Source organism: Polypterus senegalus, chromosome 15 (genome assembly GCF_016835505.1).
Source record: "Polypterus senegalus isolate Bchr_013 chromosome 15, ASM1683550v1, whole genome shotgun sequence".
Lineage (NCBI taxonomy): Eukaryota > Metazoa > Chordata > Cladistia > Polypteriformes > Polypteridae > Polypterus > Polypterus senegalus.
The window spans coordinates 105,098,908-105,243,026 of NC_053168.1; the positions used below are offsets into that span (position 1 = coordinate 105,098,908).

Consider the following 144,119-nt stretch of genomic DNA (forward strand, 5'->3'; position numbering starts at 1 on the left):
ATTCCGCACCGGACCGTTCATGTTCATTTGACCTTGACTTCAAGTAGACTAGTAATTCCCAACCGGTGGTTCGCGAAACACTAGGGGTTTGTGTGCTTTATAAAAGGGGTTTGCGAAAAAAATATTGTAATGGCGGAACTTTAAATTCCAAAGGTAAAAAATATAACGAAATATGAAATGTAGGCAAATATGTTCACGGTACTATTAATAATACAAAAATAAAAATGAGTCAACAAATCAATTAAATGTCAAATTCATGAATATTACCTCAGTCACTTCCGCATTGCGACGGAAGATTCCGTAAAATTGTTGAGTCACAACAGGTAATAATCTGTAACGCAATGAGACGCTACGCCTCTTGTGATGCCTGTACATTCTCGTATGACCCGGAAACTTCCAATTCAGCAAACCGAGAACCCCGAATGTGCTTGAAAGAATGAGAATAACATCTGCCGATAAAAACGCCGTGATCAGACAATGGAGAGTAGAGTCGAATTGAATTGTACGAGTTGCTTAAGAACCACGAGTGATTTTAATAAGATAAATTGGTAGTGCATAGTGTGTGTAAATAAATTACGATAAACACTTTTTATTTAAAAGTGCGCACATCGAACGTGAAAGTGAATAATTATTACTCCGTAATTTTATTATGGATTGATGGTTAAAAACAGGTAGTTTTATCAAGTATGACAAAAAGCTGGAAGAGCAATCAATTGCTTCTTCTTCTATTTCAGTCCCTGATTTGGTACCAACACAGGGTGACGATACTGAAAGTTGTAGTGAGCAACCATCTCTCCAGACTGAAAGCAAGGAAAAAATAGGTGAACATAGTAAGACAAAAGAGAAGAAATGAAAATACAACAGCGACTACTAATGAATGGGCTTTATTTTACCAGGGATGAGTCAGAACCTAAACTGCTTTGTGTAATTTGTAATGAAGTCCTGGGCAACAGCAGTTTAAAACCATCACTTCTTCGTGGACACATTGAAAAAAAAACATCCAACGTACAAGGATAAACCTATCCTAATGACTACACAGGGGTTTTGCCAATTTATTCCGTTTTTTTGAAGGGGTTCACAAGGAGAAAAAGGTTGAGAATCGCTGAAATAGACTAATGGTAGAGCACCGCACTGTGCGTGTTTAAACTACCAAATAGCCATTGTGAATGTGTTGTATTGTGTCAGCTTCAATCCGTTTTTAAATTGCATTTACTTTTTGATTTACTCTCATATCAGAAACATATTATGTGATAATAATTACCCATAAGAGTGCATGATAAGGTATATTCAAACTAACTATATGGCCTCTGATGTCTAATTTTCTGCCATCCATATATATTTCTACTCTTAGATTTTTCTTTCCTTTTTTGCTTGCCCTTTCTGTCATTCATCAGAGACTATAATATAAGATTTTTCCTGGGTCCAATGCTCTTTTCAATTTACATGCTTCCATTAGGTCAGATTATCTCAAAGCAGTAGTAATCAATAGCACCTGATGAACCTGATGCTCTTGACTCTCTGATCCAATGTCTCAGCAGTACTTCCAAATGGAGGAGTAGTAACTTTTCTCAAACTAAATAAGGAAAAAAAACAGAAATCTTAGTGATTGGCAAACATGGATATAGTGACCAGGTGGCACGGTGGCACAGTGGTAGCACTGCTGCCTTACAGTAAGGAGACCTTGGATCACTTCCCGGGTCCTCCCTGCATGGAGTTTGCATGTTCTCCCCGTGTCAGCGTGGGTTTTCTCTGGGTGCTCCGGTTTCTTCCCACAGTCCTAAAACATGCAGGTTAGGTGCATTGGTGATCCTAAATTGTCCCGAGTGTGTGTGCCCAGTGGTGGGGTGGTGCCCTGACTGGGATTTGTTCCTGCCTTGCACCCTGTGTTGGCTGGGATTGGCTCCTGCAGACCCCCATGACCCTGTGTTAGGATATAGCTAGTTGGATAATGGATGGATGGATGGATGGATATAGCGAGGGCATTAGAAATAAACTTGGTCCCTTAGGTTTAAAAATCAAGATGGAGGTAAAGAATTTAGGGGTAATCATTGGCTCTGACCTAAACTTTAAATCACATATTAACCAGATTACAAGGATGGCATTTTTTCACTTGAGGAATATAGCAAATGTTAGACACATTATAACTATACAAGATGTTGAAAAATTCATTCACACTTTTGTTTTTAGTCTATTGGATTATTGTAATGCACTCCTAACATGACTACCTAAGAAAGACATCAATTAAATGCAATTAGTGCAGAATGCAGCAGCTGGAATCTTAACTAGAAAAAGAGGTTCAGAGCATATCTCACTAGTTTTAGCATCATTACATTGATTACCCGTGTTGTTCAGGACTGACTTTAAAATACTACTATTGGTTTACAAATCCTTAAATAATCTTGCCCCTTCCTGTATTTTGGAATGCCTTTCCCCCACTACACTCCAAGTCATAATCTTAGATCTTCTAATGGTGGTCAGTTTATAATTCCAAAAGCCAAGTTTAAAAGAAACGGTGAGGCAGCCTGTTGCTGCTATGCACTAAAATCTGGAATACTTTATCTGTAGAACTTTGCCAGGCTAACACTGTGGAACATTAAAAAAAAACTGCTAAAAAAACCTATTATTTTAATTTGGCTTTACTACATTTATTTGTATTCCCAATAGACTATATGGGCATAGAACTATGATATTCTTCAGGTATGCGAAATCCTTATTAATCCTCACTATTCTCTGCTGTCTCTTCTGTGTTGCGATTTGCACCACCACCAAGGTGCCATGCAGCCATCAGTGATGACATAATGAAGGGCGGTATCTCAGACGTCCACAACACTAATTTCATCCTGTAAAGCATAAAAACAAAGAGGACTGAGTTAGAAACATTTATGTTAGGAAGAATGCCCATTCGGGGCTGGTGGTCTTTTGGCCTTGGAACCCTTGCAGATTTTTTTTCTCCAGCCTAACTGGAGTTTTTTGTTTTTGGTATTTCTGCCCTCCCATCCATCTGACCTTACCTTGTTTTGTTGTAATTTATTCTTTAATATTATCACCTAATCTGAATTGTTTTCCTGTCCTTTTATCTTTCTCTTTGTCATCTTGTAAAGCACTTTAAGCTACATTGTTGTATGAAAGTGTGCTATATAAATACATGTTGTTTATGATGTGGTGCTACTCCTTACTGACTGGCCTACACAGGCTCTCCCTTTATCATCTTTTAGAAATATGAACTCCGTAGGGCAATTTTAGAGTTATGGTGGGTATTGGTCTAAAGTGCTGGCCACTGGATTGTTAGTTTATCATATGTTAAAATTAATATTTGTTTCTTTAATATGTTAGCTTCTTGTTTCCTTTAATACATATTTTATTGTAAAAAAAAAAAAAAAAGAGCAGAAATAGGACAATTCTGTACTGTTTTGTCCCTTCTTTGTTTGATTTTGTTGAAATTTGAGTCATTCTGTGCTTTTCAAAAAATCAGGAAGTAAGCTCTGAAGAGAAAGATTGGCCATTGATGTAGGCAGCATATATCTAGCTTTAGTTCTGGTGTGCCATACTAGCAGAAGCAGCTAAGTATTCTAGTCACTTGCACCTTCAATTCTTGTTCTTCACTTCATGATATATTCAGTTAGTCCAGAGGAGAGTATAGTGAAGCTATCAGCGAAGAACTGACTTCATCTGTGCTTCCATGATGCTACAAGTGTTTTCTTTCCTTTTTATAAGAACCACCAGTGCCATCTGGTGGTGTTCCTGCCAGTATTGATACCATCCCTAAACAGGTCAATCCATTGCTTCTCAAACTTATTTTCCAAGTAAAAATTAAGACAGTCCCTTTTTTCAAAACAATAAATAATAAATCTACTTGTTGTTTCTTCTAAAGTTTAACTAATGGGAATTTGTTAGATTATGTGATCAATAACACAACCTCATGAACCACATATAATGACATAAAATTACAACATCTCTCCGTCTAAGCAATGTTAATTAAAAACAACACAAAGAAAACCTGGGAGTTTGTGGTTGCACTAAAACATAGAGCAAAAATAACAAGTTAAACATGAATATTATCAATTAAACACCACCCTCATTTGTGTTATCAGCATTTGGATTTGGCTTTAATGTTTTTATTATTTTAAATAACTAAACATCTAATATGTATGTGGTATTGAACATTGTTGAGCAAAACAAAATTACAAAAGGCAGTAGAGGCCACAAAATACACAAAAAGACCAGACAGGACCTCACTAGTCTGCCTCAAAATAGGCCTCATCCCACACAACCAGACCCCAAACTGAAGAGGCAAACTTTCAGGCCTGCACAGGGCCAAAATGAGGCACTGTGATAAAAGAGCAAAATACTTTTAAATGTCCCAAATACCGTATATATTCACATATAAGTTGCGTCTTGAAATTTGAAAAATCGATCATAAAATCAGACCTGACTTATACACCTATACAAAAATGCGACACTTCATTTTTTTTTTACATATTCTTGCCACCTCCAATCTCACATCAGTTTCTCAGACACATCGAATTTTGTTGCAGCAGGGCAGTTACCAATTTCTTTTGCTACTTCAACAATGTTTCATTTAAAACCAGCTTCATATTTTCTTCTGATCAAACACTCCATCGTAAATAAGGGATGCTTTTACGTTAAAGGTGTATGAAGGTGTGAGATACAAAAAACACAAACCAATGCAAACATTGCTTCAGAATAGTTTGGGTATTACCGTGTGGTCACGTAGGCACAATAGAAAGAGAGAGAGAGAGGTTAGGAGCACATGCTGAAACAGCATATTGCCGCACTCACATAGGAAAAAAAGGCAGTGTGCGCCGTGGTTACTCTCTCAGGTGGGCATTAGCATATCATCATTTCTTGGACCAATAGTGTGAGTTTTCTGCATTTGACTTATAAGACTGACATTATAAAACACCACAAATTATATGGTAAAATCAAGTGCCGACTTAAATCATGGGAGAACTTCTCCGGGAGTTTATACGGTATGTGGTATTGATCATTGTTGAGAATCAGCAACACTAAATTACAAAAGGTGGTAGAGGCCACAAAATACACAGAAACACCAGATAGGACCTCACTAGTCTGCCTTAAAATAGGCATCACCCCACACAACCAGACCCCAAACTGAAGAGGCAAGCTTTCAGGCCTGCACAGGGCCAAAATGAGGCACTGGTGGTAAAAGAGCAAAATACTTTTAAATGTCCTAAATACACAAAAATGCTCTTCAAGGGAGAGGCTAAACTGTAAACCCTCTGGCTTAAAGGACAAGGCTAAATATGAATCTTTACAAAGGAAGAATTTATTAAAAAATAATGAAGACGTACAAAGGGCCAAAATGGGGAAAAATCGCAAATCTTGGGAGAAATGGATATGGCAAACCAACACAAACAAGTCCAAATCTGCAAAACAGAAATCAGAATCTGAAAACTATGAGCAAAAATGCAATAAACAAAAAACAATAGTCACAAAATAATGGAAAACCTCCAATAATGAATAAATCACTGAGGGACACATTTCCTCCACCAGAATATAAAGGCTTGGCGCTCATATTCACACTACATAAGAATATTAACAAAAATTATTGAATAACAAAAAAAAAAAACATGAAAAATAAAAATTGAAATTCAACAATAAATACAAAAAACATTCTTAAGCCAAGGGAAAAACTGCATCGCAACAGATTTTAGGTTGCCTTCACATTTAGAAAGACTCACAACACACACACTGCCAAGTATCATCACTGGCATTAGATCATCTGGCAATCCCTCTATTATTAGGTCACATCCACAAGCTTCACAACCGTAGGTGCAATCCCATAAATTCTGACAGAAAGTGTAGACTCTTTAGACAAATGATGCGTCTCTTAGGAAGATGAAGATCACTGGGCCTGGACACAGACGAGGCTGCTGCAGGGAAAACAAATGAGAAAACAACAACAACCTTGTTGGCTTTGTCTTGAACATTCCTACAGTCAACTGTTTGCTGCATTGCTGGTGATTGGCTAATAGCATAAAGAGGCGTGGCTATGCATTCAGGTAGTAATGTCTCAAATGGCTGAACAAATTCACAAACAACAACAACATTTATTTATACAACATTTTCATACAAATGATGTAGCTCAAAGTGCTGTACAAGATGAAGAAAGAAAAAAAATATACAAATTTGGCACTGCTAGTCAACAAAGAATAATGTAAGGACCTATGGCCAGGGAGGACAGAAAAAACAAAACAAAAAAAAAAACTCCAGATGGCTAGGGGAAAAAACAAAATCTGCAGGGGCTCAGAGGCCACGAGACCCCCCAGCCCCCACTAGGCATTCTACCTAACATAAATGATTTCAATCAGTCCTCATGGTTTTCAGGCTTCACAAGGAAGAATTTGATGATGATGGTCATGTGGACTTCTGGCCTTCAATCCATCAATATAGTGACATCATGGTGCTTTGATTAGGTGGTGGTGGCACATATCGTCACCACAGAAAACCGGAAAAAGAACAGAAAAGAAAGTAGGGGTTAGTAAATCACCAGGCCCAGATAATATTTAACCTCGTGTTCTTAAGGAGGCTAGTGAGTACATATATAAACCCTTTTTTTAGGAAGTCACTGAGCACTGAAGAGATTCCGAAGGACTGGAAAATGGCAAATATCATCCCATTATATAAAAAGGGTGACAGGGCAGATCCAAGCAACTATTAGCAGATCATTTGGAATCCGTTATATCATTACAGAAGGACTTGGATAGCATACAGGCTTGGGCAGATTTGTGGCAGATGAAATTTAATGTCAGTAAATTTAAAGTATTAAACATAGGAAGTAAAAATGTTAGGTTTGAATACACAATGGCCGGTCGGAAAATCAAGAGTACACTTTATGAGAAGGATTTAGGAGTCATAGTGGACTCTAAGCTATCGACTTCCCGACAGTGTTCAGAAGCCATTAAGAAGGCTAACTGAATATTAGGTTATATAGCACGATGAGTGGAGTACAAGTCCAAGGAGGTTATGCTCAACCATTATAATGCACTGGTGAGGCCTCATCTGGAGTACTGTGTGCAGTTTTGGTTTCCAGGCTACAAAAAGGACATAGCAGCACTAGAAAAGTCCCAGAGAAGAGCGACTAGGCTGATTTCAGGGCTACAGGGGTTGAATTATGAGGAAAGATTAAAAGAGCTGAGCCTTTACAGTTTAAGCAAAAGAACATTAAGAGGTGACATGATTGAAGTGTTTAAAATTATGAAGGGAATTAGTACAATGGATCGAGACTGTTATTTTAAAATTAGTTCATCAAGAACATGGGGACACAGTTGGAAACTTGTTAAGGGTAAATTTCGCACAAACATTAGGAAGTTTTCTTTACACAAAGAACGATAGACACTTGGAATAAGCTACCAAGTAGTGTGGTAGACAGTAAGACGTTAGGGACTTTCAAAACTTGACTTGAAGTTTTCTTGGAGGAAATAAGTGGATAGGACTGGCGAGCTTTGTTGGGCTGAATGGCCTGTTCTCGTCTAGATTGTTCTAATGTTCTAGTACGGATTTATGAAACATGAAAAAAATATAATTAAATGCATATACAGAATATCAGGGTTACACTAAAATGAAGCTCTGAGAAAGCCACGTTAAATCATTAGTTTTTAGCAGTTTTTTTTTGGTGAATTCCTATTGGCAGGCTATTCCAGATTTTAGGTGCATAACATCAGCAGGCTGCCTCACCACTTCTTTTAAGTTTAGCTCTTGGAATTATAAACCAACTTGGTTTTCTACATCTAATTTTATTAATTCTGGTTCTGTGGTCTGAAAAAAAAAAATCATGCAAACTTCAAATTGATATAAATGTTTAAAAATAGAAAATAAAGGCACTTGCACATTTTAACTGTATTAAATATATTAAACCAATCGTTCAGATAATAATTCATTCTGGTCATACAGTAGATTCAGCAAGTAGACCTCTTCTCTTTCTTCACACTTTGTTGTGTTCTAGATTTAATTTTAATAATGGATAAATTTGCCATTTTTACCCATCAATCTACACTTAATAACTCATACTGACAAAATGAAAACATGCTTTCAGAAAGTTATTAAAAAAAAATCACTTTGGTGTATTTCAACAGGTTTCACTCCCTCTGTCCATGAAAATCTCCCCATGGTGTGTTGTTTATCAATCCCGCAGGGGAGCCTCCATGTCCATCTGACCTTCACTTCAACTAGACTAACAGCAGAGCACTCCTGAACCTAATAACTGGTTGGGCCACCCTTAGCAGCAATAACTGTAATCAAGCATTTGCGATAACTTGCAATGAGTCTTTTACAGCGCTCTGGAGTAATTTTGGCCTACTCATCTTTGCAGAATTGTTGTAATTCAGCTTTATTTGAGGGTTTTCTAGCATGAACCGCCTTTTTAAGGTCATGCCATAGCATCTCAATTGGATTCAGGTCAGGACTTTGACTAGGCCACTCCAAAGTCTTCATTTTGTTTTTCTTCAGCCATTCAGAGGTGGATTTGCTGGTGTGTTTTGGGTCATTGTCCTGTTGCACCACCCAAGATCGCTTCAGCTTGAGTTGACGAACAGATGGCCGGACATTCTCCTTCAGGATTTTTTGGTAGACAGTAGAATTCATGGTTCCATCTATCACAGCAAGCCTTCCAGGTCCTGAAGCAGCAAAACAACCCCAGACCATCACACTACCACCACCATATTTTACTGCTGGTATGATGTTCTTTTTCTGAAATGCTGTGTTCCTTTTACGCCAGATGTAACGGACATTTGCCTTCCAAAAAGTTCAACTTTTGTTTCATCAGTCCACAAGGTATTTTCCCAAAAGTCTTGGCAATCATTGAGATGTTTCTTAGCAAAATTGAGACGAGCCCTAATGTTCTTTTTGCTTAACAGTGGTTTGCGTCTTGGAAATCTGCCATGCAGGCCATTTTTGCCCAGTCTCTTTCTTATGGTGGAGTCGTGAACACTGACCTTAATTGAGGCAAGTGAGGCCTGCAGTTCTTTAGACGTTGTCCTGGGGTCTTTTGTGACCTCTCGGATGAGTCGTCTCTGCGCTCTTGGGGTAATTTTGGTCGGCCGGCCACTCCTGGGAAGGTTCACCACTGTTCCATGTTTTTGCCATTTGTGGATAATGGCTCTCATTGTGGTTCGCTGGAGTCCCAAAGCTTTAGAAATGGCTTTATAACCTTTACCAGACTGATAGATCTCAATTACTTCTGTTCTCATTTGTTCCTGAATTTCTTTGGATCTTGGCATGATGTCTAGCTTTTGAGGTGTTTTTGGTCTACTTCTCTGTGTCAGGCAGCTCCTATTTAAGTGATTTCTTGATTGAAACAGGTGTGGCAGTAATCAGGCCTGGGGGTGGCTACGGAAATTGAACTCAGGTGTGATACACCACAGTTAGGTTATTTTTGAACAAGGGGGCAATTACTTTTTCACACAGGGCCATGTAGGTTTGGATTTTTTCTCCCTAAATAATAAAAACCATCATTTAAAAACTGTATTTTGTGTTTACTTGTGTTATATTTGACTAATGGTTAAATGTGTTTGATGATCAGAAACATTTTGTGTGACAAACATGCAAAAGAATAAGAAATCAGGAAGGGGGCAAATAGTTTTTCACACAACTGTAGAATTCAAAACCAAGATGCTCTAGCATCCCCTCAACACTGAATTGGATTCATCAGGTTTAAGCAAAGGATGTTATATTCTTTAATTCTAATTCCATTCTGGCCACTTTAGAGACTTATAAATGAAAGGGAGACTTCAGATTTGAATGGGAAGAAGACTGGTAATGAAGTAAAATGAAGCTGTGCAGCTGTCATTCTTTTCCACAAGGGGATGCTGGTTGCCCATTGTAGTCTACAGTGAAGAAACAGAAACAGCAGAATGTCACTCAAGTGAATGGAGACTTCTAGCAGTCTCCTAGGGTTCCCGAACATAAAGACCTGCAGAGTACAAGATGATTATGACTTAAAGCAAATGGAAGAGCTTGGAAAGTCTTAAATATGAATATTCAAGTTACTTTCAGACTCAGGAAGCTTGGAAATTTGCAAAATGTGTGCCCACACTAGAAGAACAGCAGCCTGAGGAAGTCCAACAGGATCCCTACTCTGTACGAGTCTTCCGATTCATTTTAATATACGAGTATTAGGTAGACTCTGGAGCAACCTAAAAAATGAGCATCTAGAAATAATGTATTGAGGCAGCCTTTAATATGCCAATATTACCTTGTGGAAAACCTGAGAAAATCTAAATGGCAGATCATCTCCTGAGGGCGATCCATTCAAACCACTCGCCAAGCACCACTGAGGCTCCAGACTGTCCAGACGTGACTCACTAAACACACTAAGGAGCAACAAACCAGCTGACACATGCAGTAACCCCATAATATACCCAATCAACTGTAATGGGCCCAGACTACTGAGGACACTCAGAAGACCCATATGCTTACCAGAACTGCCAACTCCAAGAAAAAATACACAGTAATACTCAAGGACATCTAAATCTAGAATTTCATTTAGCTAATTAGAAAGTCATTTTGCAATCTCAGCAACATTCTTAGAAATATAAATTCATTGGTGTGTCCTGTGGTGGGTTGGCACCCTGCCCAGGATTGGTTCCTGCCTTGTGCCCTGTGTTGGCTGGGATTGGCTCCAGCAGACCCCCGTGACCCTGTATTCGGATTCAGCGGGTTAGACAATGGATGGATGGATGATGTCTACAGAAATTTCTATTGGAGATGTCGGTTATGGCTTAACACATTGACTGCTGGACCCTTTATTACCAGGACACTGAAGTCTAGGTCTACACATACATGATAAATAATGAACCACATCAAAACCTGTAAAGAAATGTATTAGAATGCAAAGGTTTTATTATCAAAAATGAAAAGAAACAGTTTTTTTCCCAGCAACTTTGCATAGTGCAGGCTTAGAAACACATATGCTGTAAATGGAACATTTGCACTGTCCATACTTGCTGCACACAACACATTTGGTAGCTGCTGACATTTTGCACTCAGTGCACTGCAGAATGTCCATGTAGTTCTGTCCTGACAGTTGTGACAAGCTGGATGCCTTATGATGAAGAAAAGGCTTCAGGGCAGCTACCCACATCATTCACCTGATTGTCACTATCTTGATCACCATCACTACCATCAAAATAGTCATCTTGTAACACATGCAGTTCTTTCAAAACAACAGCAGCTTTATACCTTTTTCGCACCAAAATAACTACGAACTGTATATTTCTAACACTATTTTCTACAAATTTTAGATGGCAGCACTGCAGTAGGTAACTGAAACGTTTAATTCTGTAGGCGTCTCAAACGGATGCACTTGGTTCTTGTCCTTTGCACAACTTCTAGTACTGCAGTATCTTTTTTTGTAGCATGGTGACTGGAACTGCACATGTCATCTAATTACAGCATTACACAGTCTGAACGTGGCATTTCTTTATTTAAATCAGCGTTTCTCAACCTTTAAGTATTTGCGACCTGAGTTTTCATAACAGTTTTAATCGCGCCCCCCCTAACATTTTTTTGAAATATAGATGCATATTTTATTATACCTACTTAACTTTTATCGACATTTATCTACAGTAACTCTATATTTATTGTTCCAGTATCAGAATGTAGTTTAAGTTAATTTGTTTTGGTTTCAACAGATGTTTTTTCATATTTTTGATTCGTTTTCTTTTTTTCACATCTTCTTGTCCCCCATAGGGGGGCCCACCCCACAGGTTGAGAACCACTGATTTAAATTTAATAGTTTTTACTGTCATATCAACTGTAAACCCATAATCCCACCACAGAGATGCCTTCTTGGGGGTTGTCCTTTATTTATAATTAGTGATGAGTGAAGTGATTAGTGCAAAACTGATGTAATGGATAGCATGCATTGGCTGGACATCCTAATAGGCCATGGTAACGAGGGGGCTAGAAAAAAGTAGGATGTTCCTTGCCTTAACCAGGAACTTGGCAAGAGATGCCAATATGGATACGTTGGCATCCCGGTGAGAATGAAACAAGAAACCTTATTCAACCGATGGGACAATATAATTGAGACTCTGAAAGAAACGATACGTCAAGAGTACATTCTCCTCTTATACACTAGATGGCAACATTTCTGGGTTTCAGTACCCATTTGGAGACCTGCAGGGCATACTGGGAACTGTAGCATGGGGCAGCCCTATTGGGGTTTGTGGGTGCTGCCAGGGATTGTGATCCTTACTTACAGGGATTCTGTTTGACCAGGAAGTGTTTCCTTCGGGTTATGCGCTTGCACCAGAAGTACTCCAAGGTCCTGCTTAAAGGGAGCAGCTCTGCCTCACCCATGTGAGTTGCAGTTAGGAGTGGAGGAGAAGAAGAGAGACAGAGAGAAGGAAGACTTTAGTATATTGTATGTTTAACAAGAAGCCTGTTTTAAAAGGTGCTTGTATTAATAAACCTCTTATTTGAACCTGAGACTTGTGTCTGTGTGGTTGTTTAGGGGGTTCTACAATGTCCCCTAGCAGTCTCACTGAATTTGCAAAAAAATTAAATAAAATTGTGAAAGAAATGTTTCAATCCCAATAAAATGTGTGCATGTGACACAAGAAAAAAGGCATTTAGTTCCTGTCTGGAAGCGTTTTGATGGAATAATTCTGCATACCTATACCCGCCATTTTGTATTTAAATAAAGATCTCTAGCCAAAAACAAATTGCTGGACTCATTTCCTGTCACATGAAGACATTTTGTTGAGCCATCAGCTACGTGTTGTGGCTGTTCTGGTAATACATTCTATGATGCCAGCTTTGATAGATAGATAGATAGATAGATAGATAGATAGATAGATAGATAGATAGATAGATAGATAGATAGATAGATAGATAGATAGATAGATAGATAGATAGATAGATACTTTATTAATCCCAAGGGGAAATACACAGCCAGTTATGATGAAAATCTTTGTGATCACAAACCTAAAGATGCACTGGAAGCAGAAAAAAAAAATAATCAGAGCTAAATGGCGTATGGGTTGTACAGATCCTCAACCAGGATAAGGCCAGGTGGGAAGTAAATTTCTGTATTGTGAGTTTCTCTCCAGAGAAAACACAGTAATGTGTACCCAACATGTTTCAAACTGCCTTACAGATCAGGAAATACGACTGATGACGATCCTCAAAAGGCCAATGAGGCTATCAATTCTTTTAGTGTCTATCACTGTAATTCTGCTGCCTTTAGAAGTACTTTTCTTGCATCTTATTAAACATTTAATAGCCTTTTTGCCTTGATGTTGATCATCTACTGTATGTTGAGTTGTACTGTTCAGATCATCCTTTTAGATTCTTTCTTTAGATTCATTTGGACGAATCGTCCCGTGTTGTATGGATAAGGAACCAAGAGCCAGGTGATTGTAGCTGTGACAATCTTCCAAAGCCATCTTCCTTCTAATGGTATGCTGCATACTCATAATGAACGGTTCAGGACGGAGGAGTTCAATTGCTGTAACACCTTTCTTTTGTAAATTTGTTCGGGAGTTGCACAGTGTAATAGAATATTTGTTAACAAAGTGACTGGGAGATAAAGGGAAACCCAAAATGTATAGTCAAAATGAGTAGTGAAGGATCAAAACCAGGAAAACAATCAGATCAGAGTGACCAAAGCCAAGGGGAGGAAAAAAAATGAAAACAAAGACCAAAGTCAGAAACAAGTCATAACCACAATATCAATCCTGCCACTAGGGCCTACTTGAAAACACTAACTACCACTAGAGATTACACTGACGTAGTATTGGCCGAGGAAAAGAGCGACATGCGATCATAAGTAATTTATACTGGAGATGTCAAAAGGGCACAGTAGTTAACCACCCTAGACATGACTAATGGGTATTGGCAAATTCCCTTACTGACATTCACGATGGAAAGAAAACGTGTTCAGCACCCCTAGTGGACACTGGCAGTGCACGATTCTCCCATTTGGTTTGCACGGGGCACCGGCAACCTTGCAACGTCAGACAGACAGACAGAGTGCTAGGATCCTACCAAGCCTACAGTGCTGCCTACCCTGATGACATTATCAACACCTGGTAGGATCATCTACAGCAGGTACTTGCAGTATCAACACTAAGTGAAGCTGGTCTCAGAATTAATGCTAAGAAATGTTTTTTTGGAATGATTCAGGTCAACTATTTAGGTTATTTGGTGGGCATAGGTAAAACACGACCTCTGTTTTCTACAGTTGATGCCATTATAAACTGGCCCCATCCAAAAAACCAAGCAAGTACAAGCTTTCTTAGGACTAGCAGGTTTCTATCACCAGTTCGTACCCCATTTCTCCAAGAGGGCTGCCCCATTAACTGGTTTATCAAAGAAGTGGGCTCCTTTGTGGTCTGGAATAAGAAAGCAGGGGGTGCATTCTGTGACTTTAAAAAGGCCCTCACTTCAACACCTGTGTTACTAACTCCAAATTTCTCTTTTTCCTTTTGTTTTGCAGACCAGTATTTCAGACACAGGCTTGGGTGCCATATTGAGCCAAAGCCTCAACGGTGCTAAACACCCCATAATGGATCAGAGTTTTAAACTATTGGATCAGGAGACGACGTATGTGGCGGTGGAGAGAAGAGGCCTGGTAATTAAACGAGCTATTAACCAGCTGAAGTACTACTTCCTGAGCCAGGAGCTCAATCTGGTGACAGAGCACGCTCCCCTACAGTGGATGGATCTGCACAAAGAATCCAAGCCTCGGGTGACCAGGGGCCTCATGTATAACGCCGTGCGTAGAACTCGCACTATAACATGGCGTAAGCACAAAAGCAGAAATGTGCTTACGCACAGAAAAACCCAGATGCAGGAATCTGTGCGTACTCCAACTTCCACGTTCTTCCGTTACATAAATCCCGATCAGTGTGAAAACTAACGCTCGTGCACGCGCATTATGTAACGCCCCAAATCCTCCCAGAATTACGCCTATTTGAATATGCAAATCAATATAAATCGCCCTTAAGCGCAGCCTTCTGTGAAAAGACAATGGGAAAAGCACGGGGAAAATATAAGAATTTCAGTGAATACCAAGTGGAGGCAAAGGAAAAACATACTATTTGTTCAAATAAACCGTGGTATAATCAACAAAAGGAAGTTGATCGAGTGACATAGCGTGTTGGAGAAACTTGAAAGCTCACATTCACAAAATCGCACAGTGCGGAAATAAAAAGAAGTTACATATCAAAGTTGCCGTGAAAAGAAGAGTTGTAAGCCCACTGTCTGAGTGTCATATGAAAGTTTATTAGGGTACAGAGAAAAAAGGCACACGGTGGGGAAAAAGCACGAAATGTCAACTTCAATCTCGACATTTCCACTTTAATCACGTAGTTTATTTTGTCATTTAGTAGAACATTATAAACTTCATCATAAAATGGTTTAATTAACCAGTTTCTCAAATCACATCGTAATTAAAGTAGCACGTTAAATGCTTTGTTTTGTATTTGATCTTCTACTCGTATGTGCTCTGTGTGTGTGAATCACTACTTGCTTCTTAAACTGGCTCTCTTCCTCCAACTGGACACAGAATCCATTACATTTGTGATATTACAGCTCTCTGAATAACTAAAATACTGAGATGTATACGTGATGTCATTTTCATGATGATAGGAGTTAAAGCACGTTATTAAACATGTGTTTCACTTCGATGAAATAATTTATTGTCGAAATTTGTTGCTGCGTTTTTAGCTGTGTTGTTATTTTCTCTTTCTGTTTTATATTTAATATATATTGGCGTGGCCGTCACTGCAGTCAGTGCTTTTCTTTCCCCAAGTAACCAATTGCCACACAATCAGCTCTGTAATAGACTTTAAGCCATCTGTAAGCTTAGCGCCGATTCTTCAAAACGTTTAAAGAACATTGAAATATCTTCGTAGTACATGTTTAATTATTCTATCCTTCACGACACTCCCAGTTAAGAATATAGATTATTTAAATGAAGTTAAAGTTTTATGTGTATAATTTTGTACCGCTATCCCCGGGGCAAACAACTAAACCCCGAGTTAAGGCACGATTAGAAAACTGCTAGTGTAAAGCAGTTCAATATCTATCGGCAACGCGTGACCAACGCTCGTCCTTTTATTGACCCCCACCACCTGTCCCAGCCTAGCATTAACCACAAGCCATGAAACCAAATAAAGAAGAAGCTAAAGAACCAATATATTATTTTACATATATAAAGAAAAACAAACAAACAAATAAATACCTAACAATCGAAACCCCCCGCTCTGGTTTAAACACGTGATGTTCGTAAATAAGAAAACCCAGACTGTCCAAATGGGTTTACTGTCCTTATTGTTCAGGGCAAAGAGAAACCCTAACGGAATACGCCGGCTGTCGAGCCGATACCAATAAAGTTTAGTCCTACCGGTCCAAGATGTACGTCAGCGAAATCAAAGAAAAAAAAGTCCGTCTTCAGAGACGCGTCTCCCTTGTGTCGCTGAGTCTCCCAAAAAGAAAAAGAACTTGTTCCAGCAGATCCATTTCTTGGCGCTACCTTGTCCTTCTCTTTGCTCCACAAGATGTCTCTCTTTCCCCCCTTCTTTTCCGGCTTTTAAGTTCTCAATCCCAACCGCCCTGTCCGTGTTATGACCTCCCCCTTAAAGGTGTATTTACAGCATCTTTTTTTTCCCTGTAATGCTCCCAAAGAGGCAGCAACCACCCACAGAATAATAGCACATGTGGCCTCCGCTACAATTTAACAAACATATTTTGCTGCATTTCACCTTAAAAATGATATTGTCATCATATGTAAATACGCGCTTTATAAAGTGGCTCAGGTTGTGAGATATTATAACTGTAGTGCAAGTTTACAGTGGGTTGATTGTACTTATAAGTACAAACCGTTCTACAAGGAGCAATTGATTGAGTGCATTTAAAGTTCTTGGGATTAAACTGTTTCTGAACCGCGAGGTCTGTACAGGAAAGGCTTTAAAACATTTTGCAGTGGCTGAGACAGCGTGTCCTTAAAGCTGTATACCGATAATTCTCTTTCCAATCAGCTGCTGCTGTGATTCACACTCAGATACAGTGATATCAATACTCCGAGTGGTGCAGTGAGAGTAATATGGAAAAAGATGATCCACTGTGGCAACTCCTAACGGGAGGAGCTGAAAGAAGAAGAAGAAGAAGAAGTGAGAGTAACAACGCTAAAGCAGTTATAGCATTTGGAATACTATGGCTGTTCCCTGGACCATTATATTGTTATGAGTTAATTACAATCAGATGCATTACACTAATAAACAATATGCGGTTAGTTTCTGTGTATTTATAAAGCCGCGTCATAAAAATAATGAGTAATCACACAAGAACAGTAGCACTGCTTTGACGCTGGGTGCCGCCAGTTTGCAAAACCGAGCGGAGAACTTGCGTACGACAAGGCATGAGGTACCGTGGAAAAATGCGTGGCTTTACTCCAAGTGTAGGTTTTATACATCGCGATTTGAACGTGGAAAAGTTCTTACGCAACATTTCTGTGCGTACGCACCGTTTATACATGAGGCCCCAGGTGGTTTTTGGACCTTCAGCTGTTCAGGTTCGAAGTCCAACATCATCGCAGTCTTCTCCATTCCAGCGCCGCTGCTCTGTCTCATGTCCATGAGCCCACGGCTCGGATTGCCTCATCCTGTGGATCTGGACTATGGGTACTGTCAAACGTGTGCCTGGGGAATAACTTAATGGCTTAGACAATAACAATACACCCCAGGCCAGCCAAGAGTGCTAAGCAGTAACAGTATCTATTCTTCTTTCCCCTCTGTAGAAAGAATGATCGAGTGTGCCGACTCCCATGACGTCACTTCCAGAACATGTTCCACCTGTGCCCGCCTCTTCCTCCCAGAGTTTAACTTAACCGGAAGTACCATTATATTGATTCAGACTTGACCGGTTTCAGCAAGAATAGTCTCCATGCTACCACCACATGTTTTTTTTTTTGCACCTTTTGTGCCAACTTATAATATACAGGGTTTGCCTAAGGGTGCTCCGGACCCTTTATATGTGTGTTGTCTCTCATTAAAATACCTATAACTTGAATATTTACTTGTCAAAATATAAATAGTGACATTTGAAATAGAAATTAGCACAAGATATTAAATGTTAAAATGACTTACCAAATGCAAACTGAACAGAGATTACTGAAAGAGTGTTAAGAATGAATGGATGCAAAATGCTTTGAGGAGTCTATAAATAAGTAAACACAGTTTTGTAGCCAGTATCCCAAGGAGATATAAACTGAATGTATTCAGGACATGTAAACAACAGAGGGCCCATACACAATCCTAACTAAATGTACACATGTGTAAAGCTGATTTGTCAGGAGGGTCTGCATATAGACCAACTACAGAAACATCTAACCACAGAGTAAAAAAGTTGGACTCTGTATTATGAATACACAGAAATACTTACACCTGTAGTTTCTACCAGCCGCTGCTTCCATTTTCCTTAGGGTTATGTAGCATTGAAGTACATTGCATCCGGTAAAGTATTCACAGCGCATCACTTTGTCCACATTTTGTTAAGTTACAGCCTTATTCTAAAATGGATTAAATTCATTTTTTTTCCTCAGAATTCTACACACAACACCCCATAATGACAATGTGAAAAAAGTTTACTTGAGGTTTTTGCAAATTTCTTAAACACTAGCAAAATGCCCGCGCTACGCAGCGGAGAAGTAGTGTATTAAAAAAGTTATGAAAAAGAAAAGGAAACATTTTAAAAATAACGTAACATGATTGTCAATGTAATTGTTTGTCACAGTTATGAGTGTTGCTGTCATCAAGGATTTGATTATCATTATTTCTTTCAATCAGGTTCGTATTTGGAGGACGTGTTGTGTTCAAGTTACATTCCGTGTTTGTCAACCATTGGAAAGATAACAGGTTTCATTCATCGAAGTGTTCACTACCCAAATCACTACTCGTGAATCTACGATGTTTAACAGGCATTCCCAGTATTAACTTGTGGATTTGCCTGCGAATATTTAGCGGCAGCGTGTCTATGAACTTGTGGATTTGCCTGCGAATATTTAGCGGCAGCGTCTCTATTAACTTGTAGATTTTTCTGCGAGTATTTGGTGGCAGTGTCACAAAGTTGTTTCCGTCTAGCTGCATCAGACAAGGTACCACGACATCTGACACTCCTCCTTTTTACTGTTTTCTCACAGCTTGGATTGCTGCTGGCATAATCGGTTCGAGTTTCATGGTTTGTTTCAATTAAATTAGTATTTGCAGGACTTGTGTTTAAGTGACATTCGGCATCTGCCAAGCGTTGTAAGCATAAAACCAGTTTCATCGATAACTTCGCATCCAGCTTTTTAGAGTTGAAACATTCATAAACATCAAAGTGTCCACTACTCAAATCATCACCTGTGAATCTAAAATGTTTAAGAGCCATTGGCGGTTCTCCAAAGGTGTAAAATATTTGGCCATTTCGGTACACTTGAAAGTGACAACCGAACAATTCAGAGGCAGCCATCAACTCACATGCAGAAGCATAGGTGAAGGGATTAAGCATTTCACACTTATAGTGCTCCTGTGTAGTATAATTATCTCTTGTACCGTCATCAGTCCACACCTTGAACCTGTCCCAGTCATTCAATACATAAGACACAATGTTCCTCCGGATATCAAGAGTGAGCCTGATATGGCCGTGTAATATGTAACACAGAGAATGGAAAAGGCAGGCGGCATCTCCAGGCATGGAAACCACTCAGTAAGTGACAATTCTTTGATTGATGGTGATCACCTCGATAGACATGTTAATGGGGGTACGGTTGGAACGGTAAAGGAAATGGGTACCTGAACAGTAAACTAAGTCTAAAATACCTACACAATAACTATAATCGTAATAAACGAACAATAAAACAGCAGAGAAGCCGTGGATTAAATAAAAAGGCTGCAGTTATCAGTAGGGAGGCATGAATACAGTGGCGAAGCAAGGAAGGGAAAGAAGAGACCGGAGCGACTGACGGCCTTATATGGGCAGGCAGCCAATTACGTGGGAGGCGTGGGGATGGGGGAACGCAACGCCGCCTCACACAGCGACCGAGCGGCAGACTATGGACGTATATATGTACATAAGTATGATTCAGTTATGCCCGTTACGCGTAGGATTTTGAAATGAAACCTGCTTAACGTTTGTAAGTAAGCTGTAAGGAATGAGCCTGCCAAATTTCAGCCTTCTACCTACACAGGAAGTTGGAGAATTAGTGATGAGTGATTAGTGAGGGATTTGCCTTTTATTAGTATAGATAAAAAAACTGAGAAATCACATGTACATAAATATTCACAGCCTTGGCAGCAATTACAGCCTCAAGTCTTTTTAAATATGATGCCACAAGCTTGGCACACCTATCCTAGGCCAGTTTCGCCCATTCCTCTTTGCAGCACCATTCAAGCTCCATCAGGTTGGATGGGAAGCGTCAGTGCACAGCCATTTTAAGATCTCTTCAGAGATGTTCAATCGGATTCAAGCCTGGGCCACTCCTTTGATATCTTGGCTGTGTGCTTAGAGTCGTTGTCCTGCTGAAAGATGAACCGTCACCCCAGTCTGAGATCAAGAGCGCTGTGGAGCAGGTTTTCATCCAGGATGTCTCTGTATATTGCTGCAGTCATCTTTCCCTTTATCCTGACTAGTCTCCCAGTTCCTGCCACTGAAAAACATCCCCACAGCATGATGCTGCCACCACCATGTTTCATTGTAGGGATGGTATTGTCCTGGTGATGCCAGGTGGTGCCTGGTTTCCTCCAAACGTGATGCCTGGCATTCACACCAAAGAGTTCATTCAGGATGCACCTGAGCTCAATTTTGAGCTTCATGGCAAAGGCTGTGAATACTTATATGTGCTTTCTCAATTTTTTTATTTTTAATAAATTTGCAAAAACCTCAAGTAAACTTTTCTCACGTTGTCATTATGGGGTGTTGTGTATAGAATTCTTAGGAAAAAAATGAATTTAATCCATTTTGGAATAAGGCTGTAAAATAACAAAATGTGGAAAAAGTGATGCGCTGTGAATACTTTCGGGATGCACTGTAAAACAGCACCTCATATTGTGCAGAAGAAAAACAGCTTAGTTGAAAAGGTAGTATTTTTTTCCATCAAACTCTAAAGGCACTAAGTGACCATCTGAGACCTTGACCATGGAACATATAAGCTCCTGTCCTGATATAAGATGCTAAAGAAGGCAAGGCTGGCACATAACTTTCACATGTAAAAACATCACATTCGCAAAAAACAGGTATAGGATTTAAGTCATTGCTAGCCGATTACACCAGAATTAAGACTAGTCAAAATATAATTACAAAAATCTTCAACTGAACACACCAAAGAAGTCAAAGGGATGAATCTGCCAGTTTCCATATGCCAGAAATACAGTAAATATTTAAAGTAGGAACTGGCATAAGACATTACATTTTGAAACAGACTGTAATCTGCAAACTGGACACAGAATTCTAAGGTGTGAAGAACTAAATTTGACTCTACAATCGGTTTAAATAGCTAAACTCTTTAAGTGGTGCCCATATATGCATATTAGCCTGAGAACATGGTAGACACATTCATGAGACAGCATTCAAATGAAAAGACAGACAAAAACAACCTGCTGGGTATATAGCTTTATGTGTAATTTTCACACGTCTCCCTCATGATACAGTAGTTGTTTGAATATCAAACACATACAAAGCAGCTAGAACAGAACACATGTGTGAGCGGGCCTCATCTGTCCTGGGCTGTCATTTCTTCAGGGTTGAGTAAAGACCGCGGTGAAGCGGCCAGTGGCGTGGCACAGCACCCTAGGTCCACGCTGCTCTGAGGCACAGCAGGCTCTGGAGGCAGGTCTGAAAGCGCACTGGCATTAAGGTGCAGCACAACACTGTGCAGGCCGCACCGTGACACAGAAGGGCTGGGTGGGGTGGCTGTAGGATCTGCGCTCACCAGCGATATCCCTGAGTCAGTAGCTTCTGTCTGGCTCTTATGCAAGTTGTTCAAGTAGCTGCCACCCGAGCTCCCTGAGCTGTCACAGTTTGTCCTTTGATGCCACCAGAGCTCATGAAATGTCATTTCCTCCACCTGATTTTGCACCAATTTTAACTCTTCTTCAGACAGGGGAAAAGAGCGAGGCTCCCATGGTAGTACTGTCTACAATGTGGGAAAAGAAGAAAATCGATGTTTACATTTGTGGATGTGCACCAAAACAAAAATAAAATGCATATAACTCAACTATTACATAATTTAAAATGGCTCAAAAAATAAAACAAGTATAATGAAGCCAGATGCTACCTGCTTTAAGTCAAGGCCATCAAAGCAAATTCCTGGAACATTTCTTACTTTCTCTACATGTTCACTACTTCCTCTCTTTTTGGCTATTTGTGTTTGTGTAATTACTTGATTCATCGTGTCTACAATGTCTTCATCATTATTTTTGTCAATAACTTGTAACATAACATTTTCTAACCTACTTAATCCACATAATCACAAAGGGTCCTGGAGGATTCACCTGTAAGTATCAGGCAGAAAACTTGCTCACACTTGCTCAGTTTTATTTCTCCTACCTTTTCCACTGCAAACTCACCTTTAGTATTTATTGATTTTTTAAACTATTCCTTAACACATCTCATTACTTCCTTTGCTGCCGTAATTTAAAGACATCATTACAACTGCTGCTACCACCCTTTCAGAATATAGCCACCACTCTTACCAAAAATGGCTTAAAAAGAAAATTAATTCTGGTAAAATATTTGCAATATGTTTTTTTTAAGTATTAAATATTACATTCTGCATATGTTTAACATTTTCCCCCAATATATGTATTCTAAACAATTAAAATACAGACTTCATTTATGAATGATGTGAAAACTTCCCGATCAAAAGGATCAATCTTCTAGCAACCCTACTTACTTACTAGAAAGAACACTCCACACTGAGTTAAAAAGGGAGGATGTGACCTGCAGAGGTTGGGCAGCAGTCCCCATGTTTATCGCATGAATTGAAACACACTGATACACTGTGAGAGGCTGAAGGGAGTCATACACCTTTACTGATGCAATACCAATAACCCCCCCAACTGAAAGGGTTGCAGCAGCTGTCAGTTTCTTTTCTACTCTTCCTATCCTCACAGACAGTAAATCCAGCTGCCACTTCAGGTGTTATAACAAGACCACCGCCTTCTCTAGGGTATAAGTTTGGAGTTGAGACACAAAAATGTCGTCTGGATGAGATCTGTTTATGAAGAAAATTAAAGTAAGACAGTCTTTTATTTTAGCAGAGGAGTCAGACATATTAGTGAAGCCCATATCAGAACACTTTGAATGTTTCAGTATGTAATGAGTTTGTTTTGAAAATTGAGGTTTTTACTTTATTAAATAAGACTTGTAATATTTAATGGTGTTTTATTTAGATAAGATGTATCTTTTACATGAATAAACTTTGTGACCAAGACCACAGCTATACTACAGGGCTTATAATGAAAAACTACAATTGCTTTTAATCGAGCGCATTTAACTAAGAATTTAGCAAAAAAGGTTTGGTTAAAATAAATGCAGGCAGAGAAGAGGGGCACAGGACAAGTAGTGCTGAGAAGCAGGCAATTTAGCTTAACAATAATTTCATACTGTCAGGGCAGATATAGGCAGTGGCGTAGCTCGAGTTCGTGCCGCTCGGGGCGGTGCTTCAATCCGCTGCCCTCCAACATATCTGATTACGTTAACCTATTTAAACAGACGTATAGAGAAAAACTAAGATAACTTTTGCATAGATTTATACATATATAGAGAAACAGCAATAATTTTTGATATATAATTATTTATAAGCATCAACTAGACAAGAATATATAGTATAGACATACTGATAAGCCGTGTTCTAATTATTAGTTTAATATAATTACGCTGTGAAAATGAGAACCAGTGTAGTGTGCAAGTGATAGGTGGGGATGTTTTCTGCGCAGAGCACGAACGCATTCGGATTGATAAGGGAACAAAATTATAAATTGGTTGTTTATCTTCCTAGAAATTATTATCGGTGTAATGTTTATGCTTATTTTTCTTATTGCCTCATAAATATAAACTGCTTGTGTCTGTTGCCTTCACAGAAGGGCAGTCTGAAAATAATTTTTGAAGCATTTGTGGATACAAATCACAGAATTTCTCTTTTGTCATTTATGTGTGATATTTTTCCAAACCCTACCACTTACACATGAATTGTACTGAGCCTTTTGACCAATAATGCCATCCCCAAAAATGTGACGCCAGGGGCGGCCCATAGATAAAGGAAGACAAGTATTCTATAGGCTAGGGAAAAAGCTACAAGTTTCAGAAGACATTGTTGACCAAGTAAGAGATAACTGTAGAAAAGGAGTCTGCCAGGTCTATTTTTTTTTTTTTGAACTAACAGCTACCGTAATCAAACTAAGCAGGAATAAAACAAAAAAAAATTAACACAGCATTGAATTCTGAGAGGCAAACAAGCATGTTAATGTAGAAAACTTGGGAGAAATATGCACAATGTATAACAAACATTATCAAGAAGTGTTACCTATTTTGTTTAAACTCGGATAAGCTAACCAGTGCACAAAAATGTGAAACCGGGGGTTTGGGGGACTTATTTAACTCATATCTCATAACAGACAGAAGATCAAGACCAAAGGTAAATTCTCAATCACACGATTTTTGTCTAATGTCAGTTACTGAAAAAAGCCATCAAGCCACAGTATAAAAGAAAGCACCAACTGGTGCGATGCAAACATATATTCAGCTGTGGAAAGAGATGGATGTGAGGCAGACAACATGCCTGCTTTTGCAACGGAGGGATAATGCAGGTTTGTAATACAAGAACATAGTGCCTGCTATGAAAATGAGAGTTACGAAAACAAACTGAAAACTATACCACACTGTGAAAGGACAAAAGTGAAGAGCCAGCTATGATATGAAAATGCAAGGAGATCAAGCCTGCATTATTATGAAGTATCTATTTAAGAAATGCCCGATTTGGATTAAGAAGAATGGACATTTTAAATTACACAGTCATCTCTCTGCTGGATATACTGAAGTAAAGCTTGCTGTTTCAGACACTGATTTGAATTGTTCAGGTTGTATCTTTTCTTCTACTTTTGACTTTTAGTATTTAATGCCCAATTTCTGCAAATAAACATAAGTAATCAAATTATGGTTTGAAATATTTTTTCAATGATACCTTCCATTTATTGATCAGAATTGCCCTATTGTGCTTGTATGAATGATTTATTTGTTTTAACCTTTCAAAGGTAGCGATCTGGAAATAAAGCATCACATCCATGAATTCTGGTAGGAATGTAGCAGTTGAAGTGGCTTCTGATCTTTGGTAAGGTATTCTGTAGTGTAGCCCTTTTTGGGGAAGTGCCCGGGGGTAAGGATCCCTTGGTCCTTGTAAAGCTTTTCTTGCTTGTTCTATTTTGAAGCTAAGGCTGCCTTGGCCATATCGCTTACTTTGATCTGTGTGTTTGAGACATGAGTGATGCATGGATGTCACACAGGTAAATAATACAAGGGTATTCATGTAAATCACGGCTAATAATTTAGGCATTTTAAGTAGTAAATTGTCCACCAATTTAAAAAGAACCTTAAAGATTAAAGTGTCTTTTGTTGACACTTTCACACTGCAAACCACTTTCATCTTTATTTTTCTTCATTTTTAAAGAATTTGTATGTGCTTTTCTAAATCCTATGATGTCTCAACGTCCATATTGCATTTTGAGGAGCTCTGCTAATGTCTTTACCATATCATGTTTTCAATATCTGAACACCACTGGATGTACACATCATGTTCAGACTGTCACCTCCATTAAATTTCATTGTTGAACATGTTCTGCTCTCAAGACTGCTCACACAGACCAAGGCCATATTCAGTTTTTCAGCAGCTGGGGTATTTCATTCAGTAATATTTCAACTGTCTATTAGAAAACCATTCTCTTAACAAGTGATGTCTGAAGGACAACAAGAATGTTATGACATCCAAAATGATAATAAAAATCATAATAAAGGAAGGCTCACAATTCAAATGAGCTTCAAATTAAAGTATCACAACATGGAGCCACAACAGCGCTTCAGCAATTTCACTTTGTTTACTTACTAGAACCTCCTCATCTGGTATGGATGACATTGTGTCCTCACTAAATGAAAGTCCTCTGCTCCGCTGATCCCTGGTATCAGGAGGGCTCTGAGAACACAAGTAGGGTGAATCACTTAGAAGAACAGAAGTCATCTCAGGTGGAGAAACAGGGTGTGTTGGACCTGCATTTAGCAGTTGCGGCTGTGGTGTGAGTCGACCTTCACCCTTGTTAGAGGACCTGAAAAATAACAAGCAAGAATGGAATGTCATTTATGAAGGCTGAGGTTTGATCGACTCACTTGAGACATCAGGATGCATCTCACAGGCCACCACATCTAGGACAGACTTTTCTAGCTGGCATAACATTCCAGAGCCTCTGATACAGAGTTTTCCAAACTGGTTATCACAATGCAACTTGGGAGTGTCGCAAGCTTAATGCCCTAATTTTTTTTATAACTTTCAATACAGTGATCCCTGGCTGTATCGCACTTCGACTTTCGTAGCTTAACTCCATCAAGAATTTTAAATGTAAGCATATCTAAATATATATCATGGATTTTTCACTGGTTCGCAGATTTCTGTGGACAATGGGTCTTTTAATTTATGGTACATGCTTCCTCAGTTTGTTTGCCTAGTTGATTTCATACAAGGGACGCTACTGGCAGATGGCTGAGAAGCTACCCAATCAGAGCACGTATTACGTATTAAATAAAACTCCTCAATGATATACGATATGCTTCCTGTGCGGTGCTTCGCACACTTAAAAGCTCTAGCAGCACGTATTGATTTTTGATTGTTTGCTTTTCTCTTTATCTCTCACTCTCTCTGACATTCTCTGCTCCTGACGGAGGGAGGGTGAACAGAGAGGCTGTTTGCCTAGAGGATACGGATGCTCCTCTCAAAAATGCTGAAAGACTACCTTCACATTGCTCCCTTTTTCTTGCAGCTGCTTTATCGCGGTGCTTTGCATACTTAAAAGCCCAACAGCTCGTATTGATTTTTGATTGTTTGCTTTTCTTTCTCTGTCTCTCTCTCTCTCTGCTCCTGACGTGCACTCCTTTGAAGAGGAAGATTTGTTTGCATCCCTTTAATTGTGAGAAAGAACTGTCATCTCTGTCTTGTCATAAAGCACAGTTTAAACTTTTGACTAAAGGGTGTTCTTTCATGTCTAGAGGGCTCTAATAATGTTAAAAAACGTATTTAGAAGGTAAACAGGTTTTCTATGCTCTAACTGCAAAAATGTTAGATTTATAAATAAAGAATCCTACTTCGTGAAAATTCATTTGTCGCGGTAGAGTCTGGAATGGATTAACCATGATAAACGAGGGTTTACTGTATACAACAAATAAATCTTCAGCAGGGTTGTCTTATTAGCCAAAAATTTAGATTTGAATATTCATATAAAAAGTACATATTAGAATAAGAACACAGCTTAAATATTCTGAGTGCTACACACATATTTGTATCATATGTGCGTTTTATACTTCTTACTATTAATATTTTTACTTTTTTGCAAAACATGAAACCATGACTAGTGCACAGGTGAAAACAACAACCTTCAAGCAAATGTGACACTTAAGAACAAAGCCCTTCACAAAAATGGTATTCTATGCAAGCATAAACTGATATGATCAAAGAGAAAGCAGAATGGAGCATAGTTCCAATGAAATCTTTGTACCTGTAACACACCAAAAACCCAGAAAATATTTTTTGGGATTGGCCGACCATGTTAAACACAGTCATTAATCATGTTTTTCTTTTTTTATCAGTCTTTTGAAAAAGAGCAGGTGCATGACACAACAGATGTATGGGACCAATGTTGATAGGTGACTTAATATTTCACAGGAATGCCAGGTAAGGGCTGAAGCACATAACCTATAAAACTAAATTAACTCAGTTTCTATCTAAAGAATGTGAAAAACTCATAAGTGAATCACTAAATGTAAATATAAATATGACTTTTTCACTACTCCTTTTTTTATTTTATTAATTTTATTGAAATCACACATTCCATACAAATAAATCAATTTTTACAAAAATAAGATCGAAAACAAATTAACATCCACCCCTGAGAAAGACAGCTAAGCCAGCAGAGTAAAACTTAAAGCTAGTAAAAACAAGTAAATAGATTAATTAATAAGTTAATAAAAATAAATGGAGAAGAAAAAAAAAAGAAAAAGAAAAAGAGGAGAGAACCTGCTTCCTTGGTGCTTTAAAAGCTTATTCTAAAATGTTATTGATTAGATACTGCCAGGTTTTGAAAAAGTTCTGCACAGATCCTCCAAGTACAAATTTTATTTTTTCCAGTTTCAAATAGTATATAACAGCAGTTACCCACTGACTTAGAATAGGAGAGTTAGGATTCTTCCAGTTGAGCAAGAGAAGTCTACGTGCCAATAGTGTAGTAAAGGCAATTAATGTTTGTTTGTCCTCCTCCACTTTAAGCCCACCAAACACAGCTGTTAATGGATTAGAAGGGATTGTGACACCAAGGCTGTCTGATAGGCATTTCAAGATTTTGGTCCAGAATGATGTTAATTTGGTGGATGTCCAGAACATGTGGCCCAGTGAGGCTGGAACTTGACTGCAACGTTCTCAGGTTGGATCTTGCCCTGGAAACATTTTTGACAATTTTAAGCGAGACAGATGTGCTCAATATATCATTTTGAGTTGAATAATTGTATGCTTTGCACATATGGAGCTTGAGTGAACTCCCCGCATTAATACCTTCCACTCCTTTTCTGAGATGTTGAGTGAGAGATCCTTTTCCCAATGTCCTCTTGAATCTTTGAAAGGGAGGGAACTCTAGTATGGTTTCATATATTGCAGAAAAGCTGTCTGAGTCCTCAAGACTGATCAATATTTTTTCCAGCATAGAGGTAGGTGGGAGGTGAGGAAAATTGGGCAGGTTCTGTTTAACAAAGTTTCTAATTTGAAGGTAGTGTCAGGGATGCCAGGGACACCGTGAGGGACCGGATGTGGGTCTGCGCCCACCCTGGATCACATGGGGCCCGCCTTCCAGGTTGCTTTGGGGGCCATGGGTTAAGGGCATGGAAGCCCCACCCTGCAGGGGCCCGTGGCCACCGCCAGGAGGCGCCCCAATGTCTTGGGGACCTGTTCCCTCAGCACTTCCGCCACACCAGGAAGTGCTGGGGGGAAGATTAGGAAGGACACCCAGAGAGCTGCCGGGAGAACAGCCGGCACTTCCGCCGCGCTGGGGCGTGGCCAACGAGGGAATGCCGGGAGCCACCTGGAGCTCATCCGGGAGAGAATAAAAGGGGCCGTCTCCCTTCATTCGAGGCTGGAGTCGGGTGGAAGAAGGACAAGGCATGAGAGAGGTGTGGAGGCGGCCCGAAGAAAGGCGTTTGTGAGACCAGGACTGTGTGTTTGGGGGTGTTTTGTGCACGGAACTGGGTCTAAGTGACCATAATATTGTAAATAGTGTAAATAATAAACGTGTGGTGGTTGAAGAACAACATGTCTGCCTGTCTGTGTCCGGGTCGAGTCCACAGTAGTAAAAGAAATGTGTTGCTGGAAGGTTAAATTTGGAGTGTAATCATTTGTAGGATGCAAAGATGTGTATGTACAGATCTTTAAGTGATTTAATCCCAAATGTTTTCCAGGCAGTTTTCTTTAAATTCAGTAGAATATAAGGATTTACAGTAGTCTCTAAATGTGTGCATTATATTTTTATGGTCAATGATTATTATCTCCGTTTGTGTTGGTGATTGCTGGGATTGCATTGTGAACCTTTTTGCTTGTGGATTTGTTGAGCTAAGATCTTATTAACTTTCTCTCCATGTTCATAGTAATAGATGTCTTGATTTAAAAATGAGTTGTTCTGTTTCTTTAGTTGTCAAGGGGTTGAGTTCTGAATGCAGAGCCTGCCATTTCCTATGAAGAGCCTCACTTGGACACCTGGCATGTTCTTGGTCTATTCTAGTAATTTCGTTAATTAGCTCTAATACCTTCTTGGTTTCCAAATTATTTCTGTGGGAAAGATGTGAGATAATCTGTCCTATCCTTACTTAATAAGTGGGTCTCCCGTAAAAATACTATTTTAGCATTTAGACCTGTTAGGAGAGAGTATATTTTCTCTCTCTTTAATTAGTGATTCAGGCCTTTAACATTCCAGCTCACAAAGTTAACTGTCCCATCATGGAAACATTGATTCTGAATTTTTGATGTCCTTATGTAGTTTTAACTGAAAGTGAGACAGCTTTCACCTTAATTTCCAATTTTCCCAGGAGTTATTGCCATTAAGCTTATTGTTACATTGGCACTTATCATTATAAGGATTAAAAGGATAGATCAGATATAGCTTGCTCTCTTTCTCTCCCCCCCTAGTTCCACCACCCCCTCACTACTCTACTTCTAAAATATAGCTACATATGCTATACATGCAGAGGCTTAATAGCCAGTGGTGTTGAGCAGAATTTGTAAAACCTGTGGGTCACCATGAAAAAGGTTTGATAAGCACCACTCTAGCACAATATTAACACAAAACAAAGATTGGGTTAACATCCTGTTCAAGCACTGTGCACTGAAGTAGCAGGAAGAAATATCAGCTTCGGCAATGCATGTTGTGAGGTAACAGATACAGTTTGAGGGCTCCTGTGTTGTGCACCAGTCCAACAGTCATTTTCTGTAGCATGTCAGTGCCCTCCATAACATTTAGGACAAAGACACATTTTCCCTTGATTTACCTCTGCTATACACTTTAAAATTGCAAATCAAACAATTCAGAGGTCACTAAATTACACATTGAAGACTTTCATTTAAGGTTATTTGCACACACAAAGTCCTACAGAAATGTCACCCATGTATTTCAGGGCAGTTGGGAAGAAACCCTAGAGAAGACACCTAATGACCACAGTTCCTGCCTTGTGTATTACAATGACAGGTGGATAGCTGTACAATCAAGTGAAATCCAGAGACTTTTAGGAGTGTAAAGGTTTGTGTGACTGGTGTAACACAGGTGCACATAGTCTAAGGGCTTAGCGGAAGGTAAGCAACAGAGACAGGGGTTAATGAGTCGTACTAATACCTTCTCTCCCTTTTTTGCAGACCTTCAGAAAGAAAGGCTAAAACTCCACCTACTTCTGGGATTATACCACGCCCCTCCTTCCGACCTCACTTAACCTCCCTGTCTCACCTCTTCCTCTCAAGAACATATAAAAGGACAAACCCGACACTTGTCAGTCAGTCGTTATTGACTCATTCTTATATGACTACTCTTGGCTAATATAAATTGCTACTACATTATACTGGGTGGACTCCCCAACTCTTTGTTTGTTCTGCTTGTCTTTTTTCACACTGGATAAGGTGCTGTTTGCTAGGGAAACACTGGACAAATGAGAGCAATCAAAATGCTCAACTCACCGGCCACCTCTGCGTTGTGAGGAACTCAGGGCCCAGCTGCTCCACCGGCTTTTCTCCCGCTCTTCACATGGTTGGTGCCGGCTTAAGTAGGCCTCATCTGCAGTATCTTCCACCTACAAGTTAAAAGGGTATCACCTAAAGACTTCCATACTAACAAATTTTCAGTTCTATCCATGTGTTTCATGTACAGTATGTGGAGGGGAGTTCTAGAAATTATACTGCAAATAAAAAAACATTAATTGTAGGAAATCAATTCCAACTCCTATTTTAAAAGCCTGCTGTCATTATAGAGATGCTGAAGAAATCACTGGATAAGCAGACAACACAATGCTCACTTGTTCTGCATGTGTTACCTCTGCTGCAAAATGACTTGGTCCCTCACCTCATCCGTCTCTGGGTATTCATCCTCTTTTTCCACATAAGTGTCTGGTGGCAGTACATTATCACAGTTCAAGTGTCTCCAACTGTAACAAACAAAAAAAAGAGAATAACACAAGACAAACAGAATGAGCCTGCACAGACATTGCTTTCTCTGTGAAGATGCTCACCTGGGTGTTAGGATCTCTTTGTACTGCAACTTCTCAAATCTAGCTCCGCCTGCCATTGACATTGGTATAACGATGTTATTAATATCAAATGAATTCTCCACTCTCCTCCTTCGGTTTGGCTAAATAATGAAAGAAAACACAATGAGACAACATATGCAAGTTTGATGCTTTGAACACAGTCCAGATTCTACACTCACCTGAGAAGACGCAGCAGATGGAGAACTCATCACTGGATCCCCAAAGGCAACTGCTGCAGGCTGTGGCACTTCAGGAGAGGATTTGGGAATGTAAGGACTGAGGCTCCCAGTGCCCCTCTGCAGCTTGTCTGTGCGACTCACACAACCTGCCAATGACAGCACAGTTAATAGCTAAATATGCAATACTAGACATTAAGCCCGTTATAATAACGGGCGCTAGAACAGTAGTGCATAAACATTAGTAGGAACAGTCTATATAAAATGACAAGGGACCTTGTATGCGGCTGTAATATGCGTCACTGTATTGTGTGCCTTTAATTTTCTCTCTCAGTAATACTGGTTTGTATTTCCGTAAAATGCCTATAATTTTGTCGGACAGTAATACGGTGGAACCGAAGAAATTTCCCCCATAGGATTGTATGTAAATACAAATAATCCGTTCTAGACCATATGAACTGTATGTAAATATATATTTTTTTAAGATTTTAAGCACAAATATAGTTAATTATACCATTGAATGCACAGCATAATAGTAAACTAAATGTAAAAACATTGAATAACACTAAGAAAACCTTGAACAACAGAGAAAACTAACACTGCAAGAGTTTGCATCTTTTTTTAATGAGTTTTAAGCACAGGGAAAAAAATGAACATTTGAAAAATCCGTAATCTAATAAACAACCAAGAAAAGTAACATTGCAACAATGCACACGTGCACGCCTGTGTGTGTGTGTCTGACTCTGTCCCGGGCCTTCGTGCGTGCGTGTCTTGTCCCCCATGCAGGCCTGCCTGTGTGTGTGTGTGTGAGTGTGTCTCTCGCGCAGGCCGGCTTGTGTGTTCGTGCGTGTCTGTCTCTCGGGCGGGCCTGCCTGCCTGCCTGCCTGCCTGCCTGCCTGCCTGCCTGCCTGCCTGCCTGTCTGTCTGTCTGTCTGTCTGTCGCGCACACACACCTGTGTGTCTCTCTCTCTCTCTCTGCACACACAGGGAATGCACAGGAAGAGACTGAACACGTGCCGTGTGGCCCCGTGCATGCGCACTTCACCAGAAGACACACACGGACACCTGGACGCACACAGGGGTTTTATTAAAGAGGATGATAGTTTGAGTAAATTAGAAGAGCACTATGTTGTACACATTAAATTAATTTTAATTAATTTCTTCTGTTGCACTCAACTAAACTTGCCTTAACCATACACTCAGTGGCCATTTTACAAGGTACACCTACCTAGTACACCAAATTCTGCCCCTGTATGTTAAGTAGAAGTAGAGATTCATCACAAAAGATGACATTTTTCTTATTTTCAACTGCTCAGCTTAGCGGATAACATGCACAGGACAAATACTCTTCCGCACACCAAAATTGTAAAGAGTTGTAATTTGAGTATCCATGGTATTTCTATTTGCTTGAATGAATCTCCTCAGACCTGTTTCAAACACAAAGTGTTTTCACCCACAGAACTACTGCTTACTGGATGTTTTTTGTTCATCATACCACTTTCTGTAAGCTGTAAAGATTGTACTGTATGAAAAGCTCAAGAGGAAGCAGTTCATGAAAAGTATCAAGTTTATTATTAACTATCATACAATGGTCAAAGATGTCAAGATTATTTCATTAAGCCCATTCTAATATTTGATAAAAAAAAAAAAACAATGTCAACATGCCATATACCGTATACTGTGTTTTATGAATATTTTTTTTAAGAGCAGACTACTTTCATTAAGAAACGGGTATCGTTGAGCATGCTTGAAACCATCAAATAACCTTTCTGTTACAAAAGTGACACCAAGATCACCTTTATCCATCACTCAGGAATTTTGATGGGCTTGTCTTATGGCCCAAACATCTACATCCAAGGGGACATTTCTCTCCACATAACCAGACAATTTAATGTATTGAAAATAACATTTAAAGGAAAGTAATTCAGACAGACTTTCTCATCCAAGAAGAATTCTATTACATAGTGACCTGCTTTATATTCATGATCAGTTAATTTACAGGGAATATATAATTTGCCATCTGGCAATGTAGGAAACTCAAGTCCAGTACTGAACTATAGTGTCAGTACACACAACCCACTCTTCAGGAAGCAGCTCCTCTTGAATTGGGAGGGTATCCCTATGGTTCTGTTTTAGAAACTGATAAATATTTCACAGATTTTTCTTTTTTTTTTTTGAGGCTTTGTCACGAGAGAAAGAGACAGCCTTAGGCTTAATATTAGCACAGAAACGAAGACATACATTATTAACCTCTGTGAGGTAAGCAAAATATTCTTATAGTTTTTCCATAATAAATGGAAACATATCCTTTTCAGGCCCTGCTTGGCATGATGACAAAGGCAATTTCTAAAGAGAGGCTAAGAATATAATACAGCAATACATTAATGTTAAACTTTGTATGTGTTTTCGTTTTCCTTCTTTATGTGACTGAGGTTTGTATTGAAAGATAAAAAGGGTAACTGTTTTTTTATGAGAGATGGAATTCTATCATGATTTTTGTTAGAATTTGAAATTGAATCATTCTGCATATAAGCTTATTCGCACTTTGTTCCTTTTGCAATAAGGAAGACTGTTTCAGGGATGCTATTATTATCGACTCAAACAGTTCTAGTCCATGATTGGGACATAACTAGTCAGAACATAAGCCAAGAAACAATCTAATTTTTAATAAAATTTTGGAATACAGATGTTAGCCTATGCAGACTTTAATGCATTTTTGATATAAAGCTAATATTGTAAAATAGACCTCTGATGGACACAATGTAAAGCCCTCATATTCAAATAGGAATATCAGGAAGGAAAAAACAGTAGTTTTACATGTAATGGCTTTCACTAGCATGCTTTAATGACTACACATTTCATGCACCAAATATGTCAAAGTAAAGATACTAAATTTATACTGTCTTCTCCATTATTTACATTTCAGTAACATATTACACTTACAAGTTAAATGTTTGGCTTGGATATAAAATGGATTCAGAAGGTATTCAGTCCCTTTCACTTCCCTGTCAATTTTGCCCATCAATATACACTCAGTTATCCATAATAACAAAATTAAAACAGGTTTTCAAAAAGATTTGCAAATTTATTAAAAACCAAACAGTGAAATTCCTGATTCATTACAAATATTCATATTCTTAATTTGGTACTTTATAGAAGTCCCTTGACAGCAATTACAGCTTTGAGTATTCTTGGGTGTCTACAACATTTCTTAAACTATGGGTTACAGACATGTTTGTGAGGGGTTTCCACATGATTGTGTAGTAAACTTAGCTAAGTTCATCCAAGCTCGCATACTATTTATTGCAGTAGCATGCAAAACAATGCCATTTATGCACCACAGGGAGCTTTTCTAGTTTTTATGGGACAAAAAAAATATTCCCCACATCATCACTTGCCCTCTCACAACCACTGAAACAATGAAATTGAGATAGATGACTGACAGACAAAGACATTAAAAAAGGAGAGGGGAGGGAATTAAACAGACAAGCTTGTGAGGTGATGAGACCACGATGTTAGTTGGAAATGTCAAAATGAAATTAACTCATGCAGCAGAAGAATGTGCCGATTTCCTGAAGCGTTATGAAGAGTGACTGAATACAGTTGGCGCATATATGTTGTATGTTAAAAACAGTTTCAGTGGCCAGGAACAACTGGTAAATACTTCATTATATGTTCGCCATTACAGCATACATTAAATCTACATCTGTAGCATTGTTTAACATGCCATGGTGAAAAAGAATTCCTTCTCATAACACTGGTTTAAAGTGGTTCAGTAAACTTCAGTTAACTAGCAGTGTGACAGACATGTTTGTTGGACCATTGCGAACTATAAAAACACCAGAAAACATCTGAATGTTGAGTACAAGCTGTAGACATTCAGCACAATGTCAGTCAGTAGCATTAAACATTTCAAACTTCACAGTTTACCAAATACGTCATCAAGATTTATCCTGTCCATATACCTTTTTTACCTAGTTTATTGAATTAAGTGAAATGTTAAACTATTTACAAACTCATTTAGAAAAATTAATTGTAAGGGTGAAGTTAATTTGAAAAATATTATACATATATTAATTAAAACAAGGTAAATAAACTGAATAGATGAAATGTTTTAGGACCCCTTTATTCCATATCTAGTGCCATGAATCAAGTAACTAAATTAAGTGATCATTCATACAAAACTTTCAAAAATCAGCCTATCCTCACACCACACCGCAATAATGTATTTCCCTCAATTTTACTAAAGTATAAAGTAAGCATGGACACTGGCAGTGATATATCTCAGAAATCTTTTCCCTGTTTTCTGTGATAATTATTGTTTTATTGAGAATAGGTCTGCTTCAACTTTTCTATTTCAGTAATATTCATATGTGAAATATGCTTGAAAGTAAACAAAAAAATGTACTTTTTTCTGTCAACGTCTGGCCAATGCTATGTCTATTCATGACCCCAATGTCATTATAACACTCCTCTTTTTGGGTCCCAATATGGTAGAGATTTCCTTATTCATCAGATTAAAAGTTTAAGAACCCCTGCTCCACAAGTTTGCACACACAGATTTGGGCAGTTTATTTGATTCTTTCTGGTATTTCCTTTCAAGCTCTATTAGAATAGATAGAAGGCATCTTTAAGCTGCCATCTTCAGTTTTCTCCACAGATGTTCTATGGGGTTTAACATTGGGCTTTGGCTGGGCCAGTCAAAGACAGTCATAGACTAGTCCCAGAGCCAGAAACTCCTGCATTGTCCCGACTATATACTTTGGATCGTTCTCATGCTGAAAGATGAACAATTGCCCCAATCTGAGGTCAAATTCACTCCTGAGTAGGGTTTCCTCAAGGAACTCTTTGTATTTGTCTGCATTCTGAGCCTAATGCTACAGTACACACTGATGGGATTAGAAAATGTATGAATGGATGGTTGTATGGATAGAAAAAAGCTAAAAATAAAACAAAGATGTGTATCTTGTACTATAACAACACCTGCAAACATCTGAATATAAACTTTTTGTCACAACCAACATCTTCTACTACTTCCTAAAACTCTAATGTGTTCTGCACCAGTCATGCAGGCTATATATAACTTTCAGTACATAAGAACTCTTTTGAATGCTAAAGCAGCTGCCTAAATTAAAATATAATGTTCTATAGCCTCAAAAAAAAACAAAAACAAACCTCAATGTCACTTACTGGAAGGGAGTGGGGTGGAATGTATCTTCCGAACAGGAGTAACGTTCCTCTCCATGGTGAGGTTGGTCTGGAAGTCTAAGGTGGGCTGCCAGCTGTCCAAGCGATGCCGGAGAGGATGCTCAGAGTTGTTCTTACTGTGAGGCAGCTCTGGAAACAAATTAAAAAAAAAAAAAAAAAAACACGACAGTCAAAGAGAGTACAAGAGAAAGCTGAGGTGACAGAACAGAAAGCTACCTCATTCAGATATTTTTTTGCAATCGCAACTTTTTACTAGCATCCATATATGCCATCCACACAAAGTTAAATGCAAACCTCTCTCAGTTTATCAACAGGCTCTCTGGCAAGTTCTAAAGATCAGGACAACTTCTGCTATCTACACTGAAGGATGCATTCCTTAAACTCCCAATATTCTTTTGGATTGGAAAGCACTGCGGGCACAAAAAATACCTTTTACAGACGTAGCAACCACTATATAACACATAGAACCAATGAGTCCTAAAAGTCAAATCTTCATGTCATTTCATTATATAAGAGTGACAGTGTCAAATAGTGTTTCTGAAATTGTTTGACTGATGTCAATTTTTGTTGACAAGATGATCATCAGCTTACAAAAATGGTGCCTTCTCCTGCTTTACACTTCCTCTGACATTTCACGCCAAAGCCCTATCGTTCTATATGTTACTCTTTCACCAAATGCTCCAGCCCACATCACTTGTGTCCCATACTGCAAGTTATCAAGCTGGATCCCCCACACCCTTGGTACCATCCATTGGCTGAGCTTTATTTTTTTAAAGACTACTATTTCTCATCCACCAAGGGAACTAACTATAGTTTACGCTTTTTGTGCTTTACAATAAAATATTATCTTATATTGTCCATTAATTTGGTAGTTTCTTGATAAACACTCACTTTAAAGATTTTATAAGCTGCTTTATTATAAGGGTGCCTGCTAAAAGAATATTAAAATGTAGGAAATAAATACAGATAGTTGCAATGAAACATTTACAACATTCAGTTGTTTCACTTGTAAACAAATTAAAAACTCAAAAAGTGCCTTAATTTACATAAAAGAGAGATAGGTAGGGAACATTACGTCTTCTTACATCTGGAAATTCATAAAGCTAATACTCTAGAACAATTTAAATAAACTGCTAAAAACCCATTATTTTAAAATGCCTTTTCCATGGCTACATTTTAGTTGTATTCCTATTAGTCTATAGGAGCAATGAATTATTAATTCTCTTCTGGGTTCTGCAATGCCATACTAATCTATGCTATTCTCTACTGTCTTTTCCGGTTCTTCTATGGTGACAATCTATGCTGTCACCAACACCTAATCAAGGAACCATGCTGCCCCCTGCATTTATGGATTGAATGGCAGGTGTCCCAGATGTCCACATGACCATCATCATCATGACACAAGTACCTATCAGTTCATTGTTCAGGCTGCTTAAGCCCATCAGTAGCCCACATGCAACCCGTTATAGTGAGAAGTAAATGGCAAACGCCGTACTGAACACTATGAAAAAAGACCCTTCTTGTTACAAAACAATCTATGGATCTTTACTTAGAAAGGTGTTGGTATAAAAACTGTGACAGTACTACCAAGGTCTTATTCCTGTATGTTTTCTTAATTTTTACAGATACTGCAGCATTTCTACAACCACTGGGGCCAAAGCTGCATCCATACAGACAAATTGTGCTGTGATGGGTTATACATAACAAAATGTTTCATGAAGATCAATAATATGGCCTTTATAAACGACATGGCATTGTGGTGCAGTGACACAAGTGTCCCAAGATAACTGTTATGCAGATTTGTCCAGAAGTTGCTTTATTGATGGAGGGTCCAAATCATAGAAAAACCTTAACATGAGGGGGCATTTAAACCTAATTAATTAAATACCAGACCAATATTGAAGAGACCCATAACAGTTTTCCAATACACTGGAGCAATAATTCAATGTGTAACCACATAGCACATACAAAAGATAAAAGGTACAATGTCTTAGTCATAAGTCTCAATTCTAGTTAAACTCACTGGCAGATGAAGGGATGGAGGGGGTGGTTCTATGGCAGCTGGACCGAATGGATTCGGAGACTTTCTTTTTGAGCTGAGAAAGACGGACACCCCCATGTTTTTGATGCCACTGCCCTTCTTCCTTATGTCGGTGAAGCCGTGCACTCTGTTCCCCAAGGAGAGATTTTGCAGTATGACTGGTGTCTTGTGTACGACCTTCCAAAAGCAAGTGCAGAGGGCAATCTGTGAAAAGCAGAACTAAGTGAGAAGATGTTTTTTCACCTGACCTCTTGTGTGTTTGGAGGCAATGACATATTGATGCCACAAAGACATTATGTATTCGGTCAGTATAACACCAGCCTTACATATAACCTAGTGGGTCAGTAGAAAATCAATTCCCATTTGCACATCTGTTTAATTTTCTCAGTGGTGCTGATAAACAGGTTTAAAATGAAATATAGATTGGTAGCCATTGCACTGCAACATCAAGCACAAAAGTGATGGTTTGACACCACAAACACACTGTATGACCTAAGTGACATTTCTGGAGCAGGTTAAGAGGACAGATGGATAAACTGAGAATGAAAACAACTTTACTATTCTTAAGTTCATTTAAGTTTATTTGAATCTGTATAGTCCAGGAATTCACTATGTGGTGAAGCACTGGACTTTAAGTCACAAACCAGGGACCACTAACTACAAGTTAGCCACAAATCTGTAAAGTCATATTACTGTGTGAGCCATATTAGGCTGGCTCTCAACTTCTAGCCCCTGACTCCTGTGTGTCCCTGAATCGCTGCAGAATCAAAGGCATCCAATGACCTGGATTTTAACTATAATAGAATAATACTTCCGACATTTCAAACCCAAAAACTGAATAGCACAGAAAGCCTAATCAGCCAAACAAAGGTAGTATACACAAATGTAGCCAAGCTACATGTGCTTGCTGGCTGGGAAAGCCTGTTTACAACAGGATGTGTGGTAGTCACTAGTCACCAACCTTGTTCTGCATCAGGTTATCCCTCTACATGTGTTTGTTCAACTCACTTTATAGATTAGTTACTGCAAAAAAAAAAAAAAATAGTACCCTGCCCCAATCACACCCAAAGTAGAATTTTGGCTGTGCACAATTTATGCACATATATAAATTGCACATATGCTATATATTCATGCACACTAGGGCCTATTTGTTTACACTCAAGGAACAATACAAACCATTCAGATGTACTCACCATTGGAAAATGATAGCACAGGGTGGAAGGAAGGATCAAGGGAAGCTGCTCGCTCTTTAATACTCCGAGACTTCTGGTCGGAGGTTTGCAAGGACAGGCTACGCTCACCCCAACCAATACACACTGAGGGTGGTTCACAGTTGCACTGCAGTGATACTGACTATAAAGAAAATATGAAGGGTTTCAGAGGAAAAAATCTGCACCAGAATGTTTAAACAACTATACTGAAGAAATCTTTAAATGTATAGCCATAAAGATTGTTTGACTACATTTATTGGTAAATAAGAGGTGTAATGGGAAAAATAAAAAGACAAATTTGGCATTAGGCTGCTCTGGGAAATGTTGTATGCACAGGGTTCTCCATGATTAACAAGGGATAATTATGCTAAATTGAAATTATGAGGCTTATGTTTGGGAGGGTGATATTTCTGCTTCTGTAGTCTTCAGGTAAATGGTGTAGTGGAGCTACTGAAAGAAATGAAAGTTAAAAGGATCAAGTTTAATTAGAACTATACTTCATGTCTGCCTGCTAGATGCTCTTTGTGAAAAGGCAAATAGTGCTGCACCTTGGCACGAAGATGGGGGGTTGCTCCAACACGAACCAGTTTGCGGCGTTGGTGCCGCCACAGGGGTCGAACTCTAGCTGCCACACAGCTGCTGTCAAGGGCAGAAGGGTTAGCAACTTGGATTTCCGGCCACTGCTGCTTCTTCCTGAGAACATCTGATGTAACATCCCACTGTTCTGGGGAATACGAAAGGGAGCTAAAGAGACAAAGAGGAATCAAACAGAACAGAATCATTGAAACTCTCTAATCATAATCACTTTAAGAAAACCGGATGCTTCCCGGGTAGAATTGATGTTTTAATGTGGCAAGTACTGGCTCTCTCTCTGCAGTGCTGCCTACATCTGGAGAAATGAGGCGTGACAGGCAGTAGGCTGGACCTCCACTGTAGCATCTCTACACACAAAGGCAAGCAATTTACCTTGTAATACGAAGCAGTCAAATTATAAAGAGTTTTAAGCACACAACAAGGCATCGTTAAATTAACAGGATGTACACAGTGTAGTTTACATATTTGTATTCCCTATATTTGGATACTGCAGACTGAAAGGGATTTACAGCATTATGTCCATGGGGGTCTTCAGCCCATCACCTTATAAAGGAATAACCAGTAGATAAGACAAATGTTTTGAAATCCTGCAAGACAGTTCATATGCACAAGTTCAATAGGAGATTAATAGGTGCACCCAAGTGAGCAGAGGGAGACTCAGATTAAAAAAGGATGCTAGAAGATAGTACACCAACAAGCACTCCTGAACAGTGAAACAAGTTAGGAAATGACGGCATGGTGCTTTTGGAGACTTAGTTAACCAATCTAAAAGTTGCAGTATTTAAACATTTTTTAGTTACATTATTAAAAGAGTCAGTTATCATATTTTTGCTAAATAAATATTTTTGTAACAATGAGTCTTCACCAGAAACAATTAGATGTGTTAGCAAACTAACAATTTTATAAACGTAACACTTTTGAAAGATGTACCTGATGGACAGTTAAAATCTCTTTTGATGTCTTAAGATAAAACTCTTGGATGGTTTAGACCAATTAATTACAGCATCAGAGAAATAATGAATCATTATGATAAACAGGTAATGGAGCCATGAGGTTGTTTTAAGTATAACTAAAATATGGAGCATATATTAGTGGTCCAAGCTTACAGAGGGATGTCTACATAATTTTGTCCCATTCACTTTTCAGTAAGATTTCTAAATTGTTTAAAATAGTATTAAAAAAAAAACAAAAAAACATACTAAGTATTTACGGTTAACTTACCTCAGCTGGTGTATCAGAGCTGCAGCTTGCACACACATACCCCTCCCTCCTGGGGCCTCATGTATAACAGCTTGCATAGAATTCACACTAATAAATGGCGTAGAAATGTATGTACGCATAAAAAAATTCAGATGCATAAAACTCTGTGTAAGTTCTATGCACTTTTGCTATTTTAAATCTCAATCAACATGAATTTTAATGCACGTGCACAAACATACAGTCCACCACGACTTCTTCCAGAATTTCACCTATTTGAATATGAAATCAATCTAAATAGTCCCTTCCATTGAGTATTTTGTTAAAAGACAATAGCACGTGTAAAATGAGGAATGGAGCGCCTGCTCAGTGAAGTGGAGGCAAGGAAGAACATACTATTTAATGGCTTAAGCAGTGGTGTAAGCAACAAAAGGAAATTGATGGAGTGGCACATTGTGGCGGAGGCAATCCAAAATTAAAGTTCAGAATGTTGCAGAGTGGTCTGATATCAATCTTGATGTGAAGAGGCGAGTTGCAGCTCAACGTCTGAGTGTCAACACCACTGAAGGAGGTGACAGAATTCTGGGGATCTCTCACCGTTTGAGCATCGAGCTGCTGCAATCATTGCCTAGACATTCATAACCAGCATGTTAAAGTTGCTCAGTCAGTGGGCTGATAAGCAGAGTGAGCAGCCACTCGGGATGACTAAGAAACACTCAAATGGTCAGCCAGATCATGTTGAAAAGCTCCTGAGGCTAAAAACTCAAGGGTGGACACAGCTTGCAAAGGAACGGGTACAGAACAATTCCTTAAAGTATGCTTATTGTAAAGCCGACTCCAGTTCAGCGTACAGCTCTTAGACGATAGCACTGAAAATCTATATCAACTTAGGAGCTAGTCAAAGTCAAGGGACAAGAAAGTATGATCTCTAAATACTCTGCCAAAATTGTATAGTTGTTTTTTTGTATTCAAAGAGATTTAGCAAACTGTGACCCAATTATGTCTTTAGCTATTTTTCAGTGCATATTCACCTTAGGTAAAATATGATAAAATTTAGAAATAAGACTGCACGTCTGGGAATAAAGCAGGCTATGACCAATGAACATTTCGTCTGTTGACCTTGCAATTAGTAAATGCTACCAGTGGACCATCGCAGGGCTACCAGCTATAACAGTGATTGGCTAGCCAGCAGAGGACAGATGTTAAACCGCTGGATGGTTACTACTAGCATTCTAGCAGCTACTAGTTGCTGATGAACTGCTAACTATTGAGCGGCCAGCTGCCAGCAAGCCAACAGTGAGTCACTGACTGAAAACTGTCGGCTTGCTGCTGTACCCCAGGTGTCGGTTTGCTGATGATCTGCTGACTGGCGGTGGGCTGTCCCAAAATAGACAGCACAACGACAGATTCTTGCTTACTAGGATGCACTCTATTCTAATTCCTTCATTTGTGATATCTTCTAACAATGCTAAAGCAGTCATGGTAGTTGGAATAATATGGCCATTCCATGCACCATTATATTGCTACTGATTGATGATAATCAAGTGAATTAAATTTATAAACGATATGCATTAAATCGGTATATTTGATAAAGTCCACGTCATGGATGCAGATCTAAAACCACATAGGTTCAGTTTTTATACATCTTGAACTGAACGTGGAAATGGGCTTACGCAATGTTTATGCGTATACACCCGTTCATAATAAACGATCTTTTTGCCATCTGGAGCAGCTATTGAACGAGTAAAAGAAGAAATTTACAAAATAAACAAGCTGAAGTAACTGCTCTCAAGGTAAAATTGAACTAATCCAGAATTTAAGTCATACAGAATGTTTCTTTGTCTTCAGACAGAAGAGTTAGAAAATTTGGCAATGCTTTTCAATGGTAACTTTTGAAATTTCAAAACCATGTACAGTGTACTCTGTGTCAGTTATTTCAATGAAAAATTAACTTTCCAGACAAAATTAATTTAAACATTATTTATTCACTGAGAGCCAAGTTGTTTCATTTGAGAAGACAGATGGACAGACAGACATGGTGATTACAGTTGGTGTTTTTTGTATTATATACACTTGCAACTAAAGTGAGATGGACAAAACAAGCAAATTCTAAGTGGAACAGAATAATCTTGCTCAGCTGCGTTAATACAAATGTGGCCTAAATTTAAGGTAACTTAAGGTGACTACCACACTTAAACAGCTTTACATGTTCCATTTGACTGATTATAATAGAAAACTCAAGTCACTGGGCAGGCACGTTAACCTGGGCCAAGCACAGAATTGTATAACATAGGTCAAACACTGACCTGTGCAGGGCTCCATTTGGTGGACAAGGAGGTACAGGAGTCCTGGAGGAGGCAAAGGTAGTCCCTGAGCAGCTGGATGAAAACACACTGTCCAGTGAATGGACTGAATGAGAAGTCTGAAAGAGAAAATAAAAAAACACATTACACATAAAGGAGAAACAAAAGAACAACATAATCTATTTGGAACAAGGAGCTCGAGTTGCATTCAAGGAAACTTATGCAGATCATGAAATCCTTTGTATTGGTGTAACATGACACCACTGTGACTGAAATCCCAACCCAATAAACAGAAAAAGAAGAGAACAAGTAAAAAGAACAAAGTTGATGTTTACCTGGTGATTGAGGCCATGTATGAGATGAAGGGCACTGGGAAGATGGGGCGGCGTGTGGCACAGTTCATCGGAGGATGGAGCCTCACCCAGGACCACGGGCACCTGGCCAAAGACAAGGTAGGAAAGTGAGTCTGCATGTCAGCAGCAACACAAGTGCATCCCACCTCTCCCACTAACTTCACTGTCTCAGCCAGGAACCACAGTCCAAATCGTCCACTCCAGCGTCACAACACAGCCACACTGTTAATAGTGGTCCATAAAGCAGTGTTCTCCCTGCAGCAAGTCAGAGTGCTGTACCTTGCTGGTGCGGGTGTGCCTGCAGAGCTCCGTTTGCTGGCGAATACGATATTCCAAGTCAGACACTTGGGCCTGGAGCCATGCCCATCGACTGCCTAAGGCTGCTCTTTGTTCTGCCCATTGCCACTCCGCTTGGCATGACCTGCATAGATAAAGGAGGGAGCAAAGGAAGACAGCAGTCATCATTTCTGCCAATGCCAAATGAGGTCAAAATAACTGTATAGGACCCTGCCAATCCAATTTAAAACCAACTGTACAATGTCACTTTGAAAGCTTTAATTTCGTTTCTCAAGTCTAAAAGATGCACTGTTTTAAACAATTTGTGATAAAACAAGCATCTCAAATCAACACCCATAATGAGACTGTGATTGAAACCCCAAACCATCCTGTTGTTAAAGGGAGAGGGAGCAGAAGGTGTGCACAGCAAAACTGAATATCTGGTATCGTCAGTTGACAGCAAAAAGTTCAATCCTGGCACATGAAAATTAGCTTCAGTACTTTCAGTTGAGAAGAGACACATAAAAAGAGTTAAAACCAGAGCCTCTTGAACTTTATATTATATATATGGTACAGTTTTTCACCAAATGATTTACATTACAACACACCCCCACAGTTTAATAAGTGAAAGATGCAGAGTGGGAGTTTCCAACTGTGAGAAGTCCAGCATCAAATATCTGAGGGTTCTCATGGTTTTATGTACTTTAACAACAGGACTTCTGGGGTGAAAGAACACAAATCCTGACCTTCAATGCAAGGAGTTTACAAAGAGAATCTACAGCTAATTAAAGCACATTTTTAAACGAGATTCACTCCTTACAGTGAAGCATATGCTCCATGGTCATTTAACCCTTTGTCACACATTCTACTTTCTATCAAATACTAATTCAATTCCATGAAAACACACATATTATTTACAGACACATGTAGCTATATAAGAACTGCCCGGTAAAATGCATCAAACGTGTCATAAAAAAGAAATAAATAAATCTTATTCAAAGGTACAAACTGACAATTGAATGTAAATAAGTTGCTCGTTTTTCCTCACACCAATTTCAGCATAATATTATCCCAAACGTAATATACAATATTATGATATTTTATACATCTGTTTTTAGACATAGCGTCCAAGACCAGCATATTATCATTACCAAAATGTTCTTAAACATGCTCCTTTTGTTGCATTTTAGGACAGATCTGTCTACCCTATTGCTTTGCTCTTTGATCTACCACTGAAGTAATTGACTGATTTGTAAACAATTCCCTGGTACCTTAAACGTCACACATGAGAATCCTGATCTGATGCTGTTTTATGCTAGGACTGTTAAGCATTCATATTTCTGATCTTCCTTTTCTCATTATAATAGAGCACCTTGTCAATACCAGCAATGTTTATTTTAGGTATTTCAGTCAACCTGACATTCAGTTAGCTGCGGATTTGAAACACAATACCTGAAACAATGCTAATATTAGTTTTTGCTTTAAAAAAACGTGAATCGGTTTAGTTTAGTCCTATATGTCATTCCTTGACCGAATGGTCTCACCTGCAGCACTGAACTGCTGTCCAGCACAGGAAAGTATCAGATTTTATAAAACCTATCATCCACTGGCTTTTTTATTATATTGCTAATTTTCCTTTCTTAGTGGAACTTACTACAGCTTACACTTCTTGCAATTTAGAGTAAAATATTACAAAGAAAGCTATGAATGTATGTCAAAGAGAGAAGAGAAGAGAAACAGGAGTGTAATGAAAATTAAAAAAGGACTTGGCAGCAACAATGGTAGAACTGGAACACTGTGGTAGATTCATGGGGTGAGGAAACACTAGCAGAAACAGACTGGACTGCTCATGTTATAAACAGACAGATAAAATGATTTAGGTGTGACAAATGGAGAACAACATAAAAAAATGACCCTGCTATAACAGATAATACGAAAGGCCATTTTGCAAAATGTCAGTATGAATGTAAAGGACAAAACACATCCTTAAAAGAGACTGATAAGAGCACAATAAAAGTATACTACATGGAAATAAGCACAAGCAGATTTTAGGAGTTCTTCAAACTTTTGGTGAGTCTGCTTCCTTCTATAGGCTTATCTTAAAAAACAAAAAAAACTATTTTGTTCCTCACATTGAACATTCACCTGTGTAGTTACTAGCTTCAGAGGCCTTTCTACACAGTGGAACGTCCTATCTTAAACTGAGGTTAATGTTTCAGTAATCAATTAGCTAACTAGTTCTGATTAAGGGTAATATTAAAAATCAATACCCATCCCTGTCATAAAGCAGTCTATAGGCGGGTCAAAGGACTACTGTCATGAATTTGAATTACCTAATCAGTGTCAAATGCTGCTGCACCTTTAACAGCAAATACTTGAAGTCAGAAACTGTGCATCTTAAGAATTTATCAAAGGTTCATACCACCAGTAGCACATGTAAAATACTTGCCAAAGCTCAGATTCATTTCCAACAAATACAGTAACACAGGGAGGCTGCAGAGATGGAAAAAGCTTACATAACAGTAGCTCAGTCACTCTTCACACGAAAGGAAAAGAAACACAAAGAGCCTGGATAAGATCAAGAGCCACAGACTTCAGCCAAAAAACAACAGAAAAGATAATTTCCCTTACACACAAAACACAAGCAGACTACAGCTGGAACCAGAAACAAAACCAATGTCAAACAGAGGATAAATATAAGCAACTCCTGAGATTGTGTGAAACAAGAAACAAAGCTACCAGCTCTCTGTAAAAGCTTGGTGGAAATTATCAGCAAAGGACGGCCTAAATAAAAAGATAATGGGAAAAGGTCAGCAAAAACAAAATTCAAATACAGTGCCTTTGTTCTGTGTAGGGGTGCATGATTATCACACAATTCATAACTGACAATTACTGCCCTTGATAATGCAATTACAGGTATTAATTCTGAATAATAGCACTACAATGAAATACACATTTTGTGTTGACTGCTGCACTAATTACATTCTGTACACAACCAGTACAGTAGAGGCACCATTTAGCAGTTTTTTAAAGAACCAAATTGTTAATGTGAAAGTGGTAATTGCTAGATTAACTGAGAAATAAAAATGTAGTTTTTAAAATGTTTTATTGTTTACAATAAAAACAAATAAAAAAATTTGTGTCACTGTTTTTGTAATAAAATAAAAGTAAATTACTGATATTCAAAAAATTATGTACTAAAATGTAAGTGTAATATATTTGTAATGTTACTTTTGAAAAACCAGCCATAACCGCTGCTCATTATTACAAAATGTAAAATGTGGGAAAACAAGGGAATGCTAAATTTGATTTCTATGGCATTAAGAAAACAAAAAGTTGCAATGTATATAAAATTAAAGCACAGAATACAAATAAAATATTAAATGACAGTAATATAATATTAAGAAGCTAATGTATTTTTATTAGCACATGTTTAACAAGATGCACTCTTATTAGATTCCAAACCAGAAACAGTAGCACTGATGCACAGATTCCAATACCAAATGTTATGCCTACAGTGGATTCAGAAAGTATTTCGACCCCTTCACTTTCTGCACACTTTTTTAATTTGTTGATTTAATTTTAAATAGATACACTTAATAACCAATAATGACAAAACATGTTTTCACAAAGGCTTACAAATTCAATACAAGTCAAAAACTGATATCTCTAGTTAGTTTAAATATTCAGATCCTTTGTTGAGGAGATTGCAAAGAGGTACATCTTGTTTGCTTTGAGTATCTTCGAGATGTGTCTGGAACTTGACTGGAGACAAACCTATGGCAAAATGACTTGATTGAACACAGTTTAGAAAGGCATACACCTGTGTATAGTATCCCACAATTCACACAGGCATGGAGCAGGAGAAGAGTATAAGACAATTTCAAAGGTTTTGAGTGTTCCCAGGAGTAAGGTAGCCTGAAAAACTACGAAATCAAAAAAGTTTGGAATCACCAAGACTCTCCCTAGAGTTGGCCATCTGGCCAAAACGAATAACCAGGCAAGAAAGTCTTGGGGAAAGGAGGTGACAAAGAACCCAGTGGTCACTCTATCAGAGTTTCAGAAATCCTCTGCTGAGATAAACCTATCAGAGGATTGTCCACCTCAGCAACACTCCATCAATCAGGTATTTATGGCAGAGAGGCAAGATAAAAGGCATCGGATAGCCCACTTGGACTCTGAAAGCATAAGGAAAAGGATTATCTGCCCAAATCAGACAAAAAATTAGGGCAGAACTCTAAAAACTATATCCAGTGAAGACCAGGCACTGATCATCATCTGCCTAATACCATCCCAATGGTGAGGCATGGTGGTGGCAACATGCTGTGAGGTTGCTTCTCAGTGGCACAGACAGGTCAGAACTGAGGGAATGATGATTTTAGCCAAATACAGAGAGGTCCTTTAAGCAAATCTTAGATGAGTGCAATGACCTCAGACTTATGTAATGGTTCATTTTTCAGCACAACAATAACCTAAAGCATACAAGCAAGACAATCCTGACTTCAGGAGTGGCTTCAGGATAAGTCATCTGAGGAGAGACCCGAGGATGGAAGTTTACAGACACTTTTTATTCAAACTGCCTAAATCCAGATGTGCAAAACTCAGAGACTCAAGAAGAGTCAAAGCTGTAATAGTGGTCAAAGGGTCTTTTTACTACTGAATTAAGAGTCTGACAATTTCAGTTTTTGATTTTTAACATATCTGAAAACATTTTTTCACTTTGTTATTACGGGTTATTAAGTGCTGACTAATAGTCAAAAACGGCAAATTTATACATTTAAAATTAAACCTTCAACACAATAAAACATTCAGAATGTGTAGGTGTCTAAATACTTTCTGAATCCACTGTACTTTTATGTCATGCATTTGGGCTCATATGGCTTTTTATTGTGTTATAGTAAAGAACTAACTTAATGTAAAACATACAATTGTTTGAACTGTCAGATAAGATTACTCTGGCAAAATATAATGTAGTATTGTCTCTTTGGCTCTAGAAGACAGGAGTGTGTGAAGGCTGATGCATACTGAATTTAGAATTCACAAACTTGTATAATCAAAAAGAAACTGATGAAGAAAGAAACCTCAGTTAAGATCACTAATCGCATACAAGCTCCTGTGTATGTTTTGTTTGTTCTCATCCTGGTTAAAGTTAATCTTCAGGGAAGACTGCAATGGGGCTCCTTTAACCAAAGGAAAGATGACTAACGTCTTACAGGATTAAGTGAACGTTCAGTATCACAGGCTGTTTTTTTTCCATGCATACCTAATGGAAACAAAGTATGTGTATGAAACCCCAATAATTTCAAATGCATATTTACATATTTTATAATCAAAAACAATAACTCATCTCACAAGGACTTAATTAGCCAAGATTATGTTGTAATATGTGGATGTTATGTGCTGTAAATATTCCATCTACTGCAAAATTAGAAGATACTGTACATCAAAATAGCATTGTATTAAACTATTGTGTTTGTGACTGGAACTACAACATACAAACTGAACACCTCAAAACACCATCTTAAAGTAGATTAAATTTGCAGTAACAAAACACAAACATCTTTAATGTGCTACTGGAGATTTGCAAATAGTGAGGGGCAAAGAAGCTTAGCTGGCTTGCAGCATGGACTAGGGAATCTGCTTTTTAAATTCCCGCTGACCTCTTTGAATTGCCTGCTGGCAATATAGATTATAAGCAACCACACAGGTGTGTTAAAACTGACCGGGAGATGCATTTGTTTTCAAGAAACTACTATGAGAGCCGTTATCTAAAAGTTCGGAAACGCCGGTATTAAAAACTACAGATATACATATAAAGATACATATTTGATTTTTAAAAATAAATTATAATTAATTGAACAACTTTTTAAAAATAATTTAATGCATATTAGTCAAAATTTTACTTATTTTCCTTCAAGCATTTTGAAGTTTTTCTATAAAGCTGAAATAACTTCATGATAAATTCCTAATACAAAACAGTTTCTATAACCACCTGCTTAGGCATATTAAGTTATTCCAGTTAGTTTATTGATATTGTTGTGCAACAGAAACAACTGAATAAACAGTGAAACACTGATCAGTGAACAGCTCCAACCATTTTTTTTTTTTAATCAACAAAAAATGTTGTCTTTAAACATAAAAAAGACAGACACTGATTTTCTGATCATTGATTCAGCCAATTGCTTAAGCACACCAGTTTATTTAAAACAGGTTGGTTCCGTTTTTATTAACAACTGATACAGAAAACAAACATTCACAAGGGACAGTAGTGGCCGGGGATGCTAATCATTTTGTAGGTAATTTAGCCAGGGTCGGTATTTGTCCTCTCATAGCTTCCCCCTCTGTAACAAGTCAAAGTCAACTGCTTAAGTCTTTATCACTCAACATTTTTACTGGAGGAAAAGCAAGCAATCAGAGACCAAGACCAAGGAAACACTTTTTTGGTAAGGAGTGCTGCTGACTACAAAGACTAACTGACTAACTTAGGAAAGGGTCACAGGATAGCTGGAGCTTATCCCAGTCATCATTGGTTGCTAAGCAGTAACAACAACTGGACAGAGCACCAGTACATCACAGGGCAAAAATGTGCACGCACACACACAAACATACATGTACATTTATAGCCAACTAAGAATAACAAATCACCTAACGTGGGTGTCTTTGGACTGTGGAAGGAAACCAGTACAAACCCATGCAGACATAAGGAGAACAGGCAGATTCCATGAAGGGAATACTCTGGGTACAAACCCTTGATCTTTAGTAGTAGTGCCATCCTATACATATGTATGTCTATCTATATCTATATATCTACGGCACGGTGGCATAGTGGAGGTGCTGCTGCCTCGCAGTTAGGAGACCTGGGTTCACTTTCCGGGTCCTCCCTGCATGGAGGTGCCCCGGTTTCCTCCCACATTCCAAAGACATGCAGGTTAGGTGCATTTGCGATTCTAAATTGTCCCTAGTGTGTGCTTGGTGTGGGTGTGTGTGTGTGTGTGTCCTACATTGGGCTGGCACCCTGTCCGGGATTTGTTCCCTGCCTTGTGCCCTGTGTTGGCTGGGATTGGCTCCAGCAGACCCCCGTGACCCTGTAGTTAGGATATAGCAAGTTTGATAATGGTTGGATGGATTGATTTTGGCACCAAATTATACACACAATATCTGATAACTGTGTTTTCCACCCTGGAGATCAATAAATGGCAGCTTTGAAAGTCACCCAAACCTCTTGTTACACCACACACACTCAAAAATGGCAATGGACTTTACCATTTGAGCAAAGTCTTCCCTTGTGTGCTTCACTATCACTAAAACTGGAATCTACTGTACAATGCAGTCACTATCATTAATGTGAAAAATCATTTCCTTCATCACTCACGCATTTCACATTCTGACATGGTACATTCCACCTATCCTGTAGTCACAAACACCATGTAAAGAGCCATCATGTATTCAATGGAATCAAGTAAACTGGGGAAGATAGTATGCATTTGACTGGCATTGGACAAGTCATCTCAGGGATAAAAATACAGTAATGAGGTACCAGACATACTTTCTCCCACTCTCTGCGAGTGGACTGTGGTCAGATTACCCATATTTAATTAACGCATGTAGGTGTTAGGTTACAAAATTTAATTTCAAAAGGTTTTTAACTCATCAACACCACACATTAATGGCGATTAATCAACAGCCCTAATCACAGATCATGTTCTACAGTTTTCCATTTTTAAAATTACATCATATCAATATTCTGCCTGGGCTAGTTTTGACTTACATGATTTAGCAGAATGTCATTCAAAACATGTTTTTTATGTAACCTCCTTTCAATCAATATTTTTAAATATGACACATGGTTATAAAAATATTTAATACACATAAATGTTGTCTTCTTATTTAATGAAGCTAAAAAATATTTAAAGGCTACAGTTTCAAAGCAGTGAATTAAATCCACTATTGCACTTGAATGTAAAGCATGTGACATTTTCTACCTTCTTATAATAAGTTGGAGGATAAAACATTCCTGTTTTCATTGCTAAGAAATTAAATTATTGAAAGAGGGTGCAGATACAAGAAATAATTTATTTTAGGAGTGATATGGGATCATGTTTTTGCCTAAAGGCTGTGTCAGATTTACATCTCAACATGCTAAGAGTTTTAAAATGGAGGGCATTTTACATCCATGGACTGCAATTGCAAAGTCCTCACCACCATTCATTTTGCTAGAGTTCTCAACCATAAAGTGAATCGCAAGTCCTTTACTAATTGCAAGATTGTTTCCGAGTTTTCACACTTATTCAAAGTTACAAATTGGTCAAGTGAATAGCACAAAGGTTAGGGTTATTTTGGCATACAGTCTACATAAACAATGCTGGAATAAGAACAGCAAAGTGCAAAAAAAAAAAAAACAAACGCCTATCAGCGACAATTTGCTTACAGCGAAATGATCCTTCTGAAAATTTGCAGTGATTTATTAAATTAATTTATTTTCTTCAAGGCTGGATTCTTCAATGCCTTTACCCCCACCAGTCTTGGCAGCTATAGATTACACAGTACATAACAGATTATTCGGCAGACCACACACTAATTTCAATGGTAGGGGAAACGCTGAAATCTGCATCATCACAGTCTGTAAACATACCTGTACAAAAAAGACCTTTCATTGTGTACTGGGACATTTAAATGCTCCTTTGCATGTGAAACCTTAAGTTAAAATAATCTTCATTTAAATTTAAAGCTAATTAGTAGCCTCATAAATTTTGAAACACATTTAACACAAGAGAAAAGGAAGTTGAATAAAATAAACTGACCAAAGAAAATTTGAATTTCCAACACTTAAATTATGCCAGATCAAATTAGACTTCAGTTACGGCAAATGTTGAAATGCTCTGCTCATTCTTTTGTTTAGCATCTTATTCAGCCTTAATACAGAACAGATTCAATATACAATTCTGTTTGAGTTGAAGTTTTAAAATGGTTATTAATCTTTTTTAGTTTGCATACCAACTTCAAAGTGCTTATAAAGCAACTAAGTGCTCATTAATTAATTTCTGTAAGCAGAATAGCAACATCTTCACAATATTAAATTCAAGTGTTTCAGCAACTTAAAACTATACAAAGCTGCGATACTGTGTAAATGAACAATTCACCCAAAACATCTTGTCCTGCACAGCTTTGGTAGTGTAGGGAAGAGGATGTGCCGTTAGTTGTTCGTATGACTTTCAACACACTTTTACAAACACACATAATTATGTGTTTTTAGGAATTTAAATATGCACTGGCATCCCTAAACAGACACACAGCATCAATCAAAAATAGGACAAAGCAAAAAGAAACTTGATCTGCTATTATTCTGCACTCCTAAAGATATACATTTAGGTGGACTGACTACTCCCAGTTGGCTGTGATAATGCAAATGCCCTATACTGTAACTGCATTAGTGTCCTTTACTACAAAGCTTCCTTTACTGGTAATAGAGGAATAGATTTCAGTTCTCCACAACCTTGCACTACAGAAAGCAAGTTCTGGAAATAAAGGGATATATACTGTTTATTGTATTTACATATACACACAAATACACAGATGCAAATACATTCATGGCATAAACATGATGGTTGAGCTGATCCTAAAAGGTACTCAAATGATGTCACAGCTCTGCAACAATGCTCAAGTGCTTCTTTATTTCTTATACCACCATTTCAGATTTAATTTTGCACAACCAAAGTAAATCAAAGGTGTATTAAAATAAAAACACTGTGTAAAAAGTCTGTGAAACTGAAAAAACTACAAACGAGTAATAATAAAAAATCTACAATATTTTTCCAGTATAACTGTACTATATTTTTGTCTTTACAAAACCTTCACTGCTATTTGAGCACTCTGCTTCCTTCACTAGTGGAAAATATAACAACATGGAAACATCTGTGATACAGACAGTACACAGCTGCTGTTCGTAATAACCAAGCTCAACAATTTTCTCCTGGCACTGAATGAAGAGTACCTCCCTTACTTTAGAATCCATCCAACCTCTACTAACTTTTCAGAAAAGCATCATCTAACACTGTGCATGCTTGACCTTGTAATTGAATGGGCCATATTGCACCCCCCACCCCCCAATAAGCTCCAAAAAATTGTACTCAGCATTACTCATCAGTCAAATCTAAATTTTAGTCTAATTACTATGTGTAATATGTTCACTACTACCACATTATACTGTATTTATTTGTACTGATTCTATGTTTAATGGCTGTGTTCTTGTAACACGTTTTTATTGTTATGTCACAGTTTCTTCTGTAATACCTGCTAACAAACCAAATTTCCCTTTTGGGATAATAAAAAAAAAATTGAATTGTATTCAATAGAATATTTCAGGAGATCACAAAAATTATGCGCCATTTTAGAATCTGCAGGTCTCTCCTGCATTGGCAAACCCTGAACAAAAACAGTGTGCATGGTAGCAAAGCAAGAAGGAAGCTCATACTCTTCAAGAAGAACATTGCTTCTATTTAAAAGTTTGCTAAAGATCACCTAAATGAGCCACAAAACTACTGGCAGAATGTTTTGTGAATGAATGAATTGAAAATGGAACTTTTTGGTCTAAATGAGAAAAGTTACATTAGTTTGAAATAATCACCACTTTAGTTCTATAAATAATAAAATGAATGTGTAAAAAGGGTAAATGAAAGAATTTACTGAATTTTTACAAAATGTAATTCTGAAATTGTTAATTTCCAACTTTTCACCATCAACACATATACAAACAGTGATGCCATTCAAGGTGGTCTACAAATAACTTTTGCTGTTGATTTTCAGCAACATCCTAAATCACATTAGGTTTTCCCAGTTGTGAGGTGCATCTTTCTTGTAAAGGGTTCCAAATCTTCTTTGGAACACAATGACTGTTTTTATCTCAGCCAAATCACAGGACTCAGTTTACTTTCTCATTAACTGAAGTCATGGGTCAATTTCTAATTCTGAAGTAAATGTAATGAACAAATAAATAGCTTCACATGTAATCAGACATCTGCTTGGCAACCAGAGACATACAGTGACATACTCAGCTGTGTTTGAATTCTGCAGCAAGGTGATGAAAAACTGTTAACATACTTTCTGTGAAACACAAAAAGGTGAAGCAGCAAAGTTCAACATCTGGTTAACAAACAGACATGCAACACTGACAAATCTGGCAAATAAGCATCATTGTAACACGTGTAATTGTAACATTCACATATTAATTTGGAATACAGTCAAAGTAAAAAGTATGTGAACCCCTAGGAATTATCTATATTTATGTCTAGTTCTCATATAAAACATGATTGTATCTTCATGTCGGTCACAATAATGAACAAACAAAGTCTCCTATAACTAAAGATACACAGATTTTCAGAGAATTTTTGACCATATTGAATAAATCATTCAAAATGTGAAACTGAAGGTTGGAAAAAGTAAGTGAACCCTAAGCTAATGACTTTTTAAAAAGCTCATTGCAGTCAAAATTTAGCACACCAGGAGTCCATTTAATGAAACAAGTTCAGAGGTGTGGCCTAGAATTACTTTGATTGATTAAAAAAAAACATTATAAAGCAGAGGTCACTAACAGGCGGACCGCGGTCCGGGTCCAGACACAGAAGCTATCTCATATGGACCCAAAACAGAAGGTTATGATTTAAAACCTGACGGGGCACTTCTATTTTATCTGGCGCAGCTTTTGTAGTCTTTACGGTAATGTTTTAGTGGGTGAGGAAATGCACAGACCAATTAATTGTATGCGCAGGTCTGAGGAAAGTAGTCTTGTCCTTCTTGACCATGCTTGGCTCCACACACAACTATAAGGCAGCTTTCTCCACAATGAACATAATCAAAACTAAATATCGTTCCAGGCTCACCAATGAACATCTCCACATGCCTATGAAAATGGCTCTGACTCCATTCAAGCCCAGGTTTTAAATCCTGGCAGGACAAGCTAGAGCTCAATTCTCTAACTGAGCAAAAAAGTGGGGCGATGCATATAAGAGGGGAAGAAAGTGAGCATTTAAAACTGTTTTAATTGTTAAGATGTGTTGAGATTTATTATCTGTAAAATTGGTTGAGACTGGCGAGTCAACATGTGAAACAGAAAAGGGGAAATTCAAGGTTTTTCTCCGTTTATTTTATTTTTCTGAAGTTAAGCACTTTATTTAAACATGCACAATTTTCACATTTTATTTATTTTGTCTTATTTTGAAATGCAGCCCTACTTTTATTTAGTAAATTTAGGAACATTATAAACTGTGACGGAACATTATACAAATCTGCAGTCATACATACATGTTTAGTTCTGTGTTACGTGACAATAAATATTGTCAAAAAGTTTTTGAATTGTACTGAACCAAATTGATTTGAAAGTCTGGTACTGATTACATGCAGATGTTGATACAACTACTAGGCTACTTAAATATATATGATACTAAATAGTTAGACATGATCTTCCGGACCATTGCTTCAAGAAATTTTCTCTAATTGGACCTCTTTAGATTTTAGTTGAATACCCCTGCTATAAAGTTTGAGTATGAGCTTTTGACAAGAAGCATATCCAGATGGGAATCACGCCTCACACAAAAGAGCTTTCTGAAGAGCTACAATCGAGAATTGTTAATCTACATAAGGCTGGAAAGGGTTACAAAGTCATCTGAAAGATTTTAGATATTCATCAGTCTACTGTTAGGCAAGCTGTCTATAAATGGAGACAATTTAGTATAGTGGCTACTCTGCCTAGAAGTGGACACCCTGCCAAGATGACCCCAAGAGCACAACGCAAAGTCAGCAATGAGGTAAAGAAGAACGCTAGAGTGACAGCAAAGGACTTGAAGAAGTCATTAGAACTGGCTAACATCTCGGTTCATGAGCCAACTATACACAAAACATTGAACAAGAAAGGAGTCCATGGCAGGACACCAAGAAGGAAGTCAATGCTATCAAAAAAGAACATTGCTCAACGCCTGAAGTTTGCAAAAGAGCACTTGGACACTCCACAACGGTACTGGGAAAATGTTTTGTGGAGTGATGAAACTAAAATTGAACTATTTGGGAGGAACAAGCAGAACATCATTTGACGTAAAAAGGGTACTGCAAATCAACATCAAAACATCATCCCTACAGTAAAGCATGGTGGAGGGAACATCATGATTTGGGCCTGCTTTGCTGCATCAGGGCCTGGACAGCTTGCCATCACTGAGGGGAAAATGAATTCACAAGTTTATCAACAAATTCGCCAGGATAATGTGAGGGTGTCTGTCCGTCAACTTAAGATCAGAAGAGGCTGGCTGATGCAACAGGACAATGACCCCAAACATCGCAGCAAATCCACAAGACAATAGCTTCAGAAGAACAAACTTCACCTTTTGGAGTGGCCCAGTCAGAGCCCAGATCTCAATCCTATTGAAATGCTGTGGAATGACTTGAAGAGAGCCATACACAGAAGACAACCAAAGAATTGGGAACAGTTAAGGCAGGTCAAGAATGGGCTAAAATGCCCCCTGCACAATGTGCAGGTCTGATCTGCAGATACAGGAAGCGGCTGGTTAAGGTCATTGCTGCCAAAGGTGTGTCAACCAGTTATTAAATCCCAAGGTTCATTTACTTTTTCCACTACCACTGTCAACAGTGAATGCGTTTGTAAAATAAAGAATGAAAGAGTAGAATTTTGTGTGTGTCACTCGCTTAAGCTCATTGTGTATATCAGTACCTGTGACTTAGATGAAGATCAGATCACTTTTTAGACCAATTCATGCAGTAAACCAGATAATTCCAAAGGATTCACATACTTTTTACTTTGACTGTAACCATAATCTGCCCTTAGATTTTTTAAATTACCAAAAAACATCCAATAAAGGAATTATCACAAGTTCCTTTAGAATTTAGCAAGAATTTATTAATGTTATCCTAAGGCAGGGGTGTGGAACTCCAGTCCTGGTGGGCTGCAGTGGCTGCAGGTTTTCATTCTTGCCATCTTCTTCATTAGTGACCACTTTTTTGCTGCTGATTACTTCTTTTATTTAACTTGACTCAGGCCCCTTAGTTGTTTCTTTTTCCTTAATTAGTAGCCAAACAATAAGGAGACACAAAACAAGCCACCACATGACCAGCTCACCTGTGCCCATCACACAATACAGTATGTGAAAATAAAGAAAAGTGAAGGTCTCAGTAAGACTGATTTCCGAGGTCACCAAAACATTTTGAAGGAGTTCTTAGAAAAAACAGAAAATCAACAGTTTTAGAAATGTCTGTTGTGGCAGCATGTGAGCTGCAACAAGCTGTGGAATTAAATAAGGGGCTTAATTAACAACAAGAATCAGCTTCTCTTTAATTGTGGAAAACAATTTAGATCAGCTAACATCACATTATAATGTGACTTTGAGAGATGCTTTGGACACAGTGGCTCCCCTTAAAACAAAAGTGATCAAAGCACATAGAAACTCTCCTTGGTTTAATGAAAACACTCACACTCTTAAATTAGAGTGTCGAAAACTGGAGCGCAGATGGAGAACAACAAAACTACATGTCTTTCAAATTTCATGGACAGAGAGTGTTAATAAATATAAAAAGGCTCTCGTTAAAGCTCGCTCAGAATACTATTCTACAATAATAGATAGCAATAATAAAAATCCTCGGGTACTTTTTAGAACAGTGGCTAAATTAACAAATGGGAATTCAGATTTACAGTGCAAAATACCGACAGATATTAGCAGTACAGACTTTATGAACTTCTTCAATGAGAAAATTAAAAATATAAGATCCCAGATCTCAGCATCACAGTACAAACCAAATACTAGCTTAGCAGACCCTGCCGCACATTGCATTCAGCACTTTAGTCATTTTAATCCTGTAACTGAGCAGGAAGTCTTAACTTTAATTTCTAAAATGAAGCCCACTACTTGTTCCCTAGATCCAGTGCCAACAAAACTAGTAAAAAGTGCAATGGATGTTCTTGCAGCACCTATTCTAAACATTATCAATAGTTCATTACTGCATGGCACAGTACCTGATGCACTAAAAGTGTCAGTCATTAAACCATTACTTAAAAAGTCAGACCTAGACCCACACATACTAAATAATTATAGGCCTATTTCAAATTTACCTTTCTCTCTAAAATACTAGAAAAGTAGTTGCCAGTCAGCTTCAGTCACACCTTACACATTACAATTTGAGAAATTCCAGTCTGGTTTTTGCACTGGTCATAGTACAGAAAGCACTAACGGGTTGTAAATGACATTCTGATATCCTCTGATGAAGGAAACTCCACTGTAATTATGTTGTTAGACTTAAGTGCAGCATTTGACACCATTGACCATTCTATTTTACTGCACAGGCTAGAAAATGATGTTGGGCTTACAGGCACCGTGCTCGCTTGGTTTAGTTCTTATTTATCAAATCGATTCCAATATGTACAGAAATGTGCTGACAGTACTCCATCATTATACACAGAAGTTCAATATGGTGTCCCACAGGGCTCAGTACTGGGACCTTTACTGTTTTCACTTTACATGCTTCCACTGGGATCTCTCATTAGGAAACATAATGTTAATTTTCACTCGTATGCAGATGACACCCAGTTATACCTTTCATTTAGATCAAATGAAGTTTCTCCAGTGTTGTCTTTAATTAGTTGTGTTAGTGAATTAAAGGACAGGATGGATGAAAGCTACTTGTCTTTAAAAACAGATAAAACAGAGATAAATGTTGGAGGGAATGACGCTGATCACAACAATATTTGTCATTTTTAACTCAGTTGGAATCCCATTAATTTTACTGAATCAGCCCAATCTAGAGTTATCTTTGACTCTAGCATGTCATTTAAAGCACATATTACAAAGATGTCCAAATCATTTCTTCCATCTTGAAAATGTTAGGAAATTAGGGCGCTTTCTAAATAAACAGGATTCTGAGAAATTAATTCATGCATTTATTTCTAGTAGGATTGACTACTGCAATGCAGTGTTCACTGGATGTTCAAACTGTTCTTTATACAGCCTCCAGTTAATCCAAAATGCTGCTGCAAGAATTATTACAAGAACAAGAAAATATGAACACATAACTCAGTTCTTAAATCTTACACTGGCTCCCGGTTAAGTTTAGGGCAGATTTCAAAATCCTCCTTTTAATATATAAAGCATTAAATGGCCAAGGTCCGGCTTACTTGTCTAAACTTCTCATGACTTACAAACCATAGCGCACATTAAGATCTCAAGATGCTGGTCTGCTTATGATTCCAAGGATTAATAAAATAACAGTGGGAGGTTGAGCTTTTAGTTACAGGGCCCCTAAACTGTGGAATGGTCTGCCTGCTACTATAAGAGATGCCCCTTCAGTCTCAGCCTTTAAATCCCGGCTGAAGACTCACTACTTCAGTTTAGCATATCCTGACTAGAGCTGCTGATTTACTGTACATACTGCATCTCTGTTGTTAGTCATTAGCACTAAAACATAAGTAACATGATAGTTATAATTTGATACTAACCCTCACCTATTCTGTTTCTCTTCTCGGTACTCAAATGTGGCACTTGGTGCCATGTTTGACCTGCCAAGTTTTTTTGTGCTTATGGTAAAGTCATTCCTGATTGAGGATCGCTGGAATCATGGGAAAGAGAGGTCCTTTCATCGGATTGGCTGACCCAGCACTGTTTCAGCTGTGGAATGGCCAAATGGGGGAGGCAGCTTGATGGATGAGGTCTCCAGGACTATAAACAAATCCAAATCATATTATGTGATGTCATCCATTGTTAAATTCTGCTACGTACTTCTAAAAAATTTTATTTTTATACTGTATACTGGATTGTACTGTTCTGTGTATTGTATTGTATTGACCCCCTTCCTTTTGACAACAACTGCAAGCACAACCTACCTGGAAAGGGGTCTCTCTTTGAACTGCCTTTCCCGAGGTTTCTTCCATTTTTTCCCTACTGGGGTTTTTTTGGGAGTTGTTCCTTGTCTTCTTAGAGAGTCAAGGCTGGGGGCTGGCAAGAGTTCTGTTAAAGCCCATTGCAGCACTCCTTGTGTGATTTTGGGCTATACAAAAATAAATTGTATTGTATTGTATTAAGTAAATGATTGGAGTTTGAAGCCCCAGTTTAGTTGGTCATCTGCCAGCTCGTTTTACATCTAATTTCTGTGTGGCTATCATTTAATGAAGAAAAGAATCAATTCAGAGGACTGAATCCTTAAAAACAGGGCTATTAAAATGAGCAGAAAATAATTTAATTAGCAGTGAAAACTGCTCACAGATTGGGGAAAGAGCTAGAATGAAAACCTGCAGCCTCTGCGAACCACCAGGCCCGGAGTTTGACACCCCTGTCCTAAGGTAAGTATATGGGTTTCTGTAAACTCTCCAGATGCTTCAATATGTTTGGCTGACAACCACATAATAAGGTTACCCCATTTCATAAGACTTCAGGAAAGTTTGGGATGGTATTAAATTTGAATCTTGATTTGATATGAAATGTTATTTTACTGTATGCTTAATTGATGGTCCTAACACTGGAAAATGGATATTACACCCATAACAACAAAACACATAAGCTGACGGCAAAAAAATCCATCTATAGTGAGTGACATCATCTCCTGTTCTATCGAGAAATTAAATTTTTACAGTTTTTGTGTCTTACTCCATAAATAAATAAAATTACAATATAAAATTCAGCTATTAGGTAGTTTTGGTATTACTTGTTACAGAAAACTAACATTAAACAACAATGTGAATATGAAATCTTATCTTCTACAAATGTAATCACCAGGAAAAATAATCAACATGAAAACAGTCACAGGAATCACAAGTATCTTTGCAACTCATTATCCACCACTGAACACAGCTTAGAATGGACATATACATTTCTAAAAGAATAAACTTTTTATACTGCATTCTGAACGTAGTCTTCAGACACATATATCTGAAAAACTATGTTATTTGGCAGTGAGAAATGTCTACAAAGTGGTTAAAACTGTGTATGAGTTATTCAGTGTATATTGATGACAAAAATGAAAAATGTATCTATATAAAATTAAATCTACAGCACAATGAAGTGTACAGAAAGTGAATATATCCTATGTTCACTTTTTATCTAGTAAACAACATGCAATTCCAAATTAGGCAGTTTACAGCTCCATTTTGTATCAGAGCTTGTCTCTGTATTGATTTCCAACACTTTACTAATAAGAGTCATCCTTCTATGTTGCCATGGTTTCTCAAGAGAGGCACTGTGCAATGTTCTATAGTGACCAGAAGGATTTCCAGCTCTTTATCCGCCAGCCAGAAAGTTAATCTGCATCTGCAAATGTATTTGTTCATCTGCTAATTTTCATTTTACAGGTCACAAATTATTTTTCCTGTCATTCCTCACACAAGTTGTTTTGCAGTTCAGTGCATCACAATCAAGGAAAGCCATAATATTTTGATGAAAACTATTAAAATATGGTTGGCTTGCATTTCTTTGCAAGACAAGTAAAATGAGCTTTGCCACCTCACAACCCTGACACTGTACTAAGCAGATTCAGTAAAAACACTGAAGTATGAATTATAACCCACTAAAATATTTAGATTATAATTGCAAAAGACACACAGGCATTTTCCTTATTAATATACTAAAACCACTTATTCCAACAAAGTCACAGGGAAGCTATGTTCCTGCAGCAAACCTTTTTGGGAAGGTAGGAGGAATCGATAATAGTAAAAAAGTAAAACACTCTTAACTCAAAAAGAATATGCTGCCAATAGTAAAATGACATTTAAAATGGAATACTTCACAATGTTTAGTACTGGATACATACATTTTATTTTCTCCCAATGCCTACTACAACATGTACATTTTAAATCTATATTAAGCAGGGGTGAAGAATGCAGGATTACTTCACATTTGATATATGCTTACTAGTCACTGCTGTTTTTGTCAAGGAAACACTGAAAGACCTTAACCTAATAATTTTTAGGAATGCTTTTAAAATTATCCAATTGTATTTATAGTGCATCCCATTATAATTCTAACATTTCCTAAGAACATAACACAGTGGATACTAAGCCCTCACTGTCCTCTGGAAAACTGCAGCTTCAAATACAGTTCAGAAAAATTGCAGGAAGCAAAGAGAAAGATTCTACTTGCCACTGTGCCCGATGCTTGATGGGATAGGCTCCACCTTCTCCACAACAAAGCTCTGGATAAGCCGATTTAGAAGATGGATGGATGGATGGATGGCTGGGCCTATATGTGGCGCAAACCACTCAGTTTCATACAATGACAATATTTAGAAAAGGAAGCCACTCTCGTATCATATTATGTAATATTATCTACTGCTGAATTCTGCTCTGTACTTGTAATATTTCTATTGCACTATTATATTGTATTGAGGATAACTTGTGTTCTATTTTGTATATTATATAGATCCCCTTTTTTTGACACCCACAGCATGCCCAACATACCTAGAAATTAGTCTCTCTTTGAACTGCCTTTCCAAAGGTTTCTTCTCTTCTTAGAGAGTCAAGGCTGGGGGGCTGTCAAAAGGCAGGGCCCATTGCGGCACTCCTTGTGTGATTTTGGGCTATACAAATATAAATTGCACTGTATTGTATTTTCTTAGTAAAGGTATACAAAAATAAAAAAAAATTTTAAAAAAAAAAGTATGAGAGGAGAGTTAACACACACACACAAGTACGCTTCTGGAGTTCTCCTTTGGCAAAATGCTCCAATATTATTAAACAGTGCAAAAAGAGCAGAATGTCAGCTGTCATGAATTCATCAAACAAGCATGAAGCCTGTAATAAATTTTGTTGTGTTTTTTAAATACAGTTATCCTTTCACTGGCTGTAAAGTAAATCCACTTTTTACATCCTTGATCTGAGCCACCAATGATTCAAGGTATGAACTTATTGCTTTGTTACCCGACCATACTTATTCAAAACATATTTACAGTAAACAGTTGGATTAAAACTAAACTGACATTTTATTTATAGGTTTCCATTACTGGATTGCATGCAGAACACTCTTTTCTGCTTGAGTTTGTGAATGATCCCTCAAAGGCCAGACATACCAATACATGTGCTTCTTCCCTTTATTTCCATGAGTAAGCACTCCATTAGACTATCCATTACTTTAAAATGTAATTGGACTATTTCCACATTACTTTTAACACGTTATCTCCCAACACTGCTCCCAAAATTGTGCTTATCAACATAAATTAGTGAATTCTGAAATACAGTGGCAGGAGAAGGGGTAATGTGATTGCCCAATCATATGCCTCAGGAATTGTATCTATTGGATGCTTCTACTTGTGGCTGCTGGAAACATTTGCAAAGCTAACAAATACACAGGCAAACAAAGTGCAATAGACATGCACAGACAGACAGATTATATGGCGAAATAATGACATGTGTTATCCTAGTTTCTCAGAGACCAATAACCTGGTTTCTTAACTGGAATAAAGATTTACAATGCATTTTAGAAGCCAGGTTTTCTGTGGATAACTGGGTTATTAAAACACGTAAAAAAAAAATGTAAATGCACCTAATGTATGTTTATTTTAATTGGCATCTTTTTATTGTGAGCTATTGGTGAAGTTGTTTGACTTTCTGTACCATATATTATGCTCATTGCATTGTGCATTATACAAAATGTGCAAATTTATTAATTTTGCTGTTATGGATGGTACGTTGGCAGCTGTGCATAATTTGTGTGCTAATCTCCTTACATTCTATAATGGTTTTGATGGAAACTAGCGACCGCTTGCATGATACGGGATTACTCTTACTGCTGATTTGGCCACCTCAGGACTTGTATTGAAAAAACTTAAACATAACCGTTTTGGATATAAGCTTCCTTTTCTAGCTTTGTAAACCTATTGCAAAGGTTCAATGCATTTTCTATTCTAATAAGTAATGATGAACTTTACTGATAAGGGGTAGTTCATTTTCCTAGTCTCAAAATTATTGTTTGCCAACCCAGATTTCATCCAGGCTCACCCACTTTACAGGATCCGACTTCTCCCAGGTACTAAAGGGTACAGTTTGCAATATGAATCAATATAAGATTTCAAATTTTGAGTGACAAGAATATGTCTAATGTTATTTGTGACCCTGTATAAGAAAATGCAAAAGAGAAAAACAGGTGCTCTAGAATCATTCAGTTTCAACAGTTAATGATTAAATAAAGTTGGCCCAACATGAATTGTGAGTGTGTAAGGGTGCCCTGTAAATGCCTAGCAACCAGTGGTATACAGGTATTGGCTTCCTGTGAATGTAATCACAATAAACATTTTAAAAGCTGAACAGATCAAAATACTGTAATCATTTCATTACATTTGCAAAGTTATTTTAAACCTTAACTAAAACCATACACACATTTTCAGAGAAAAAAAAGCACACTACATTGTAGTTCACTACAGCCAGTGCATGTGCACTTAACTATTAACATATACCAGTGTTACCATGGACATAAAACTAACAACTACAGGATCTTAAAAGTAATGATCACAAACAAGTACAGCTGGGCAATACAATGAATTTTCCATTCAAGTCAATAATTTAAGTAAAATCAATAGGCAAAAGCCAATATTGCGATATACTCTTATTAGATTTTCCACTACTTCGTCTGAAAAATCTGCCTAATTTCCAGTGCTCCTTCTAAGTGTGATTACGTCAACTCTGTACATGTTCCCTGGTAGTGATAATTGTGGGGAAAAAAATGGTTTGGCTATACTCAGGATGACAGTGAATATGGTACAACTTCTAAACATTAGAAAAGACTATTGTAAACAAAAATGCCATCCAGGCACATGCAGCACCTGCAATGTGTCCTCCCATCTCCCTGGCAAAAAAGGTCCCTGCTAAGCAAAGTTCCATAGAACATTTGCAATTTCAGTGCAAACTGTATGAGTGGACAAGCAGTAGCTGGAAATAGATAACAGCTGCAGTGACTTGGAATTCTGCAAAACACAGTTTTGGCTATACTATATACTTGTACTTTGTCAGTGGTCAGATAACTACACTAACAACTAATTTATACCAGAAAAGTCACATCATATTTTTGTGAGTTATTGAGTGTGTGTTTGAATTATTCAATGTTTGTACAGCATAAACCCTCATTGGTCCAATTCACTCATTCTCCACTCTGTGCTGAATACAAGTGGCATCCTTCATATTTTTTGTGAGTTATTGAGTGTGTGTTTGAATTATTCAATGTTTGTATATCAGTTATTGAGTAAACTGCATTCCTGGCCTGTTTATTTTATTTCGAGTTAGCATTTCTAATTACAGTAATGGATATTTCAACATATAGCGCATTCATTTTGCATTAACATTTATAAGTATTAACTGCTGAACTTTATTAGAGAAATATACAACTATATTATTTTGTGAGCAGTGGTTAGTAATAGGACAAATAAAGATCATTTAATGAAATAAAAATCTATCATTTTACAATGCCAAATTTTAGTAGGGAGATTTTACTTCTCGGTTTTAAACGATTCCATTTCTGCTCCCTGGCAGCAGTCGTGTAAAATACTACCGCCTATACTGTTGAGAAAGATGGACTCACAAAAACCAAGTTATCCTCAAATAAACTCAGGTATTACTATGCTTGTGAATGTTATACAACAAATAACCCATACACATCAAACAGATTGTTACATACAAGTAAAAGCATGGATAAGCAAATATGTAATTTGGTAGTAGTAATGAATCAAGGAAAAAAATGTCTAATAAACAGACAGAGAGAACAAAGTTTACTGTTGGTCATACACAGATGTCAGCAAGGTATTTAAAGGTGTTGAAACTCAAAAATAAGTACAGGAGATCAAAAACAAAAATGGTTGTAAAAAACATGTAATTTAGGTTTACTGTTTCTAAGAGGCACAGCTATTAATGAAGTCCTTAAAATTTGACAGAAAAACTTTCCTTCACTAATATTTTACATTTGTATTGTGATAAAATATACCAGGTTTTAGACTCTGAATGGAAAATGTGTACATACACGTCATTGTAGTGCTGATCTTCAATCTTCAAGGTTTTGGAGTACATATTAAGAACAACTGAATATTGCATTTTGGGGCAAAATAAACACAGTATCAATTTAAGTCCTTATTGCCCAGCCCTACATACAAAAAATACATTAGCTACAAATCAGTATCTACATAATAGGTTTCTAAAGTAGGTGTCAAAACGCACCTTGAGGGTTTTCATGTAGGTAACACTGTAATTTGTTTTAAATTTCTGAATTCAACTAGAGAGACAAAACTTTGTAAATCTGTCATACTAACCAAAAATTAAAATTCAGATACTCCGATTATTAAAATAAACATAATACACAAAAACATATTACATATGCTGGGTACTGCATATAACATTTGAAACACGTGCTTTTACAAATATTTCTCAATATTTAAACTTTTTGATTATAATACATCAACAAAGCATGATATAGTTCACTCATGCACAGCTATCATCAAACAAATATAATACTTAACCAGCAAATAAACAAAATTCTCTTCACATACAAAGTGACTTGATCCAATAGAAAAAACACTTTATACACACAAAATCCAGATAAATATTTTTCAAATTGCTCAAACACATTAACAACAAGAAAAACATATTATGTGTGCAGGATCTGATCCAATCTGATACTTCATTACATGGGAAGCCAGCTGAGTGCTTAGGGCAATAGCCAGAAGTCAAGAAATAAAATACAGGGTTAAACTAAACTCAGCCTCCCAACTTCTGTGCCACCCTACACCCACATTTACAGCAAAAATGTAACAGGTTAATTTCATAGCCAGAAGCAGACTGTGGGTTAGCTGTGTTTTGGCCTGAGATAGCTAGACAAGCATTTCTGACATTCAAAAGGATCTTTAAAACTGCAACTTTAAAGCATGATAGGCTCTAAATTTATATACGTAGCTAGATTTTACAACGGATTTCGAAAAAGTAAATGAGAAGTTCTGGTCATTTTATCTGGTAGTCTGACTTCAGTTTTTTCAAATGTTCCACTTGCTCGAAGCCAGCAGGAAGTACCGGTGTACAAGTTGTAGCACAGAGGTAAAAACACACACTGGGGGAAAAAATTGTGTGTGCCAAAGTAGTCTGTCTTGTTTCTGTAGTCCTAGAAATCAAATATGCAAACTTTGGTCCAGATCAGTCAAAGGGTGTAGGATTGTAATACTTTGCAACAGCAGTCAGCACTGTGGTGCAAGCTAGAAAAATAAGGGTCAAAATTTTGGGTTCCAAAGTAGTCAGTCTTGTCTGTATGGTCCTAAAAAGAAACTATGCAAAATTTGCTCCCAATGGTGGAAGGGTGTAGAATAGTATAGGGAATAGACAGACATGTTTTATAATTTTTTGCTCTATTTTCTGTTATTCACAGAATGTAATAGAAGAAAAGTAGCCCCTCCCACAATCAATCCCCCTAAAACCTTTACTCAAACTCACACCACATATTCTGCAGTTTATGATTTCAATTGGGCAGCACCATTTTTACCGTTGAGAAAACAGAACACTGCACAGAGTGGACTGAGCAAACTGCAGGTAACGAGCATGACTTTGGAAAGTGTCACATCCACATAGTTTCCCCAGTCACTGGGTCTATATGCTGGTCCTCATTATGTGTTAGCTCAGAAAATATATTTTCAGTACACATCTTCTTCCAGCACACACTGTAAATCACATAAAGTCTGAGAGCAAATATGTAAACAGATCAGACAGTTTCATAGAATACTGACAGCTTTGCCACTATATCAATCATTTATGGGCAGAGCATTATTTGTCGCAAACTATGAAGAACATAACTGCTGATTAAACAAAAATGCAGAAACAAAATATACTGTACTGAAAACTGGGCGCACCTGCAGGGCTTTGGATTCTCTACCCATGAGGGCCACTCTGAGCAGACAAGTGAACAGGAAACATACACTTACCTCAAAAAGAAAAAGTATCAAGGCTCTAGAATAAACTACTACTGAAAATTCCCTTTTATTGTAACAAATATCCCCAAACACCGAGGGCATGTTTTTGTAAATCAAAACCTATACTGGTATCATGACTGGGCTTCTTCAAGCCTATTTTAAACTACAAGAGCAAGCATATTTTCTGGATTTTGTATTTTATCCAGGACACTCATAAGCCCAGACATCCTTGCTCAGTCTCCTGAGGGCCCCAATCAGAGCCTCCATTGACTCCACGAAGATCACAGAAATTGCACAGATGGTGATCGAGGTGAGGGTAGGGAAGGCTGCAGGGATCTTTGGTATCTGGGGAGAACTTCTCCAGGCAGGTGGTAAGGCTGTCCTCCTGGCACTGCAAGCAACTGACTGGAAAACAGGACTTGTTGTCCCTGTCTGGAAAGGGAAAGGAGATCATCTGGATTGTGGTAACTACAGGGGGATGACACTGCTCTCGGTGCCAGGTAAGGTCCTTGCTAGGGTCATCTTCAATAGGTTTCCTTGATCACTTTTTTACCTACCAGCAACCAAAGCAGTCTGGTTTTACGTCTAACAATTCTACCATAGACGGCATTGACTCAGTTGACTCAGTTGATACACTGTACCCATACCCGTACACTGGTACTGTAAGTGCTATGCAGAAGAGACAGAACCTCTGCGTTTTTCCCAGTTGATTCTGGGGCTCATCAGGGTGTGTTCTTGCTCCTACTCCGTTCAATGCTTTGCATGGACTGGTTGTTGGACAAGGTTGTGGGGTCCAGTGGCTGTTAGGCATCTGTTGGTGAAGAAAGATTCACTGATCTTGACTTTGCTGATGATTCTGTGCTCTTTGTGGGTCAATGGAGGCTCTGATTGAATGTGTGAAAAATGACAGAAACCATACTAATGTTTTTTTTCAGGGAAAAAAAAAGAACACAGTTTGCCTCTAAACTTAAAGGGCCCAATGAAAGGAAGGAGTTTTCATACATGTGTGCATTTGAAGAAAATTGAAATACATCAAATACATCAAATTCAGAAGCATTTCAGTACTTCCACAGGGTATTATACAGTATGCTAGTAGTAGAACATTGAAATGTTGAGCTGGAAACCTAGAAGTTGAGGTAATTACAAAAACACAAATAATCAATTCAGCACTTTATATTACATTATCAACTGTCATTGCATAGAATAGAAGCACATGTTGTGCCACTTCACAACTGTAAAAACCTTCCCTTCCCTTATTGTGGAATTTCTCTCAATTAGATTCACACTCAGTGCAAATATTCATCTTAGGGCTACAAGAAGTACAATTTTCTGACACCTAGCTGCAAGTAAAGCGAAATTCTGAAAGCAAAATTAAAAAGTACAACAGAATCTCAGAGCTTACATGTTAGGCATGAAGTGGAGACATAAGGTTCTTTTAGAATGAATATAGTGATCCCTCGCTATATCGCACTTCGACTTTCGCGGCTTCACTCCATCGCGGATTTTAAATGTAAGCATGTCTAAATATATATCACGGATTTTTCGCTGGTTCGCGGATTTCTGCGGACAATGGGTCTTTTAATCTATGGTACACGCTTCCTCAGTTTGTTTGCCCAATTGATTTCATACAAGGGAAGCTATTTTGTGGATGGCTGAAAAGCTACCCAATCAGAGCATGTATTACATATTAAATAAAACTCCTCAATGATATACGATATGCTAACAGCCCGTATTGATTTTTGATTGTTTGCTTTTCTCTGCCTCTGTCTCTGACATTCTCTGCTCCTGACGAGGGGGTGTGAGCAGAGGGGCTGTTTGCACGGAGGCTGTTTGCTTAGAAGATACGGACACTCCTCTAAAAAAATGCTGAAAAGACTACCTTCACATCGATCCCTTCATTGCGGCGGATTTATCGCAGTGCTTCGTTTACTTAAAAGCACAACAGCCCTATTGATTTGTGTTTACTTTTCTCTCTCTCTGATATTCTTCTGCTCCTGACGACACTCCTTTGAAGAGGAAGATATGTTTGCATTCTTTTAATTGTGAGAAAGAACTATCATCTCTGTCTTGTCATGGAGCACAGTTTAAACTTTTGACTAAAGGGTGTTATTTCATGTCTAGAGGGCTCTAATAATGTTAAAAAAACACATTTAGAAAGAACAGGTTTTCTATGCTCTAACTGCAAAAATATTTATAAATAAAGATTTGTAAATAAAGTATCCTATTTCGTGGAAATTCATTTATCTGTCTGGAGTGGATTAACTGTGATAAACAAGGGTTTATTGTATAACTGTGCAGAGAATATTTATAAACAAACAGTGTGGGAGCGTTTCTAAGGGCTTAAAATATATAAAAAATAACCATACAAACATATGGTTTCTACTTTGCGGATTTTCACCTATCACGGGGGGTTCTGGAACGCAAACCCCGCGATCAAGGAGGGATTACTGTACATCAGTATAGGTTTCACCTAGCACCTACCTGTAACTTAACCTAACAATAAAAAGGAAGGGAATCATTCATGTTGTTTAGTTACTATAGGAGCTTTTGTAACAGCACTCCAACTCTTCTCCCCTCATTTTCATTAGCTGTTCCTCAATTCAAAGAGCACTTTACTAAAGGGGTTTTCTTCATTTGGAGATAATTTCACACCCAGTGGACTGATTTTGTTAAAATTTGGCACCCTTACTCTTAAAGAAAATCTGTTGCAAAAGTTACAATTTTAGCGAGAAATTTTGAACTCAGAATGCTATACAAAGTTTTGAAATATGTAAAGCTGGCATTGGCAAATTTTCAAACTCCTCTGTATGCAAGCAACTTAACTCATGCAGAAATGAATGACAGAGAGAACGTTCCATGGTTCAGTAACACTTTAGGTATACAGTGAATAAATATGTAATCAGAATTTCCATTACACTAAAAATTACCTCATAGCTGTATTATCTGTAGATTAAAATTCAGTATTTCACTGATGCTAAAATATATGGATAAATTTAAAGGCAACAATGATCTGCTATCCTTCATGGTTGGATGCAGCCAACAATGTTAGCTTGAGATTTTTTTTTTATCAGGAACATCTTTGAAAAATTTTATGTTTAAGAAATTTGAACTACAATTAGACAAAGACATTGAATTCACAACCAACAACTAAAAACAGGACACTAATTAATGAAATGTTTCATCATTTTAATTGGAATCTGCTACAACAAAATAAAAGATATTGTAAAATGGTCTTTAAAACATGTACATTATAATAATACACTCTGTGAGGGCCCCAGAATAAGCAATGATTTCTGTCTTGATCTAAGTAAAAACAGATTATAAACATTAAAATTTAGCAGACTTTTAATATAATGACATTCTCAAATTTGATATAGAATACAATATATAAAAAGTAAAAAATGTTCAGAACAGGAGTAATTAAAGAAAACACCAAAATAGAATATCTGCAGTGTATGACTTCTGTTCAAGTCTTCATAATAACTATTCACAGTGGCTCCAAAATCCATACTGACCCCTACTCTCTCTTCTGTTTCTTTTTCCAGTTTCTTTGTGGTGGCGGCCTGCGCCACCACCACCTACTCAAAGCATCATGATGCACCAACATTGATGGACTGAAAGCCAGAAGTCTACGTGACCATCATCATCAGGTCCTTCCATGAAAACCCTAAATACAAAGAGGACTGTTTGACTAATGTTAGGTAGATTGCCCAGAGAGGACTGGGCGGTCTCTTGGTCTGGAACCCCTACAGATTTTATTTTTTCTCCAGCCTTTGGAGTTTTTTTTTTGTTTGTTTTTTCTGTCCACCCTGGCCATCGGACCTTACTCTTATTCTATGTTAATTAATGTTGACTTATGTTTATTTTTTATTGTGTCTTCTATTTTTCTATTCATTTTGTAAAGCACTTTGAGCTACATTTTGTTTGTATGAATATGTGCTATATAAATAAATGTTGATTGATTGATTGAGTGTATGATTTATTAAGGTACGACACTCAGTATTATCACTGAAAACTCAAAATAGCAACCTGTTTTATTGAGGTTTTTACAAACCTTGATTGATACAGGTAGTTTTAAATTTCATGGGATAACTGACAGAGTAGGCCATCTGCTTTAATTTTGCCTCATTAATCAACATTTATGCACCATTGAAAATCGAATTTATATAAAAAAAAAAATTCTCTTCTTCTCCAGCATGAGCTGGATCCCAAAAAATGCTTTTATCCCTCTTCCATGCACCTCTCTTTTGAGTGTTTAGTACCTATACACAATTCCTCCAAATACCAGGATTAGCACCATTAGAAATTACATTCTGCTTCACTTTTGAAACAAGCTCATAAACCTATTAAAAAAAAAAAATGCCATAATAATGAAATAGACTTTCTCAGTTTCATTTACTGGCACAAAAGATGGGGGTGGGGGCCTTAAGAGGTCTAATAAGAAATACACTGGAATAACATGTTGACTTTACACCGTACGCAAGACAGAGAGCCACGATCGCCAAAGCCCTCCCACCAACTCTAACTAAGGGCAAGCAAGACAGAGAGCGCATGCAAGACAGAGAGCCCCGCCCACCAACTCTAAGACCATGGGAAACGCATGCATTTATTGTATACATGGATATAAATAACTGCATGTAAACGATTCGCGAAAATCTGTTGTATGTAAACGATACTGTTTAAAACGTTATTGTTTTTCATCAGAAAACCTGGTTTCCACATCTACCTGTATTAGTTTAAATGGCACTTTTACCACTCGCAATAGGGTGGACGCGCTGACTTATCGTTTCAAAAGGGCAACACAGTGAATGCGGCGTCTATCTATATATGTCTATGTTTTTCGTAGCCTGCTAAAGGAAGGTACTCTCTCGACCATTGGCATTGCTTTCGCTCCTTGCTATTTTCGTTATACTGCGACAGTGGTTTCCTAAGCCTTTGTTACAGTGAATTCCTTTCTCATCATTTTCCGTTCCTATTCTTACACCGCCGTATGCTGCGGCGGGCTTCGCTAGTTAAGCTATATTTTAGATGCTTGGTGAGCCAAAATGAAGTACCACATTTCTCAAGGACATTGCGCGAGGTAGAGGCAGCCGAGTGGGTTGGGGTGGGGGTCCTCACTTTTGCTGTAGAAGTGTTATTCAAAAACAACTAATTCATCATCACTATGCAACACGCCATCTGAAAGCACTTCAGCATTCCTCCTAATGGTGATGTCCCAATTCAGAAAACAACTTTTCAGCGGGTGGCTAAATTTAGACAGATGGGTACAATGAACAGAAAATCTCCAGGCTGTCCTCGGACTGTATGAATGGCAGAAAACATGGAAGCTATAGGAACATCAATTTTGAAGTCTCCTAGACGTTCAGCGTGGAGATATGTTTCTGCCTTAGGCATTTCCATCATATCCTCAAGGAGGATTTTGCATGAGGACCTTAATCTTCATCCAGACAAAATTATGGTAGTGCAGGAACTTACTAAGAGAGACTGGGAGAGCCATTCTGCAAAACATTCATTGAGATGCCATCATCATGTGCAGTGATGAGGCACATTTCCATTTGAATGGTTGCATATATAAGCAAAACCTTCGCTACTGGGCTGAAACCAACCCTTGTGAACTTCTTCATTGACCCCTGTACAGTGAGAGTGTTACAGTTTGGTGCGCCATTGCAGAAATTGGCATTGTAGGCCCTTACCTTTTTTTTTGAGGAAGGAGGAGCAACAGTCAATGTCACTTTAGAACGTCACATTGAAATGCTAGAGAACTTTCTGCGGCCCCAAGTGGAAGAAATGGATGTGGTGGATGCCTGGTTTCAACAGGATGGAGCAACAGCTCGTATGGCGCAAAGATTTATGCAAGTTTTGCAGGAGACGTTTCCAGGGAAGCTGATCTCCTTGCGCAGCAATGTCGGGTGGCCTTCACGTTCGCCTGATCTCATTCCGCATGATTTCTTCTTGTGGGGCTATCTCAAGTCAAAGTTATACATGCCCTAACCTCAAAACCACAAAGCCCTCAAGGATGCTATTCGATACAAAACCACCGCTATTCCCCTTGAAATGTCCAAACAAGTCATGCGAGCATTCTGAAATCATTTTGAAGAGTGTATTGCTAATGATGACTACCACCTTGAAGATATAAATTTTAAAACACAGTGAAAAAAAGTCTATTTTGTATAACCTTTCTGGTGTCATAATGAAATTTATTTTATCTTGTAGCGTTTTTGTAAAATAAACGTTTAAAATGTGGTAGTACTTCTTGTCTCACCCTGTACTACACATTAGCTGGTCAGTTATCCATCAATGGGCAAATATGCTTTAATCCAAATCAAGTGTGGAGATTAGTGTGCACATTTTACATCTTTTCATCTAAATGAAGTGTTAATGTTTTTCCTCTGAACAATGTCTAAAATTCAATACAATGACTCACAGAAAACACTTGAGACCACATATTTCCAATGCTATTCTGCTGCTAATGCATTATATATTGTATCATTATCCCATTCTGTTTAAAAGAATAACACTTCACTAAGCCACACGAGTGTCTGGTTAATGTTGTGCTCTTGAAACAAAATACTCAGTTTAATTTTGGAAAGGATGTGACATGTTCAACAGCAAATTTAATCTAGATCCATACTATGGCTATGCATGTGGGTGAATTTGCATGAATGCAAAGACTGTTTCCTTAAAAGAGAACAGTCACAATTTTCTACCTTGTAAAAAAAACAAAAAAAATCTTTCATTTAGGAGCATTATAAAAATTGTGGTTGAAACAATGCAGCCATTGTTATATAATCGCCAGAAACAAGTCATCCAGTGACATTGCTGGTCTAATACTGCACTGTAACAAGAACAAAAAACTCACTACCCAATACAGTAGTTAGGGTTTCCACGTCACCTTGTTGAGTCTTGGGATTTGAGTTTTTCCACCAGCTATTGACAACTGCCATCACCAGTCTGCTCTTTTCTGTAAGTTCATATGAAAATTTGAAAATATGAAAGTTTCAGAGCCAAGCCGGGTAAACAATTGGCATTTAAACGGTGTCATTGCCAGGCATGTGTGTCGACCTCTAAAATTAAAATACTTTCAGTACCATCCCTCATGACACATTATAAATTAAAAAATCAATTTAAAAGTGTTACTCAACCATATTCATTGAACAGTTCCACCCTTTCCTGATCAACTTTCTCCCTTTTTAAGATATTACTGCCTCTCTGGTTAAAGGAATCGCAGGCTGGTAGACTGAACTCCATAATAACGAAGGCAGAGCTGAAAGATGCTCTAGACTCTTCACAGAACAGCAGCACCCCTAGCCCAGGCGTAAAACTGATATATCTGCAAATGTTTAACACTGCTCTTGCCCAAAACAAGCTGAACTACTCCAACACAGCCTTAATTGCTCTACTTTTAAAACAGGTCACAGACCTTGATGACTGTACATAATACCACCCAATTCCTCTGACAAATACAGATGCCGAATTGTTGGCTAAGCATACTGGCATGTTCTCAAAAGACTGCTACATCTCTTTGTCATCACAACCTGACTGGCGGGACAACCAGCCTTCACTGTGTTAGTCTATGCACATAATATACTGCTGTTTAGTTATGATTTTACGCTAATTTTGTTTTTTTGCTGCAGGTCAGTTTAGTTTTTTTCTGTAAATTTCAAGATTAAATTGAAAAGATTTCAGTTGTACCTTAGCATAGGATCAACTCAAAACAATAGATGCTTAATGTGCACAGCGATGTGCCTTTCTGCTACACTGGAGGTTTCTTTCCTACCTGAGATCATATTAAGACATTTGCTTACCATTTATATTCCACTTCACATAAATGATATGCTTGGGTGATTAACCTTTAACCCTAACTACCATCTCTGTTCCATAAACACTTTAGGTACATTCATGCACATGTATTGGGACTGAACCTTTGTTTCTAATGTGTCTAATTTTCTTATATTCGAGGCCTCTATTAACATTCCACTCTTTCTCAACGTTCTTCTGTTTCTTGACCTTTCATCATGTCATTTCTCCTTTATACAGAAAAGGCCATTTGCTTTACAGACAACTGCAGCAGAAGATCCCCTTGCCTCTGGCTGGAAATCTTCAGTTTCCCTTTCTCAGAATCTCTATAAAACACACAAAACCCCTGCAATCCCTCGCTGAAATGTTACATTGACAAAGAGATGAACGTTATACCATCATTTGCATTTTAAAATGCAGTGCTTTTGGATTGCACCTGTGAACATTTATTTTTCTTTTGTTGAAAATGGTGACTCCCAAATTTAGAAATACCAATACAAAATACTTAAACTGTGTTTAAGTCAAGATTTTCGGTTCATTTTGGTTTTCTTAATATTAATGGCCAGATTGGTCTTAAAACAAAACATACCATTTTCTAATATTATGGTAGGAAAAAATCAAGTGCTACAGCCACAGAACAATTGTAAAAGCTCATTTCACAGGTCAGGTCAGGTTGAGGAGCATGCACCCACCACACAACGAAACAGCTCGGGATCCTGGTTGGCAACCCCCCCAGACAGACAAGTGGTCCAGTGCCAGCCTCCAGTAATGACCCTTTATCTGATGTGCCAGGTGTTATATGGGCATCCCCTTGACCTGGTCAGCCACTCGGGTCCTCAACAATGAGGATCCTGCGGGCCAGATGACTCTTGGGGAATCGCACCACATGGGCATAGTATAGTAATTGACACTCCCTCACAATGCAGGTAATGTGCCTCATTTGGGACTCCATGAGCAACCATTCATTTAACACAAAGTTGAACCAGGGGTGCCCAAGAATTCTCCAAAGACAGTACCGTAGGAGACCAGTTTTCATCTCAGGTCACTGGATAGCATCCAGGTCTCACAACCATATAGCAAGACAGGAACCACAAGGACTCTAAAGACGTGGACCTTCGTTCTTTTGCATAGATATCGGGAGAGCCATACACCCCTTTCCATCAACCTCATGACCCCCAATGCTCTCCCAATCCGTCTACTGACGTCATAGGAAGAGTCACCAGAGACATGAATGTCACTGCCGAGGTAATTAAACCTCTTGATGGTTTTGGTCTCGTCTGTTGCGAGAGATGGACGTCTGAAGCGGAACTCTGCTAGCAGCGGTGTTATTTATCATATTATCTGCTTATTATCCTAAGAAATACTGAGGGGTACTGCTACAGTATATGCAAGCATATATAAACATGGCCAACAAGAAAGGGGGTCCGAAAGAACCGAAAACTAAAGCCACACCCAAGCCAAGGTCGGCAAGCCCTAGTTCAAGATATGGCCTTTCAGAGACTGACCTGGATCAGATGGGCGAAAGCCCAGACTCCGAGACCACGGTCTCGGTCTCCGAGACTACATCGTTGCCGGCTGAGAGTGAAATGGGGAGCAAATATACAAGCGTGAGTGAAGTAGGTCTTGATAGCTTGCTGATTGGAGAAGATCATCTGAAACTGAAAAAGGCCTTCCAGTCCGTGGTTTCAATTACTCCACGCGAGCCAGGAACATCGGGGACACCGGCTACAATAGAGTCTGCCGCCTCACTTACGGTGAAAGAAAGCAGAATTGATCTGTCCGAACTGAAGGTGATGATCGCTGAGCTCATGCAAGAGATAAAGAAAGATATGAAGGCAAATGAGAAGGCAAGGGAAAAGGCAAATGAGAAGCTGCGACAGGAACTGCGACAGGAGCTGCAACAGGAGCTGCGACAGATGCAGAAGCAGAATAATAAAGTTTTTAAAAATATGCTGGGTAAAATTGAAGAACACATTCAGGAAACCTCGGTTAAACTGAGCACGCTTGCTAATCAACTGGAGGATGTCAAGGAGACATTCACGACTCGATTTGAAACAGCCGAAAATCTAGCTGGCAGTGCTGAAGAAAAAGCAACAGCTGTCAGCTCCGAATGCAAAAAACTTGGAGACTGACTGGCTGCTTTGGAAGATGGAAGCAGAAGTAAACCTCTTGACAATGTCAACACTCTCTCTGCAGACAGAAACACTGCTGATGACTGCGCCTAAGAGGTCATTATTGACCAGTCGCTAATAAAAACACCATATTCACAAAAATTAACAGAATCTATGCAAACATTGTCTAAATGTAATGGGCATGGTTACAGTTGTCTGTTCTTCTTTCCATTCATTTTTTTATTGACTTATCCATTTTAGGGTTACAGGACATGCCTACTCATGTAAAGCCAGCCTCTAGCATAGACCACTCATTTCACACAAACCTAAAATTGGATTTACCAGGTTCAGTAAATGAATGGGAGAAATAATTTTTTGCTCACCAATGCTATCATCACATGCTGAGTGAATTTTCAAACAAATCATTTGTTCATCATATCTTAATCCCACTTTGATCTGTACATATACAATTTTGGTCAATGTTCAGAATGAAATTACTGATCTTATTTTTATCCCCCCCATTTTATACAACACTTTTAGGCAAGACATCAGCATCATATCGAGTGTCATCAAAGTTGGGTGACAAAGTTATCTCCAAATTCCCTGTAAATTCACAGAAAATTGACTATTGCAAATTGTTCTTTGTATAGCACCCCTAAATAATGATGGGATATAAGCTGATAAAAAAATGTCAACATTACTTGCCTACTGCAAAATTTGCATCACCTTACTGTGTTTAACACACTGTTCCATGACTGTACTCTCATGTGCAGATTTATATTGAAAAAGCACTAAGAACCAACTCACTACTAATTATCTAAAGATCAAAATATAATGACACTCAAGTTCCTTTGTTTTATATAGCAGTGGACCCTGGCATGCTTTTAGTTGCTGCATTTAGCTCCATTCGTTGTTGTATTTTATGGTTTATGACATAAAGCAACACTCTAGTATGGCTTGATATTTAGTGTCAGCCTCATTGCCCAACAGCTGAAAATTCATACATAATCATCAAAACATATATAGAGGTTCAGCATGCAGCAATACGCGGTACTCTGCAAACCACTGAATCGGTGAAGAAAGCTACCTAGTGTTGACAATAAAAATCTGTGTATTAGTATCATTAATGAATTGAAGACTGTAAAAACCTGCTTTCCAAAAACACCAGGTGCCTGGTTTCATGTGTTTCTCTATTACAAGCAATAAAATTGAAGGAGGCACTACTTGTACATGATTTACAACAAATGTAAGACTGACATTTATGTACCTGCTCTTATCAAATTTTGAGGTGATAGCATAGATAGAAAAGATTTTCTCCTGGTGCTTAATAGGTTATGGCAGTAGTGTATCTCTTTTTTCTCTCTCAATATGTCTTACTACATATGAAAGGATGCCCACTTCAGTACCATATTTTGATATTCACCTACAGTGGCCCGATTTGGATTTAACTCTTTAGCTGCACGTTAAATCCCACAGTTCATTGGTGCAGATAAGCGATCGAGTGTGCCTGGTTTACCAGAGAATTAAATTAGTGAACCCGCATTGCACTGGGTAAACTTCACACGCAGTAAATACGTGAAATATGAATTCCTTTCGTAACTTGTGAGAATAACAAGCTGCAGGCTAGTAAGTAAATGGCTAACTAATGTAATTTCCTTTTACTATAAATTAGTGCATTGGTTAGCGGTGCTGCTTTGCGGATTTAACGATCTGGGCTTGATTGCATAGCCTGATTTTGTAAACTTTCAAATATTCATTTCTGTGGACTGTAACTGTATGAGGAAAACATCAGACTGTTCGGTGATATGTCCTGTTTCCAGAAAATGATGTACAGTAGCACGCGATGGCATTTGGTGCTCATCTGAAAGAATGCGGTGCACATGCAGTATTGGCAGATGCGACCTTAAAAGTGCCTGGTTCGCAGGCTATGGTAAGTGGTGGGCACGAGTAAGTTGTACACACGAAATTGTTTCCCAGGCAGAAAAAAAACACCAGATCGCTTCAGTTGCTCCGTACGAGTGTGCAGACGAATACCTGTAAACATAAAGCACGTAACTAAACCGTTACACTATGGTTAAGATTAGACTTGTGGGAGGGTAACGGGGTATACGATGGGCATTTTGTGACTGACGTTCTGGGCATTACCTAACGTAGGTACTGCAAGCTGCTGTTAAATCCAACTCTAACCATCCCACACTCCTTTAATAAATAAATAAAAGCCCATCCATGTGTTTTTTTATTTTACCGCACCACAAGTGCTGGAAGTGATGTCAAACTGAAGCGCCATGGCCTTGGTAAGGTCGTAATTAGGAAACCCCGAAGCACACTTTTGTAATATTTTAATCTAAGTTTATCTCGTACGTACGTGAACACATCTCGTACGTACGTGAAAACATCTCGTACGTGCGTGAAAGTATCTTGTACGTACGTGAAAGTATCTCGTACGTAAAAGATGTTTTCAGGTATGTACGAGATAAGGGTTATCCCATAATTTTTTTCACTGTTCAGTTCAGAGCTTCCGTACAGTTATATGCATTCAATGCTTGTACTTTGACTGTGAAACAGTGTAACTTAGGTACACATCTCGTACGTACGTGAAAACATCTCGTACATGCGTGAAAGTATCTCGTACGTACAAGATGTTTTCACGTATGTACGAGATAAGGGTTATCCCATAATTTTTTTCACTGTTCGGTTCAGAGCTTCCGTACAGTTATATGCATTCAATGCTTGTACTTTGACTGTGAAACAGTGTAACTTAGGTTCAGTTTTAAATATAATAGAGTAGTGCACAGAATAAAGTTTAAACAACTCAACAAAACAGTTCATTCTGGATTTAAAATTCCAAAAATACTTCTTGTAAAATCACATTCTGTTGAAAGCAAATTAAAGGCTACCTGTTGTTTATTTTATTTTTTTAAAAAAACAGACAATTAGACACCCTCTAAAGCAATCTATACTAATAAAAAGCAAAGCCCTCACTGACTCACTCACTCACTCACTCACTGACTCATCACTAATTCTCCAACTTCCCGTGTAGGTAGAAGGCTGAAATTTGGCAGGCTCATTCCTTACAGCTTACTTACAAAAGTTGGGCAGGTTTCATTTCGAAATTCCACGCGTAATGGTCATAACTGGAACCTATTTTTTCTTCCATATACTATAATAGACTTCTGCTTGATGCCCGTGGGAAGCGAAGTTACGCCTCCCACGTAATTTAGTGCCTACCCATATAAGGCCATCCGTCAGCGGCAATCCAATAGAAACACTGCCGCTAAATATTCACGGGTGAAGGACTGTGCTTATGCAGAGGAAGATGAGATGGTCAGGGTGGTGTTTGGCACAAACTCGGCGAAACTGCGAGAGAAACTTTTAATGTGCCGGGTCTTAGCTAACATTAAATACAGCCGTGGACATCGCACGAGATGGCACCAGCACAGCTGGGAATCTTCGATGCATGTACACCGAGCAGCTCACGTGAAATGAAGCAGTGCACAGACAAAAAGCAACAGTTCCAAAGAGTGCTGAACAAAAACGAATTACACAATTGTGACGGCAGCAAAAAAATGTGAAGCGTGTGATATATACAAGCATATTCATAAGTGCAGCTACTGCGGAAACAAAGCACACGGTGGAAAAAGTCAATGTCCCACTAAAGAAAGACCGTGTAAAAAAAACCCGTGCATGCAGTGTGTCACGTCTCCGATAAAGAAGAAGACAAGCTGTTTATTGATGCAGTAAGAAACGAATCGATGAATGAAACCTCTTATGTTTGCAACGAATGACAAACACGGAATGTAACTTGAACACAACACATCCTACAAATACAAACCTGATTGAAAGAAATAATGATAATCAAATCCTTGATGACAGCAACACTCATAAAACAATTACTGTATATTGACAATCATGTTACGTTATTTTTAAAATGTTCCCTATTCTTTTTCATAACTTCTTTAACACACTACTTCTCCACTACGAAGCGCAGGTATATGTATATATATATATATATATATATGTATATTTATACCCCGATCTACATATTCTCAAATAGACAAACCACACGCCGTGGCACCGCCTCTAGCGCCGACGTCCGAGGTTCGATTCCCGAGAGGGGGTGCACTGAGTATGTACGCTTCCCAATTCATTTTACCCTCGCATCCCCTTGGTTTGAGACGTATGAAAAAATATGCGGTAACGCAGAAAGACAGATCACCAATTGAAGCTTTATGAATAATGAATACTTTATTCGCCATCAATGATTGTTTTGGTAAAGCCATACTCAGTGTATTCATTAGATGAACGGTAAAAAAGTAAGAGCGAGGGGAGGGTGACTTATTGAGGCACGCAGGCGAAACCACAATAGCACGCGGGCTCGATGCGTCGGTGCACGTCAACTCAATCTGAATTGCGCGATCACATTCGAAAAAAATAGATCTTTTCAAGTTCTATTTAGTTGACACAAATATCTTTGGTTGGAATGTAAGGCGAACATTTGATGATCAGAAACATTTTGTGTGACAAACATGCAAAAGAATAAGAAATCAGGAAGGGGGCAAATAGTTTTTCACACCACTGTATATATATGTATGTATATATGTGTGTGTGTGTATATATATATATATATATATATATATATATATATATATATATATATATATATATATATGTGTATATGTATGGATATGTATTTTATATATATATGTTTATGTGTGTGTGTGTGTGTGTGTGTGTATATATGACTATATGACAGCAACACTCATCACTCACAACAGTGACAAAACAATTACATTGACAATAATGTTACGTTATTTTCAAAATGTTTCCTTTTCTTATTCATTACTTCTTTAACACACTACTTCTCCGCTGCGAAGCGCAGGTATTTTGCTAGTATATTAATAAGTTTACCACATGCTGTTAAGTTACATGTAAAGTTTCCAGCAGACTTAGAAATCCAGTCACTCTAAGCTACAACAACCTGAATTTGAACTTCAACTCCATGAAAAAATACACTTAACCTCTTATGCACTAAGGGGATTTTGGTATCATTGTGCCTAAATTACATACGCAAAAATAAACTGCTATTATTCTGCTTATGCAATAAAGGAGCTGCAATTGGCTGAACAGTAGTAAGTACAATAATCCAAATTTTTAAAATAAATTGTTTACAGTTAAAGACCTTTGTTAAACACGAAAAAATTGGTTTATGGAATTTCTTTTCAAAAAACTCAATTTTATGGTACATAACCAAGACATTTTATGATGCACAACCCTGCAATCAATATTATTTTGTGCCCCTGTTTATCAGCTATAATTGAATCTAGTCTAGAGATCATATTCTGTAGCATTGTAAAGTTATACTGTTTGGCAAAGGGCTTCCCACTATTTGGAAACATTTAGTCTCAAATATTGCAGTTGCATTTGTATTTGTATTTTTTTTTATTATTACTTAGCAACAAGTAAACAATTTGTAACTATGTATAATTTACTCATCCACACCTTTATTTTTAAAATTATTTACCTGCCAGTTCTTGAAATTTCCATTTACCAAAAGACACAAAGAACCTTAATTTTTTTACAATACATTGTTTATGCTACAATTCATGCATCCTGTCCCGTCTTCTGTTATAGTAACCCCAAAGAGGTTAAGTGTATTTTCCTTTATTTATTTTTATTGTTGCTTTTTTTCTTGCATTTCACATCTGGAATAAACAAAGCACATGCATTAATTTTTTTACCAGTTTCTTTCAGTGCTGCATTAGTGACGTGGGGAAAAATGCCTTTCCTGGCAACCTTGGGCACAGGGCAGGAAACAGCCCTAGACTTCTTACCTAATTTTCTAACACACAATTTTCAATTTGAAACTAATCATTTTATAAAGTGGTAGATTTATCCATACACTGTAACACTCCTTATTTGTTTCCATTAAAACATGTGAATGTTATTTTTGTTTTACTATGTAGGTTTCCAATTGGGTACACATATAGAAGTCAGAACTTTTCTTTCTTTTTATATTTTATTTTTTTGTAGTCATTCTGGTGTGTGTTCTGACCATATTGTGTGTGAATATATATTTATATATGTATTTATTTGAAGAGCGTCTGTAAAAAGCCAAATTTCCCCAGGGGTCAAATAAAGTTCCATCTATCTCTGCCTCTGAAAACCTCACACAATAGTGACATTAGTCTACTAAAGAAGCCATACTTTTTCTGCATATTCTAATATTGACAGTGAGTCCTTCTCAGCTACAGGGTTCAAGTCAAATATGTTTTAAACAATAATTTTTTTTTTTTACAAAGAACGGAATGCAGAGCACATGTTTGCTGGCTGAATTCCCAATCAGCTAAGCATGTTTACACAATGTACCATATTGTTAAAATACTACTAAACCACCCAAGATATATTTACACCGAAGTTGATCTCAGATCCTAAACAAGCCCACTGGTTTCACATATTTACAGCAATGTTCTTCTGTTTTAAAATGTGCTAACCTGCCTGGCCTGCTTAAATGATAATATACTTTGCATGCTCTTACAACTTCATGATGTAGACAATTTAAACAATAACAGCATGAGTGACTATAAACTAAGACTAATAAAAAAAAATTTTAAAAATACCTACAGTCGCTATATTTTACTTGTGCTCCTTTGTATTTGCACACCTGCTCCTGCCGTTATAAGTTGCACCGAAACTTAAATATAAAAATGCATGTCCTGCCCTTTGCATATAGTGTGAAAATTGAGAAGGGTCTGGCAGTGTTAATGTGCAGAAAAACCAAGCTGTTACTAGAAGCTCTATAACTGAAAATAAAAAAAAAAAAAACAGAAATATGTAAATACAAACACCATACTTTAAGTATAATGTGTTCTAGTGACTGCGGAGATATGTAAATACTTTTTAAAGTTGATTTGTATATGAACTAACCTGCATCAGTCAATTGTCTTTTTTTTTTGCAAACACTTACTCTATAGTTTATTTTGGAAATAGTAACAAAAAGAATCAGTGTCATTATGCGTAAACACAAATAATCTCACTGAGCAAATTAGGAATGCTTATTTCTCTATGCAATTAGCTAATCAGCCATGGCAGCAGCACAATGCAAAAAAAAAAAAAAACCAACAACAGATACAGGTCAGGAGTTTCAGTTAATGTTCACATCAAACACCAGAATAATGTGATCTCAATGGTTTTGACTATGGCATGATTGTTGGTGCCAGATGGGCTGGTTTAAGTATTTCTGGAAATGCTGATATCCTAGGATTTTCAAGCACAACAGTCTCTAGAGCTTACTCAGCATGGTGTGTAAAACAAAATACATCCAATGAGTAGTAAATCTGTAGATGGAAACAACCTGATAAGGGTGGTCAGAGGAGAATGGCCAGAATGGTTCAGTGTACAGAAAGGTTATGGTAACTCCTGTCAGCCAAGAACAGAAAGCTTAGTTTGCAGAGGTTCAAAAAATAAATAAATAGTTGAAGACTGGAAAAGCATACTCTGGTCTGATGAATCTCAATTTCTGCTGTGGCACACAGAAGGCAGGGTCTGCATTTGATGCCAACAGCATGAACCCATGCACCCAACTATCTCTGTGTCAACAGTTCAGGCTGGTGGTGGTGGTATAATGGTGGGGTGAATGTTTTCTTGGCACAATTTGGGGCTATTAATACCAAACAATCATTGCTTGAATGCTAAAGACTGCCTGGGTATCGTTGCTGACCATTTGCATCCCTTCATGGACACAATTTACCCATCTACTAATAGCTACTTCCAGCATGATAATGCACCATGTCACAATGCAAAAGTCATCTCCATTTGATTTCATGACCACAGCAAGGAGTTCAGTGTTCTTTAGTGGTCTTCTCAATCACCAAATCTGAACCCAATAAATCACCTTTGGGATATGGTGGAACTGCATGAATCTGCAGAGAACAAATCTGCAGAAAGTTTGCGATGCAATCTATTCAACATGCACCAGAATCTCAAGTGAATGTTTCCACCATCTTGTGGAATCTATACCACAAAGAACTATGGCTGTTTTGGGGGCAAAACAAGGCCCTATCCAGTATTAGTATCCATCCATCCATTTTCCAACCTGCTGAATCCGAACACTGGGTCACGGCGGTCTGCTGGAGCCAATCCCAGCCAACACAGGGCACAAGGCGGGAACCAATCCTGGGCATGGTGCCAACCCACTGCAGGACACACACACAAACACACCCACACACCAAGCACACACTAGGGCCAATTTAGAATCGCCAATCCACCTAACTTGCATGTCTTTGGACTGTGGGAGGAAACCCACGCAGACACGGGGAGAACATGCAAACTCCATGCAGGGAGGACCCGGGAAGTGAACCCATGTCTCCTAACTGCGAGGCAGCAGCGCTACCACTGCGCCACCATGCCGCCAGTATTAGTATAGTGTTCCTAATAAATTTTTCTCAGTGAGTGTATGTATAATACATAGGTTTACATGTAGGATGTACTTTGCTTTTGCGATGCATGAGTTGGTAACATTTACATTTTCATCTGTGACAGATCAAAAGATGATAAATCAAAATGACCCAGCTCTGTGTCAGCTTGTAAGAGGAGACATTTTGATCCAGATAAGATGCCAACCAACCAGCAGCAGGTAAACCAGACCAATTCGTCAGTGTAAACCCATCTAAAGTGTGGAAATAATTTAATTTTAAAATAAGTATACATAATGAGTTGTTCTACAGCTCTGTATATGTAAAGTGCTCTGTGGCAATGTTTGCCGTTAAACGATTCTATAAAATATTAAGATTGTTTATTAGCCAGATCATTTCAAATGCAGGTTGAGGAACTGGAGTGTAAACCACAAGGCTATAGATTAAACTGTAACTGTAAGAGGCGAACGCTTTAGATAGGAGGACTGATAAAACTGGTTGTTGGCCTGCATAATATTCCACATACTTTAGTATGCATTTCAGCCACAAAGCCAAATCGATTGCTTGCAAATTTGTATCCATTATACATCCAACTAAACTACAAAATATAACTTGCCATCCATCTTAAGTTTCTCAAAACATAATTTAAAAATAAAAAAATGTTGTTACTTTCAACTATAGTATAGTAAAACAGAGCCTCCATTGCTAAAGAAAGAAAAGATAAAGGAAGATGGTATAACTTTCATTACAACACTCCCAAAAGCTACACTGCTAGGTGGCATTAAAAAGGACACTCTTAAAACCTTTCATCGCAATTGGCTCAAAAAGCCAAGTTGTGAAAAATGGTGCCACATGTTACAGACTCAAGAAGAGCTGCACACATCAATTTAACTGAAAAGGCTTAGCAACATTAATGGGCAGGTTGATTTGTGTTTCTTAACATTCAAGTGGACACCATCTGCTTTAAAAAAATAGAGCAGAGTGTGCATTTTAATTGAAGCCCTAATGGTTCTTTTTCTCATTTTCTGCAGACACTTTGAGAGGGAATCAACTGTGGGGATACAGATTTATACTTGCCACCAGCAAGAAGCGCCAGGCAGGAGGCTACTACACTACAGTATAAATCCCTGCATAAACCTTCTATGGTATTTCAGAAACTGACAAAAAAAAAACCCTGGAGTTCCTAGAGAAAATCAAACACTAGGTGAAAATGCAGATTCCACAAAAAAAATACACAACACCTGAAAAACTTAACTAGACACCAAGAGCAAATCCATTCCTATCAATCTCCAATAACGTGAGAAATTAAAGTGTAAGTTGTTACTTAATAAACCTACTGATGAACAGCATTACAGTCTTAGAACGGTCTACGTGAACCAACTCCAAACGATTCTTACATTCTTATATTGCGCTTTTTACGGTAAACGTTTGGCCACTATCCTTTACTTCTTCCCTGTTCCTTCCATTTATACTTACAGCGGCCGATGTCTGTGGCTGGGCCGTGCTGCGTAGAACTCCCGCTCCTCCATATCGCTGTCACCCCCCGAGCTACTAGCTGTGGCATCCGAGTCGAAGGCCGATTCAGCGTTTCTTAGAGTACACACGGAGCTGTCCACCAGCCGGTCCACCTCTGCTAGATCCAAACGCTGTGGCCCAGGGCCGTGGCTGGATCCTCTGGGTGTTGTCACCCCCGCTGCAAGCAGGCTCCGCTCCCCGCGTAACACACTGGTTACCAGTCCCTTGAGCTGCTGCAGCACATGTCTCTCCACTTGCTTGGCTTGGACTACCTGCAGTCTCTTGCAGATCCGCAACGCCCGATTTTCCAACTCCGCCAGCTTGCCCGCGGCTTCTCGAGTACCGGTATCCAAGTGGCACTGCTCTTCTGTAAGTGGCATACCCAACCCAGTCCTGAATCCGTTTGTGCTGCTGGAGAATCCTTCCGCTCGCCCGTAATCTCTCTTTTCTGGGACTCCATGCAGCAACGAGCCAGACTGGGTGATCGTACCCGGGCATTTCTCCCGGAGTGCATCGCTCAAAAAGGAGCGCACTCTGTAGAGTCTGACCCGGCCAGGGGCGGCCTTTCTCCCCGGATTTCGAGGCCGAGTCAACGCTACATTGACACGATCTTCACTATGCTGCGTCTGTGCTGTTCTTGCGATCGAATGTGGAGCACACTGGTGCCGACTAGGCACCGAAAGAGCTGACGAAAGAGAACCAACAGATGCACAGGCCGGATCCAATTCAGAACTGGGAGCCTGTTTGACGCTTGGTGAATCGGGCGGGGCAGGAGGAAAGGCCTGGGACAGAGCCCGGTCTACAACGGTACACCCACGAGGAGACAGACTTGGAACGGGTGGTTCAGCTGGTGGGGGCATGGATGTGGAGCCGGTTGTGGAGGCGTCTGTGGTGGAGTACCGGGGCAGAACAACTGTCGAAGCCGCTACGGGATCTGCCAAAGGTGCCACCGAAGAGGAGGCCGCGTCCCGGTCTCGGTCCGAGGAAGTCGAGCCGCGTCGTCTCTTGTTGTTCTCTTCGTCACCGATGTAGCCCAGTCTCGCAGCGTCTCTTGCCCCGCGCAACTTGCGCCTGTCGTGATAAGGAAGCTGCGACCTGGCCGCAAAGCCCGGCGCTGGAGTATCGACGGTGAACCCGCTTCCTTCCACAGTGAGCACCTCTGAGACTCCAACTCCTCCACCGCTGTCCGCTGCACTGGCGTTCATTTTAGGCCAAGTGAAGAAGAAGTACATCGCTCAGAACACCCCCGGCTATCATGGCCGGGAGAGTTGGCGACGTGGCTTCGTGGTGTCCCGGACACCTATACTGACTTCTCAGTCTCCGGGTTCTTGTCAAATCCTTCGGGCGCCGATCGCCCCACTAGCACACCGTCTCGCCTCCCTGTCAGAAGCGCAAGCGCAACAGTAAAAACTACATCTCCCAGAAAATAGCGCGTCCGCCAACACCCACGATCCTGCTGAACTACAACTCCCAGAAACAGCAAGGTAGCGTCAAAAACTACAGTTCCCACCCCAGAGAGGAAGTCGTTTGTCGTCACTCGCAGTCACCCTAAATAAATGTCAGGGCGTGTAATAGAACATTGTAAGGCTAGAAAGCTGCGTATGGTTATCGATGTTAACGTCAATCGCGTGGAAAAGACTCGGAGCAAGTATGAATTGGACAAACCATACCCAAGAATGGTGTAGTTTGTTTTGTTATGTGTTGTCATGTTATTTTACAGTGTCATAAAAACATATTTTATACTGTAATAGCAGTTGAAAAATGGTAATGGGTAAAACAACGAAATACAGATAAACCAAGTACACGAAAAGTGTAATCTCTTTTGGAGAAGACTAAGTAATAGAAGCAAGAAGAAGAAAATAATGAGACCAGGGTAATATTAACAACAAGAATTGAAGTTAGAAAAGAGGCATCATTGGACCAAGAAGTAGCAGTAATGAAACATGGATAGATCAATTTGACAAACAGAATAAATAGGTTATAGCAATATACAGATTATGTTAATTCCTTAACTTTATAATTTTCATTAGGGTTGTAACAAATTTTGATTGTATTTCTGACATAAGCTGTTTAGGAAGAAACATTACCTGTCCATTAAATACCAAAATCAATGAAGTTATGTATCTTAGTATATTCAATAATTCATGTCAAAGTATTGTATGTTGGTCTAAGATACAAGTTAAGAATTTCACTGTGCCCTGAACACATGACAATAAAATTACTATGGCTATTACCACTATACATGTACAACAAAACAGAGACAAAAATGCCAATTAAAGTTGGTAGAAACCACAAGTAGGGTCCCATTCCACAAATGGTAAGCCCAAAAAAATCTAGGAAAAGAAGGAACACATAGTGTTCACATGCAAAATGTTTTGTTCTTAGTATTGTTGTGTTTTATTTAAAAGTGATGGGGGGCCTAATTTCAAGAGCTCTTAATATTTTTGAGCCAAGAAAAATATTATTGTACATTTCTTGTTTTTTTTTGGTCCGAGAGACATGTACAACAACAAAATAACATGTCAGAGGACATTAAGGGAAAACCTCATTGGGTGGAAAATATGCCTTTGTATTCGTGTTTAGCTGAGATAATGATTATTCCTTTTTTTTGCCATATGCAATTTCTTGCATTAAAAATTGCAGTTGAGATGCTTGAATAAATAGAAGATCAGTTTACTGCTGCAATTTTTATTTAAATAACTTCTGTAAAAAGCAAAATTTCCCACTGGGCACAAATAATGTATTTATCTATCTATAAAACCTGGAAGTACTCAATTGTGTGACTTAATTATCAATAAATCGGGAGTGATGTGGGTCACTAATTCAAAAGCTTGATTCCATTTTAATACACTCTTATTGTGTATGAGCAGATTCTCTGAAAATGGTTTATTTAACAATATTTTAGCCAAAAAGAACCTTTATGAAACATACAACTAGTCACTGGGCAATATATTAAGATACATAACAGTTTTACTAAGCCATCTCTACAAACAAAACAGGATAAGTTACAGAGAAAAAAAAATTGGGGTTGAAAATTACTTTTAAGGTAACATTAATTGCATTCATTAAAAGGTACTGAGTACAAGTAATGGGAAAATGATGCATATGGAGTGTAACGTGTGTGTATAGGAAGCAGCCTGAAGACTCTAGTAATGGTAATACCCTGTCACTCCAGGGGATTGTGCTGTGTACTAAAGTCTTTTTCTCCTTCTACATACCTGAAGACTGAAGTTATATCACCACTGACATCACTTCCATCACTGTCTGCCTGGACCCAATTCTTTCTGTCAGAAGTCCTCCAAGCCAGAAGATCCACCATCTTAAGGCAGTTCACAGCTGGACTTGTGTTAACAAAGATGTTAACATTTGTTTTAAAAAATGTTTTCTTTGTTTTTTTGTTCAAACAATTTACACTCACCTAAAGGATTATTAGGAACACCATACTAATACGGTGTTTGACCCCCTTTCACCTTCAGAACTGCCTTAATTCTACGTGGCATTGATTCAACAAGGTGCTGAAAGCATTCTTTAGAAATGTTGGCCCATATTGATAGGATAGCATCTTGCAGTTGATGGAGATTCGTGGGATGCACATCCAGGGCACGAAGCTCCCGTTCCACCACATCCCAAAGATGCTCTATTGGGTTGAGATCTGGTAACTGTGGGGGCCATTTTAGTACAGTGAACTCATTGTCATGTTCAAAAAACCAATTTGAAATGATTCGAGCTTTGTGACATGGTGCATTATCCTGCTGGAAGTAGCCATCAGAGGATGGGTACATGGTGGTCATGAAAGGATGGACATGGTCAGAAACAATGCTCAGGTAGCCCGTGGCATTTAAACAATGCCCAATTGGCACTAAGGGGCCTAAAGTGTGCCAAGAAAACATCCCCCACACCATTACACCACCACCACCAGCCTGCACAGTGGTAACAAGGCATGATGGATCCATGTTCTCATTCTATTTACGCCAAATTCTGACTCTACCATTTGAATGTCTCAACAGAAATCGAGACTCATCAGACCAGGCAACATTTTTCCAGTCTTCAACTGTCCAATTTTGGTGAGCTTGTGCAAATTGTAACCTCTTTTTCCTATTTGTAGTGGAGATGAGTGGTACCCGGTGGGGTCTTCTGCTGTTGTAGCCCATCCGCCTCAAGGTTGTGCATGTTGTGGCTTCACAAATGCTTTGCTGCATACCTCAGTTGTAACGAGTGGTTATTTCAGTCAAAGTTGCTCTTCTATCAGCTTGAATCAGTCGGCCCATTCTCCTCTGACCTCCAGCATCAGCAAGGCATTTTCGCCCACAGGACTGCCGCATACTGGATGTTTTTCCCTTTTCACACCATTCTTTGTAAACCCTAGAAATGGGTGTGCGTGAAAATCCCAGTAACTGAGCAGATCGTGAAATACTCAGACCGGCCCGTCTGGCACTAACAACCATGCCACGCACAAAATTGCTTAAATCACCTTTCTTTCCCATTCTGACATTCAGTTTGGAGTTCAGGAGATTGTCTTGACCAGGACCACACCCCTAAATGCATTGAAGCAACTGCCATGTGATTGGTTGATTAGATAATTGCATTAATGAGAAATTGAACAGGTGTTCCTAATAATCCTTTAGGTGAGTGTATAAGGGGTTCGGAATTTGGTTCCCCAACCCTTTATGTTGTTTCTGTCTTATTTCTTACAATTTTTATTCTTGTACTTCACATACAGTAGAAATAATATTTTAAATGGTTGCATTTATATTTAGTAAATTATGAAAATATTTTTCAAAATAATTTGGTAGTTATGATTTCAACACTCTGTCATAATCGCCACAGTTGGTGAGTTTTTTTTCATGTGCACAGCTATATTGTTTTGCTGTTGCCATGTGACCGGGGGAAAGCTTTAGGGGTAATGGGCTACATTGCATCAGCATCTCCCACTTATAAAAGATGGCAGCTCAGTATTGTCTTGGGATATTCTGAACTAATGTCTGCTCAAATTTAGTTTGGGATCTTTTGTTCTCAACTTTGACTTTTGATTTTGGCTTAACATTTTGGTTTTTGGTAACGTGAATATGTTATCTTTTTTTCCTGCCTTCCATTTGATCACTCTCGCCTCTGGCCCTCATCTTTGCTTAAATCTCCTGGTTCTTTTTTCAACCAAGCACCCTTTTCAAGACAGGCCTTTTTTATCTCTGGCATAATAAATACTAGGATTAGTACCCTGAGATGAAATTGTGTTTAATAAAATTAATATCTTTCAGCAATCAGAAGGAATTGCACAACAAAATAGGAGACCTAGCTGCCTCTGTTCAGCAATTACTTTTTGAAGTGGGTCTTATTCAGGAAAACCTAAGTTGCCCATTTCTATCTAGGGTTGGTAGAGTTGGCAAGTGCAGTCATTCCTAACACAATAGCTTCCTTTTGCCTACTACTGTGAATAAAGTTGATTTCTTGTTCTGGTTGACTCTGCATCAAAAGCAAACTTTATTAACTTTGGGCTTTTAGAGTAATTGTGGTCAATCAAATTACCACTTAAATCAAAGATAAATATTATTTCTATTGATGAAAGACCCATGATGAGGGTTATTCAATTCATGACCACTATAGTAAAATTATAAGCAGGGTTACTTCATCAAAAATGTATACAGTTTTTTTTTGTATCCTGTTCTTCTGCTCAGATGATTTTGGGATATCCTTGAAACCATAGTCATAATCCCATTAAACTATGCAATTAACATTTTAACAGTTCCCCACACTTCCTAAAGATTAGGCTTGTAATTTATCACCTTCTAGGTGAAATTCATGAACAAATATATACAAGAAAAAATGGCCAAAGAAGAAATGAAGAATAGTTCTCTGACACTGTATAGACTACGTACAGATTAACAAAATAACTATCCATAATAACTTTCCATTCCCTCTGATCACCTCAGTTATTGACAAAGTCACTTGTTCCAGTATTTTCAACTAATTGGACTGGGTGAATACATATTGTCTCATTAAAATAATTTAAATCAAAAAAGGGAATTATTTTGTTATTATCAGTGGTCATTACAAGGGGATCAATGGCAGCATAAAGAGCCTTTGTGAGTAGCACTGGTGCTTTCAGATGAGCCTTGAAAATACTGAGTAATGCCTGTCTGTCAATTAAGTAGGTCTGTTGTCAAATCTTGCCCTCTGTGTCCCTGTTGCAGTTCCTGGGTATGTCTCTGGTGGCAACAAAAGTGTTTAGGTGAGGGTGAGTCATAGTGGTTTAAATCTGGGAAAAATCTGGCTAAGGGAAAGTACAACAACAGAAAATCCATTGTCTAACAAGGTAGCAAGGGTTGGCCAAGAAACTAGAAGTAATAATGACAGTTACCATCAATTAAATGTCAGAGCTAACAAAGTTTGCAGAAAAAAATAATGATGATTAGAAAGATGTTGGAAGAAACAGAGCTACCAAATCAACAAAGTGGGCAGTGAAAAAAAAAATCAAAAGCCAACGGTAATGGAATATAAAGATAAGGGAGGATAATTATTGGGAGAGGAGAGTGAAATTATGAAAGCTGCGCAGAGTACTGCCAGGAGATACTCATTAGGGAGACAAAGTAAATGGACAAAAATAATCCTAAGGCTCCAGTGGAATTAAGTATGGATCAAGAGAGTGATACATTTGTGGAATCTCCATTTCATTTGTATTCAAAGACAATAAAAATAGGGAAAATGGCAAGAATGGGATATTTAATTTAAGTGCAGTATCTCAAACTCATTCATGAACTTTGGGAAAAGGAAATTATGCCAGAATATTGGAAAAAAAGATAAAGTTAGTATGTGAAAATTACAGAGGAATTACACTATTGAGCGTGTTATATAAAATATTCTGATGCATTAAATGAGAGGTTGAAAAGGTACCACGAGAATATCTTGCAGGAATATTAGTGTGGATTTCTTCCCAGTAGAAGCTTCACTGATCAAATTTTGTAATGCATCAGAGGAGGAAAAGCCATATGAACATGGCAGAGACCTCCACGTTTTTTGATAAGTCTAAGCATATGTAGGGGGAGACTCAATGAGATCCTTCTGGGGTCTTAGGATCCCAAGGAAAATAGGCATGTTTGCCAAACATACCATGGAAAATACTTGGACCAAGATGAAAAATATAAGTAAATTTTATGTGCCATTTGACTTTAACAGTGATGTTAAGGTGGGAAATTGGCTATCTTCTGTACTTTTTATTCCTGCTCTCCAGCAAGCAATATAGATTAGAGAGGAACAATACTTTAAAAGTCCTGCCAGATCTAGATAGATAGATAGATAGATAGATAGATAGATAGATAGATAGATAGATAGATAGATAGATAGATACTTTATTAATCCCAATGGGAAATTGACATACTCCAGCAGCAGCATACTGATAAAAACAATATTAAATTAAAGATTGATAACAATGACAGTATAACAGACAGACAATGATTTTGTATAATATTAACGTTTAACCAACCCCCCCGTCCCACCCATCCTCACCCCCCCCGGCTGGGGGGAATTGAAAAGTCGCATAGTGTGGAGGAGGAACGATCTCCTCAGTCTGTCAGTGGAGGAGGACAGTGACAGTGACAGCAGTCTGTCGCTGAAGCTGCTCCTCTGTCTGGAGATGATCCTGTTCAGTGGATGCAGTGGATTTTCCATTATTGACAGGAGCTTGCTCAGCGCCTGTCGCTCTGCCATGGATGTCAAACTGTCCAGCTCTGTGCCTACAATAGAGCCTGTCTTCCTCACCAGTTTGTCCAGGTGTGAGGCATCCCTCTTCTTTATGTTGCCTCCCCAGCACACCACCGCATAGAAAAGGGTGCTCACCACAACCGCCTGATAGAACATCTGCAGCATCTTATATATTACTTTTAAGGAAGTATAGTCGGCTCTGTCCCTTCTTACACAGCGCATCAGTATTGGCAGTCCAGTCCAATTTATCATCCAGCTGCACTCCCAGGTATTTATAGGTCTGCACTCTCTGCATACAGTCACCTCTGATGACCACGGGGTCCATGAGGGGCCTGGTCCTCCTAAAATCTACCACCAGCTCCTTGGTTTTGCTAGTGTTTAGTTGTAGGTGGTTTGAGTCGCACCATTTAACAAAGTCTTTGATTAGTTTTCTATACTCCTCCTCCTGCCCACTCCTGATGCAGCCCATCATAGCAGTGTCATCTGCAAACTTTTGCATGTGGCAGGACTCCGAGTTGTATTGGGAGTCCGATGTATACAGGCTGAACAGGACCAGAGAAAGTACAGTCCCCTGCGGTGCTCTTGTTTTGCTGACCACAGTGTCAGACCGCAGTTCCCAAGACGCACATACTGAGGTCTGTCTTTAAGATATTCCACGATCCATGCTACCAGGTATGAATCTACTCCCATCTCTGTCAGCTTGTCCCTGAGGAGCACACTTTTGTAGGTGATATTATTATTGTTGCCCCCAAATACAGAAATCCTGGAGCAGGAAGGAAAAACCAAAAAAGTAGACTCGATGCCAACAAGATGAAAATAAAGTACATGAATGTTTACATTAGAGGGTAGAACAGATCCAAAAACTTAGCAGATACGGATAAAAAAGTTTAAGGGAGTCTCCATTTTGTCTACCTGGGTGAACATCTGAATAATAATAATAACATAGAGAACCACATTAGAGCAAGAATTCAGGCATGGGGGGCAGAGTTTTCTTTCCCAATCTCCAAACCTTTAAAAAACAGTCTCACTGCTAAAAACAGAAAGATGAAAGTTTGTTAGTGGTGTACCCTGTTCTAAGATATAGGTCAGAAACCTGGTACTTAAGAGTGACAGACAAGAGTTCCCTCAAAAGAAATTTTTTGAGGAAGATATACAGGCCTGTAAAAGGTGGAGAGAAATGGAGAATTCATCACAACATGCAGGTGAATGAACTAATAGACAGCCATCACATATTTATTTGTGAAGACACAAAGGCTTTGGCGGTTTGGTCACATTGTGAGGATGGCAGACATACAAAATCTGGAAAGGCATGATAAAAGGAAGGTTATATTTGTGTACAAAGAAAGTAATTACATTCATGTGCTAGATGCATGGGTAATGTGACAGAAGTTCTTGTGACAAGGGGAGACAGAGGTTGTTGAAGAAGGGTGTAAGGTACATTCTGGAAAAGGCCAAATCCCACCAATGGTTACAGAGCCTAGTGACTTTTGGTTTTCCTAACATACTAGCAGATTTCCAGTCATTGGTTAGTAGCATCTTTTGCAACATTTTAGTAGTTTATGTTTTGATTTACATTGACAGTATATTGATTTTTCCTCAAGATCTTAAAACCTATATTAAACATACTAAAGAAGTTCACTTTCCTGTTTGATTTTCTGGTTTAATAAAATCCTTGCTTTGTTCTCTTACTTTGTGCCGTCTTTTCTTGCTTGTCCCTGACAGGAAGTAACACAATTGTTCTAGTCCTTAAAACCCAATTGAAGTGGTCGGAGATCTAGAATATAGAAATATAGATTTCTATATTGTTATTCTCGACAGTCAAAGCACTTCACATAAACAGTGGGGAGCAACTACAGCTACCGCCAATGTGCAGCATCCACCTGGATGATGTGATGGCTCTAATGTTTGCCCAGTATGTTCACTCCACACTACATTTTAAGCGGTGAAGAGGTGAAAGAGATATGAGCATTGTTAGCTACCTTTTTTCTGAGATTTTCATTGACATTTTGAGAAAACAATCTGATGGACAGGATAATCTGGATATTATTTCAGCTGATTTTTTTTTTCGATTGTTGCACTGCCATTGTGAACTTTTTACATCAGTATATTGCTTTGCCTTTGTTGGTGACATTACCCATTCCATATAGCATCAGCACCTCCTATTTATAAAAGAAGGTAATATGGTACTGACTGCTTAGTATGGGGATATTCTAAATATATATCTGTTTACATTCATTTTGATTAGGGAACATTTATGATATGATAAACTCTGGTAACAACCTTTTGTTTTGAACTTTTTGATTGCAATTAAGCCAGATAACTTTGAATTACAAGCGACGCGGATGGCACATGGCACACAGTTTAAGTTATAAATAAGCTCCTGATGACCTTGAGGTTCTGAACCTTCAAATCCACTGCCTTACTAGCAATACAGAATAGGTTAGTGGTAACTTCCTCAAGCTAACAATGAAAAGTCTGAAATTTTAGTGTTGGAAGAAATTGAAAAGTGAGTCTTAGAAACAAACTATTTAATTTGATTTTTCAAATCAAGCCAGAGGTAAAGAACTCTGCCCAACAAATTGTTGGAGATGACGCTCGCAGCCTAAAAGACATATATGTTAGGCGGTGTATGAAAAAAGCCAGTAACATTATTAATGACCACATTCATCCATATCATGAACTGCTGTCACTCTTTCCTTCAGGCAGATGATACCATAGCATTACATATCGGACCAGCAAGCTTTAGAGCAGCTTCTACTATATAAATGTACTTATTATGTGTATACTCTATTTTGTTAATATTGCTCTACTATACTGTAGGATTTGCACACAAGTTTTTTCTCTCACTTGTACTTTCATGTTAAGCAATGTGACAATAAAAGTAATTTAACTTATTGTGGATTTGGATCTAAACTTTTAAACGAATATTAAGTGTACTACTACAATGTGTTTTTTCAATTAAGAAATATTGCAAAGGTTAGGTTTCTTATCATACCTCAAGATCCTGAAAAATTAATTCACACTTCTGTTTTTAGCCGAGTAAAACTAGTAAAAGAAAAACTAAGCCCATCACATTGGTCTTGTATTAGCATCATTGTATTGGTTACCTGTGTCCTTTAGAACTAATTTTAAAACCAATCTGTTTTTTAAATTATCACTAAGGGGCTTTGCCCCCTGCTCATTTCATTTGCCAACCCCCCAGCCTGCGCTATGCGCCAGCAACTTTGCGTCTCGGCCTCTTGCAAACAACAAAACTTTCAATTCTCGCAGATAGGCCTCTTCATTGGGAAGAAACACTAATTTTCCCTGATGGCAACACAAATCTCTGACTTAAAGTTTAAAGCTAAACAATATCTACGTACTTCTGTCATATCACCTATGTCCATATATTCGATCTCTTTTCACTTTTACCTTTTCGTCAATATCGCATTGAATTTTGATTCCATGTTTGGAATTACATTGTGACAACGCAACATATAACTGCCCATGAGTGAACATCGTTTCTGTCTCTCTACACAAACTGTGTCAGTGACAAATAGCATTCACACAAATGACAAATGATTGAACCGTGTGCGTGGTTGTAAATGTTTTAGATGTGGGCAGGACTTTTCCAAATCTATTTGCATAAAGTCTTGTCTCGCGGAGCTTGAAATTTTCTCTTGTGTGATTTCATTTTCACCAAAAAACCAATCTGTTAATTCTCGCAGATACGCCACTTCAGAAGAAACACTACTTTTCCCTGATGGCAACACAAATTAGACGATTTACAAGTCTCCGACTTAATGTTTAAATCCGAACAATATATTCGATCTCCTTTTGCTGTTCCTTTATTTCAGCGAGTTATAATTTCCGTTTGTTTGCGCTAATGCGATCGTTACTATAATTTTTTTGAGACTTTCGAATTTTAGTACTTCCATTATCTCTTACTTGCTCTGCATGTGTATCACGCCAACGTTTTTGACTTCTTTACGACGTTCTACTTTGTCACTTACTTTTTATGTTTTATTTCCGGCCCTGGGCGTGGTTAAATCTCTTGGCACAAAGTCTCTTCTCGTGGGACATGAAAATGTCTCTCTTCAAAAGATCACGTCTCGTTGCAGGATAAAATCTCTCGTCTCCCTAGATTTTTTTATTATAATAGAGAGATTTATAAAACTCCTAATAATTTTACCCCTCCTTATAATTTTGGAGTGTCTCCCTCCTTATACCCCTAGTCATAATGTTAGATACTCAGACATTTGTTTCCTCATCATTCGAAAAGCTAAGTATAAAAGAAGTGGTGATACAACCTTTTGCTGTTATGTACTTAATGTCTAGGATGTTTTACAATAAATATATGCCAGGCAAATATTGTAAAACCTTTTAAAAAAAAACCCTAAAAACTCACTTTTTGAATTTAGCGTTTTCATAGTTGCTTATTTGTGTCAGTTCCAAAAGATTATAATATGTTTTCCAATATCTTTTACTTTATAGATTTGCAATAGTAGCTAACCTTTACTTTTCTGTTCTTTATTATCCTGCTTTCTGCTGCAACATCTTGCACCATTGTTATCCATTGTTTTCTGTAGCCTGTGGTTTTGGAAGAAATCTGGATGCTCCAACATGTGATGAGACCTGCTGCTTCTGTTCTTCTAGGAGAGTGCATGAAATAATAATAAGGAATTACTTTAGCATATATAGGGTGGTCCAGATCTAATTATGCAATTTTCATTACATAGTTTATTACATTGAAAATCACCCGAAAAATTCTGGATCATCGAGAAGTGTGCGAACTGACAACAGGAAGAATCGTTTTCACGCTGAACTGTAATCGTCCCTGCATAAATCAAAGTCATCCAGACGATCTGGATCTGCATAATTAGATCTGGACCACCCTGTATTTATGTTTAGTGGAATGCAGACTTTTGGTTCCCTGGCATCTTTACAGCTGGAGTTTTTATTTTCCTGTCCTCCCTGTTCATCTGACCACTGCCTCAGATTTCCCTTTTTAATCATTAGAGACCTAAAAAATGAGGTTAGCAATTTAATCCATGGCTAAGGGCTCTACCATTTCTGTTGGTTACTTATTTTTTGTAATTGTATTTTTTTCTTTAACTTTCGGTAGGGCACTTTGAGCTACTGTATATATTATGTATGAAAATATGCTTTACAAATAAATGTTGCAAAATGTTTCCTTCTCTGTAACTACTAACACATAATACAACACTAATCCTACAATAACTATTATAGAAATTATAGAAATTAGCAAAGGCAACAGAAATAAAAGGAAGTCTTCTTGGCTCTTGTAATCTAACAGCTTGGTATTGCTGGTGTTGTTTGGAGGCTCTGTCCTGTTTGCAGTTCAGGTCCAGATTGAGACAATTCTCTCTAGGGCATCCAAGCTTTTATAGGGATCCATCCGGAAGGGTGGAGTCAGGTGCCCTTACTAAGCATCTTTTTGCTGCTGCAGGTAAAAGAAGAAACAGTACTGTTCGTAGCAGTATAGCCTTCTGTCCCAGGATGGTATCACTTACATCAGAGGAGTCCAGAAGGTGACCCTTTAATGTGCACATGTGACACCATATACAAAGACCTGGAGAAAGTTCATAAAAGAGTATACTTTCCTATAATATGTTAATCTATATTCTTGGGAGAGTCCTTTGGCACCACTCATAAATCAACCCAATGGCCACAAGCAGACAGAAGCAATTCACCTTTTTTAGCAGTCTTTGGCTATAAGCAAGTTCAGCAACATGGCCAATCGCAGCATGCCTATTATTTGTTTATGTTTGAAATAATTTTTAATAGATTGTTTTTTAAATTTTACCTTTATTTATATTTTACCTTATTTTTGACATGTATTTCATGACATCGTCCAATGCTGGTGTGTGCTTACTGTTAGATGTTTCACTGGAATAAAGCCACTAGACAGCCTACATGATTTGCTCCATAATGAAAGTTAATCCAGTTCATAAGACTCTGATGGTCTTAAGGTTTTGATTTCTAATTTGTGTGTTCAAATACATGGTCTTTTCTATGAGATTGATTCTTTATGTCATATTGATAGACATAATTCAGATGAAAATCCTATTTGCTCATCCATTAAGAACATGCTGATAGATGGGTATTGGCCCTTCAGTTATACAGACATATGTTTTGGGCTACCTCTGTAGTTCCCCTTTCATCTGTGGCTAAGTGCTGTAATTATTTTAGGATTTTAACAAATGTACAATCTTATTTTGATTATTTTATTATTTTTTATTGTATAGCATTATTTTACTGTCATTTTGTTTATTCTTTTTGACCATGGGTGCTCCCATAGTGTGTATTATTCGGTAGCTGTGATCAAATCATTGTCAGGACGGATCCTAGTCACTACCATGTGATGGCCAGAAATGTGGCACATTACATCAATGCCCAGGGAGTATTTAAGATGGCATTGTGTTGTCTCTACCAATCAGGTATGCGTTTAATTCTGAGACTGTATGCATTGTATTATTTAGCTACTCAAAAAAATAGTCTTTATATTCTCACTTTGATCATGTCACATGCAAGCACACTCTGAGGACTTCTGGGTAAAATTACCATGGATATAACGCACAAAATTGGTCTAAATGGCATCTGCCAGAAATAAACATAAAAAGTATCAAAGTAAATGTTAATAAATTCTCAACTTTGTCAATATGCCATTCAGCTCCAAAATAAACATCAAATTTGAAATCCATGAGTTTTAAAACCATAAAAAAAGACATATAGATTTTATTAAGGCATGTAGAACTTTGCACAAAAAATGTATAAACATCACTGACTATAACACTAGGAAGTTAGATATTAACTTTAATTTCTGGTTTGCATTTGTGGTGTTTGGTATCCTTTGGTTAGTGACCTTTTGGATTTTGTCCCCTATGTTCTAGACTTCCTTTCCACACATCTTCTAGATTCTGGTGGCCATTTCAAAATCTGCTGTTTTTTCATTGTGGTAAAAAAAGCCAAAGATTTTCAATTGGCTGCATTTAGATTGAACGCCTGATGTGTCCTGGCATGGCGTCAAGGTCCTGTCACATTTCACCACATTTCCAGCAATTTTCAGTTGCATTTATGTAATCTTAGTGAGTAGGAGGCAGTCACAGTGTGATCATGTGATTGACACTCATGTAGTCTGACATACCCAACGACTCATTCCAATCAGTCTGCAAGTCGACCCATGAAAATGAAACATGTTTAATTTTGCCTTAAGTCATAACGATGAGTTTTCTGTATGTGAGAGCTGACAACCAATCGGAACTCATCCAGAAGTACAATATATGTAATACAGTGACAAAGAATAAGGCAACCAATTACTGGCAGTCAGAAAAAGACAGAAACTCACAATACTTTTGGAAATGTTAAACTTTGCTGGGAAGTTCCCATTTGACATCGTCCGCAATTTCTAGGTATGTAATTTGACAAATTCAGATGACAAGATCAGCAACTGAAGTCATCAAGTTTGACATCCTTCTAGATGTCATATAATCTGACATCAGCTTTAGTCAGGTTTTACTTTAACTAACACAAACAGTAATACCATGTTGCCTTGCATCTGCACCATCTACATGCACCAACTTTACAGCTGCAGACAACTTCAGGATGAAGGGGTGTGATAGCTTCAATTATGTTACTTCTAGCTGAAGATTATTGCTAAAGGCCACTACTGTTTCAAGGAGCAGATTCCTCTATTCTTTACCTGTGGGATGTTTATATGTAGAATAACTTAATGCTTGATGTCCCCATAGAGAAAATTTGTAGCCTCTGGCCATATACAGAAATTGCCTGTCATCTCTGAAAGGAAATATTGAAATCCCATTCTATTGTGTGGTTCTTCTACTAAGCCTTAGAGATTTAAACTACATTTTAAATGGGGCAAATATTGTCATTGTGGAAATTCAACGCTCATATGAAATAGCTGTCCTAAATTATGGGGAAAAGATTGCATTGCCTATACTTGAATCAGTTTACTAAATGGAGAGGGGAGGACCCACTTAAAAAGTCAACTATTTACAGTGTTGGGCATTTTAACAACAGCAAAAAATTATTTACAATAAGCACATTTAGTAATTCTGGGGCAGTTAAACATAGTTAACAAGATGCAGCTGGAGTTAGACAGCCAGGAAAGATCAAGCTTTCAGCTGTTTTTGTTATCATTTTTTATTTATTAAAGTTAACTGAAATTAATAACAAGTACCATTGTGAGAATATAACAAGATAACCACACTACCACTCCAAAATACAAACAGAGGAGGGAAAAACATCATATGGTAAGAATCAGAAAGAAAACAATCATTAGAATAAAGAATCCAGTTTGCATGGCTTATAGTATAGCCTGGGTAACTGAAAGAATTGATGGCTTTATTACCCGGAGCAACGACATAAGTAGTACATATAGATAGTTAGTGTCAAAAGAAGTGTGAAATTGATTGATGACTTTAAACATGATGGATGACATTAAGCCCCGCCCAAATATGAAAATATGAAAAATATGAAAATATAAAAATATGGAAATATGAAAATATGAACTATGAAAATATAATTTATGTAAATATGAAAATATAAAAATATGAACTATACCCGCCCTGGGGTTGGACCACCGTCATACTTGATCATCTCTAAACCCCGCCTTTTAGGGCGGGTCTTTCGTAAACCGGACACTTGTCACTCCCCATTAACAATACTCACGCCCCCGAGTTACGCCTTTATCTCTCTATCCTCCTATAGGGTTAGGGAGAGGCATATCGCTCCACCCCTTCCCAACCCCGACTGTGGGAGGAAATGAAAGAGTTCTTGTATAAAATTCTACTCACTTAGTGAAAACGCTACACACACACAAAGCAGACAGAATGGACGGTCTTGTGAACGCTCCTAAGAAACTGAAAGCTAACAGGGCCTTACGGGAGTTACGGGAACCACACTTCAGCTCTGTCTGGTACGATTCTAACTGTGCTTTGTGCCGGGTAGAGGTAAAAAGAAATGCAGAGGGACAGCTCACGATCGCCGTTTCCAAGAAGGAGCCTATCCTACCCGAATATAGCGATGCCGGTCACGAAGAGGAAGATAAAGAAAATGTGATAAAGGATCGAGTGAGTGAAATTAATTTTTCTATAAAAGACTGGAGTTTTTTTAAAGCTCTTATGCCAAATATTGATGAAGCTATTTATCAAGGAAAACTATCCGACCAGATGAAAAGAATTAAAAGAAAATTGGAGGAGGAGTTTAGCATGTTGAATAATTCATGCTCGGAGGAGGAGGAAGAAAACTGGGAGTCAACCGCCCCCTAAGTGAGTGAGATAAATACAGAGGTCTTTTCCATAGTCTACATTAACCTAAAACCTTATCGAGATGTCTTCAACTAACTACCCTTCCGAAGCTGGTGCTAGCTGGGCCGGTCGTCTCCCTGTTCTCTCGGCCTCTGAGGTGGCAGAAGTCCTCAACATTTTGATGCGTTCCGAAGAACCAAGCTCCGGGGGTATGGAACATACGTCCGCCGCTGACTACCCGTTTTGGCCGGCTAACCTTCAAACCAACACCTTCTACTCTACTCCCGACGAAGTGATCGACCCTAACCTACAGCCCGGCTACTCTGCGGCAGACCAGATGCTGACAGATAACGATGTGTTTTGGGCGGGTAACAACCAGCACCCTGCCGGCTACGTACCTGATCAGGTCTGTTGGTCTACGGAACAGACAGCGGCAGTCAACGACCTGTTTTGGCCCGACGACATCGTACCTAACTCCGGGTACTCCGCTCCTAACAACTCACCTTCAGACCCACCGTCTTGGCCGGATCTTCTGATGCCCTCGAATGACCAGATCTATTGGCCCGAACCTCAGTTACCCGCTCCTGATGATATGTACTGGCTGGACAGTCTCCTGGAGAGCCGTACAGGACCTGACTTTTTTGTCCCTGCTGAGGATACTCTGGGGAGCATGACGGGCGCTGAGGAGATAGCCATGCAGACCATGCATCAAGAAGACACTGTGGACGACTTGGTAGAGGCTCTGGCCTCTTGGAAGCCATCGTCCCAGGATTCTGATTATGAGGGCATGGACATTGAACAAACTGACGGGGCTCTGGGTGAAACACTTCGAAAGACTCTGAAACTGATCAAGAGTTTGATTGCGGCTCTGCTGGACATAATAGTCGATCGGGACCTAAAAAGCACCTGTCAAGGTTGTTTCATAGATCACCCCAGCCAGACGCAGCATACGTGCCTGTTTGAACCGGACTCTGTTTATCGGGTTGGCCGTTTCAAGAGGTTCTGACTGTTTTCCGCAAACCGTGGCTCAGGAGCCTGGTCATAAAGACTCTGGGCTGCTTTAACATCTTTCCGCCTTTTCACAAGGTTCATTCATTTGTTCAAAATGCTGTAGATGAACTGGAAAATGAACATTCTATTAGCGAGGCTATTGTACAGGCCTTTCACAACATGGACGATCCATCTTACTCTAAAATACGTGAAATAGCCGATGCTTTCTCTAAAAGGCATTTTTCTGTACCAGACATGACCGATGCACCTTTGGGGTTTTACGGGGAGTATGATATAGAAAAATCAGACGAAGTGTCTGAACTCAATGTGCCTGTACTATGAAATGTTTTTAAATGTTTTTAATACTGATGTTTTTGAAAATTACCAATAAATCCTCCTTTGATTTTTAAACCATTGACATTTTTCTTTCACCGTCGCGATGGAGGGTTACTTGAAAAAAGTTTATTATAGCCCGGCAAATCCTGGTAGCTTTGGGGGAAAAGACTCTTTGAAAAGAGCTCTTGAGGTTTCGGGTCAGAAAAGTAATGACCAACAGGTGTCGGACTGGTTATCCGGTCAATATGCTTATACAATTCACAAACCCGCTAGAAGGCATTTTAGGAGAAATAAGGTTTATGTATCCGATATAGACTCACAATGGCAGATGGATTTAGCGGACATGACAAATGTGACCGAGCATAATCGGGGTTATAAATATTTGTTAACATGTATCGACGCACTTTCTAAGTGCGCGTGGTACGACCCCTGAAGAACAAAACGGGTAAGGAAGTGACGAGAGCCTTCCAAGACATTCTGAGCGCCGGGCGTACTCCAAAGAAACTCCAGACCGATAAGGGGAAAGAGTTTTTCAACCGTGATTTTCAAAAGCTGTTAAAGAAGATCGATAAAACATTTCACCACTGGAAACGAATTAAAGGCCTCCGTGGTGGAGAGATTTAACCGGACATTAAAATCTAAAATGTGGAAATATTTCAGCGCTTATAACACGAGAACCTACATCGATAAATTGCCTGATTTAGTATACTCTTACAACAAAAGTTATCATCGAAGCATAAAAATGGCTCCTTCCGATGTAAACACGTTAAATTCTTGGAAAGTTTTCAAAAATTTATACGGCGTCGCCAACCCCCCAGGCCCGCCATTGTTTAAGTTTAAAGTAGGAGACACGGTTAGGGTGTCTAAAACAAGACATCCTTTTGAGAAAGGTTATGAACAGACATTTTCAGATGAAATCTTTACCGTATCTGAACTTGTACCTAGGGCCCCGGCGGTGTACAAACTGAAAGACTACGACGGTGAAGAGATTGTAGGTTCCTTTTACGACCCCGAATTACAGAAAATTAAAGTCGGGTCCACAGACGTTTACAGGATCGAAAAAATACTGGCCAGGAAAGTTAAGAATAAAAAACGACTCATTTTAGTCAAATGGCTCGGCTGGCCTGAAAAATTTAACAGCTGGATACCGGAGAGCCAGGCCCAAGATGTTCAATAAAATCCACAGGGCTCCTAATCGACTCTTCATTCTCTAGCGGTATACGATGGAGCGCAAAAGTTTTTTTGTGACACTTCCGAGCAACGCTTCCTCAGACATTTTCCCTAGCAACACCATTTCCAATTTCACGACGAAGCTTGCTAAACCCATAGAATTAGAAGGTTCTTGGGAAGTCGGTCTAGCAGAAGTTCAGTACCCACATACGTGGAATACCATAGACAAGCCAGATAATGAATTCTACGCTTCGCCCCGTGTAAAAAACATTACTACATTCCATGCGGCTATTACGAAGGTATTCACGACCTACTGTCTTTTATGAATTCGACAACCTTAAGCCTGCCCACTTTGACCGATGTTGCAGCTGGATTTGCCCCTTCTGAGAACCCTGCGAAATTCAGTTATAATGCTGTGGAACGAAGAGTCTACGTGGTACCGGGTGAAAAGGATGAAACTATACACTTAAAAGGACAGCTGGGTCGAATATTAGGAGCGCATCCTGATCAGACTCGGGGTTTAACTTATAAGGCTCCTTTCCCCGCCGACATCAGGGCCGGCTTTTACACTTTGTACGTGTATGGGATATGGTATCTCATCAGAGAGTCGGAGACAGCTACGCACTTTTGAGGTGTGTTCATATAGAGGATCAGGCGAATAAAATTACAACCATCACATATGACAAACCGCATTATGCCGGTCAGCAAGAATCATTTTGACACTGTGACTATTGAAATAAAGACGGACCAGAACAAAAACGTGCCATTTCAGTTTGGTAAGGTGATAGTGAAGTTGCATTTCAGACCCGTCAGGCATTGTATGCACGACTGATACAATGAGGTCTTACCAGGACCCGACACCTTACATCCAATATTATCAGACCCAAGCGGGTAACGGCTTACCAGGATTCTCTGGATCCCCTGTAATGTATGGTGGGGGGATTGGAGGTATATTTCGAGGACTGTTTAGAAGAGCTTTACCTCTCCTGAAAAAAGGCTTTGACATCGCAAAACCACATATCAAATCCGGCTAAAAATATTGTAAAAGATGTGATCACCGGGCTATATCCAGTGCTGCAGGTGGAGTCCTAGAAAAACAGGAGGGAGCGGGCTTGATGGTCATGAGAAAGACAAAACGCAAGAGACCACCGGGGTCGCGTCAGCCCCCGACAGCTAAAAAGGCTAGGCACTATTTTTGCAGCATTCTCTAAACGCGTCAGAAGAGGAACAAGAGTAAAGCCCGCAAAAAGAAGAGAGACATTTTTTAAGAAAAGATGGCTTTCGTACACAGAATGTCTGAAGAGTGTGTCAAATCTGAACTGGATCTGTTTACGGTGCCTTTCACTCAGACGAGTGTAGATAAAAGTATATACGTTGAAGTCCCACCACTCTCAGCCCTCTCTGAAGTAGCCCCGCTAGAATTTCTCATAGCCGGAAATGGGGAAGATTACCTGGATTTGAATAACACTCTTCTACACCTAAGGGGAAAGATAGTGAATGCTGACGGGACTAACATACCTGCCGGGGCAAAGGTCGGATTTGTCAACTACCCTATAGCCAGTTTGTTTTCCCAAGTTGATGTCACCCTCGGGACCGTCTAATATCCCAGAGTTCAAATTGTTATCCTTACCGAGCTGTCTTAGAAGGCCTGCTAAATTACAGCCAAGAGACTCTTCATTCTCAGTTTGCTACAGGACTTTTTTACAAAGATACACTTAACAAATTGGAAGAGACAGACCCCGACGGAGAAAACATCGGTTTTAAAACCGCGCCTATACAGCCGGTAGCAGGACTGTTGAACTTCTGGGGCACATACATACAGATCTCTTTTCCAGGAAAACTACTATTGAACGGTCTAGACGTGAAGATTAAAATGGTTCGGAACAAAGATGAATTCTGTTTAATGTCCGGGGATGCCGAACGTTACAGAGTAATCATAACATCGGCCTCCCTGTTTGTAAAAAAAGTAAAAGTTTCACCGGCCGTGAAATTAGGACACGCCATGCCCTTACCTCAGCCAATGCTAAATACCCTGTGGAAAGGGTGAATATGAAAGTATTCAGTATGCCCGGGATCCGAGTATGCAATCAAGAAAACCTGTTTCTGGGCCAACTACCAAAGTATGTGGTGATTGGCATGGTAGATAATGAGGCCTTTTCGGGTCTTATACACGGAACCCGTTCAATTTCAAACACAATGATGTAGAGTTCCTGGCTCTGTACATGGACGGTGAACAGATTCCTGCCAAACCCTTTCAACCAGACTTTGTAAGCGGCAATAGTGCCAGAGAATATTATAACCTGGTATTGGCCACTGGTAAGCATTTGAAGGATCAAGCTCTGGCTATCAGCCGTTCAGAGTTCTCGCAAGGATATACTCTTTTCGCTTTTGATCTAACCCCCGATCAAGAATGCGCGATCATTTTCATTAGTTAAAACTGGAAACATGAGATTTGAATTACGCTTCCGCGTCCCTCTCTTTTGGACCGTCAATCTAATAGTATATGCGGTCTTGACAACATCATTGAAATCAACCAGAGACGTAATGTTCTGTATGACTACTAATAAACACCATGAATACAAAACAATTAACAGAACTACTGTCCCAAGACCCCTACACCGAAAGATATTTCCGCGTGTGTTGGCGTGTGATCAACTACCGGAAAAAATAACGGCTTGCCGCCATGTTTGTAGTGAATACTCACCGTCAAACCCAACCCGGAGAACACTGGCTGGGGATTTACCTCACAGAAGACGGAAACGGGGAGTTTTTTGATTCCTATGGAAATCCCCGCGCCTTTATCTACTTCCGAAAGACATTTACCATTTCTTAAGCAAAACTGTAAACAAATCATTTACAATAACCGACAGCTTCAAAGTTGGTTCTCGGACAAATGCGGTCATCACTGCCTCTTCTATCTGCATCAGAGAGGAAAAGGTCTCCGTACACCTCTGTAATAAAAAGTATTCTGAGGACGTGAACAGTAATGACTCTATGGTCTCTAAATTTGTTCGTTCCTGGCTTCCTTCACCGGGACTCTGTTTTTATCAGTACCCTTGCATGCAAAGATCCGAGACCTATAAATATTTCAATAGACGGTTAAAGGATGACGACACTCTGTAATGATATAAAATTGTATTTAATAAACAAATAATTTTACAAATTAATAAGCAATCCATTCCAGTCTTTTTTTTCTCGGTTTCAGTCGGTAGGGGCTAACTTCTGTTTGATGAGCAGGGAGGGGGGCGGCGGGTGGTTTAAAACTTTCAAGGAGTTCTCTCGTTTCATCATTAGGTACGACAGAAAATGGAATGTTCAAACCGCCATGGCGTTTACAAATTCCTTCCACCCCGCGCCTCCTATGTTCAGGTATTGTATGAGAAGCGGTCAGATTACGGACCAAATCCACCATGTTGGATCCGACCAAAGGTTTACCTTCTAACAACAGCTCTCCACGATTATTCCAGAAGGCGTAATGGGGATTAACGGACATTTTATGTAAAACAAATTCAATATTTTTCTTTGATTTTACAGGCGCGCTTCTCAAAACCTCTTGCCAAACCTGGTCCTCAGACACCTTGACTGTTCCGGGGCCCCCCTCGCCACTTTCTTCTTTTGGTAATACGAGGCCAGACTGCCAGCTTCTTTATCGGCCTTTTAACTAGAGTCAGATATCTCTGCAAGATGGAAGTGTAAAGCTTCACCTTCTCGTCAGCCCCTATATCACAGCGTTGCAGGATGTTTCTCATTTCTTTGTCCAGTTCAGTTTCTGTGGCACTCAAGAGTTCGTTCGGGGTAGCACTCTTTTGCTGAAAAAGAGACATCTGTTGCTGCGGACCAAATACATTTTCTGAGCGTATTCCATGTTTATGCTCTAGAAGCTAGTAAACTGGATATGAATGGCACGGCTACGCTTAAAAGAGCCCCCAAAAAGCCTCCTTTCTGGTTCAGAATAGCTTTCTTCTTTTTTAAGGTTAGTTTTTTGTCACTTATTTTTCGGACAGATGTTTTATGCTTCTTGAGTCGCTTAAACTGTTTGGGGGAAAGAGGTATATTACCTTTTAAAGTATTACAGGCTATCTCGGACAAAGCATTAATTAAATCGTCAGAAGAGGCGTTGATAAGATTTTTACGGCGCACAAGAGCAACGGAGTAAGACCTTGAGAGGTTTTAAGTTTCTGGTTATTCTGGCCGACATGCTGACGGAATATGTAACTTTGACTCAGAACACCTTCTTTTATCTTTTCACGGTGTACACGACAGGCCAGTCGGGCGGGAACAGACCTGTTCTTAATCGCAGTTCGTCGGGGTCTGCGCCTTTAAATCCACTAAGAGATAGCCGACGGTAGTTTTGTAGCATCTTCAAAGCCTCCAAAAGAACTTAACACGCCTGGATACATTTGACGGGCCAAGGTAGTAATCTGCAATTTGTCCCTGGGGTTTTTAAAAAGAGTAATATAATTGGCGTTAAGATTAATCGTTCGGCTTTTCTTTCCTTGAAAAAATAAATTTTGAACCAAGTAAATGATAGACAGATTCCGATGATGAGTATATTTTGTGAAAGCTTTTTCTATTTCCTGGCTTTCGCTAGCGCTTCCATCAGATCATCTATAATGACCAAATTTATTTTCTCAGGAGGGAGAAGTTCGTCGTCGCATAAAGACTTTGGGAGCCCCTCAATAAATTTTAATTGCTGAAATTTAGCCGACAGCTCGTCGTACATTTTCTGCCAACAACTATAAAACCAAACGATATTTTGAAAAGGGTGAGACACGACGTGATTCAATGTTCCAATAATTTTTCACATAATAGGATTTACCGGAACAAGAGGGTCCAGAGATAATTTTAGCGAAGGGGTGTTGAGGGCGGCGTCAAAATCTCTTTTAGTAGCCATAAGGTCTTGTGTTGTAATCTTTTAGGAGAACCCTCTTGTTATAAACCACTCTGAATTTCTTCCTGAGTGGTCTGTTTTCTAAAGTGAAAAGTTTTTTATTTCGATGGATCTGCTTACCGTGAACCAGTAACTCTTGAGTAGGGGCTTCAAGAGACGTCACAAAATTCTGAACTAAATTGGTTAGTGACTCGAGGTTTATAATTTTACCGGTTTCGTGATTGATGGTGATACCTTTTACCTTCATACATGTTTTGCCTTGTGCCGTTTTATACCCGTACGCCTTTGGACCGCCTGAAGCAAATTCAGTAATATAATCACCAGGATTTAACTCACTGGTGAGCTCTCCTAAATAGTCACCCAGAGGAGGATTGTACTGACCAGGCTGAGAAGTAAAAATGACCGAGTCGGTGTCGTGGTACAACACCCTTTCTCCCAGACTGTCCAGTAAATCGCACAACTCTAACCGCATAGGCCGTGGTGAAAGCAGCAATGACAACATTAACGCTACCAGGTAGGGTATACTTTTCATCGGTGTACTTCCATTGTATTTGAGCAATCTCATCGATAAATTCAAAATAAGAAACATTATACTGTTTGGAGAAAATGTATTGCAAGAATTCCTCACCGTCCTTGACTAAGCTAGTAGTGAGATGGAGAGGTTTTGCCCAAATTTACCCCAAAGAGAATTTAAAAACAACTTTGAAATCTGCCTCTTGGCTGGATTTACGGCGATGTTATCGCGTTCCAATCGTACACCTTCCTTCTGATAATAATCTAAAATATAACGTGGGAAGCTTCATCCGTACACCAGGCAGGATAACCCGAGGCCTCCTGCTTGCCTTTTAGATGAAGCTTGATATAATCTGAGAATAACTCAGAAGTACGTCGGGTAATGCCAAATCTCGTATACTTTTGAAACTTTATACCCTTTGTCAATGGCCTTTGCTATTTCCACACTGCACCAAGTACCGGTTAAAGCTCTCTCATCCTCTGTGTGACGACAGTCCACAATCTGAGCTTCTGTCTCACGCAGGTGCGACAGAGGGTGAACATTAATTTCCCACAAAACCTGAGAGGCAGGACTGGAAAATTGAGACCACGTGGAGGATGGACGGTGGCTTTAATTAATCCAAAATACTGCCCGAGATCCCCAAACTGCTGAAAAATGATAGTGGGGTGACCGACCGGGTACATTTTTGTTTTATTCACAAACGGGTACAAGCTAGTGAAATCATAATAGTGAATCTGTTCGCCCCCCACCGCCTTGTGGTACAATTTTATGGCGTTGGTACGTCCACAACAAAGAGTCCCTGGGTTGTATACGTTGAGGGAAATCACAGTGTTTTAAGAAACTTTGTAGCCTGAGGTCTTGTTTTTTCATACTCTCCCAAGAATGCTCCCAGAGCACGCACATCTAGATTAAATTTTGTCCTAAGTATTTCCAATTTTCTCATAAACTTTTGATACATAGCCGCACAAGTCATACCGGTTAAAGGATGGGTACTGTTTAAATCATAACATTCGGGACAGCCGTGATAAAAACAACCAGCAAATTCAAAGGCGGTCGGAACACCTTTAACTACGGCATAGCCGTCAAGATGAAAGGATCCCTTCTTTACTTCCCCAAGGTTTAGAGCGTGTTGAATGTTCAATTTTTCTGTTTCACAGAGATACAATAACCATTGAATAGAGGGTCAATAGTTTTTCTGACTACTACTGTAATGGTCAGAAGGAATTATACCTACAGACTTTGGAGGCATGCAGTTTTGCCTGTACATGGCCATACATAGAGATGCCAGGGTCATGCATTGAAACGGGTCAATGTTGCCAATTTTGATGACCTCGTCTCTGAATTTAATGCACGCTGTTCTAAGAATTTCACGCCTTTTTACAATAAAAAGCCATCTCCTCTTTAAAATTAAAAACACCATGCTTGACCCCGTCGTACCAGGTAAAAAATTCTTCCTTTTCTTTGGTCATCATGCTCTGAACACCGTAGCATTCAGGTTCGGGGTAGGGGCCGATATAATTCTGATTTTCAGCCGTATTGAAGAAATGGGGGAAATAACCTTTTGCTTCAAACCCCATGGCTTTAGGCATGGCACTCAATTTCATTGTTAAAAAATTCAAAGAATCTATAAAACGTAATTTATAACCATCATCTGTGAAACACATCAGCTTATTTCCTTGAGTAGTAACACTAGGGTTCACACCATTTTCAAGCAGATACTTCATTAAAAAGTACCCATCGTAACCTTTTGAATTGTGAGCTATGAAGGTATAGCCATGATACTTGGGGCGACGGTATCTGGCAAAGAACTGTTGTACACAATCTTCACCCGCCCAGAACCAGGATTTACCCTGTAAGGACTTACAGTATATGTAATTAGGAATGTGCACCCCCGTTTCTTGCCGACTTTCAAAATCATAAAACACGTATTTCTCACAACGATCCTCAGACTTCAAGGTTTCTATAAAGCACTGATGGTTTTCCGCATCATTTTCAATTTTGTTTTACAAACACGGCATTCTTTGGGCCGACATTTATGGGGTTTTGAGGCGGCATTCACTGTGTAAGTTTTGTAACACAGGGGACACATTTTTGCAGTGTCACAGGCCGCTTCCATATCGTTGGTCTTGTCGTTAAATTTAGGAATCGTATGCTGAATAAAACAAAATTGGGACCGACAGTAACGGTTGCAATCACCACACTTGACAAGTTCTTCAGGGATCGGACGGCAGTCGGGGGAGAAACACACGTTGCAATGGCCTTCACAACGATGGCTAAGGATGGAGTGGTAGCTTGTGTAACAGTAATCGCATAAGTATTTAACCCCCAGAAACCCCTTTAAATTCAAAATACCATAGTAATGGTTGTCGTGTAAAAACATAAAATAGGTTTTGGGGTTTCTACCTCGGGAGCTTTCAAATTTTAAAAATTTATCATTTCTTAGACACCTGTACCAGACAACAATTTTAATACCCAGCAAGTTTTCAAATTTATGCAAATCCGCAAGGACACTTTTTCATGCTCAGATAATCCAGCCCTGCTCTGAAGTTTATACGCTTCACGCATGCATAACTGGGGCTTTGCCTGTACCGGTCTTCCATTAGGCTAAGCAGACAAAAGGCAAAACAGAGCTGATTCCGTAATTATAAGAAATAATTAAATGCTTCATTTTCTTTCTAACTATTTCATGGTTGAGTAGAGATGAAACCTTACGGGCGCCATGATGATACCTTACGGGGTGACCGAACAATCTGAGTGACTAGCATCAGAGACTCATCAGCCAACACACTCGCATGACTCTGAAGAAGATTCTCTATCTGCTGAAGAAAACCGTCTACATTAATATTAGAGCCAGTCAACTGTATAAAACGCTGATAGGTAATGAATCGCACGCAATTCTAGCTGTACGACATCTTGGATTTAAAGTTCCTGAAAAACTATCCAGAATTCTTTGCAACGTCTCATGAATACTGTTAAACACCTCCTCGTAAGACTCTAGTTCATAGGCATCTGCAAAATTTAAGGGGTGTCTTATTTCAGTGTTGTTAAAAGCAGGTCTGTCGATCTGCTGAAAAATGTCCGGACCGTCATTACTAGAGACAGCAGAGGGCCCGGCCATGCCTAAAGTAGACGAGGGTGAATGTTTAGATACCACAGAACCACCGGACATGACTGGCGCGATTGAAGAGGTTGAAGGGGTAGCTGTAAACGGCTGTGTAATAGGGGCTGATGAAGCGGTGACTGGAACAGGGGGCAAGACTGAAGCAGAGTGCCCCGAAGGGGGCATGACTGGAGCAGAAGTGGGAGCTACAGGGCCAGAAACAGAGGAGCCAGTGCTAGGGACAGAGGGGGTACAGGGACCTACTAAAGTGGAAGCTATAGGGCCAGAAACAGAGGAGCCAGTGATGGGGACAGAGGGGTTGCGGGGGCCTACTAAAGTAGACGGTTTGGACCCAGAGGGGCTAGCTGAAATAAACGAGACTGAAGCAGAGTGCCCCGAAGGGGGCATGACTGGAGCAGAAGTGGGAGCTACGGGGCCAGAAACAGATGTAGCCAAGGGAGTAACCGAGACTGATGTGACCATACTGTGAGAGGGGCAGCATTTACAGAACCCGACATGTTTGTTAAACCATGACTCGTTTGAGCATTCACATTCTCGTTCAAAGACCGCTGAACCCTTTCTAACAAGTTATTTAATGTCTGCATTTCATCTGGGGTGGCTACTGGACGTAGGGCTTCTAAAAGGCTGTCAAGCTGGTCAAAGTCGCTGGGAGTGGTAACAGGTGAAGGAGCTCTCATGGTCGCTATTATATTACTCATTTGGAACAGGTTTTGATTTTGCCAATTAATATATTCCAATTCATTAAAATATCGGGGTGGTGGAGTAGGCATTTTTGGGGGCCGAATCGAAAAGTTGAGCTCATCCGACATGTCATGCAATAAACCAACATTTGAGCACGCTCCCAGCGCCCAAGTCCTCACTTGCACGCCTTTTGCCAGACATTATTTGGGGAACAAGTTTTCTAAAATTGCATACAATAAAATAACCTTTTCACGTATATCCGTAGACAGGGTAAAGGTCCGGTAATGCACTTTGAAAAATCAACAGCACTCGTTCGATTTCCGCCTTCAGCTCAGCAGCCTTAGCAGCGGGATCCAATCTTTCAGGTTCACCGATTATTTGGGTGAGAAGTCCGGTGATGATGCAAACGCGGTGATCCCCGAGTATCCGAGTCAGTAAGCCAGGAGAGGCTGGTTCTGAAAAAACAAGCAAGACTAAATTTTCTTTAAAAATAAACATTTGTTGCGCGCTCGCACAAATAGTTCAACTTACCGGGCGGCGTGAATGAGATGTTCAATAATAGACTGTCCGAGAGCCTTTGCGCCGATTCTAGATGCTGACTGGAAACTTCGGAAGAAAACCCGCTCTTTGGAGGCGTCGAGTATTCTGCTAAAAAGTACATATTTAACCCCAACGCCTTATTTTCTTCCCCACACACACAAACACACACACACACGCACACACGAGCCCTGAGTGGAAAGTGATACTTACTTTCTGGGGACTCTTTGGCTGAGGCAGGATTTTTATTCTCAAAAAGACAATCTGTTTCAGCTATTAAATCCTCCAATTGCGAACTAGTCAGATTTAAAGAATCAAACAGTTCACCCTCCGATTCTAAAATATAAAAGACTAGGTTTGTACGTACTTAAAGACCATTGCATTAAAAAGTAATCAGCGGAACATTCTTATAAAAGTAATTAACATTTAAAAGTAATACGTTTGTACATACTTAAAGACGTTAAAAGTTTTAAACCGGTAGCGGTCTTATAATCAACCTTTCGATTTATAAAAGGTTAGTCTGTATAACAACTATAATTAGCATGAAGCTTACATTACCATTAAAATAATATGTACATCCTTAAAGAAGTTAAAAGTTTTAAATCGGCGCGGTCTTATAAACAATATTTTGAATTAAAAGTACGGCCGAAAGAAGATCTGACTCACTTTTTTGAACAGCCAACCGGCCAGAAACTACAGCCTTCTGAAATAAGAAAAATAATTCATTTATAAACTCGGGCGCACGACTAGATACAGTTTTTCATTTAAAAGCAGAAAACATACCTCCGAGTGAGAGGCTGCTTTGAGATTGCTCTTCGTCGCTGGAACTATCTGATTTGAAAGCGGATATAGAAGAAAATTATTTCAACAGTTTGATGAGACGGGCATTAACGGCATATATTTCTATAATCTACACTTCCCCTCAACCACAAAAGTATTTTTTGCCATGCCAGCCATTGCGGAAGAAAAAGCGAAAATGCCTACCTTATGGCAAGATCTTGGAGACACTCGTAATGTTTGAATAGTTATTGTAGTAACACCGCGAAGCAGAACACTTTATGCGGCACATAGGGACCCGTAACGCCTTGGAAGGGCGGAGCGAAAAGCGCGGGACGTTTGTGAGAAAGCTCATAGGTTCAGAGTTGTTGATGTTCCGCCTCTAAGGGGCGGTGACCCTTTCTAGCGGCAAAGAAGCCTCATTCAAACACATGCCGCGGTAAGGTTCAAATCTAAGCATATACTTTGTTTTACCGAGAGATCGCCACACGTATTTTAAAGTTAATATACTGTAAATGTGAAATAAAGTCAATTTTGACATTTACACAATTAACACGGCTAAAATAAAGTAACGGAAAGACCCCATTCTTAGATCGCGACATATATTTTAAAGTTGACATACTGTAAATGTAAAGTAAACTGTATTAACACGGCTAAAATACATTATCAGAAAGAGCCCTTTCTTAGTTCGCAACGTGTACTGTAAATGTGAAACGAGCTCAATTTCGACATTTGCCGATTAACGCGGCATATAGAACCCTTTTTAATAACTCTTCTTGCGAGTTTGTAAAGATCATTGTGAATATAAGAGAGTCGTTAGTGGAAAATATTTCATTTAATAACTTTGTTCTTAGACCATAGGAATGTAAAAAGTGTTGTGCTTAAGTTTGCAGAGCCAGTGCTAAAAAGCGTGTTAAGAATTTTATTAAAAATCAGAAGGAGTGTATATATTCTTAATCGCTTTGATTCGGGGTGAGAATAAGTATTTTACTTTATGATATAAAAAAATTGAATACGTTTAAATTAGATTAAGACTTTTGTTAATTGATAACATGAAGGGCGCCGACTCCCTGTGGGGACCTAATTGCTTCAACATCTGTCTAATGCCTAAAACAGCCGGAAAGGCCCTGGTTTGTCACGGTATGGTAAGTAAATGAGACAGACCGTGATCGATCATATTTGGCGCATTCCGATGGGGGAGGTAATGTAATTTTCAAAGAGGCGTTCAGGCATTAGGAGTGGCCATGTATTTTCGTGCTTTTGATTCTAATGCAGCTTATAACGTTTTAGAAATTTGTATATTTATTTTCTTACTATTAGTTTACAACTTAGAGGGGAGAGTGAAAATCGTTTTTAGTTAGGGCGGTGTCGTGATCTTGTAACTTAGTCTGGTTTGAGGGGGTGAATATTTCAGTTATGACTGTGCAGGAAAAATAAAGATGCGTCGTGAACTTCTAACTTAGACGCGGAGTGAAAATCGTTTTTAGTTTGGTTTGAGGTGGCTGTGGTGAACATCATTTTAGTTATGACGGTGCAGGAAAGACGCGTGTCGTGAACTTATAACTTAGAGCAGAGAGTCCCTATCGTTTTTAGAAAATTGTATATTTATTTTTAGTGGGGTGTTCGAGAGACAGTGCTGAAAAGCGTGTTAAGAATTTTAGTAAAAATCAGAAGGAGTGTATATATTCTTAATCGCTTTGATTCGGGGTGAGAATAAGTATTTTACTTTATGATATAAAAAAATTGAATACGTTTAAATTAGATTAAGACTTTTGTTAATTGATAACATGAAGGCGCCGACTCCCTGTGGGGACCTAATTGCTTCAACGTCTGGCTAATGTCTAAAGCAGCCTGGTTTGTCACGGTATGGTAATTAAATTAAGAGACAGGCCGTGATCGATCATATTTGGCGCATTCCGATGGGGGAGGTACGTAATTGAAAAACGAGTCTTTTTGAAACGGTGAAATTTACAAAGAGGCGTTCAGGCATTTGGAGTGGCCATGTATTTTCGTGCTTTTGATTCTAATGCAGCTTATAACGTTTTTAGAAATTTGTATATTTATTTTCTTACTATTAGTTTACAACTTAGAGCGGTTGTGTGAATATTTTATAGCGTTTTATGTAGTCATGCATATGCGTTCGTTTTAGTTAGTCTGGTTTGAGGGGGTGAACATCATTTCAGTTATGGGGTGAATGAAAGATAAAGACGCGTGTCGTGAATTCAAAACTTGGAGGCGGAGTGAAAATCGTTTTTATTTAAGGGTGTGCCGTGAGCTTAGTTTGGTTTGAGTTGGCTATGAAGGAAAGACTCTTGTCGTGAACTTATAACTTGGAGGTGGAGTGAAAATCGATTTTAGAAAATTTTATTTTCTTGTATGGGAGTAGGGTTTTTAGTGGCGCGCGTTTTTCTTTGTCCTGCCTACGTTGTGGTTGTCAGCTTGTTGAAGTAAGAAGGAAAGTGAATATAAACCATTGATTACTTCTTTTATTTGATAATTTACTACCACTTGCCCGTCTGGGAAGGGATATTACAGTATATTTATTTTCTTACAACTTAGAGCGGTTGTGTGAATATTTTATGTAGTCATGCATATGCTCGTTTTTAGTTAGTTTGGTTTGAGTTGGCTGTGGGGTGAACATCATTTCAGTTATGGGGTGAAGGAAAGATAAAGACGCGCGTGTCGTGAACTTAAAACTTGGAGGTGGAGTGAAAATCGTTTTAGAAAATTTTATTTTCTTGTATGGGTGTAGGATTTTTAGTGGTGCTGCTTTTTCTTTGTCCTGCCTACGTTGTGGTTGTCAGCTTGTTGAAGTAAGAAGGAAAGTGATTATAAACCATTGATTAGTTCTTTTATTTGATAATTTACTAACACTTGCCCGTCTGGGAAGGGATATTACAGTATATTTATTTTCTTGCAATTAGTTTATAACTTAGAGCGGTTGTGTGAATATTTTATAGCGTTTTATGTAGTGACATATGCGGGCTTTGCACGCTGGATAAGTGTATATTTAATTTTATAATATTAGTTTTGAATCTAATGCTTATAAAATGTGTTCGTGCTTATATCTTAGCGCTGGCCTGTGAATATTTTCAGAAAGTTTACACATAGCTATGACTGCAAGATAAGTGTATATTTAATTTCACAGTATTAATTTTGAACCTAATGTTTATAAAATAAACCCACGTGTCCTAAGATTATAAATACATTTTCATACTTTTATAGTTTCATATTTACATAAATTATATTTTCATAGTTCATATTTTCATATTTCCATATTTTCATATTTTCATATTTTTTATATGCTCATATTTTCATATTTTCATATTTGGGGCGGGGCTTAATGTCATCCATCATATTTGGGGCGGGGCTTAAAGTCATCAATCAAATTCACACCTCTTTTGACACTAACTATCTATATGTACTACTGACATATATTCCTGAAAAAAATATCACTGTACAAGCAATTGTGTGAGATGTTGAGGCCATTCATCTATATATTGATAACCAGGAGAGATGCAAGAGGATTTGATTAAATAAGAGTAAATATTAGAAATAGGACCTTTAAAATGGGATAAGCAAGATAAAAGAAGATAAAGAGGGTGTTTTGGAGTTTATAAATACAGAGGAACCTAGAGCTTTTGAAGCAGAGCATACTTAGACAAAGCAGAAAAAGAAGGAGGCAAAAATGTCAAACAAGGAAATGGTGGTGATAAAGTGATAAAGAGATTCCTTCATAAGCTTATGGTTGGCCCATGAAGGGAATCTGCTAAGCCAGAAGCAAATACAGAGAAAGAAATTGTTAAAGGTCAAAGTCTGATTATATCACTTCATAACTTAGCTAATTTTCCTTCAATGAAGTGCAAAATTTCTAAACAGTAGTTTATGACTACTGTGGTAGGTTGGCACCCTGCCCGGGATTTATTTCCTGCCTTGCACCCTGTGTTGGCTGGGATAGGCTCCAGCAGACCCCCGTGACCCTGTAGTTAGGATATTGCGGGCTGGGTAATGGATGGATGAAGTTATGACTAAGCCAAAATAAAGTTGCTATGACGTGGAGTCTTGCACATGGTGAAAGGGGTGTGAGGCCTCTAGCTACATAGGCCAGGCTGGGCCTCCTTTGCATGCCAGTAGAATAATTCAAGAACAGAGCAGAAAAAGAACTTTAAAAGAAACATAAATTCGAAGAAATGATAATTACAAACTCCAAACTAAGCGAATGATCTCCATCTTCTGAACCTTCTCAGTATATTTAAATATTCAAAGGAACGACTAAGAAGTTGTGATGTTAGGGTGGCTCCACGTCTTGAGGAACAGCCAACAAAGCACATCGAACATTAGGATATTTAAAGGAACAGTACACAATTACAGAATTTCAAATGAAAACAATAGAAATAATACAAAGTCATGAAAAATAACTGAAAATTAACAAAAACAACAATAAAACATAATTTACATATAAAATTACACTGACACATAACCAAATCCTACAGTATGTTGAATTTAGGTTTGCTAACAACATATCTGGTAATGTGTGAAAGGCTTTTGAGAAGACTGCAACTCAGATGAAATGATTGTATAAGCCGGAAATGGATATAGCACAAATATATATATATATATATATATATATATATATATATATATATATATATATATATATATATATAACTGGAAACCTGTATGAGAAAGCCCAGCATTAACTATGGAGCAGGTAAGAGGGTCATACAACCAAAAGGATCCTCTGCCCCTTCAGATAAATTTCAGAAATTAAAATTTAAAATTTGTCCATTGAGGTGAATGTGATATAGGGTCATTGAGCAAATAAAGTTTACACAGGTAGCTAATTTCACTTTAACACTACTAGTAATAATACATTTTATTTATATTTCATCTTTCCCATGCCCAAGGCACTTATAGTTATATAGTTATTTTATAGTTATAAAATGAGTTGGGAAGAAGAAGTATAATTTGGTCCATCACTTATCACTTTTTAAAAACATGTTGTTGGTAAATATGAGAAGAACTCAAATTTAATTTATGAATTATTGTAGCGGGTTGGATAATGGATGGATGGATGGATTATTGTCAATACCAAATTAACTAAAATTAGAAACAATAAAAATATTAATATAGAGGTCAACTGATCTGCAGAGATTGCTGGGAGGGAGTAAGACTGATTTAGATCAATTAATTATACATCCAGAAATAGAACAAAATTCAATACTTCAAAATAGTTTTTGCATTATTTAAATTTAAAAAATATTATTTGCATAAAGAGAGATAGAATTGCCTCGCAGTTAGGAGACCCAGGTTTGCTTCCCAGGTCCTCCCTGCGTGGAGTTTGCATGTTCTACACGTGTCTGCGTGGGCTTCCTCCGGGTGCTCCGGTTTCCTCGCACAGTCCAAAGACATGCAGGTTTAGTGCATTGGCGATCCTAAATTGTCCCTAGTGTGTGCTTGGTGTGTGGGTGTGTGTGCGTGTGTGCGCGCCCTGCGGTGGGCTGGCACCCTGCCCGGGGTTTGTTTCCTGCCTTGCGCCCTGTGTTGGCTGGGATTGGCTCCAGCAGACCCCCATGACCCTGTAGTTAGGATGTAGCTGGTTGGATAATGGATGGATGGATGGTGATAGAATGCTGCAAGTTTTGCAAAGTGATGGGAAAATAAGTTCTACGTAATAAAACTTACACCTACAGTCCTCAAAGAGAGGTGGTGCCTGAGCCTGTCGCAAAACACAGCATCCCAGGTTGAGGTTGCTGCAATGTCCTTCACTTCCATTCGATGTCATCATGGCTCTTTTCCTTACAGACATACCACATGCTTGACCTTTTCTGTTTCACTTAGAATCTAACTTTCAGTTGGTCTGTACAATGTGCCTCACATTTACAGAACCTATCCTGTCAGCATTCTTTTCCTGTCAGTCATGGTGCACTTCTGTGTAACTGCTTGCTGTTGTCATGATATGGAATCATTATTACAGTGAAGAGGACATGAGACCTTCAAATGAGCAGGCCAGGATCTCCACTGGTGTGTCCTAATAAACCTCACCACCATCCAATCAGTTCACCTAATACTGCCTGAGGCTGCAGCCTAACCAAGGCCAGAAATGGGGAAACTGGCGTTAAAAGTTCAAAATGTTAATTTTAATGAAATTGTCCTCAAAGCCAATTGCTCCAGGACCATCCAAAAGTTAAATAGCTTAGATGATCAAATGCTTTTTTAGAGTCAAATGAGAGAAGGGATCCAAGAAAATCTAGAGCACAAGTAGCATAAATAATGTGCTGAAGCGTGCATAAATAATCTAATACATGACAAGTGTAAATAAATCTAGTTTGGTTTTAATGAATTAGCTTCTGTATCACACTGTTCAATCTCAATAAAAGGTTGTCTTAAAGCAACTTTATTGCTGTGTTACACGACCAAACACTTAAAATCTACAAGGCCACTTTATATTGCAAGGCAGTAGTACAATTCTACTTAACTATATAAATCTGTCTTTAAACTATATAATTTGTAATGGTGTTATTTATTATATATTGTGTTGTTTAATTCTATGTGCCTTATTAGTGCATGAATGTAACACCAAGAAATATTTGTAGCAATTACGTTAAGTTAAAAAAAATCTTTAGTATCTGAACAAATTTTCCATAGTCACAAAAATATGCACTATTTGTTAACCTGTTACAAAAGAACAAGAGCGGAAACTGGAAACATGTAAAAGGTTATTTCAATCTTTAGGTGTTTGGTATAATGAACATGAGAAAACATCATATTTTTATTATAGAGACTTTATAGACCATAGTGAATTTCAATTTACAATCACACTCAATAATGTTTACATAAATAAAATCAGAAAAGGTTCCTTGAATATGCCTAACCCAAACATAAATACATGAAATGTAATTGTAATACATTTTCTTAATTAGGAAGTTTAGAACAAATGTGAAGATTTCTTATGTTGTTATATAAAAACTATGAAAAATATATTTAGATACCAAAGATTTTATGCACATATCATGGATTATGTGTAATGATATGGTTTTGATTTAATTTTTTTTAAGCTCTTTGGCACAGAATGTTTGATTAGAGTTTTACTGGCAACAGACTTAGTCCTTTAAATTTCTCAACTTTGATTTCTGGGTTGTGCATTAGTCTTGACAACAGATGAAAACTGACTTCTGTGAGCATACTTGGCTAGGCTACTGACTAACATCTCTTCTTCAGGTCCATTCTCATTAAACTTTTTCTCTTTGTGCTCTCATGGAAGTACATTTAGCAAAAAAAAAAATTACAAAAGGGGCTAGCAGTATTCATGTGTTAAATCACCCCAAAATAGAGCATTTCCACCCCTAGAGATATATATTTCTTTCCGTTCTCCAAGCACTTATATTAATAATGATAATACCTTTTATTTATGTAGTACCTGTCCCATGCTCAAGGTGCTTCATAGCGTCTCAGAGAGAAGCAGCAAGTATAGGTTACATTAAATACAAATGATTCCTGAATAGAACACTAAAACACATAGATACAGGATATAAAAAAGGATTAAACAGTATAAAAGACATTAAACCACAGTAAAATACTAAATTAATTACTAAAAGAAAAGCCTAGAAAATAACATAATTTGTGATATAATGCACACACAAATTAAATTGAGCATCTGGACAGAAAGGAAGACTGAAAGAGGAGGCAAAATATCAGGTTAAGTTAAAGAAGTTTTTTTTTAAAAAAAAAAAGAATGATTGGACTCAGCTGATCTAATAATTTCGGGAAGTCAATCCAAAGTCTGGGTGCTATACATACTGCCAGTCTTGGTATCATCAATATCTTCCCTGGCTAAGCATGATCTTGCACCTCACCAGTATGTGTTCCAGCATGTCTCTCTCTCTGCAAAGCTTGCACAGTGGGTCCTTCCTTATTCCCCAGTTTTGCATGTTGGTGTTGGCAGGGTATTGTACACTGATCGGAGCCAGAAATCGATCCACCCTCCAAACTTCTGGCCATATGATCTTCCATTTTGGGAGGTCCCACTTCGTCCAGGTTCCTGGTGATTCAAGCCCTTGCTCTTTGCCCCTTCCTCTTCTAGGCAATGGTCCTCAGCTTGGATCATATCTCTCATTTGATTTTGGTCTGCTTTTCCCCATTGCTGGAAATGGGTAGCTCCAAATCCTTGTCTGCACAGGTTCCCAATGATGTCCTTTAGCTTCAGCATACTTTCCACCTGTGCAACCATTGTGTGGTGATGCCTGCACCTCTGACTTTTCTGTCGCTAGATTATCTATACATCAACTCTGCATTACATCTGTACATCAACACAGCATTGCACTTTGCCACCTTGAATTCCTCAATGACTGATGATAAGGGCAGCTGTAAATAACCAGACCTGATATATAGCCCTGCTGACAAAAAGCTTGGTGGAATTCCAAGCCATCTACAAAAATGTTTATTCACTCACCTATCTATTCCTTCTACTGCTGTTACTGGCATTTCATACATTGTCAGTAGCCAAACCAGTCGTGGTAACGGACCATGCTGGAAGAGCCAGGCCTTGTATTTTCCCCATAAACCTGATGCCTCTGTCTTCCTTAGTCATTCATCCACCTGTTTCTCTGTCTGGTTACATTGATTTTGTCACTGAGAGGGGTGTCATACCACTTCCCTAGACATTTAATTGAGTTTTCCTCAATTGATGGTATAACCTCCCCCTGGACATTTAGCTGGAATTTGCTGGCGAATTTCACATTACAGATCATCGTGCTTTTTGACTTCTTTAGTTTAAATTTCATTCTTGTCCACATTACCAAGTCGTCGAGTGCATCCAGCACCCTTCTTGCTTGTATATGGAATGAAGTTGATATGGTTAGGTCATCCATAAAGCTTATTATTGAAGGCCTGCATGTGCCAAACTTCATTATCAGCCCCCTGGATTCCCTCCCTGCTGCTGTTATAAGCAGATTCATTCCAATGATAAACAAGATGGGGGAGATAGTACAAATGCCCTTTTCCAGATCCTGACAATGTAATGCAATGAGCTGTCTTGAATCGTATCTTGAATCCCTCAATGTATCTAGTGATTATACCCCACATATGAGTGGGAATATGGTAATGTTTCATAGCCATTTTAATAAGGTCAGGTGGAATTGATCCAAATGCATTGGCCAAATCAAGCCAGACTACTACTAGATTACCTTTGCTTTTCTTTGCTTCATGGGTAAGCTGATTAAGGACATTCCACATGCTCCAAGTGCCCAGTTGAGCCAGGAATTCCACCTTTATGAACTGATGTGTCAATGTAGTTGTTGACCAAGACAGAGAAAAAGATCTTACCTTCAACACTCAGGAGAGAAAAGTTATGGAACTTGCTGATCTCCAAAGAGCCAGTTTCCTTTGGTACCAAGCAGCCATCTGCCTTTTTCCAGGATGATGGGATCATACGTCTTACCCAAAACCTTCTTCTAAAGTTCCCAATGTCTGCGGAGGAGCTTTAGACATCTCTTATATACTTTATAAGGAATGCCACTTGGACCCAGGGCTGATGCTGATCTGACCTTCTGTACTATGCCTTGCACTTCTCTCCATGTTCATGCCCTAACATCGAGTATTTTATCTGGGGGTTTTGTTCGGTTCTATCTAATCTGCACAATTGCCCTCAAAGTCTCTTAGTCAGATCTTTACCTCCTTTTCATTAGTATATGCTATTTTAAACTGCCTGATTAGAGTCTTGATTTTCTTCCTCAGTAGTAATATTACCCTATCCCTTGTATTTAGTTGCTTGTGTGTTCTGCCAATACCCCCCTTCTCCTTTATGCCAAGTCATTCCTTTGCCATAGCATAAATGACTGTGGTCATGCAGTCAATTTTCCTATCAGCATTTCCTGCTAACATGTCCTCCAAAACTCTGTTGAGGTCCTGGTCTAATTGTTCCCTTCCAATGTTGTCATTTGCGGTGGGCCATTTTACTTTCTCCCTTGAAGGTTGGGTGTCTGGGGTGGTAATAGAAGAGTACTTCCTGACATTTTGAAATGGAACAGCTGCTGAGAAGTCTCTTGAACTGTGGAGTGCGTCCTGACTGGAGTCCTCCTGGGTCTCACATTATGTCTCCACTCTGTGCTGCAACCACTTCTCTCCTCCTCCACATTTGGTCGTAGATTGATGTATCTTAAGTTCCCTTGTGTTCTTGCAAACCTTTCCATAACGGCACTTGACTTCTACTGTAGTACTTCCCCTGTTAAGTGTGGTTTGAGTGAGCTTTCTCATAGACCATGTGTTACCTGTGGCCATTACCATTATATCCATTCTGTTGAGTCTCTCATCCTCTCCCCCTCTTGACACATTCCAGGGGTATTGCTCATTGCTTTATTGTGTAGTTTTGCTGGAGCACTCTTAAGAGTGCTACGGCTGAGGTTGCTAGCCTCACACGCCCATGCCAGTCTTTCCTGGAGGTCAACTGTCTTTCTAGCATTCTCAGTCTTCCTTTGTTGCTATCAAGTCTTTCCTGGAAGTCACTGGTATACAAAATAACCGTTTACCTACAATATTTGTGCAGTTGTGAAAGTGGCTTTGGGCTTTTGTGTCTTCAGTGATCTGGGAAGCAAGTTACACACCGTATATAACAAGAGTATATGTTTATTCTGAAAATGGTAGGTCAATGGTGGAAAGAGTGGTGTAATTGGTTATTTAGGTATCTGGTCTCTTTGGGTTGGCTTTTGTGGATTGGAAAGTAATGCTATATGAATGAAATTAATAAACTTCTTCCAGCAGCACACCTGGAAGTGCTGATAAATAGGGCTCAGGAAACATCTAGGCAGCCCCTGGCCCAGTTGCAAGCCTTTGGGGAGGGCTGGCTGCCTACTAGCATTCTGTGGAAGATAATGTCGTGAAAAAACTCTCTCCCCAGGTCCTTCCATTACTGAGGCCTCCTGGCCGGGTAAGGGCCCTGCACCACTATATGTATATATATATACAGTGCATCCAGAAAGTATTCACAGCACATCACTTTTTCCACATTTTGTTATGTTACAGCCTTATTCCAAAATGGATCAAATTCATTTTTTTCCTCAGAATTCTACACACAACATCCCATAATGACAACGTGAAAAAAGTTTGCTTGAGGTTTTTGCAAATTTATTAAAAATAAAAATATGAGAAAGCACATGTACATAAGTATTCACAGCCTTTGCAATGAAGCTCAAAATTGAGCTCAGGTGCATCCTGTTTCCCCTGATCTGCAGCTTAATTGCAGTCCACCTGTGGTAAATTCAGTTAATTGGACATGATTTGGAAAGGCACACATCTATCTATATAAGGTCCCACAGTTGACAGTTCATGTCAGAGCACAAACCAAGCATGAAGTCAAAGGAATTGTCTGTAAACCTCCGAGACAGGATTGTCTCGAGGCACAATCTGGGGAAGGTTACAGAAAAATTTCTGCTGTTTTGAAGGGTCCCAATGAGCACAGTGGCCTCCATCATCCATAAGTGGAAGAAGTTCGAAACCGCCAGGACTATTCCTAGAGCTGGCCGGCCATCTAAACTGAGCAATCGGTGGAGAAGGGCCTTAGTCAGGGAGGTGACCAAGAACCCGATGGTCACTCTGTCAGAGCTCCAGAGGTCCTCTATGGAGAAAGGAGAACCTTCCAGAATGACAACCATCTCTGCAGCAATCCACCAATCAGGCCTGTATGGTAGAGTGGCCAGACGGAAGCCACTCCTTAGTAAAAGGCACATGGCAGCCTGCCTGGAGTTTGCCAAAAGGCACCTGAAGGACTCTCAAATCATGAGAAACAAAATTTTCTGGTCTGATGAGACAAAGATTGAACTCTTTAGTGTGAATGCCAGGCATCACGTTTGGAGGAAACCAGGCACCACTCATCACCAGGGCAATACCATCCCTACAATGAAGCATGGTGGTGGCATCATCATGCTGTGGGGATGTTTTTCAGTGGCAGGAACTGGGAGACTAGTCAGGATAAAGGGAAACATGACTGCAGCAATGTACAGAGACATCCTGGAAGAAAACCTGCTCCAGAGCGCTCTTGACCTCAGACTGGGGTGACGGTTCATCTTTCAGCAGGACAACGACCCTAAGCACACAGCCAAGATATCAAAGGTGTGGCTTCAGGACAACTCTGTGAATGTCCTTGAGTGGCCCAGCCAGAGCCCAGTCTTGAATCCAATTGAACAACTCTGAAGAGATCTTAAAATGACTGTGCACCGACACTTCCCATCCAACCTGATGGAGCTTGAGAGGTGCTACAAAGAGCAATGGGCGAAACTGGCCAAGGATAGGTGTGCCAAGCTTGTGGCATCTTATTCAAAAAGACTTGAGGCTGAGCTAGCCCCAGCCTCAGCCTCAGCCTCAGCCTCAAGTCTAGGGGCTAGCTCTGGCGTCCAGGAATGGTTGTACCTCAGGTATGGCAGCACCGGGACCAGAGTTAGGTAGGGTGTGTGTGGGGAGTGTGAATGGGTGTCTGGCGTACATCCTTGTAAGTCTTGGGTTGTATGTGTATGTGAGAGCATGAGGGAGGGAGTGTATGACTGTGTTTGTGTGTGACTGTATATGTCAGGTGGGGTTTTGGACTCCTCCCCTCTCCTGGGACATCTGGCAATACTACAACATCTTTGCCTACCCTCCCCCTGCCTTAAGCATCTGTCTGGTCGCTCCCGGTGGCTGCCTGGTGGGATCTGGTTCCCTGGGCTCTGTTGGGTCCTCGGCGGGGTGGGTCGCCCTTGGGTCCCGGGCTGCTGGGTTCCGGGCCCGGCCAACTCGGGGGTGAGCGGCTGCGGGCGGGCCTGAGGGCTTGCCGTTGATATCTCCGGGACTCTGCCGGCTGCTGGTTGTGACCCCGGGTGATCCTCTGCGCTCTCGAGTGGGGGTTGGGGCTTCTCTGGTGACGGCCTCCCTGGGGTCTCCGCGCTCTGGGGCGACCTCTGGATCTCTGGGCTTGGAACTCCCTCCATCTTCCGCACGTTTTTGGGGGCAGGTCTGTGGCCCTTCACACTCACTATTGGATGCTCCTATGGAGAAACCTTACACATACAAGCGTGCGTACGCACACAGGTGCTCACATGGTGATTTCATAAGTATGACTTGGACATCTTCAGCACATGGTCTAAGGTTGTGGTGGCCCTAAATGCCTTAGTAATAATTACTGTATGATTGTCAGCAAACATTTTTACTTTTATATATCTTCGTGTAGCTGATGCAGCTATGTTTTTGTCTTGTGGTTTGTTCCCCCCCTTTCTGCAGGTCTAGAAGCGGACTCTGGTTCATTTATTGTTTATTCTATACGAAAACCCCCCCTTCCCCCTTTACCTCCATCTCTTCCTTCTCTCTCTTCTTTTTCTTTCACTTTTGTCTCCGTGTCCGGTTCGAATCTTAAAAACATCTGAAAATATTTTTAATAAAGTTTTGGTATCAAGCGTGACGTCAGCAGAAGCTGTAACGCTCCACCTGAGAGAAAAACTGTAAGGCTAGTCGCCAGCATTCAGACATCAATTCTGATTGCTTCACAGCCGAACAGGACACGGTAAAAAAAAAAAAAGACTTGAGGCTGTAATTGTTGCCAAAGGCGCATCGACAAAGTATTGAGCAAAGGCTGTGAATACTTATGTACATGTGCTTTCTCATTTTTTTATTTTAAATAAATTTGCAAAAATCTCAAGGAAACTTTTTTCACGTTGTCATTAAGGAGTGTTGTGTGTAGAATTCTGAGGAAAAAAATGAATTCCATTTTGGAATAAGGCTGTAACATAACAAAATGTGGAAAAAGTGATGCGCTGTGAATACTTTCCAGATGCACTGTATATGTTGCCCTAATTGGGGCTCATCAGGTGTAGGTAACCATCCAAATAATCAGATTGCGAATCAGACATATGAATATATATGAGCAGTAGGATTCAAATACAAATCTATTACAAAGAACAAACATATTTACAGCCAAAAGCCCAATTAATCACTTGTCCCAAAAGAATTCCCTTTTAAAACAGTGGAGTTTTTTTACTTTTTGCAAATTGCAGCTCCAAGTTTATGACTTGGAAGGCAAGTGGGGACATGCTGAGAAATAAATGCTGCCTGGGTAATGAAAACACTGTTGATTTGCATATTCTGAGTCGGTCTTTAATGTGAAGCCAAATACTTTTGGAAATTTTAAGTGTTATGTTGTAGGCTGTGCATTTATCCTCTACTCCAGTCGATTTATCAATAGCATCTGATGACCCCGACTCTGTTGTTTCACTAACACAATGTCTTACTTGTGTTTCTGAGTGGATGAGTAGCAATTTTCTCAAGCTAAATAAAGAAAAAACTGAAATTTTAGTGATTGGCAATAATGGATATAATGAGGTTATTAGAAATAAACTTGATGCATTAGGATTAAAAGTCAAGACGGAGGTAAAGAATTTCGGGGTAACTGTTGACTATGACCTGAATTTTAAATTGCATATTATTCAGATCACTAGGACAACATTTTTTCACTTAAGAAATATATCAAAAGTTAGACTTCTTATATCATTGAAAAATGCTGAGAAATTAGTTCACGCTTTTGTTTTCAATCAACTAGATTTCTATAACACACTCCTCTCAGGACTACCCAAAAAAGACATAAATTGACTGCAACTAGTGCAGAATGCAGCTGTTAGAATCCTAACTAGGAAAAGAAAATCCAAGCACATTTCTCCAGTTTTGATATCACTGCACTGGTTACCTGTGTCATTCAGAATTGACTTTAAAATACTGCTTATGGTTTACAAAGCCTTAAATAATCTCGCTCCATCTTATATATCGGAGTGTCTGACATCTTATATTCCAAATCATAACCTTAGATCTTCAAATGAGTGTCTGCTTAGAATTCCAAGAGCTAAACTTAAAAGAAGTGGTGAGGTGGCTTTCTGCTGTTATGCACATAAAATCTGGAATAGCCTGCCAATAGGAATTTGCAAGGCTGATACGGTGAAGCACTTTACAAAACTGCTAAAAACACATGACTTTAACATGGCTTTCTCATAACTTCATTTTAATTTAATCCTGATGCTCTGCATATTCAATGAATTATTATTACTATTCACGGTGGCTCCAAAATCCATATTAACCCCTACTCTCTCTTCTATTCTTTTTCCGGTTGTCTGTGGTGGCGACCTGCGCCACCACCACCTAATCAAAGCACCATGATGTCCCTACATTGATTGATTAAAGGCCAGAAGTCCACATGACCCTCATGATCAAGTCCTTCCATGAGAACCCTGAATACAATGAGGACTGATCATTTATGTTAGGTGGAATGCCTAGAGGGGGCTTGGCAGTCTCATGGCCTGGAACGCCTGCAGATTTTATTTTTTCTCCAGCCATCTGGAATTTTTTTTGTTTTTTCTGTCCTACCTGGCCATCGAACCTTACTTTTATTCTATGTTAATTAGTTTTCTCTGATTTTAATTCTTACTTTGTCTTTTTTCTCTTTCTTCATCATGTAAAGCACTTTTAGCTACATTATTTGTATGAAAATGTGCTATATAAATTAATGTTGTTGTTGTTGTTGTTGATTCTTCCTAAATGTCTAATATTATTTTGACGGGATCTTCCCTTCATAGCAATGCTGCTTCACAAATTCAGTGCCCAAGTTCAGATTCTGTATATTCTTGTTGTGCGTAATTTGCTATTTGACAGGTATGCCAGTATTTGTTCCACTTTTTGGTTAGGTAAATTGGTCCCATATGAGTGTGAATGGGTTGGGATTGGCTTCAGCAAACCCCCGTGACACTGTAATTAGGATATAGCGGGTTGGATAATGCTTGGTTGGTTGGTTGAGTGTGAATGTGTACACAAATGAAGGACTGATGACATATTTCAGATAAGTCCCACACTCCATTGCGACTATGAATTGGATTTAGAGTGAAAATGTTATAAAGTGCAATGTAACACTTTGACAATTGTATGGCATGTGCCTTCCACAAATATATTTTTTTAATTAACGAAACACATTAATGGGAGTAACACATTTCTGAATGATAATCATCATTACGAACGTCAATTACTGTATAACTTTCTTTAGCACAGTGCAAGAACTGAATTCACCTGGACTACAATTCCCAGTACCTCCTACAAAGCCTATAGTCTCGCGAGAATTGTGCAGCGTCGGCCTGAAGAGTTACTGCGCGCGGAAGGCACGCGGACGTACGGAAAGCTTGAACAATGGCGACAGCGGCTACAGCAGCTGGGGGAACGGGTTCGGGGGGTTCGACACCGTCAGGAGGACAAACGAGCGGCGGCACTTCAGCTCTGGGAGCCGTCAGGAAGAAAGATGGTGGGCCGGTGGCCAAGTTTTGGGAAAGCTCGGAAACCGTTTCTCAAATGGAGTCGGTGCGAGTTTGGATCGGGAAGCACTATCGAAAGGTAGGACTTCATGGGGTATCGAGAACTCGGGGTTATAACTATCTGGTACTTGACCAGCGGGTGCCTTGTTTTATTTCGCACATAAACTTATGTTTGCATCGTGATTTACCGTTTCGCCATATATTACATGTTTTGTTTACCATGTATTGATTCGGGCCTGGAGATGCTTGTGAGGCGGGGGGCCGATTTGAATTTCAGGGGATCGGTGCATGTCGGGCACTCTTTTTCGGGGCGTAGTTCTCTGCTGGGATGTGAGAGTTTATGAATGCAAGTGACCGTTTAGCTACAGGGTAATACGAATGTATTAGAAACACTAATCAAAGATCTAGGTGACCACATTCAGGACGGAAAACACCATGTTTTGAAGAAGAAAAACGGTGCTAGCTGGCGCCCTTAAGGAAGCTAGATAAACAAAGAGGTATTAGGACGCACTGGTGGACGCTCCTGAAGAGAGAGGTTGGAACTGTTTTTTTTTTTAGACAATGACTGATAGCTCGTGGCACTGGAGTCCTCGAGAAATCCGGATGCATTTCAAAACAAAGACAAATGGCAATTCTTGGTGTTTACGACGTAAGTATATATAGATGAGCTTGCACTGTTGGTGAAACTGACTGCTCCTTTATTTGAAACTACCTCAATAACAACAGCTTAACCCTTCTTTCTCCCGAATAAACTGCATCATACAGGTGCACTATTTAGTAGAGTATATCTTCTTGATAATGTCATATAATAACACAGGGGCTGTATTGTGGTGTTAATTAAAAATCCAACGATAATACTTGGCACCATCACCAAATGTTGTCCTGCAGTTTTCAGCAGGCTATTAGTCTGCTTGCTTTTGCAGAAGACATTTAAATATTACAGGAGTTATACTGCTGAAAGGGTCATGTTATGTTTATATTAAGTGATTATTTAGTGCATGAACCTGGGAATACATTCTTATACACCAATACGTACATTGTTACAGTAATACCACGTTTCTGGTAACCACCTTTATGTGATTTTAAAGTATGATGTATATTTTGTTTATATTGACACATCTTGTTCCACTTTTCTTTGTGTTTTAGTGCAGAAGGCACATTCATAACTGTTCTAGTCACCGTTCATATTTATTTTATAGGTGATAAGTACTTATGTAAAAATTTACTTGTGAGGTTATCATTGTTAGCCAGAGTTTTGCTTGTTGGGTTTGTTTTTAGCTTCAGTCATGTTACCTATTGCTTGTTTGTTGCTAAATTCGTTTGTATATTATTGCATATTGCTTGAAGTTTTTGTTTAAATTGTTTTTGTTCAACCAACGAAATTGAGCTTGAAAAGGCAGACCTTCAATGAAATATTAGTTCACAATCATGTCAAAAATGAGAATTCATCATATACAGTGCATCCGGAAAGTATTCACAGCACGTCACTTTTTCCACATTTTATGTTACAGCCTTATTTCAAAATGGATTAAATTCTTTTTTCCTCAGAATTCTACACACAACACCCCATAATGACAACGTGAAAAAAGTTTACTTGAGGTTTTTGCAAATTTATTTAAAATCAAAAAAACTGAGAAAGCACATGTAAATAAGTATTCACAGCCTTTGCCATGAAGCTCAAAATTGAGCTCATGTGCATCCTGTTTCCCCTGATCATCCTTGAGATGTTTCTGCAGCTCCATTGGAGTCCACCTGTGGTAAATTGAGTTGATTGGACATGATTTGGAAAGGCAAACACCTGTCTGTGTAAGGTCCCACAGTTGACCAGTTATGTCAGAGCACAAACCAAGCATGAAGTCAGAAAAAATTGTCTGTAGACCTCCGAGACAGGATTGTCTCGAGGTACAAATCTGGGGAAGGTTACAGAAAAAATTCTGCTGCTTTGAAGGGTCCCAATGAGCACAGTGGCCTCCATCATCTGTAAGTGGAAAAAGTTTGAAACCACCAGGACTCTTCCTAGAGCTGGATGGCCATCTAAACTGAGCGATCGGGGAGAAGGGCCTTAGTCAGGGAGGTGACCAAGAACCCGATGGCCACTCTGTCAGAGCTCTAGAGGTCCTCTGTGGAGAGAGGAGAACCTTCCAGATGGACAACCATCTCTGTAGCAATCCACCAATCAGGCCTGTATGGTAGAGTGGCCAGACGGAAGCCACTCCTTAGTAAAAGGCACATGGCAGCCCGCCTGGAGTTTGCCAAAAGGCACCTGAAGGACTCTCAGACCATGAGAAACAAAATTCTCTTGTCTGATGAGACAAAGATTGAACTCTTTGGTGTGAAAGCCAGGCATCATGTTTGGAGGACACCAGACACCACTCATCACCAGGACAATACCATCCCTACAGTGAAGCATGGTGGTGGCAGCATCATGCTGTGGGATGTTTTTCAGCGTCAGGAACTGGGAGACTAGTCAGGATAAAGGGAAAGATGTGTGCAGCAATGTATAGAGACATCCTGGAGGAAAACCTGCTCCAGAGCGCTCTTGACCTCAGACTGAGGTGACAGTTCATCTTTCAGCAGGACAACGATCCTAAGCACACAGCCAAAATATCAAAGGAGTGGCTTCAGGACAACTCAATGTCCTTGAGTGGCCCAGCCAGACCCAAGACTTGAATCCGATTGAACATCTCTGGAGAGATCTTAAAATGGCTGTGCACCGATGCTTCCCATTCAACCTGATGGAGCTTGAGAGGTGCTACAAAGAGGAATGGGCGAAACTGGTCAAGGATAGGTGTGGTGTGCCAAGCTTGTGGCATCATATTCAAAAAGACTTGAGGCTGTAATTGCTGCCAAAGGTGCATCGACAAAGTATTGAGCAAAGGCTGTGAATACTTATGTACATGTGATTTCTCAGTTTTTTTTTTTTAATTTGCAAAAACCTCAAGTAAACTTTTCTCACGTTGTCATTATGGGGTGTTGTGTATAGAATTCTGAGGAAAAAAATTAATTTAGTCCATTTTGGAACAAGACTGTAACATAACAAAATGTGGAAAAAGTGATGCGCTGTGAATACTTTCTGGATGCACTGTAGCATAATGATAAAGGTAGCTAGCATCATATATTTAGACACCAGCTACCCTGTTGGTGCACACATATACAGCATGTTTCAAACCACATTACATGCAACTTGCTTTACTAGTTTGTACTTCAAATTTATATAGGATATCATTGGTATGTTTTAAGACTGCTATACTGTTAAAATAATATTGGTGAATGTGATGTTGTTTTATTGATGTATTAAGTGAAGAAAAAGGCCAGGGCTCATTTGGTTACTCTCTAAATACATCTTTGTTTATTTAGTTTTTTTTTTTTTTTTGAAGTTACTTACTAATTAGATTTGAACAATGCAAATGTTCTGCATACCAAGCACTGTCTCATTTGTTTGTTTTTTATTCCACTTCATTATCATGCTTATTTAGGATCTATGTTGCAGTGTCATAGGCTACATTCACTCAGATAGCTCTACTCTGTCATTGAGGGTCAGTTTAAAGTATATAGTTAACTTGACCTCTTTGTTTGGGCCCTGTGGGAAAGTTTTAGCTCATAATTGCAAGCTTAATTATAGTGAATGGAACAAATTGTTTATAATGTTTGTGTGCTGTTTCAGGTTTGTGGGACACCTATAACTTTATCAGACTTAGCTTGGGTAACCTTGAGACTTTAAAACTTAAAATACAGCAGCGAGTAGGGCTGTTCGATATAACAATATATATCGGATGACAATATGAAAACGTCTATCGCTGCACATTACGCTATCGTTTGTTTCGTGGTGTCGCAAAATAAACTGTTTACGGCAATATTTTTTTCATTGTTTTGATGGCCACCACGTGGATGCAGACACACTAGCATGGCTGATGAAGACGAGGCAACACCAGGTAGCTCCACACAGAAGGACCTTGTTCGTAAACGAGGGGCTACCTCTGTAGTATGGAGATGGTTTGGATTTGAAGAGTCTGACACGGACCAGAAAACAGTACTGTGCAAATTATGCTGCAAACCGATCGGTACCACAGACTCCAACACGACAAACCTCTTCTACCACCTCCGCAAAAAGCACGTGAGCGAGCATGCAGAGAGTTTACAACTGAGAGGCAGGCCACGTAGGATATTACAGTTGTAAAGGTACTATTTAAACGAGCATGTTAAAAGCTTGGAAGATTAATTGCTACCAAACAATTTGCTTAAGGCATAATTTTCCCTGCAGTGTTTGCTGTCAGCGTTAATCTTGTTAAAATTACGTTTACGCCACAACTGCATTAACACGGCAAATCTCCATTAACGAGTTACCGGATCGCCGTGCTTGGGGCTGGACGGCATCAACACGCTAGCGCCGTCCAGTCCCGCGACGGGCGATCAGCTGTAACTCATTAACGGAGATTTGCCACACTACGATGTGCAAATTAACATTTTACTAGAATGTAGCCTAAAAAATTATATTTAATATTATATATTTAATAGATTTTTGTCGTAAGCCTTATTGCTGCTACAGTTTGAAGTACAATGTTTACATTTGGTTTTGACAATTAATGTTAGACTTGTATTTATTTTGTTTAAAGGGTTTATTGGCCTTATATAGTTTAGTTGTTAGTGCTTTGATCCTTTTATATTTAATATATGTTGTGAGAGTTATTGCTGCTACAGTTCACATTTTGTTTATGTCAGGCATTTTATATAGCAGTATTTTATATTGAGCCTTTAGTAATTTGTTTTTGAAAAGTGTTTTATATTTGATACATTAACATTTTATGTTTACATTCTAAGTCAAACATTTGCTCAAATGTTCTAAATAAAAGAACAGAAATAATTACAAGTTGAGTACTTCTCATTTTTGATTTTTTTAATTTAAATGAAAAAAAAAGGAGTGGTGATTATATAAACTATTCACTGAATACAAAGAAAATGTACTATATCGGGATATGAAATGAAATATCGGGATATAAGATTTTGGTCATATCGCACAGCCCTAGCAGTGAGTGCATTCTAACAGCTAATTGAGTGCATTCTCAAATAGGGATACACCAATACCGTTCTACTGCTGATACCAACAAATATATGAACACTGTAGCTACTAAGTACTAATAACAATAGCTTTATTAGATAGAAATGGATGGTGCCACATTTGTATACTGTGAATCTGCCACTGGATAGGTCTGTGACTCTTTTGGAAATTTAAGTGGCGGGTTCCTTTTGATGAACAGAAGCTTCTCTGTATTTTCATCTGTTAGCTTGTTTTTGGTTTCATTAATATAATGTGACAGTGGAATAAATAATCTCTCACTCTCTATGCTACTTCATGGAGCTTTAAGGTATTTTTGTGACATGTGAGACAAATTGAGGAACCACATTTTGTTAACGGATCAGTAATTAAGTAGATTGTATGAACGAGGAACTGTGGCTTCCCCTAGGTATGTTTCCAGCTGTATGGCAGCAGCTACTGGAACTGCTGTCTTTGATGCCGTTGCATGTTCATCTACAATGTCATTAAACGTACACTTGGCTGGGCCTTCCATGGGCTTTTTACAGGAGGTGCTGCATAATCATGTCTAGCTTCCTGTTCCTACAACATCATCATCATCATCATCTTTGTAACCTCCTTGGCTGAATAGATATTTGAAAAGTACCCATCCTTATATCTACAGTAGAATTTTTTTTTCGATTAAATGCATACTAGTTTTATGTCCAGTCAATTGACAATTTTTGATACTTAGTCATTTGAAGAGATTATTCCAAAATGCTACGTATTTATTTTAAGAAATTTTGTCAATTAAGGATTTTTTTTAGTTAGCCTCCCTAGAGAAGTAATAATAAATTCTTTAAATTTATTTGTACATACTCATGTTGAGGACACAAATTTTTGAAAATCTATTGCTTACACATGCAGTTTCAAAAGAATATCTATCCGATTGAGAGAGATCCCATTGAACAAATTTTTATTAGAGTATATGGAACATTAAAATAATGAATTGGGATAGAAATATGTGATTTTCATTAGACAAAAGCAAAAATAACATTGCTCTGGTAAAATAATCAATTTGAAAGCAGAGTTGTCAATTTTGATGTGGACACTCTTATCCAATAAAACCAACATTTAAGTTTTATATACAGTGCCTGTTTGCAGCATTATACAGTGAATAACAAAGCTCTACACCAGTAATACTTAACATACCAATAATACTTAACATTATGAAGAAGTGACAAAGCACAGCACAGATTCTACTTGTATTGCGTCTCGTTGTATCAGAAAACAAATGCATTGGATACTAAGTTTTTGCAAAAAAAAATGCAATTTTTAAATCTAGAAAACACAACTAAATGCTCAACTATTTTACACCTGACTGTCTCAGTATCTGTAACACTTTGCGATGCAAAAACTCCCTCTGCTACTGCAAGCCCAAGTGTTTGAGCAACACAGGAAACACTTGGGACTCCAGGTTCATTGATGCCTTTTAACAAATTTTTTAGGGAAGCTCTGATTGTTCAGCCGATTTTTCATATGAAAGAGTCTTGATTGGTAAAAAGGTCAATCACAAAAAAAGGCTATTTTCAGCCCCTGTTTTTCAAAATTTTACAGTGATTTAGTTGTAGTGCTCCTTTACTGTAGTTGTGCCAGCACACTTTTTTTTTTTTTTGTTGTTTTGCTGTTTGAACAAAGAACATTGAGTGGAAGCTTGTTTTATCAGTGAACAAGAGGCAGTTGGAATATTGGCCTTTACATTAAAGAAAGTGGAGTAATGAAATAAAAAATCTAATCGGAGAAGTTGTCCAGTGCCACTAGACAAGAAACTCTACTTTAATGAATTCAGACTTTTTCATTTTCTTTTTTAAAGGAGACATCGCTTGAGTTTGAACAGCATGCTTATTTAAAATGAGCAGCTTACATGTTTAATTGGAAAAAGAAAAGATAAATGAAATTTGGAATTGCTTCTTAATAAAACAATAGGCTTTTTATAGGTTTTTGTACTGTGTTTAGTTTTTGTTACTGTCATACAGCAGAAGATTTGGTAAAAAACAAAATATATATATATATATATATATATATATATATGTATACACACATGCACACACTAGCAAAATACCCGCGCTTCGCAGCGGCGAAGTACTGCCTTAAAATTTTTTCAACTCACATGCAGAACCATAGGTGAAGGGCTTAAGCATTTCACTCTTCTAGTGCTCCTGTGTAATATAATTATCTCCTGTACCGTCATCAGTCCACACCTTGAACCTGTCCCAGTCATTCAATACATAAGACACAATGTTCCTCTGGATATCAAGAGTGAGTCTGATATGGCCGTGCAATATGTAACACAGAGAATGGAAAAGGCAGGTGCCATCTCTGGGTATGGAAACCACTTGGTAAGTGACAGTTCTTTGATCGATGGTGATCACCTCGACAGACATGTTAATGGGGGTACGGTTGTAACGATAAAGGAAATGGGTACCTGAACAATGTAAAGTAAGTCTAAAATGCCTACACAATAACTAATCGTAATAAACGAACAATAAAACAGGGAGAATCCATTGATTAAATTAAAAGGCTGTGGTTATCAGCAGGGAGACGTGAATCCCGTGGCAAAGCAAGGAAGGGAAAGTAGAGACCGGAGCAATGGATGGCCTTATATAGGCAGGCAG

General features: G+C 38.8%; 2 protein-coding genes and 1 long non-coding RNA gene across 5 annotated transcripts in view; 1 reads left to right on the forward strand and 2 right to left on the reverse strand.

Annotated features, from left to right (window-relative positions):
• Positions 1-21,623: 21,623 nt before the first annotated feature.
• Positions 21,624-91,554, reverse strand: LOC120515335 (KAT8 regulatory NSL complex subunit 1-like). The gene is made up of 14 exons (XM_039736165.1): positions 90,110-91,554; positions 45,412-45,553; positions 45,115-45,216; positions 44,783-44,898; positions 41,234-41,429; positions 40,668-40,827; positions 39,457-39,678; positions 37,416-37,562; positions 32,229-32,374; positions 32,032-32,150; positions 31,866-31,947; positions 31,484-31,596; positions 26,123-26,339; positions 21,624-22,159 (listed from the first exon to the last, which is right to left on the reverse strand). Exons 1-14 carry the CDS (start codon positions 91,378-91,380, stop codon positions 21,737-21,739), a joined length of 3,456 nt encoding a protein of 1,151 aa, XP_039592099.1. The 5' UTR covers positions 91,381-91,554; the 3' UTR covers positions 21,624-21,736.
• Positions 91,555-119,244: 27,690 nt separating this feature from the next.
• Positions 119,245-119,737, reverse strand: LOC120516053. The gene is made up of 3 exons (XR_005630763.1): positions 119,566-119,737; positions 119,347-119,463; positions 119,245-119,270 (listed from the first exon to the last, which is right to left on the reverse strand). It is a non-coding gene; the product is annotated as an uncharacterized LOC120516053 (long non-coding RNA).
• A 16,538-nt stretch (positions 119,738-136,275) lies between these two features.
• The window catches only part of smarcc1a (SWI/SNF related, matrix associated, actin dependent regulator of chromatin, subfamily c, member 1a), a 111,128-nt gene continuing 103,284 nt past the window's right edge, over positions 136,276-144,119 (forward strand). For 2 of the 3 annotated variants that reach the window (XM_039737713.1, XM_039737714.1), the window contains exon 1: positions 136,276-136,512. In XM_039737713.1, coding sequence (XP_039593647.1) covers positions 136,312-136,512 — 201 coding nt within the window. In that variant the 5' untranslated portion in view covers positions 136,276-136,311. The remainder of the gene's footprint in view (positions 136,513-144,119) is intronic. The other variant, XM_039737715.1, reaches the window with a different exon arrangement.

Bases quoted from the DNA above. Each gene is read 5' to 3' on its own strand.
- LOC120515335 (XM_039736165.1), bottom strand. From the start codon at position 91,380: ATGTACTTCTTCTTCACTTGGCCTAAAATGAACGCCAGTGCAGCGGAC. The intron at 39,679-40,667 runs GTGAGTACATCT...TGCTTTTCACAG, and splicing joins TGTGCTATCATTTTCCAATG to ATTGCCCTCTGCACTTGCTT. The intron at 32,375-37,415 runs GTAAGTGACATT...TGTCATTGGCAG, and splicing joins TTCCACCCCACTCCCTTCCA to GTTGTGTGAGTCGCACAGAC.